Raw genomic sequence first — 144,179 nt, forward strand, 5'->3', positions numbered from 1 at the left:
TTTCTGGAACTTGCACGCTTGAGTTTAACATGGATATGGGTTTTTTTAAAAATCCCAGCGTAAGTTCTATTAGCTAAAAGCCAGGAATAGATGACGTTTCACATATGACTTGGGGTCAGCTTGCACCTATTCCTGGCCAAGCCGAGCTTGCCTCCCAGACAGTGCTGAACCCACTGAACTTCCACTGCCTGCTGCTGAGTTTATGGGCCTCTTCCTGCCTTCTAAGAACCCTGTCCTGCCTGCTGGTGAGCTCACTTTTCATAGCTGCCAAGTTTCCCAGGTCCACGAGGCCGAGTGGTGCTCGAGTTCAGGTTTTTTCCTTTGAATTCTGGGACTTGTTTTAGCCCCGCCTGATCCTGAAGTCATACTCATGGTCTTGCTTGCTTCTGAGCTCACGGTCTTGCTCCCGATTGCAGACAAGCTCAAAGTACTAGCAAATGTATCAAGTCTTGTTTATGCCAATATAACACCAGGGCTACCAGGCCCAGAGGTCAAAGGAAAAAGGCCTGGACCGGAGGAGCACGTTATGCATTGACTCGGAAAACTTAGCAGCTATCTAGTCTGGGGCGGATCCTCCATTTGAGCGGAGGAGCGTCGTCCCACTGAAATGCCCCCAGAGAGAAAAATAAAATGGTAATGAAGTTAATTCATTACCATTTTATTTTTCTTCCCCCATTCCGAATGGAGCATGAGGATGGTGGCGGGGCTCCTGCTGAATGACAGTAGCAGAGACAGAAGGGCACTTTCTGTTTAAAGTGCACATGTCTTTTTGACCGGCTGTCTTGCGACGGCCAGCTACGCAAGCATACTTTAAACCTCTGTTCGCCACCTGTCTTGAAACAGCTAGGTTAGAGAAAGCCAAAGCCTTCAGAGCGCTGTGGAGCACCGAGTGAGGCCGTTTCCCCCAATCCTTGCACTGCTTCATGCTGGTGAGAGGAGCGCTAGGATTGGTGAAGGGAGTTAGGAGCCTTCCTGCCTCGAGGAGAGATAGGCCATTGAGGAGGAGGAGGAGGAAGTCGTATCGCGCTTGCAGGTAATTTTTTTTTTTTTTTAAATGTATGTACCACCCACTCAACCACTCTCGGGACATTCCAGCCGCCACTGTATCTAGTAGCCAGAGGCGCAACTAGAGCCAAATTTCGGGGGGGGGGGGGGGGGGGGGGAGGGGGCTAAGAACAAATTTCGGGGGGGTGGGGCTGAATCTTTAAGCATTAGGCAGAGTGGAGCAAATTTCGGGGGGGGGGGGCTGAATCTTTAAGCAATAAGCAGAGTGGAGCTGCAGGGGCTCTTAGAAGGGGTGAAACAACAGCAAGGTTTCATTAGCATGCAAATGGTCTTTTAAAGACCTGTGAAGTGCTCGGGTGCGGCTGTGTGTGTGCCCAGGAAGCTGTCTCATCCCGGGCTGCCACACACGAGGGGGGGGGCTTTGAGTCCAATGGGTGTTGCGCGCCTGCTAGTAGCCCTTCATGAACCACAAATTGCTGTGCCTGTTGTAAGCTAGGTCTTGAACCTAACTGATGAGCAAACAGAGCTCTAAAGTTCGGTGATCCTTCCTGCTGAGCTCTTAGATTATCCAAATCCACCTGTGAGCAGCTCACCGAGTCCAGTTTATTTTCCATTGCATACTGGTATTTGTAGTCCCGTTTAACCCATTACGAAAACCAGGACTACAAGTCCCGGAATTCAAAGGAAATTTCAGAACTCATTGAGCTAGTCTTCCATGAACCGGGGAACCTCGAGAGCTCTGAGCTACCAGCTCGGCCTCTTCGCTAACTCGCAGCCTTAGTCGTGCCTGCTGCTGAGGTCACTGCCTAGCTCCGTGCTGAGCTCATTGCCTGGCGTTGCCTGTTCCTGGGCTCACTCCTGGACCTGCCTGCAGTTCCCGCTCCCTCCAGCAGTGGGCTGCGAGCAGAGGCTTCAAATCCCATTTCCCTATTAGGAGAGGAGTTTTGGGGCTGGGCTGCTTATACATCCCAGCTCCCTTCTTACTGGCGACTTCAAGGGTCTCTCGGGAGGACTCCCTTCGGTCCAGCCCCTGGGACCCCACCCTGGAGGATTCTTTATGGGACTTACCTGACGGACCCTTTCTGGTAAGTGTCCGAGCCGCTCCTGCGCCGCGACCTGCCTCAGAACTAGAGGCTGAAGAGCGGGCGCTGCGAAAGAGCGTGTGCCTGGAATACAGCGAGTGCTGGAAAGAGAGGGCTGGTGAAGAGCGGACGTGTTTGAAACGCAAGGGTGCTGAGAACAGAGTCAATGTCAAGGTTTGAAAGAGTGACGGAAAGAAAGCAGAGCGCCTGGAGGGAAGCGAGGGCACTGGGGAGGGAGAAGGCGAGATAGGGGCGTGTGTTCGGGATGGACGGCGTGTACTGAGGTTGGGAGCCTTGTATTAGAGTGCTGGGGAGAAGGACGAAGAGACACTCGTAGTTACTTATTTCATCAGAGACAGTGAGTGGCGAGCCGGTCACGGCGTTAGTGAGCGTTTGACAGAGAGAGACAGTCCGCTGGAGATGCAGTGAGTGCTGATGCACGGAGGTGTAGGTGCTCGGAACGGAAAGTCAGTGTTCGACAGCGAGTGTCCTAGGCTGAGAGTACATTTCTTACAGATGTGTTGAAGTGAGAGGGACCTGAGGTGACAGACCTCTGTCAACGGAGTGGGTGCTGTGGTTAGAGACATCAACATTTAGGAGTAAGCGAAGGATTCTAGCGAGAGATGGATCTGTAACGAAATTGCCGGGGTTAGAGAAGGTTTGGTGAGAGAGTTAGGAATTGAGTGAGAGGGCTCTGGGAATATAGAGAGAAAGCAGTGGATAGGTGGAGATAAACAGCCAAAGAGGGGGGGGGGGGGGGGAGGCAGATACAGTGGTTCTTAACCTGTGGTCCAGGGACCCCTGGGGGTCCGCGACAGTTTAGAACATTCTTTGTTAATCTGTTAATATTTTTTCAAGTGTATTTAAAGAAGCAACATGTAAAATTGAGCTTTTAATACGTTCTGTAAATGTGAAGGAACTTGAAATTGGAGGCTAAAGAATTGTTAGTTGTGCCAGAATGATTCTCGGGAGCAGTGCAAGTGCATGAAACCGAATATAGTATGGACCATGAGTGGCCTCAATTTTAATTTAGAAAACCTTTAAACTTACAATTAAATGTTGTTATTTTTTTAATTACACAAATAATTGAATATTTTATTTATTTGTTTGATTTGTTTCTGTATTTTTGTGTGGATTGTTTTGCAGTTCAAATCATAGAAAATAGTTAGGCTGGGAATAATGATCCAGAGGGGGTCCAGTAATAGTTAAGTGGGGGTCTGCAGAAGTCGGATGTAGAGTGACAGCCATGTTCTAGAATGTGTGATCGGTAAGAGTTTGGTTTTGAGAGAATAGAAAGCTGCTAGAGACAGTGGGTGGTGGGGGTAAACTGCTACACATGACGAGTGTGCTTGGACTAAACAGAGTGTATGTGCGCTCGGTCGTGTGTGTGTGTGTGCGCCGGGGGGGTGTGTGTGTGTGTGCCGGGGGTGTGTGTGTGTGTGTGTGTGTGCCGGGTCTTGTGTGTGTGTGTGCCGGGTCTTGTGTGTGTGTGCCGGGTCTTGTGTGTGTGTGTGTGCCGGGTCTTGTGTGTGTGTGTGTGCCGGGTCTTGTGTGTGTGTGTGTGCCGGGTCTTGTGTGTGTGTGTGTGCCGGGTCTTGTGTGTGTGTGTGTGCCGGGTCTTGTGTGTGTGTGTGTGCCGGGTCTTGTGTGTGTGTGCCGGGTCTTGTGTGTGTGTGCCGGGTCTTGTGTGTGTGTGTGTGTGCCGGGTCTTGTGTGTGTGTGCCGGGTCTTGTGTGTGTGTGTGTGTGTGCCGGGTCTTGTGTGTGTGTGTGTGTGCCGGGTCTTGTGTGTGTGCCGGGTCTTGTGTGTGTGTGTGCCGGGTCGTGTGTGTGTGTGTGCCGGGTCTTGTGTGTGTGTGTGCCGGGTCTTGTGTGTGTGTGTGCCGGGTCTTGTGTGTGTGTGTGCCGGGTCTTGTGTGTGTGTGTGTGTGTGTGTGTGCTGGGTCTCTTGTGTGTGTGTGCCGGGTCGTGTGTGTGTGTGCCGGGTCTTGTGTGTGTGTGTGTGTGTGCCGGGTCGTGTGTGTGTGTGTGTGCCGGGTCGTGTGTGTGTGTGTGTGCCGGGTCGTGTGTGTGTGTGTGTGCCGGGTCTTGTGTGTGTGTGTGCCGTGTGTTGAGAGCATGTGTGTGTGCCGTATCTTTAGAGTGTGTCGGAGTGAAAGAATGCTGCAGGAGGGAGCAGTGCTGGTGCTCGGGTGCTGGAAAACTGGCTGAATTAAGAGAGAAACTGGGTTACAGAGAAAGTACTGAGAGAGTGATGGTCGAGTGTGTGTGTGCTTGGGATGAGAGTGAGTTAAGGACTGTTGTGTTTACAAAGAGACAGTGCTCTTAGGTTTTACCACATCTGAATGGAGGCACTCTTCCAGATCTGGTTTTATCCTTTACATCTCCATGTTTGTAGTTATGTGTTTTCTGTTTAAATGGTGGACTATAACTCTCAGAATGGAAAACGGGGGATAGTGAACGTCTAGCACTGGACAGGGACAACTTGAGATCTCTTTGGTTTGTGGTGGGCTTAGAGTGAGTGGGTAGCGCAATTACTTAGTGCGTAGCAGGTTATCGTAGAGAGTTCATAGGTTCACTATCAAACTGTTTGGGCTCAAGGGATTTTTGTGAAAAACGAATAAACTAATTAACATACCTGATAGCAATGAATTGTGGGTGGAATGTCCAGGATTGAAAAGGGTGTCCATGATGACATGGAGTTAGGCAGTCACCCTGGCAGAGTGCATTGCTCTGTGGTCAAAGTGCGAAATATTTACCCTGAGAGTGCGTGTTGTGGTCACTGAGGGTGATGGATTGGCCATGAGAATGAGTGCTGTCGTGGGAGTCTGAAGGAACTGTAATGAGTGAGTTTTGTGGTCTGAGTGTGAAGCATTTGCCATCAGAATGAGTGCTGTGGGAGTGTGAGGATTTGCCATGAGTGAGTGTTGTGGTCACAGAATGTGAAAGGATTTTTATGAGTGAGTGCTGTGGTTGGAGTGCTAACGTTTTGCCATGGGAGTGAGTGAAGAGATCACAGAGGCTCATGGGTTAGCCATGAAAGTGAGTGTTGTGGTAATGTGAAGACATTGCCATGCCGGCGAGTGCTGTGGTCAGTGTGAAGGACTTGCCCTGAGAGTGAATGTTGTGGTAATAAACTATGAAGGATTTGCCTTGAAATGGAGTGTTGTAGTCATAGTGTGTGAAAGGTTTGCCATGAGAGTGAGTGCTGTGGTTAGTGTGTGAGGGTTTTGACATAAGTGAGTGCGAAGGAATTGCCGTGAGAGTCAGTGTTATGATCACAGATTATGAAGGAATTGCAATTAGTGACTGCTGTAATCGCAGTGAATGAAGGGTTTGCCATGAGAGATGTGGGAATGTGAAAGAATTGCCGAGAGTGAGTGCTGTGGTCACTGAGAGGGATTTACCATTCGAGTGAGTGTGTGGGAGTGTGAGGAATTTGCCATGAGGGTGAGTACTGTTGGAGTTTGCGGATTTTGAGTGTGCGCTGGGGTCACAGAGTGAAGGATTTGCCCTGGAAGTGGGTGTTTGGGTCATAGTGTGGAGTATTTGCCACAAGGGTGAGTAGTGGGTAAAGTGCAGTGGTTTGACAAAAAGTGCTAGAGTGTTGAGGTTGCAGAGAGTGTGCTAGAGTGTCTTAGGGGACGAGTGTGGGAGTTGGGTCTGCGATTGTACCTGTGGAGTTGTGGTATAAAAACTGTTTTGCTCTGAAGTTGTGTAGGGAAGTGTGCAAAAGTTAGAGACGTGCATTGACTGTGTGCTGAGTTTGAGAGCGCGAGTGCCAGATTACATGACAATTAACCCTCGTTAGCTTTTGCCGATAATTGAATGCTGTCAATGATTTCATAATTTTGTGATGACGTTACGACTCTACAACAGCAATCTTAATGAGCGAGCAAGCAATATTTAATCAAACTAGTTATGCCTTATAAGGCAATGTTGGTTTTATAAATATTTTTAAGATACAATTTTATTACAATTTTGTAAACGAGTATTGAAAAGACTAAAACAATAAAATATTTTACTTGCATATAGCGAACTTGGATGCTGGGGTAAGCGAGTGCGTGGTGGGGTGTAATGGGCGTGTGCGCAGGGCCGGCTTTAGGGCAGTGCGACTGGTGTGGCCTTACTGGGCGCTGACCTGTGGAGGGGGGCGCTGACCTCAAGAGGGGTGGTGTATTTAGCAATAATTTATGATTGTAGAGATGAGGGGCACTTTTGTCCAGTGGTAGTGAGAGAAACCGAGCAGGCGGTCATTGGGTGTGGGGGCGCCAAGAATGATTCTCGCACCGGGTGCCACCAGGTCTAAAGCTGACCCTGCGTGTGTGTTGGTTGGAGCAGGCGGGCTACTAGAGCCACATTTTATTTGGGGGGGCTAAAAAAGATTTCGGGGGGGGGAGGGGGGGCTAATTCTACGAGCCATAGGCAGAGTGGCTCTAAGAAGGGGTGAAAACATAACAAAAGCCTCATTAACAAGTAAATGGTCTTTTAAAGACCTGTGAAGAACTCTGGTGCGGCTGCAATTAGAGGGTCGCCAGCCCGCAAAGCTGTCTCAGCCGGGCTGACACACGACGGGGGGTGGGGGGGCTGAAGCCCCGTGAGCCCAATGGGTGTTGCACGCCTGGGTTGGAGCGTGGTGTACAGTGTGTATGTGGGCCTGTTTTGGAGTGTATCTGTATGGCGGGGATTAGAGGTGGGCGAGCCAAAAATTAACAGAGAGCACCGAGCCAAGGGTCTGGCTCAGCTCTTAAAGTCCATGCACGAGCCGAGCCCTGAAAACGTTTGCTATATAAATCATACAACAAACATCACGTCATTTATAATAATGTTTCTTTTGAAATTCAAAAAAGTGTTTTTCTTTAGCATGTAAGCTTTGGCAATAATACACCACGTTATTGCACTGCACTGTGAAGTACTTATTAAAGGTGCTAGTTTTTAAACATGAACCATTGGTGAACTAAGGCAAGACTATTGCCATGTAAACACTGAATGTGTTCCAGATTAATATAGAGCAACTTGTAGTCTATTATCTCAAACACAATAGTTTTTTTTTACAACTGGTATTCTGAACTCACATATTTGAAAGAGCTTTCATACGCAATAATGAAGAAAAATAAGGTTTTGAGAAAAAAGATATGCGCCTAAAATCACACTAATTAAGCTGAGAAGGCACGATTTATCCAGGTTTTTGGTTTCACTTTGTACAAATCAGCCACTGAATAGGTCTCTATTTGTCTTCCCTTTTTTATGTTAACGCTTTCTTTTTACCTGTTTGTGCATTTTTCTGCTGTTCCTATGTAGCGCCTACTCGACCGAAGGTATTGAGACACTTTAATGAACTTCTCTTACATTACACTAGGTCACAATCACTTTTCAAAGGCACAAGGAGGTTAGGTGAGTTGCCCAGAATCACAGGATGTTGAGCCGATGGTGAAACTCTGAGCCTGGTTCCCCAGTTGCAAAGCTGGCTGCTCTGATTGTAACGCCACACCCTGAGTAGATGGTGGGTGTAAGCAGTTTCCACTTGAGAGCCCAGCTTGTCATGGGCTCAAGGTTCCAACAGAACCTTGAGCAGAGCCAGAGCCATGCTTCACGCTCGAGCTTTCAGTGGCTCGCCCACCTCTAGCGGGGATATCTAATGGGACTGTGTGCACCGCGTGTTAGACTGGTGTCAGGGTTCTGCTACTAGGGCAGGTCTGTGCTTCTATTACAGAGAATCTGTATGTGTGAGCTTGGGTTAATGTGTGTGTGACTGGATTAGACTTGACTGAATTAGAGTGTGTGTGATTGTTTGAGTGTGTGTGGGATTGTTTGATTGAGTGTGTGTGGGATTGTTTGATTGAGTGTGTGTGGGATTGTTTGATTGAGTGTGTGTGGGATTGTTTGAGTGTGTGTGGGATTGTTTGAGTGTGTGTGGGATTGTTTGAGTGTGTGGGATTGTTTGAGTGTGTGGGATTGTTTGAGTGTGTGGGATTGTTTGATTGAGTGTGTGGGATTGTTTGATTGAGTGTGTGGGATTGTTTGATTGAGTGTGTGGGATTGTTTGATTGAGTGTGTGGGATTGTTTGATTGAGTGTGTGGGATTGTTTGATTGAGTGTGTGGGATTGTTTGATTGAGTGTGTGGGATTGTTTGTTTGAGTGTGTGGGATTGTTTGTTTGAGTGTGTGGGATTGTTTGAGTGTGTGGGATTGTTTGAGTGTGTGGGATTGTTTGAGTGTGTGGGATTGTTTGAGTGTGTGGGATTGTTTGATTGAGTGTGTGTGGGATTTGATTGATTGTGTGTGTGTGTGTGTGTGATTGTTTGTGTGCCATTGATTGTTTGATTGTGCGTGCCATTGATTGTTTGATTGTGCGTGCCATTGATTGTTTGATTGTGCGTGCCATTGATTGTTTGATTGTGCGTGCCATTGATTGTTTGATTGTGTGTGCCATTGATTGTTTGATTGTGTGTGCCATTGGATTGGGGTGTGTGTGTGCGCCAATGGATTTGTGTGCGTGTGTGTGCGCCAATGGATTTGTGTGGGTGTGCGTGCACCAATGGATTGGTGTGTGTGCGCACCAATGGATTGGTGTGTGTGCGCGCACCAATGGATTGGTGTGTGTGCGCGCACCAATGGATTGGTGTGTGTGCGCGCACCAATGGATTGGTGTGTGTGCGCGCACCAATGGATTGGTGTGTGTGCGCGCACCAATGGATTGGTGTGTGTGCGCGCACCAATGGATTGGTGTGTGTGCGCGCACCAATGGATTGGTGTGTGTGCGCGCGCCAATGGATTGGTGTGTGTGCGCGCGCCAATGGATTGGTGTGTGTGCGCGCGCCAATGGATTGGTGTGTGTGTGTGTGCGCGCCAATGAATTGGTGTGTGTGTGTGTGCGCGCCAATGAATTGGTGTGTGTGTGCGCGCACCAATGGATTGGTGTGTGTGTGCGCGCACCAATGGATTGGTGTGTGTGTGCGCGCACCAATGGATTGGTGTGTGTGTGCGCGCACCAATGGATTGGTGTGTGTGCGCGCACCAATGGATTGGTGTGTGTGCGCGCACCAATGGATTGGTGTGTGTGCGCGCACCAATGGATTGGTGTGTGTGCGCGCGCCAATGGATTGGTGTGTGTGCGCGCGCCAATGGATTGGTGTGTGTGCGCGCGCCAATGGATTGGTGTGTGTGCGCGCGCCAATGGATTGGTGTGTGTGTGTGTGTGTGCGCGCCAATGGATTGGTGTGTGTGTGTGTGTGTGCGCGCCAATGAATTGGTGTGTGTGTGTGTGCGCCAATGAATTGCTGTGGGTGTGCCAATGGGTTGGTGTGTGTGTGTGTGTGTACCAATGGGTTGGTGTGTGTGTGTGTGTGTGTGCGCCAATGGATTGGTGTGTGTGTGCGCGCGCCAATGGATTGGTGTGTGTGTGCGCGCACCAATGGATTGGTGTGTGTGTGCGCGCACCAATGGATTGGTGTGTGTGTGCGCGCACCAATGGATTGGTGTGTGTGTGTGCGCGCACCAATGGATTGGTGTGTGTGTGCGCGCACCAATGGATTGGTGTGTGTGTGCGCGCACCAATGGATTGGTGTGTGTGTGCGCGCACCAATGGATTGGTGTGTGTGTGCGCGCACCAATGGATTGGTGTGTGTGTGCGCGCACCAATGGATTGGTGTGTGTGTGCGAGCACCAATGGATTGGTGTGTGTGTGTGCGCGCACCAATGGATTGGTGTGTGTGTGCGCGCACCAATGGATTGGTGTGTGTGTGCGCGCACCAATGGATTGGTGTGTGTGTGCGCGCACCAATGGATTGGTGTGTGTGTGCGCGCACCAATGGATTGGTGTGTGTGCGCGCACCAATGGATTGGTGTGTGTGCGCGCGCCAATGGATTGGTGTGTGTGTGTGTGTGCGCGCCAATGAATTGGTGTGTGTGTGTGCGCCAATGAATTGCTGTGGGTGTGCCAATGGGTTGGTGTGTGTGTGTGTGTGTGTGTGTGTGTGCGCGCACCAATGGATTGGTGTGTGTGTGCGCGCACCAATGGATTGGTGTGTGTGTGCGCGCACCAATGGATTGGTGTGTGTGTGCGCGCACCAATGGATTGGTGTGTGTGTGCGCGCACCAATGGATTGGTGTGTGTGTGCGCGCACCAATGGATTGGTGTGTGTGCGCGCACCAATGGATTGGTGTGTGTGCGCGCGCCAATGGATTGGTGTGTGTGCGCGCGCCAATGGATTGGTGTGTGTGTGTGTGTGCGCGCCAATGAATTGGTGTGTGTGTGTGCGCCAATGAATTGCTGTGGGTGTGCCAATGGGTTGGTGTGTGTGTGTGTGTGTGTGTGTGTGTGCGCGCACCAATGGATTGGTGTGTGTGTGCGCGCACCAATGGATTGGTGTGTGTGTGCGCGCACCAATGGATTGGTGTGTGTGTGCGCGCACCAATGGATTGGTGTGTGTGTGCGCGCACCAATGGATTGGTGTGTGTGTGCGCGCACCAATGGATTGGTGTGTGTGTGCGCGCACCAATGGATTGGTGTGTGTGTGCGCGCACCAATGGATTGGTGTGTGTGCGCGCGCCAATGGATTGGTGTGTGTGTGTGTGCGCGCCAATGAATTGGTGTGTGTGTGTGCGCCAATGAATTGCTGTGGGTGTGCCAATGGGTGGGTGTGTGTGTGTGTGTGTGCGCGCCAATGGATTGGTGTGTGTGTGTGTGCGCCAATAGATTGGTGTGTGTGTGTATGTGCGCAAATGAATTGGTGTGTGTGTGCCAATGAATTGGTGTGTGTGCCAATGAATTGGTGTGTGTGTGTGCCAATGAATTGGTGTGTGTGTGTGTGCCAATGAATTGGTGTGTGTGTGTGTGCCAATGGGTTGGTGTGTGTGTGTGTGCACACCTATTGAGCGCACTTGGTTATAGGCTCGAGCCTGGGACTTACAGGTCACACTGATGGAGGGATGCCGAGAACAGGTCCTACAGGCCCCTCCACCCAGACAGACCATGGGGCATATTAGTGCTACCATATAAATACTATGTGTCCATCAATAACCGTATGTATATAACCAAGTGCACTCAATAGGCGCACGTTTTTAGTCTAATTTTTCACCTTAATTTAGGTTTCTGCATGGAGTGGTACACGTGGGCCTGAATCCCATGCTGTCCTGAAGAAGAGGTTAGTGGATACCTCCAAACATGTTGACAAAATAATAGGCAATACAACCACATAACAGTTATATTTTTCCTGTTATTAACCCCTTTTTATCTTACCAGCTAGGAGTAGGAATAAATTAACTCACTAGTTAGGTATTTTTAACTAACACAAACACCACTCCCCCAACACTGCACAACACATAGTTTCACACAAAAAAGTGCTCCTACGTAAATCTCGAAAGTCGTAGCACGCCCCAAGCAGTAGATGCTTGGGATGGCCCCAATCATGAAGCATGTCACCTAGGGCCAACCCTGGGTGAGTGAGGGGACTCTAGAAAAGCATTTTTCTTTTCTAAATTGTTGAGGCTCACCAATTTGGTGAACCCACTGTCTGTTGACTTAGGCTAGTTTCTCATGATCCATTATCTATGGATCAATTGAGTGTGCTGAGAGAATCTTCATGTGACATCTGTGATCGATGGTGTCGGTGTTTTAGGGAGCGCAAAATAGTTTACAAAAAGTGCTAAGCGCAGACTTTGTTGGAGTTAGGGAGCGTGTGGTAGTAAAAGTCCTGGGTAGAAAAGGGAGAATGAATAGCAAGAGGTCAAACTGGGCTGGTTTTAGAGAGAAATGAGAATGCTGTGGAAAGATAGGAGAGCAGTAGTGTTGTACTGGGAGACGGCTAGGGTGCGGGAGAGGGCAGCGATTAGAGCCAGAGACTGCTAGAATTTTGGGTGGTGCTAGTTCGAGCGAATGGCAAATTAACGAGCGTGTGCTGGTGAGTGAGACAGTGTACGTGGTCTAGGCAGGAGTGAGGCAATATCAGGATTAGAGTGAGAATTTGGGCTGAGAGTGCACTTGGCAGAGAGAGTTGTGGGATGAGGTGGTTCTAGCACTGGAGTAGTGCTGTGAACGTGATTTGATGGTTAGAGGGTGCTTGTAATAGATGGAGCTCTGCTGGGGTTGGAGGTTGCTAAGATGAGAGATTGGGTGGTGCTGGGTCAGCGAGTGCTTTGAATGGATTTTGTCGGCTTGGTCCTGAGAGTGCTAGGATGGGGTACTGCATGTGTAGAGTGCTGGAGTGGGGCGATGCTTGGTTAGAGTGTACTGGGTTGGGCAGTGCTAGATAGGTAGGGTGGGGCTTGGTTAGCTTGTGCTGGGATGAGGTGGGGATTGATTAGTGTGCTGGGATGTGCAGAATTAGTGTTTTGAAATGGGGCAGGGCTTGGTTAGATTGTGCATGAATGGAGCAGTGCTTGGTTATAATGTAATGTGGTGGTGCTTGATTACTGTGTTGGGGTGGTGCTTGGTTAGATTGTGTAGGGGATGGGGAGGTGCTTGGTTAGAATGTGCGGGGGATGGGTGGTGCTTGGTTAGATTGTGCTGGGATGGGGAAATGCTTGGGTATAGTATAAATTGGTGGTGCTTGATTACTGTGCTGGGCGGTGCTTGGCTAGTGTGTGCTGAGATGGGGTGGTGCTTGGTGAGAGTGTTGAGATGAGGTTGTGCTTGATTAGTATGCTAGGGTGGTGCTTGGTTAGAGTGTGCTGGAATGGGGTGCTTGAGTGTTCAGGAATGGTGCAGTGTTTGGTTAGATTGTGCTACGATGAGGTGTTGCTTGATTAGTGTGCTGGGGCGGTGCTTGGTTAGAGTGTGCGGGAATGGGGCGGTGCTTGGTGAGAGTGTGCTGTGATGAGGCGGTGCTTGATGTGCTGGGATGGGGCGGTGTGTGGTTAGATTGGGATGGGGGTGCTTGGTTAGAGTGTTCAGGAATGGTGCAGTGTTTAGTTAGATTGTGCTACGATGAGGTGTTGCTTGATTAGTGTGCTGGGGCGGTGCTTGGTTAGAGTGTGCGGGAATGGGGCGGTGCTTGATTAGTGTGCTGGGGCAGTGCAGGATTAGTGTGTTGGGTTCGGGTGGTGCTTGGTTAAGGTGTGCTAGGGTGGGGTGGTGCATGTTAGTGCCGAGGGGTGGGGTGGTGCATTGTTAGTGCTCTGGTGGTCGTACTGTGCATGTTTAGAATGTGCTAGAATGGGGCAGTACTAAGCTAGTCTGCTTGGTTAGTGTGTGCTGGGGCGGGGAGGTGCAGGGTTAGTGCAGTGAGTTGTAGTGGTGCGTGGTTAGAGTGTGCTAGCATGGGGCGGTGCAGGGCTAGAATGTGCTAGCATGGGACGGTGCAGGGCTAGAATGTGCTAGCATGGGGCGGTGCAGGGCTAGAATGTGCTAGCATGGGGCGGTGCAGGACTAGAATGTGCTAGCATGGGATGGTGCAGGGCTAGAATGTGCTAGCATGGGGCGGTGCAGGGCTAGAATGTGCTAGCATGGGGCGGTGCAGGGCTAGAATGTGCTAGCATGGGGCGGTGCAGGGTTAGAATGCGCTAGAATGGGGCGGTGCAGGGTTAGAATGTGCTAGCATGGGGCGATGCAGGGCTAGAATGGGGTGGTGCAGGGTTAGTGTGCTAGAATGGGGTGGTGCAGGGCTAGATTGGGGTGCTGCAGGGCTAGAATGTGCTAGCCTGGGGCGGTGCAGAGCTAGAATGTGCTAGCATGGGGCGGTGCAGGGTCAGAGTGTGCTAGAGTCGGGTGGTGCAGGGTCGGAGTGTGCTAGAATGGGGTGGTGCAGGGTTAGTGTGCTAGAATGGGGCGGTGCAAGGCTAGAATGTACTAGCATGGGGCGGTGCAGGGCTAGAATGTGCTAGCATGGGGCGGTGCAGGGTCCGAGTGTGTTAGCATGGGGCGGTGCAGGGTCAGAGTGTGTTAGCATGGGGCGGTGCAGGGTCAGAGTGTGTTAGCATGGGGCGGTGCAGGGTCAGAGTGTGTTAGCATGGGGCGGTGCAGGGTCAGAGTGTGTTAGCATGGGGCGGTGCAGGGTAAGAGTGTGTTAGCATGGGGCGGTGCAGGGTCAGTGTGCTAGAATGGGGTGCTGCAGGGTTAGAGTGTGCTAGAATGGGGTGGTACTTGGTTAGTGTGCTGGAATGGGGCTCTTTCTCCAAATATTCAGGGAGATAGAATAGTAAATTTGACCTTCCAGTGTCCGCCACGCCCACTGCTGCCTTGAGGCTGCAGTTCAGGGCAAGAAACCCAAACTAGCTGCTGGTTAAAATGTGCTGGGGTGGGGTGGCACTTCAAGGTGAGTGCCCTGGGATGTGGGGTGCCGGGTTAGTGCGCTGGGGCGGTGCAGGTTTATAATGTGCTAAAATGGGGTAGTGCTGGGATAGTGTGTGCTGGGATAGGTCGTTGCTTGGTTAGTTTGTGCTGGGCTGGGGTTGTGCAGGGTTAGTGTACTGGGGCGCAGCAGTGCAGGCTTGTGCGCTGGGGTGGAGCAATGCAGGTTTAGAATGGGACGGTACTAGGATAGAATTTGCTCTGGTTTGTTGGTGCTTGGATATTGTGTGCTAGGGTGGGGCGGTGCAGGGTTAGTGAGGTGGAGCGGTGCAGGGTTAGAATATGCTAGAACGGGGCAGTGCTGGGTCAGAGTGGGGTGGTGCTTTCTTAGGATGTTCTGGGATGGGGCGATGCTTGGTTACTGTGCTGAAATTGGACTCTTTCAGCAAATCTTCAAGAACTTGTTAGAGTTGTAAATTTGCCCTTCCAATGTCCGCCACGCCCACTGCTGCCCTGAGGCTGCAGTTCAGGGCAAGAAACCCAAACGAGCTTCTTGATTAGTGTGTGCTTGAATGGGCAGGTGCTTGGTTAGAATGTGCTGTGGTGGGGCGGTGCTTGGTTAATGTGCTGGGTGTGGGCCGTGCTTGGTTAGATTGTGATGGAGGAGGGGTGGTGCAGGGTAAGTGTGCTCCGGTGGGTGGAGCTTGGCTAGTGTGCTGGGATGGAGTGGTGCCTGGGTAGATTGTGCTAGGATGGGGCGATGCTTGGTTAGTGTGCTGGGATGGGGCGATGCTTGGATAGAGTGTGCTGCGGTGGGGCGATGCTTGGATAGAGTGTGCTGCGGTGGGGCGATGCTTGGATAGAGTGTGCTGCGGTGGGGCGATGCTTGGATAGAGTGTGCTGCGGTGGGGCGATGCTTGGATAGAGTGTGCTGCGGTGGGGCGATGCTTGGATAGAGTGTGCTGCGGTGGGGCGATGCTTGGATAGAGTGTGCTGCGGTGGGGCGATGCTTGGATAGAGTGTGCTGCGGTGGGGCGATGCTTGGATAGAGTGTGCTGCGGTGGGGCGATGCTTGGATAGAGTGTGCTGCGGTGGGGCGATGCTTGGATAGAGTGTGCTGGGTGGGGCGATGCTTGGATAGAGTGTGGTGGGTGGGGCGATGCTTGGATAGAGTGTGGTGGGTGGGGCGATGCTTGGATAGAGTGTGGTGGGTGGGGCGATGCTTGGATAGAGTGTGGTGGGTGGGGCGATGCTTGGATAGAGTGTGGTGGGTGGGGCGATGCTTGGATAGAGTGTGGTGGGTGGGGCGATGCTTGGATAGAGTGTGGTGGGTGGGGCGATGCTTGGATAGAGTGTGGTGGGTGGGGCGATGCTTGGATAGACTGTGGTGGGTGGGGCGATGCTTGGATAGAGTGTGGTGGGTGGGGCGATGCTTGGATAGAGTGTGGTGGGTGGGGCGATGCTTGGATAGAGTGTGGTGGGTGGGGCGATGCTTGGATAGAGTGTGGTGGGTGGGGCGATGCTTGGATAGAGTGTGGTGGGTGGGGCGATGCTTGGATAGAGTGTGGTGGGTGGGGCGATGCTTGGATAGAGTGTGGTGGGTGGGGCGAAGCTTGGATAGAGTGTGCTGGGGTGGCGTGATGCTTGTTTAGTGCGCTGCGTTGGGGCGATGCTTGGATAGAGTGTGCTGCGGTGGGGCGATGCTTGGATAGAGTGTGCTGCGGTGGGGCGATGCTTGGATAGAGTGTGCTGCGGTGGGGCGATGCTTGGATAGAGTGTGCTGCGGTGGGGCGATGCTTGGATAGAGTGTGCTGCGGTGGGGCGATGCTTGGATAGAGTGTGCTGCGGTGGGGCGATGCTTGGATAGAGTGCGCTGCGGTGGGGCGAAGCTTGGATAGTGTGCGCTGCGGTGGGGCAGTGCTTGGATAGTGTGCGCTGCGGTGGGGCGGTGCTTGGTTAGGGGGCGGTGCTTGGTTAGAGTGCGGTGGGGCAGTGCTTGGTTAGTGTGTGTGCTGCGTTTGGGCGGTGCGTGGTTGGATTGTGCTGTGAGGGCAGTGGTGGCTGCCTCGGAACGGGGCTGGTAGGGTGGGGGGGTGGATTAAAAATTTTTTTTTAAAATAAACGTACCTTCTCTGCTGCACCGCTGCACGCCTCTCCTTCGTCTGCTGGAAGCATCGGGAGCACCCATGCGTCTGGACTCTCCCAGCCAATCGCGATGCTGCAGGAGCAGCGCCGTATTTGGTCTGTGCGTCCTGTTTGGACGCTCAGGCAGTGGCTGGAGAGGCTGGGCATGTTCCACACGGGGCTGTGCAACACAGCCCAATGGAGAACATGCCAAGTGCACATGACGGTTTGGCCAGCCAAACTGTCATGCACTTAAAGGAGTGCACAAGACTCCTCCCCTGCTCTGGTTTCACAGAGCCCAGCCCTGACTCCCGCATAGAAAAATAAAATGATAATAATGTCCTGTTATTATAATTTTCTTTCTATTTTTTGCACTGCTGAAATAGTGAGACAACGCTCCTCCCCCTAAACAGAGGAGCCGCCACTGTGGCGCTTGGTTAGATTGTGCTGGGATGGGGCGGTGCTGAGTTTGAGGGATACAGGTTTCAGGTCTGAGTTTTGGAGGGGCGGCACTAGGTTAAAGGGTGCTGCAAGGGGTGGTTCTGGGATTGGATTGTGATGGACTGGAATGCGTCGGGGTTGAGCAGTCACTGATTTTAAGGGACCGGTGGTGGCTTTGAGGATGTGGGGAGGGGCGTTGCTGGGAATTAACTCTGCTTAGAAGGGACGGTGCTTGGCGGGAAAGTTGGAGTGTCCCTGGGTGGGACAGTTCCGGGTTAGAACCTCGCCTGAGAGCGAATTCGAGATTATGAGGAGATTTTATACGATCTTGAAACAGTAAAGAGCAGTGGCGTCACTAGGGGGATGCGGGGGGTGCGGACCGCACCGGGTGACACCATCTCATGGGGTGACACCGTGACCAAAATGCAAAATATTACTGTCTACTCTGGAGTCCAGTGGCAGCGACCACCCTCGGGTAATATCCCTATTCGACTGCTCAGCCATGGTGCTCCATAGACACCACAGGATGCTGCGACTTCTTCAATTGCTGCAAGATCATCCGCACTATGCCCCAAAGGTCACCTATCCCATCGATGCTCCCCTCCCTAAGACCTCTTCCCCGGTGTCGCTCTCACGAATCCGGCCCCCACCTGTCACTGGCCTTTCCACCAACAGGCATAGCCCCTTACTGCAGACTCGCCTGTAGATTATTGCCTGTTAATTACTTGGGTGCTGGGGGGGAGGTCAGGCCCCACTGAGTCTGCCCGCAATCCATGACAGGGAGTCCTTGCATTTCTCTTCCTGAGACCTATATGTAGGCCATCTGGCAACGTCCTTCACGTTCCAACAAAGCCGGTCAGGCAGTGGTCTGCGTCTCTCGGCGCTCCGGTGGGCTCTGTATTCTCTTGGCCAGATTCTCCCTTCTCTGCATTTCTGGCTTGTGTGGGTGGAACTGCCCCAGGCGCTCCACCTCAGATCACTCAGCCCTATTCTCCATCAGGCCCGGGCCTCTCTGGCTGGCGTGCACACCTTCGCCGAGACGCACCCGGGGACACTCCGCCCAGCACAAGTTGCCTGCGGGCCCAGCTCCACACAGCTCCGTACTCTACTGAGACATTGCATTTCCTCTCTCTCTGGGCCGGCCACAATCACTTCGGCCACTATGCTTCGCTTGTTTGCCTCTGCTCTTCCCCATTGTGGTGTTACGTTCTAGTGTTCTGCACCCACGTGACCTGCGCCCTGCCTCAAGGTATCGCGAGAGGCGGTGCAGTACGTGGGGGGCAGAGAAAAGTATATGGTGTTGCCTCCCCTCTGTCAATAAAGAAACCTGCTACACCCATCACCACCCACTTCATCAGGGGTATTCTACCAGGCAAGGATGCTCAGAGTATGCCACTCAGTTATTTCTCTGCTCCATCATGGAGATGACCCGCCTGTCGTCCTCCTCTGGTACGGGGCTCACCAGCTCCTTCGTTCCACCTTTATGGTGCCTAGTTGACCCCCCCACAGGCGATCAGGCTCGCAGTCACCTCCGCAGGGGCTCCGCACTTCCCAGCACTAACACACCAGCATGCCAGCAACTTTTTTCTGCAGGACTAGGTGCGGGCCTACACTCCACATCGGCCCACGGACTCGCCACACCAGCCTTCACCTCCCACATCTTGGTTCTTCTGTCAAGGGGGGTCACACTCAGGCCATGTAGGTAGCGCCTCCCCTTGGACTCTTCTACTGCCCGAGGACTCCCGAACATTCACCGATGTCGCCGGCCTCAATGCTCTGCCATGTTGGGTCCAGGGCGCCCGGCCGCACAGATCCACGCCCAATGCCGTTGTTTAGCGGCTAGGAGGCAATCAAATTCATGCCTCAGGCGTCCACCAAGCCTCCATCATGTACTTTGCACAGCTGCAATGTCTGCCAGAAAGGACGGATAACATATGAATTGGCTGTCCAGCCCTCAGAGCCTCAGATGAATACATCTCCTCGAGGAGGTCGAACCGTCCATCATGGATTCATGGGGTAAGTCGTGAGGGGGTGACACCATGAGTTACCCGCACTGGGTGACACCAACCCTAGTGACGCCACTGGTAAAGAGTAAATAGTTCTGCTGTTTTCAGGTGGAAAGTGGAGTCTGTCTCTGTGTTCCCCGACACGCGTTCGAGACTTCGGGTACGTTTGTCATAACATAAGGTTATCTCTCCTGCCTGGGTTTAGTCGGTGTTATGGGTGCCTTGTTCATCTGACGGATATGCTTTTCAAGCCCGCCTCTCTTTCTTGAGGAAATTACACCTTGTTTCAGCTTTTTTTGCCGGTTTTACACCCTCTTGCACGATTTATGCGGATTGCACTGTCCTGGGCCACGGTGGAAGTCCACATTGATTCATCCAGGAGTGAAAGTTAGTGAGTTAAGCGCTCTCTGGTGAAAAATGCGTAATTTGAAGGTCACGAGTTAGAACTGTCAGTATCGATTTGAGAACCGATTACGGCAGCCTGGAAAAAGGGTGTGTTAGAAATGGCGATTTCTGGTTGGCTAGGGCTTGCGCCAAAGCCAGACAGAAACCACCACTCTAGTCAGGGCAAGGAAGTTACACGCCAAAGATAACCCCTGCTCACCCCCTTGGTAGCTTGGCACGAGCAGACAGGCTTATCCCTGAGGCGATGTGTAAAGCGTTTGCGCGCGCACCCAGCAACAACACCCAAGGCCCACCACAAAGGAAACTCCACACAAGGTATTCTATAAAAATAGCCTTTGTATTATACACAACACATTAGATAAAAACACACACTCTACAATGTGCCAACAGGCACGGGCAGAATTTACAAGGGATTATATGTACAGGGGACAGGGCCACATGGACCGCTGTCCGGAATTAGCACTCTTAGAACATAGCACTTGGAACATAGGAAATAAAACTACTGTTGCACAAAATTACACCTAGTACACAACCAGTCACTACTGGTATCAGGTAAGTACCACCTACGCAACCCTAACCACCTTAGGACAGTATTGCGCAGGGAATCAGGACCTCACTAGCACCACCTGTACTAGGGAGAAAACAACCACCTAAGTATCACAATACCTGTAGGGGTCTAAGCACATAAACACATGATGCATAACATTCAGAGGTGTAAAGCAGAGCACATGACGCAAAAACACATTCAGAGGTGCAGGGAAACACAATTGCGCAAGAACTCACATAAGCCACTATCTGTGGCAGTCCCTAGGCCAACTGGCCTTGTCGGGGCTAGGACGCCCTATGTTCAGCAAAGTCAGGGGCCAGACTGCGCAGGAGGCACAGTCCAAAACTCAGAGGGCCACAACCTAAACGTGGCAGCTGCCCACTAAGTGCTGGGCAGCTGTGGAACAAACTCCGGCACCAGCGTGCCTCTGGAGCCCTCTCTGGGCTCTGTCCACCCAAAATGTCCCCTCGAGCCTCGCAGGCTCTAAATAATAATGCTCCCCTTCGTTGGAGCGCTCAGGGCGCTCTGAGCAACCAATATGTCCCCTTGGAGCCTTCTAGGCTCAAGAAACAATGTGCCCCTTGTTGGAGTCTCACAGACTCTATCAAAATGCCCCCGACGTTGGAGCGACCTCGCGCTCTACACAGACACTGCTCCTTCGCTGGAGCGACCTCGTGGGCTCTTTAAACAAAGTGCCCCCCCCGTTCGTTCAGAGCGTCCCCTACTCACCGGGCCGTTCGCAGGGGGGACTCCGTTCTTCCCTCGGACCGTCGGTGCTTCGCGTAGGGAGCCTCTGGAGCTCCCGTCACTCTGGACTCTTCCTCCGCAGGGCGAGGCGGCGCCAGAAAGCTCCCGCTCCTCGGGGCTCTTCTTTACCGACGGAGCGCGGGGTAGGCTCCCGCCCTTCGTCCGGACTCCGGCTTCCTCCTTCCGGTATAGGAGCGCGGGGTAGGCTCCCGTCGCTTCCTGCTCGTTGTCCCGCCCACGTCCCGCAAGGGCTGCCTGACTTCCTGCTGAAGCCCGGCTGCGGCGGTGATTTTCTCGTACTGTGATGCGGGGTGGGCACCCGCTAATTATAAATTGGGCCAAAACGACACAGATGCAGGGTGGGCACCTGCTAGTTCCCAATAAAACAACAATCGAGGTGGGCACTCGATATCGGCAATGTCCCTGGCAGGGTGGGCACCTGCCAGGGGACTTCAGGCTCGGCAGAGACGGGGCAGACGCCGGGTGGGCACCGGCTTTTTAGAAATAAAGCGCTCCTCGCGCTATGAAGCCAGTGAAAGCGCTCCAGAAGCGCTGGGGGCACCAAATAAAGCGCTCCTAGCGCTGAGGCAAGTAGAAGCGCTTCCAGGCGCTTTGGGGACACAAATAAAGCGCTTCCAGCGCTGTAGGATGAAAAGCACCACAAAGTCCAGCAAAGTTCTTCCCTGCATGCAGCAGGGCAGGGGTGGGGGGCAAGGCTGGACCCAGAGCCAGCTCACTGGGCCTCCAGGCAGGGAGGTAGTCCAAGTGGCGGTCCTCTGGTCCAGCGGCAGCAGCAGCCCCCCTCAGGTAAGATCCTGGCAGAGAACAGTTTCTGTGGGGACACAGCCCCATTTTTATACAGGCAAACCCTTTGTTCTGGGTTCAGGGTGAGGGGGAAAACCAGTCGCAGCTGGTTGGGGAGCACCCTTGATGTGCTCAGCCCCTCACTCTATTCACTGGCAGGGCTAGGGTCGTCAGTCGCACCACAGGGGGCGGGGCCAGCATTGTGTTTGGAAAACCCTGTCCTATTCAGGACCCAGGTGGACTCCTCCCACCCATCTAGCTGCTGATCTCCCCATTCACCACTGGGTGACTCATCCTGACACTGGGGAATCCCTAGCCCGTCACATGACACGACCAGCCAATCACGCGACAGACACACCGCACACAGAAGTGCCCACTTCTAGAAGTGGTACTTCCACACTAGGTACATGCACGCCGCACACATCATCGCGCAGCATTCACTCCCACGAGTCCGCACATACCAAACTCGGGCCTGCACACCCCACGCATCAGGAACTACTAGGGACACATACATTCCCCATGCATTCCTATGGGAGGGCAGGCCTATCTCACCACATGCACTCAGAGCACGCACCTTACCCTGGGACACAGGGAAAGTGCGCAGAGACCAAACAATCACCAATAAAAAGCCAAAAAGTCCAGGGGTGAACCTGCCAGAAGGGCCAAGTCCAACACAACCCCCTTCCAGCCAAAACGCAGGGCAGACCAATCACCACCGTGATGGACTTCCCTGCTTGGGGCGATAGAACACGGACGCGGGCCCGCAACTGCATGGACACCCTCCGGTTCTACGCCACGGTGAACCCATGGAATTCTTTTTAACACCACTGTCTGGACCAACTGGGCTACCCCACTGGTACTCCCAAGCTGTCCGCGGCCAAGACCAGGCCCTAGGCCACCCAGGTGCCACTGGTCTTTGCCTAATCACAGAGTGGGGGGTAGTAACCCCTGGCACATAGCGGCCATTCTCCACTCTTCCTCTCTGAAAGACAGGACTAGACTGCCACTGGTTCTCCAGCCTAGGGTCTACACCCTCAGGCGGACCAGGAGTCTCAGGGAAGGCTCTCCTCCCCCTACCTCTTCTCCTAGGGTTCCTCCTCCTCTGGCGAGGGGTACACCTAGAACGCCATCCCAACCCAGGGTTTAACCCCTCAGGTTGTACCGGGGGCAGAGGTGGGCTCTCCCACCCTCTGCACCCCCTTCCAGAACCCTGCTCCCTACCAACTGGGGCGGTACCTCTGGAAGAAGAACTGGTCGGGACGCTGATTACAGACGTCCCACCCGTCAGGTCAGGCTGATCCTGAACCTGGCCTCCCAACCTCCGGCCTAGAACCTTTGGTGGAATAATTGCCTGGCACTCCAGGACTTCTGGGGATTTCCACTCCATCCCCCTGAGGCTATCAAAGGACACATACGTCAAGCGACTGTCTGTCTGGCGCTGATCTCCCGTCCCCTGTCCACCTGACAGTGCGCGGAGATCCCCCAGAACAGAAGTGGTGCCACCCTGGTCACTACACGGGATCCTAGCCCAACTGGGTAGTCCCTGACCCACAGGCTCTTCCACTGGGAAACTCATCCCCCAATCACTCCTCACACTGGACTCCTGTACCCTCCCTACCGGAGCGGTACTGCCAGACTCTAGAACCACAGGAGCCCTGGTTACAGGTGCTCCAGGTCCTCTACTCACCAGGAGATCTCCCTCAAATGGGCTAACAGGACAGCCTAGGTCCCCAACTTGGTGTTCCCTCATGGAACCATCCAAGTCCTGAGGCAGGGTTTCGTACGTTAGGGGACCCTCGGTCACCCTCTCACTCCTGCTCCACTGAGCCAGGCAGTGAGCCTCTACACCCTCCTCGCTATCCTGGGACCTAGCTGGGCTACACTGAGCCTCTTCCACCACGCTGGGCTGGAAGATACCTGACCCACTACTTTTGGAGTCACTCCCTAATGACTCTAGAGAACCTCTAGCCCTTTCCCAGCGCTCTGCTTCTTCCGCAAGCTCAAGGGGCTCAGACAATCCACACCCCAACAGGTGTTGGCGCAACCCTGGCACACAACAACTGAGCAGGTGTTCTTTGAGAACCAGATTACACAGTATGTCAAAATCACTTGCTGTGGAAATCCAATCAAACATTGCATCCTCACATCCATCCACAAACTCCTCCCAAGTCTGGTGAGACAGTTTCCTACTGCCCCTGAATTTCAACCTTAACTCCTCCTCCTGGGGAACAGGTACCAGACTGGGGGAACTGGGACTGGGATTTCCTACACTGGAATCTACATCGCTACTACCACTGGACTCAACCCTCCCTGGGGAGCCCAGAAAATTAAAACTGCGCGCAGGGGATAGTCTACCCTCCAGAGCTACTTTGCCTCTGGTGGAGGCCCTCTCAGCCTCCTCTAACCTCTCCTGCGCCAAGACCCACTCAGTCTCTCGCTGTTGCTTCCTGGCCTCCAGCTGCGCCATAGCCTGAGCATGCTCTAACCTGAGCTTCTCTAACGCCAGCTGGTGCTCCCTTTCTTTCCTCCTATCTTCCCACTCCTCTGGGGACAGGGAAAGGGATGAGGCACTGCCTCCTACGCTGGACCCAGCAAGGGACGCCCTACCTATGGGGTCCTCACTCTCTACTGGCGTCCAGGTATTGTCATCCTCTACCTCCTCTTTTGACTCTTCCTCTGTACAGTACCTTTCTAACTCCTGCCTCTGGCGCCAAGCTAGCTCATAGGGATCACAAGCAGGCTCCATTCTGGCGGACGTTATGGTAACAATTATACAGGGAACCTAGGGGTCTGAGTTTCACACAGGAGCACAATTCACAAAAAGATTCAGCAAGCTCTCTAACCCAGAGAACTCACACTCACTTGCCTAGTGCCACACACCATTCATCCACACACACAACCCTCCCCTCGGACTGGTAAGGCAGTTTCTACCACCCCTGATTCCTCAACCTGACCACCACGTGACACAGGTACCAACTCTGGGCGCAGGGCGGGGGACAAATGTACTGGACACTATTACGCTGCCACCACTGGATCCCACCCTCTGGTGAATCCAGAAACACAATGCACTTAGGGGGATGATCTACCCTCCCGAGCTAGGGACACCTAACTCACAGTGCACAAAACCACATTTCCAAAGAAATGACAATTAAAAACAATCTTAAAACAATAATCCCTATACCATGTGATTTATCTAAATGCAGAGTTTTGTAGTGCGGCCAGTTGCCGCTGCGGTACAGCGCAAACGCAAGTCCAAATCCCACCGCTGATCACCAATGTTAGAAATGGCGATTTCTGGTTGGCTAGGGCTTGCGCCAAAGCCAGACAGAAACCACCACTCTAGTCAGGGCAAGGAAGTTACACGCCAAAGATAACCCCTGCTCACCCCCTTGGTAGCTTGGCACGAGCAGACAGGCTTATCCCTGAGGCGATGTGTAAAGCGTTTGCGCGCGCACCCAGCAACAACACCCAAGGCCCACCACAAAGGAAACTCCACACAAGGTATTCTATAAAAATAGCCTTTGTATTATACACAACACATTAGATAAAAACACACACTCTACAATGTGCCAACAGGCACGGGCAGAATTTACAAGGGATTATATGTACAGGGGACAGGGCCACATGGACCGCTGTCCGGAATTAGCACTCTTAGAACATAGCACTTGGAACATAGGAAATAAAACTACTGTTGCACATAATTACACCTAGTACACAACCAGTCACTACTGGTATCAGGTAAGTACCACCTACGCAACCCTAACCACCTTAGGACAGTATTGCGCAGGGAATCAGGACCTCACTAGCACCACCTGTACTAGGGAGAAAACAACCACCTAAGTATCACAATACCTGTAGGGGTCTAAGCACATAAACACATGATGCATAACATTCAGAGGTGTAAAGCAGAGCACATGACGCAAAAACACATTCAGAGGTGCAGGGAAACACAATTGCGCAAGAACTCACATAAGCCACTATCTGTGGCAGTCCCTAGGCCAACTGGCCTTGTCGGGGCTAGGACGCCCTATGTTCAGCAAAGTCAGGGGCCAGACTGCGCAGGAGGCACAGTCCAAAACTCAGAGGGCCACAACCTAAACGTGGCAGCTGCCCACTAAGTGCTGGGCAGCTGTGGAACAAACTCCGGCACCAGCGTGCCTCTGGAGCCCTCTCTGGGCTCTGTCCACCCAAAATGTCCCCTCGAGCCTCGCAGGCTCTAAATAATAATGCTCCCCTTCGTTGGAGCGCTCAGGGCGCTCTGAGCAACCAATATGTCCCCTTGGAGCCTTCTAGGCTCAAGAAACAATGTGCCCCTTGTTGGAGTCTCACAGACTCTATCAAAATGCCCCCGACGTTGGAGCGACCTCGCGCTCTACACAGACACTGCTCCTTCGCTGGAGCGACCTCGTGGGCTCTTTAAACAAAGTGCCCCCCCCGTTCGTTCAGAGCGTCCCCTACTCACCGGGCCGTTCGCAGGGGGGACTCCGTTCTTCCCTCGGACCGTCGGTGCTTCGCGTAGGGAGCCTCTGGAGCTCCCGTCACTCTGGACTCTTCCTCCGCAGGGCGAGGCGGCGCCAGAAAGCTCCCGCTCCTCGGGGCTCTTCTTTACCGACGGAGCGCGGGGTAGGCTCCCGCCCTTCGTCCGGACTCCGGCTTCCTCCTTCCGGTATAGGAGCGCGGGGTAGGCTCCCGTCGCTTCCTGCTCGTTGTCCCGCCCACGTCCCGCAAGGGCTGCCTGACTTCCTGCTGAAGCCCGGCTGCGGCGGTGATTTTCTCGTACTGTGATGCGGGGTGGGCACCCGCTAATTATAAATCGGGCCAAAACGACACAGATGCAGGGTGGGCACCTGCTAGTTCCCAATAAAACAACAATCGAGGTGGGCACTCGATATCGGCAATGTCCCTGGCAGGGTGGGCACCTGCCAGGGGACTTCAGGCTCGGCAGAGACGGGGCAGACGCCGGGTGGGCACCGGCTTTTTAGAAATAAAGCGCTCCTCGCGCTATGAAGCCAGTGAAAGCGCTCCAGAAGCGCTGGGGGCACCAAATAAAGCGCTCCTAGCGCTGAGGCAAGTAGAAGCGCTTCCAGGCGCTTTGGGGACACAAATAAAGCGCTTCCAGCGCTGTAGGATGAAAAGCACCACAAAGTCCAGCAAAGTTCTTCCCTGCATGCAGCAGGGCAGGGGTGGGGGGCAAGGCTGGACCCAGAGCCAGCTCACTGGGCCTCCAGGCAGGGAGGTAGTCCAAGTGGCGGTCCTCTGGTCCAGCGGCAGCAGCAGCCCCCCTCAGGTAAGATCCTGGCAGAGAACAGTTTCTGTGGGGACACAGCCCCATTTTTATACAGGCAAACCCTTTGTTCTGGGTTCAGGGTGAGGGGGAAAACCAGTCGCAGCTGGTTGGGGAGCACCCTTGATGTGCTCAGCCCCTCACTCTATTCACTGGCAGGGCTAGGGTCGTCAGTCGCACCACAGGGGGCGGGGCCAGCATTGTGTTTGGAAAACCCTGTCCTATTCAGGACCCAGGTGGACTCCTCCCACCCATCTAGCTGCTGATCTCCCCATTCACCACTGGGTGACTCATCCTGACACTGGGGAATCCCTAGCCCGTCACATGACACGACCAGCCAATCACGCGACAGACACACCGCACACAGAAGTGCCCACTTCTAGAAGTGGTACTTCCACACTAGGTACATGCACGCCGCACACATCATCGCGCAGCATTCACTCCCACGAGTCCGCACATACCAAACTCGGGCCTGCACACCCCACGCATCAGGAACTACTAGGGACACATACATTCCCCATGCATTCCTATGGGAGGGCAGGCCTATCTCACCACATGCACTCAGAGCACGCACCTTACCCTGGGACACAGGGAAAGTGCGCAGAGACCAAACAATCACCAATAAAAAGCCAAAAAGTCCAGGGGTGAACCTGCCAGAAGGGCCAAGTCCAACAGGGTGCAATGTTTATCGTTCCCGATCTATCCAGACACCCCACGGGATCAGAATATATATCCGGTGCGATAAATAACACCCCATTACTTACCAAGAAATGGGGCGGAACTACCGGATTTGAGTGCCTATCTCCACAAAATCCGTATATCCCTTTTTTGTTGGGCACGTTTTCCCTGCCGAAAATTATTGGGGGTGGGGTACGGACCGTGCGGCGCTTATTGACAACTTTTATTTGCGACAAAATGTGTAACAAGGGTCATCAACAGGGTCGGACAAAAATAGGCCCCCATTAGCAAGGTATATAGTTAAAACAAGCATTGGCATAGGCAATAGGTCTCGCCTTTGGGACCTTATAAGTGTTTAGCCATGCAACAGTTGCATAACTAAATACTTATAAGGTCCCAAAAGCGAGACCTATTGGCTATGCCAAGCGGCCCTGCAGCCGCGAAAGTGAAAGTAATCGCGGTCAAGCGCGGCGCGCGCTCCCGCTCACATGCACTGTAGCTCTCGGCTGGCCTGGTAGCACCTTTTGGAGCCCTCTCAATAAGTCTCGCCAGACTAGCGCATGCGCTGGGTCAGGCGAGACCTAAAAGGACCCACCTGGTTATGAAACCGGCCCAAAACTGCTAATAAACGGACACATACATTGATTTTCCAGACCAGCTAATGGGGCACAGTATGGTTGCCCTATAGGCCAGTCTCCTCGTGACCACTGGCGTCGCAATTACTGGAGCACACCGGTAACCTGGGCCTAACCTTTCATTGTACTGAAGTCGGCGAATTGGTAATAGCACCTGCAATTTGAAGCGCTTAGAAACGGCAGGAGCGCTATATTAGCCAATCTTCACCTGCTGCTGGATGACTGGAATGCTGTACATATTTGTCTGGCCACTGTTGAGGTTTCATTTCTGTTACGTATTACATGCTGGTGGTTAGTGTAGTTTTTCGCATTTTCACCATCTGCCTCCCTATCGATGTAATGTTATCATCAAACGTATTTTTCTCGGAGTGTGGACAGGTCCATTGTTAGACCCCTGAAGGGACGTCAAGCTACGTCCAGGCTTTTTTTAAAATGTTGTCAGAATAATGCTAGTGCTGTCATTAAGAATCCAGTTTAAAAACCGGGCGCAAAAACATCCCCACAAAAAGGTTTGCGCCTGGCCAGGTGTTCTGGTAACGATTTTTCGAATGTTGCTGCCGAGCTGCGCCTTAATACGTCATTTACAGCCTTACGTTAACTCCTGGCACGCACCGCTGCAGTGTAAATGGGGGGCCTCGGGGGGGAGCAGAGCGGAGCGGTCTCCCCCCGGGGTCATTCGCCCAAATGGTACGGCCACAGAGAGTGGTAGGCGGCGTAGGCGTAGCGTGCAGCGCGAGGCGTAGGTTATATAAGGAGGTCAGGGGCGCGAGCGTGGAGTGGCGCAGCGCTTTTAGAAGCAGTTAGGTGGGGGAAGTTTGTTTTCTCCCACCCTCCCACCCAAAAAAAAAAAAATTATATATATACACACATATACATGAGGGGACCATGCAGGTTGGATTTGGGGAGGTGTGTCTCGCCACAGTTGGACAGGTACTCGCTCAGGCACGTATAGTTGTGTAGGCAAGATGGGGGAGGGTAAATTTGGAGCGGATTTTACCCAACCCTCGTTATTGGTAAGTCGTTTAAGAAAAGGGAAGAAAAAGGATTGAAAACAAAATATGGAAATGCAAAAGTAAACATTGGTTTTGCTTGGAAAATGTACAGTTTGTTAGGCATAGTGATAATAAAATGGTTTGGGCCCAAATTGTGAAATTGTTCTAGGAAATTAAGTTGCCTGAAGTAATATGAGTTACCTCGTCCAATAAAGTGGCCTTTTCTGCTATTGAGTTACATGTGTGGTGTCCGTTATTTTGGGCGATGACGTTTGCTTCTGAATTCTGGTTAGTTTTTGCAACCGACTACTACCTAAGGTGTAAAATAAATGAACGGGGAGGTATGTGCGCAAATGTTAGTGTCGTTTTACATTTTATGCGGGCAGTTTCCAGTTGTGGAAGTTGTGTGATGGAAAACTTGTTAGAGCACAAATTGTGCTCAGCTCTTAACAGTCACTACTGCAATAAGAGGTGCAAAAACCACCTGCCCCCAGTTTTGTTCATACCCTGGGCTGCAAATTACTCGCTGTTGTTTTTTTTTTTTTTAAAAATGACCTAATGTGCCGTGCGCCCGTTTTTCGTGCGTTATTGCATTTTTTAACTGGTGTGCACGTGGTTACAATTTACAAGCTGACGGTAGCAGTGCAAAAGAAAGCGCCTTTTCAAGGGCAGCCGACGTTAGGCTGTTCAGCTAAAACTGGCGCAAAACTCGTTAGCTCTATGTGGCCGTTAACCCTTTTAAGACCAGGCACAGTTTTAGTGGCGATGTATCAGAGGAGTGTTAAAGGTCCATATTTTGGAGAGAGAACATTCGGAAAATACACGAAAAAGGGCCAAATGAGGCTGTAGCGAAATTCCTCGACCAGCCGCCTACACTGCCAGTGCGGAGCACACACTACTTCATTATACTTTAACCGTGTGGCCTAATGCAACATTTCTGAACTTGGAGTTATTGCTTGTGCTTGGTGGATCGTATAGCGTCACTGTAAAACGAGCGGCCTCGAGGTGCTTTCTTTGTGTGGAATCTTACAAGTGATTGAGTGTAGGGAGGGGGCGTACTGTGCTACAGACTGACCTCTGCTGGTGTCTTGCACAAGGAGCATGTTACGATCTTTTTTTGTATCTGGGTGGACACATGGGGATATGTTTATGTACAGGAAGAGATACAAGGGGTGTGGATGAATGAATGACGGGCCTTTTAATGCAGACAACTGCGCCTACTCGCTGACACTCAAAGGCGGCAGGCTCTGGGATTCAGAAAGCTGCGAGGGAGAGGTCAGGTAATTGCTGCCAAGTGACCCGGTGTCGCGTGTGACCGTCGGCCTGTCCTGTCCTTTTCAGCCAAGAATTCTTTACATACCGATTTAATAACACCAAAGATTAAAAGCGAACCCAGGAACTCTGGATTGCCGATTGGTTTCGTTAAAAAGGCAGGAGTGGCTGAAGCTGACGGGGTGTCTCCAGGAGAAGGGGTATCTTGCCAGCTGGGCCCGTGTTGAAGCAGCATCCGTTGAATTAGAATCAAATTGTAGGAGGTAGCTAAATTTAGAGTTTTGATGGAATTAAGTCTATTGCGTTTGCAATTATTGGACTGTTTTGTTATGCTACAGTACCTCCTTGTGGCTACAATTGGGATCACAGCTTGTTGCCTTGTTACGATCTTTATACCGGAGGTAGCGCAGATTCCCTCTGGTTGAATTTAAAGACAGGCTACGAGTGTGGACAAGGGTGACGCGTCTTGTCCTTCCACTCGGACTGTGGTTTGCTATTTATTGCACCTGATAATATCCGATGCCACGGGATCCGTAAATAGATTCTATAGTAGTTTTCTCGTATGAATGGGGATTAAGAGGGAGAACTTGGTCCTTTCGGCATAAACATCTCAATGTCCTGGTATTTGCTATGCACTTTCCCCACCTTAGAATTCAGCAGGTTCGCCCTGCCGGAGTTTAACAGGGAGAACGGCAGGGGTGCATATTTCTTGTGATTGCGTTTGCTCAGGTGTTTCAAACTAATGACACAAGAAGGCTCACGGTGTCAAGAACTTGTTCCAGACCCTTCATCTGACGTGGATGTTACGAGTTCGAATCCTTTTTTAATTACTTTGACTTTATTGCGTATGGAATTAACACCATTTGCAGTCTTTAAAACATCAAAACTCAGAAGATTAATTTTATTGCTTGGCAAAGTAAGTCTAAAAAGGAGCTGGTCACGTATCTTCATCGTAAACCAAAATAAAAAAATAAAATAAAATTGCTCTACAATGGACAGCAAAATCCAACTATGGAGTAACATAACAAAGGCGATCTCCCCGGTAAACAGAGACACATGATCAAATACTTCCAAGTAATTTTTGATAGATTGGCAGACATAAGCACACTCGTAGAGCATAAAATCATATATCATGAGGAAATGAGGCACCCATACCCACCAAGAATTATCTGGAAAAGGACGACTCGACATTTGCAAAATTTCATATGTGGAAAAAGCCACCGATTAGTATACTTCCAGTGGCCCTGCTAAAACTCCACTGATTTAACACAACCACTTTACCTTTCAACAACGGTCTAGGGTTGATATTGCTATGTTGGCGATCTATTGTATGTCAATTTTCGTTGCCTGAAATGGGGGCGAGGGAACGGGGTGAGGAAGGCTCTGTCACATATCTCCACTACTGATGTCAGATATTTCCCATCGTTTCACTCAGCAAAGCCAAGAATTCTTTCCATACCTATTTAATAACACCAAAGATTAAAAGTGAACCCAGGAACTCTGGATTGCAGATTGGTTTCGTTAACAAGGCAGGAGTGGCTGAAGCTGGTGTCTCCACGAGAAGTTGCAATTTCCTCTGGGGCTTAGCTCGAAATATAGATTGAAGGTTTTTTTTCAGACTCTTGCTGTTCTTCCTCAAATTCCTAACTATCTCATTGCTCTTCACTTTTTCTACTGAAGTCTTACTTAATTTTCCATAGTCATCCACAGGCAGATTCTGGAACTCTAACTTTTAACTGTACAGACTCGATAAAAGTAATACATTGGCCCTCATTAGGTGTTTGTCAGAATAGGGTGGGGTATTTACCACAAGTGGTACCCACCATTAACCCCACAGTGTAGAATTTAGCAAGTAAGGTAAATACCTCCTTTTCTGAGCTTTTAGATGAAAAATAGGGCATAACATGCAGAACTGGTTTTTAACACACTGACTTCAAGATCTTTAAGCTTTTTTCTGGGCCGTTTCCTCATATCCATTATGGCAAGTCTGACGTGCCAGAACTTACCAGGAGAACACTGAGAGGGTGTGATAATTATCACATAATGTGTCATTCCTATCCCTGTGCAAACACCTGTTTGAGCAGGGATTGGAATTTAGCCATTTACTCGCAATGAGGGCATTGAGTGCTTCTCCCCGACTGACGAGCTGCTTACATATCTCTCATAAATATTGCACTGAAAAATGAGCAATGTGGGTGCACTTTAGTTCCAAGAAGATATTTAGCAGTCTAGACTCTCCCTTGAAAGGAGTTCATTTTACCTAGAGCTCCGTTTTGACTGGTATACACAGCCCCGGCCCCAGCTCAGCTATCGGCACCTTCTGTTCTGCTACCTCGGCCTTCACAAGCAAGGACTCGTCTTGTGCTCGCCCCGTTGAATGTGCAGTAGGCTAAGGTTCCAGGAGTCAATTCACTAAAGCATTTATGAGTATGGGAAGTAGTACTTTTACACACTCTTATGTGCCTTTGTGGGTTAACCCAAAAGCATATAAATGGGAACATTCAAAGACTAGTCATAAATTAATAGCAAAAGTAGATAGGACTGTGCCCTCTTTGTCCTTTCCGCGATATGGAGTTGGCCGTTTCAGGCCGATTCATCAAAAGGCACGGATGATGTAAAAGAGTATTCCTGTAGTGCTATTTTCTCTACTTGTAGATGTTTTTGTGAATCTGGACATAAACTTTTGCGAGAGGGACCACCTAGTTGCACCTTAAAATGTTGTTAACCATTTTAAAGCTTTTGAAGCTAATTCTCAAGACCCTTTCTGTCCCTTTTACTTTTTTTGCAATCAGCTGAGATACAGATATTGTGAAATCACCTGTAGGGATTAAGATCCTGCCCTCAAAGGAGTTATTTGACTTATCCAAAATTAATTTAGTTTCAAAGAGTTGAAGTCTACCCTGTTTTCTGTAATGTACATATCTAGGGTTCAAAGTTCAAAATAATCTTTATTCAGTCAAAAAAGACCATAAAAGCACATGGTTAAAAATAGTTACAAATGGATCACGCACATTAAAAACACTAAAGGCAATTATTGAACTGTACATCCTTATTGCCCCTCCATGATATGGTAGCTGAATCATACTGCATATTTACACCTTAACCACCTGTAGGGGTTAAGATCTTGCCCCCAAATGAAGTTATTTGACTTATCCAAGATTCATCTGGATTCAAATAGTTGAAGTCCAGCCTGTTTTCTGTAATGTACATATCTAGGGTGAAGTAGTATATAGTAAAATGGATCCTTCAAGTTCCAGGTTTAAACGTAAACAAAGATTTTGAAATAACCAGAGCGCACAGAGTTCCTACCTACGGCCCCAAAAACAGTGGTGCTTCAAGAGCTCTTATCTTCAGATCCCTCCATTATTCGCACACTGCGGCTATCCTTACACAGATAAAGATGGTGTAGAGGATCAAATGGCACAGGATGCCCCAAGACTATTCTAAAGACACTGTCAAAAAAAGAAAAGTGCTCTTATCCCAACATCAAGCTTTTAAAGACCTAGCAGTCCAATTTTCCTTCATTGGTCCCACGCAACTGAAGACAACCCTCAACGGGAACATCGCTACCTTTGAACATCCTAAAAACCTGGACTCCTACACTGTGGACAATAAAGATCTGAAAATGTGCTCCTAAAAACCAGCTGGAATGCTTTACTAATGACCACGAACTAACAATAACCAACGATCCTCTCAAATGGATCATTCTATCCTCCCTAACTCCTCTACCTCGTAGAGTTTCCACAAAGTCTGACCTATTACAGGTTGTCACTCCTCCTAGTTCAATTTCTTGACTTGTTCGCACAAGTTGCTTTTTACTAACAATCATATGCCCACATTTATCTGAGTCTCCAAAATCCCAAAACGGGTTGTACGCCCTCAATGTTGCATAATACATGCTATAAAAACCTATGGATAACACCTCCCACAGCTCACTAACCGCCATCCTACTTACCACTAATAACCCCATACAGTTAGTCTTAGTTTTTAGACCTTCGATCAGTTTCACATTGGATTTCACCACTATTTTTGATGCAATTTTTTTTAATGATTATAATGTTATATTCAGGGTATGTTACTAGTTTACACGCTGTACAAAACTTAAGACCATATTGGACACTAATGGGCAACTCTGTTAACTCGTATGTTACTAGTCTACACACTCTCTGACATGCAGGGCACTTATGGACAACCCCCAGCCAACTCTTATAGTAAGATGGTTTACACACCAGTTCACCCAAAGATGCATATTTGATGAGCAAACCTCCACCTTCAATACACTATGATACTTGGCTTGCTCATATCTTAAAGTTTCCACTATTGAACCCATCAACTGCCTAATACATACACACCTCAACGGGACACAGCCGTAGACATATAGTACTCTTGCTAAAACTACAGCAGGGGCGCAGTCTCACAACCTCTGGTAACTAGGCTCATCCACTTGTGGCCTCCACTGCCCACCCTTAAGTTCTCCTTTGTACCCCCTCTGGAAACCTAGGCAATTGCTCTCACACTCCAGACTAACTCTATACGATCTATTTCTTTTAATCCATGTGCTCTCAATCTCTTTTTGTGTCTTCTGCTCTTTATTTTATACTCTTTCATCTTCCTACCCATTACCCCTTCCCCCCTTCCACCCCTCCCCCTCCTAACCCTTCCCACTTCACTCTTCCCCTTCATCCTCAGTCCCACCACGTGACAACTGCCAGCAACTCTTCACTCCTCATTCCGATGCACAACATAAAGGTACTCTCCCTTAACGTCCAGGGATTAAACCACCCAACAAAACACCCCAAAATCCTCGACTACACCCACAAGCTTAAGTGACGCCTCATACTCCTACAAGGAACCAAGTTGGTTCCATTCACCAACAAAAAAGATGGTTTGTTTACCCTTACCTCCAAAACCTTCGGTCTCACTATCGCCTCCTCAGAAGCAGACCCCAAAGGCAGGTGGCTCTTCACAAAACTACAGAAAGACCGTACCGAAATTATAGCAGTGAACATTTACGTCCCCAATAACGACAAATCTGACATTTTGGGTGCACCTCAACACAAATTCACTCCTGCCCACTCATTCCAGAATTATCTTAGGGGGAATTTCAACCCCCTATGGGACACCACCCTGGATATAAACTCTGCCTGCTCTTGCAAATCGAACAAATCTCACCAACAGATGCTAAATCTTTACAACTCTCAAACTAAAAGCTATTTGGAGGCTGTTCAACCCAACAGGCAAGGATTACTAGTTCTTCTCCTACCCCCACCATTCTTTCTCCGGAATAGATTATATCCTAATTGACAAATCGCACATCCCAGCCACATCTGCCCCCACCATTGAACTAATCCTAGTCTCAGAACCTATATGACACATCTTGCACCACATCAAAAAAACCAAAACATGAATAACCTCTTCACTGAGGATCATACCCGTAAAGAAACAATCAGGAAAGAAATTTGACAATACATAGAATTGAACCAATCTTCCAGCCCCAACCCCAAATCGTATAGGATACTCTGAAAAGCACAACCGGGGGACACATGATTAAACTTATGGCAAGGAAAAATAAACAAGACAAAGCCATGTGACCAACTCGAACTCAGAATAAAAACGTTGGAAAAAGACCTCGGGCAATCCAGACGCAAAACACCATTTAACCAACTAACCCAACTAAAATATGAATACAGTAAGATTTTAAGTAACAAAGCCCACCTAATAGTCCAAAGATTTAAAAGGCATCCACTTCTGCGGATGAAACAAAGCTGGTGGAATTCTAGCATCCTATCTAAAACCATGCTCAGAAAGCAAGAATAACTTCCATCACAACAAACACGACATCCTCTCTACGAATGAGAAAGATATGTCTTCCTTTGAGAATTTCAATCGCAACCTCTACTCCAAAAGTAGCAACACTCCCTATGAAACTTGCCTAGAATACCTCAACAAAATTAACATCACCAAGTTGGATGAAACTACAAAACACTCAATATAAAATCCTATCTCTCATGATAAAATCATAAAAGCAATTAAAAAAATGAAAGCCAGGAAGGCACCGGGCCCGGGTGGCTTCCCAGCCTCATTCTACCAAACTTGGGGTGCATTGCTAATCACTCCCCTAGAAGACCTATTTGCCCATTTTTACTCCACAGGTGAGGGTAGCACAGCTGAAGCAACTATAATAGTTATTCCCAAAGAAGGGAAAGACCCATCCAACCCCCAAAACTGCTGCCCCTCCCTAATAAATGTTGATTGCAAAAGTCCTGGCACTCAGGATGGATCCTATCCTCAAAAAAAGAATACACCCTTCGCAATCCTGCTTCATCAAAGGAAGGCTCAGCACAGAAAACATCAGATTATTCAGTCACACTATCGGAAATGCCCATCATCTTGATCACTCCGCATGCACGATAGCACTGGACGCAGAGAAGGCCTTCTATAAGGTTTTGCGGGCCTTTTCCATGCCACTCGCACCTCCTTGAAGCTAGGCCCCTCCTTTTCTAGAATCATTCTCTTCTTGTATAAAGATCGTAGAGCTAGATTAAACATCAATAGTGCCGCAGAAACTGCCGCCTACGTGGACGACGTACTCCTCTTCATCACCCAAGCATAATCCGCTCTCCCTCTCGTCATTTCCACTCTCAATGAATACTCTAAAGTTTCAGGATACTGTCTCAACAAAGCTAAAACAAAAGACCTCCCACTTAATGTGCATTGCAACATCTCTCTTATCAGAACTTAGTCTCAAATGGGCCTCTAATGAGAGAAACATTTGGGAAACTGGTTCACCAAAAACTCCAGACTCTATTGATCTCAATGAAAACAAGCATTTGCAATGCAATAGGTCTCGCATTTGCCAGAGTTTGAGCTATTGGCATTGTAAATGGCAATGCATTTTCTTTGTGTTTTGAAAGGCTACAGTAGGTGCTTAAACACACACTTTGGACTTATAGTCATTGCTTGCAAGAAGCCAGGCTGGCAGTAACTGCGCCTCTTTTACTGCCAGTCTTGCTTGTCGTAAGCAAGTACTAATAAGTACAAAGCATTTATAAAGTGCTTGCTACTCCTGATGAGGTGTCTAAGCTCTTTTAGGTGAGCAGCACACTACTTTAGAACCAAAAAAGGATTATTTGTGAATTAGTCTGGGGAAATATGAAATTAATTTGATCAGTGGACATGTTAGTCTGTTTTTGGATTGAAAAGGATATATCTTATTCTTGCTTGAGTCTTGCCTTTTCTGTAACAATATTTTAGGCCGATTGACTATTATTAATTGTACAGTTTACTCCTAAACAAAGGTTATTTCTACGGATTAAGAACGGGTTCATTAGAATCCCAAAGGTTACTGTTTTTTAATGTAGTTTCATGTTTACACAGATACCCTATATGTGCCTTAGATAATTCTATACCCCATGAACTTGCTGGAAAGCAGAGGAGGAGGTTGTTTTACGTTTTTATATATTAAGAATACTATCGGCATTGAGTACTCGATTGATGCTGATGGGCTGCTTTCTTCACCAGTTTGTCAGCATCACCCAACTCAACAGTTCATATTTTACCAACCTCGGATTAATGGCGGAATGGGTCTTTTCCATACTTTTACTTGCAGGTTAGCTGAATAGCTCAGCACTTTAATCACTGAGTTTTACGTTGATAAATTCCTGGTAAGAGCATGCAAAGGCAAACACTGTATACCTCTCACCATAAACAACTGCTGATATCGATAGCGAACTGTTAAACACAGAAACAGCCTGGAAAGTCAGTTTTTTTTCAGTTATGAAAATATTTTTACAATACAGAGTTTATTGTGCTAAAGTTCAGAGGGAGAATATGATGTACTGAAATGTGGCTTAGCTAATTCAAGCATTTCTACCCATCTGTTTATTAGGTGATACGTCCTAAGTGCGACGGGTAAAGCCGGATATGGGTCATTTAGCTCAGAGTGCCTAGGGCTCGCGCTGGACCTCATTGGTAAGGTTCAACAACTAAGCAAAACGGGAGAGAAGGGACAAGCCTGGCATTTCGTACTAGGCTCTTCCTATTCGAGAGGGACCGGGGTTGATTTGGTTTGTTTTTCCCAGTTTGTAAAGGCACGGTAACCAAAAAACGGATGGACTGTATTGCGGCCCAGAGGAATTATCAGTGGCTGAGATTAATCATGGAACAAAACTGAGAATGGAGAGCTTCTGAGCTCCGTCTCAGCCATCAGAGCCAGAAGAGAGATGCGGCAAAATGATTGGTCATTACAGGGGAAGGACAGGAGAGGAAGAATGTAAAAGGGAGAGAGAGAGAGAGGGGAAGAGCGAGCGAGAGATTACAGCAGAGAAGGCGCTTGGCAGGCTTTTTCATCACGATATAAGAGGCGATAATAAATCCCTCTTCTCTTCATATAAAACAGTGCAGGTGTGAGCAGGTTCTGTGCACGCTTCTGTGCACCGCTCACCCGATGTGTCCACTGAAGTCACCAGTGTGATCGAAGACCTGCAATGCAGTGTAGACTTTTCTAACACACTATAGCAGTTGTGATGTGTCCCGCTAGTGGAACCAAAGCAGCCCTGACCATTACACCAGTTCCCACAAGCCATAGCTCCCACTATAACATTCAACACATTTCTCACACTCGCTCCTCAAACTTAAAAAAAACCCAGGCCTCCCGCTAGTGGAGTGGCGGCATCCGCTGCTATTGTTAAAGGAAAACAAAACTGAAAGCGTGCATGGTGCGCTGAAAATAAAACAAGAACAAAAAATAGTGTTAAAACAGAGCAAAAACAATAATTACTAAAACACGGGCTGAGCAAATGGCAGATAAAATTTACCTTGTTTAATGTATGGCATGGGAATGTTTTGAGGGGTGAAAGAGAGGGGATCTGGAAGAGAGACTCGATGTGAGGATCTTCAAATATAAATTGAAAACGCTCGCTCTACACTGCTGTGTAACGAAAATAACACACTCCCTGTGTGCTCACGAGGGGGAGGGGGGTGCTGAGAAGCAAAAAGGAAGAAGAGGTTAAGGGTGGGTGCATGGTGGGAGGGTGGTGAGCATGTCCAACACAGCGCAACGAAAACGAACGGAAGGAAGCTGAAGTTACGATTGCAGTCTAAGATTAGCCGCACGCGCACCAAGCGTAGCGTAACAGGACAATTCATTAAACAATTAAACATTGTGCGAAAGAAAGAAGTTACTCTACCGTGCAAGGGGATCGGACGGCTTCTTACGGCATTCCAGCTTCCTCGGAGACAGAGGTGCGCATGTCACACAGGGTGTCCCGATCACCGCATACCCTGGGCTGCGTTTTAAGATCCTTGGGGCTGCAGTGGACTGCGGAGAAGCGGTGCTCCAGGGACCCAGATCCAGAGTGCGTGTGCGGCCTGACTCGTGACCGCCGTGGTGTGCCAATGCTGGAGTGTGCCGTGGTCCCGGAGTTGTGAAGGGGCCCAGTCCCCCCAGCCGTGACCTGACGACACCCGCAACACTGTTGAGCGAGGGGGCGCCCCATGCCTGTGCGAGCTTGGTTTAAGAAATAGAGTTGGTTTAAGACAACGGTGTTCAAAGCGCAAAATGGGCCTGATGGAGACAGAGAGGACGGGAGCAAGCAAGAGTTGTGCTAACGCTGTGATCCGCACGCGTGCACATCTCTTGTAATGCTAATACGACAGCAGCCATACACGTGCACATCGCCTGTCTAGGCGCGTGCACTAGGAAAGTGAAAGAGCGCCATGCGCGCGTTCTACTCAAACGACAGGAGCCGTACACGTGCACATCACCTGTCCGGCCGTACGTGCACATCTCCTGTCCCCCTTCGGAACAGAAATCGACGACCATAGCTCTCGCCAAGGCGAGCAACGCATGCGCTGCGTCGCTAGGCGAGACCTAAAAATGACACTAGACAAAATTAAAGACAGCTTAGATAATTGGTCCTTCAGATTCATCACATTGTGGTAAATTTTAATTACCTAGACTTAATTTATGCGGTAAAATACAATACGAATAACTCAGTAAAAATAAGAGGCAGAATCCGTGGTATTCGAGGGTATAATAGGGAATTTATTCCTTACAAAGGAATGATGGTTCGAACCAGGCAATCGAGTTCCGTCACCACGAAGGTTCAGGAAGGGATCAGCAATACATTATTGACAGGTTATAGCATATATAGTAATGCATTACAGTAGAGACAGATGCAGGAGGCGTAACAGCTGATAAGAATACACATACGTAATAGAAAAGGCGTTACAATAGGCGTGCATAGAGGCGTATACTAAAAACGTCATTATGATGATGACACAAGTGGGTGGATCCATAAGAGAATCCTGCAAAGTCAGCAAAAAATATATGGCAGAGATGCGCGCGCAGCCGCATGACGTGTGATTGACGTGTAACTAGAGGGTGAAGGGAACTTGACATTTAGTCCTACATGAGGAGACAGAAGTCTGGGGTGTCAGGACAACCTAGTCCTAAATCATATCTAGTATCTTGTGTTTAAGGAACTATATTATCTGGAAGGAAAGGTCTTCTCGGACAAAGCCTATTCTATACTGACTGCTAGTGCGTGTACAAGCGTCTAAGTGTCTACATGAGATGCGAGGGGGCATGGGCCTACCATGGTAACGAGAGTCATGAATTATTTGCACGGAGACAGTAAGGCCGGGCCCTTTGCTCTGCAGCTGGAGGGATGTTTACCTAAGCTACTAGACAGGAATGCATTTCTTGAGGAGCGGAGCAGATAACTTGAAGGCTGAATACAGTTTTGGCAGGCAACAGGCCGGGCTAGACACCGTTAGCCGCGCAGGAAGTAAGACAAAGTTCATGGATACAGATGCAGGTCCAGGCTGGAGCATTCAGAGGCAGAAGCAGGAAAAAGCTCGATGGCAGAATTCAGGGCCTACCTTGCCAGAGCTGGAAAACGTGAAAAGTATACCATGTAAAGACGGTGGCAAGGCATACTTAGGAACGGAATATCTGGCCCATTCATGGCAGATATGAAAGAGTACATATTAACGTTGGACACAATTGTATTTGCGTCTTCATAGCTTGAAGTGGAGGGAACATACATGTACTTGTAGCATGTACATGGAGCCGTTGGGGTCTAGATAGGGGACACAATTGACCATAAAAATTCATATTTCCTCATTCCCTCCTTGTCCCCTACGGACCCTCATGAAATCTCGATCTTCAGGAATCCATCTATCTGTTCATGTAGCATCATTTGCTCTTCTTTCTTCTTCCGGGATCTTGAATGAAAACTTGAACGTGGAATACACGATGTGGCACACAGGCCGCAAATCGCTGGTCCACATTGTAGACATAGGCAGCAACTAAATACTACGAGAAGGCCAATACCTAGGAAGGATAGGACTTTCCATCCCCAGGCTGACAATATGCTCCAGAACCAACCTGACCATGTCCAGGTGCCTGGATTCTGATGTATCTGGTTAGCAATCTTGTGAAGACGAGTTATGGCTTTATATACGGATGGCGCATTTTCTGGGATGAAAACACAGCAACTTGATCCGATGACCCTACAAGCTCCGCCCCTATCTGCTAGGATGACGTCAAGGACAAGACGATTTTGGAGAACAACAATCCGCATCGCAGACTGCTCCTCTGTTAAGTTACCTAGGGCAGAGGTAGTTTCATTCACTACTGCTTCAAGGGTTCTAGTTAATCTACGTATCAGTTTACTGTTTGAGACCACACCTATGTAAGGAAAGAGACCTTTATTGAAGTCTGTATATTGTTCCCATGCTGTTTCGGTGTAGTCAACAATCGGGATATCTCTCTGGGGTCTATGGTGTACTAGATTGGTATTTCTATGGTAATCAGGAGGGGCTAGGAAAACAGGTGGCAGAAGAAATGCAATGTAACAGGTACCATCCCAATCTAGGGGTAGGCGTATATATGCGGTGTGACCACAGATGAAGTAGGAGTGACGGGAAGCTCTAAATGTAGACTTGCCTTTATCACTGAATTCGATCACAGTAGTACATTTACTATGACCCAGGTGTACTGAACCATTCTTTCTTACACATAATTCACCTTTGACTGGTAATACGGACATAGCAGGCAAGACTAGTGTAGCTTCAGATTCAATATTTAGAATCATGAGGTTAAGTGTAAAATTACCTAATCCATATACTTCATTTTCTAGGTCAGTTCCTGTTCCTTTGGGAAGTCCCTCCTTGTTAGGATAACAGGCTTTAAGCAAAACTAAGTTCAGGTTTCCCCATACCCAGTTGCTCTGGTAAACTACGGTGTTTGAATCTAAAGAGTTAATCAAACTAAACCATGCTCCACAGGAACCATTGTGCGTAAATGGGTACGGAAAGAGAGGCAGAACTCCTTTGTACTTCTGATAGGGAGGGAGTCGGCCACATATCCAACAATTTGTAGCATTGCTGGTCTGATGGAAATGGTGTAACATACTAATGAATGTGTTGTTGCGCAGAGCAAATCTATAGGACAATTCATGTGGAGGTAGTTCACTAAAAGAATGTTCGGCAGTAACATTGTAAGCACGCTTGAAAATAGGATAGTACATGTGCAACAGTATACTTGCAGCAATAATAAAAAGACTTAGAAAAAACATAATCAACAATGTCACTATACAGTGACTATGAAGTGATTTACAGTATGCATGTTTCTTGAGCTGTTTCTGTCTATTTCTCTCTCTCATTCGGTCTAGAGGGTACATGTCAAGACTTAATTCAACCGATTCACCTTGGAGAGGACTTAAACAATCGAATTGTCTGACTTGCTAGACCTTAGTTTCAGTTTATAGTTTTGAGATTCGGTCCTTTCAACCAGGGGGAGTTTTGAATCAGTCTCTGGAAGGGGGCAGGGCTGAGAGTTCAGATCTGATAGTAGTCCATGAAATTTCTTGATATGACTCGAGTGTAACCAACCCTTGCGACCCTCGACCTTCACTGCTGTCCTCGTCGTTAGAAGAACCAGCTTTGGTTGTTGCCAACGAGGCTCCAACGGGCTTCTCCTGTCGAAGTTTCTGACGAAAACTAGGTCCCCCGGAACCACTTCATGGGGCTTTACCTCTGTGTTGTCGGGAAAGGTTGCAGCTACCTGTGAACGGCAAGATTGTAGTGCAGACATCAAGGAAGCAAGGTAATCTGTCAGCATATTACAATCAACATCAGTTATTTTACGAGGTATAGGCATCCCCCACATATTTGGTGGCCTACCGAAGACCACCTCGTACGGGGATAGCCCTGTGCGAGAGTGTGCTACCATTCTCATGTAAAATAGTGCAACTGGTAAGGCTACTATCCAGTCGACGCCTTTCTCTCTACAGATTTTTGAAAGTCGTATTTTCAGGGTCTGATTATGACGTTCCACGAGACCTGCTGCCTCGGGATGTCGGACACAGTGGAATTTCCATTGATAGCCTAACAAGAGTGAAATGTGTTTCATTAGCTCGGATGAGAACGGCTGGCCATTATCTGAGTACACGATACGGGGCAAACCATACCGTGGTAAGAATTCACGAACTAATTGTTTGGCAGTAGTCGGGGCAGTGTAATCTGAGACGGGATACGCCTCTGTCCAACGGGAAAGAGCGCATACAACTACGAGGACATATTTGAATCCTCGACATCGTTCCATCTGGATATAATCCATCTGGAGGACTTCAAAAGGATGATCGGGAGGTTGAAATCCACCCTGTTCTACAGGTACGCCTTTACCTGGATTGAACTGACAACAAATCATGCAAGTTCGGGCTTTCTGTTTGGCTGCAGCTCGTAAGTGTTTGTTGAACCAAATGTGTTGAATACTGTCTAACATAGCTTTCTCTCCTAGATGTGCTGGACTATGTATTGTGTTAATGATAACTTGAACCATTGAGTCGGGGAGAAACCATATAGATTTTCCCTTCGTCATCCATCCCTGATCTGTTTGGATCCCTCCTAATTCAGTCCATTTCTTTATTTCTTCTGGCGTAGCATGTGTCTGTATGTCAATTACATCAAGGGCGGGATCCTTAACTGTCATGCAGTGTGTCGGCGTCGGAACTATTGTCTTTGTCAAGTCAGTTGCATGAGTCTGATTCTGTGCTGTTTGCTTAGCTGTTCGGTCTGCTAGGTCGTTACCCTGGGAAATAATATCGGTGACTTTTGTATGAGCTTTACACTTCATGATAGATATTGAAATAGGCAGATGTATTGCATCTAATAGAGCTTGAATGAGGGGGCCGTGTTGAATGTTGGCACCGTGGGAAGTCAAATAACCTCTCTCTCGCCAAAGGACTCCGAAGTCGTGTACAACCCCGAATGCATAACGTGAATCTGTGTATATGTTAACTTTTCTATTCTTGGCTTGAATACAGGCTTGTGTCAGGGCAATAAGTTCTGCTGCTTGAGCTGATAATGTGTCAATACAATTTGTCTCAATGACTTCGGTGTCTGTCGTGACTGCATAAGCGGCCACTAACTTTCCTGTACTTGTTCTCATACATGAACCATCTACATAAAGTGTCAGGTCTGGGTCTGGTAATGGGACATCTGTCAAGTCTTGTCTGGGTTTCGTCGTAATAGTAATGACTTCAATACAATCATGTGCCAGTGGGTCTGTTCCACTTAATGGCAAGAGTGTGGCAGGATTTAATGTACTACAACGTCTGATTTCTATGTGTGGCTGAAACAATGTGAGTTCGTAACCTGTCAGTCGTGCTATAGTCAAGTGTTGTGTCTGTGTCCGGTACTTGTACTGTCAATTGATGTCCTAATACTATGGAATCGCTTTGTCTGATCGCTAGAGCTGTTGCTGCAACTGATTTCAGGCACGCAGGAAGAGCTTGAGCTACGGGATCTAACGTGCTAGAAAAGTAAGCACATGGCTTGTGTGATCCTGCTTGTTCCTGCGTGAGTACTGACAAGGCAGTACCTTCACGTTCTGTAACAAAGAGTGTAAAAGGCTTACTGTAACATGGTGTCGCTAAAACAGGTGCTTGGCATAAAGCTTTCTTTAAGTCTTCAAAAGCTTTTGTATGTTCTGGAGTCCAAGGGAGGACAGTCGATGTCGCTGCTTCCTGGGTTGTCAACTGAATGAGTGGTTTTGCTAAAAATGCATATTGGGGAATCCACTGCCTGCAGTACGAGGTGAGGCCTATAAAGGCCCGTACCTCCTTTTGTGTCTTGGGCTGTGACATGTTGACAATTAACTGGATGCGGTCAGGTGTGAGCTGTCTCCCCCATTTGGACAGCAAGTGCCCTAGGTACACAACTTGCTGGGCACAAAATTGCAGCTTTGAAGGGGACACCTTGTGCCCCTTGTCGGCTAGGAAATGTAAAACCGTCAGTGATGCTTTTTCACATTCGGGTTCGCTTCGGGCGGTGCTCAGCAGATCATCGACATACTGAAGCAGTGCAGTGTTGACTGGCATGTGGATACTGTCAAGTTGTCTTTTCAGTGCTTGGCTGTAGATGCTAGGACTTTCTGTAAATCCTTGAGGCGCGCGTGCGAATTTAAAACTTCGTCCATTTAAACTAAATCCGAACAAATATTGGCTTTCCGGATCGATTGGGACGCTAAACAAGGCGTTCTTGAGGTCAATTACAGTAAAGAACGTTGCCTCTGAATCAATAGCTGTCAGTAATGAAGAGATATCTGGGACCACGGGATATTGTGGTACAATGCATTTATTCAATTTTCGCAGATCAATAACTAATCGATATACTGGGGGTGCTTTTGGATCAGTTCGTTTAAGAATCGGAATGATCGGAGAATTACATACATTGGAGTCGGTTTCTACAACCACTCCTTGTGCAACGAGCTCGTCAATGATTTGCAGTAAAGCCACTACAGCATCTGGCGGTAACTTGTATTGTCGCATTCGTGGTAATACCACTCCTGCTTTGAGTGTGACTCGATATGGTGTAATGTGCATACAACCTACATCAGTGGGGCCTTGTGCCCATAAATGTGCAGGTAGATTCCGTAACCGGTGATCCATGTCTCTTGACACGTAGTGACCTTTAAAGTCACGCAAAAATAGTCGTACTCCGTCCGGAGAACAACATATTATAGCTCCTAGAGCTTTCAATGTTTTTATACCTAACAAGTTTTCTGGGCAAGATTTTGTAAGCAATAGATCTGTAGTCCGTGTTAATGGACTGACTGTGAATGCAAGTGGTTGCGATACTTCGTTAATAGTAGGTTTTCCTGAAAAACCAAGGGAAATATTTTGTGAGCCTGAGAGGGGTGCCCCTGGGACTTCGTCGTGGCTTATAGTTGTTCTGCTTGCCCCTGTATCAAGTAGAAACTTTCTGTCCTTCCCTAATACTTGACTCTGTACATAAGGACCTTCTTGATCTACAGGAACCTCAATAAGGGGTAAGCCAACTTCCCTCTCTAGGCTGTTTCATGTGTAGCGCTGATACTCTGGATAGTCATTTTGTGCATACTGGTACATCTGTTGTGTCGTATTTTGTGTTGCAGCAATAGGCTGTGGCTGTGGTCGTGGTACGGTCTGTTGTGTAGCTTGCATAGGCTGTACATTCTGAGGTGCTTGTTGTTGGATCTGATCCTGTCTAGGCGGACGTGGTCTCTCCTTGGTTTTACCCGTAGAGATATTATGTTTCAGAACTGCACAATCGTTTATATAATGACCTGGCTGTTTACAATAGTTGCATGTCCCTTTAACGGGAACCGCTGAATTACTGGACTGTGTCGCACCCTTTTTATGACCGTCAGCTGGAACTGACTGAGCGACGAGCATTTTCATTTTCGTGTCTTTCATACGTCTTTGTTCGTGTTCTTGTTCTTCTCTAATTCTATTCTGGTGATACTGTAACATTTGTAACATTTGTGAAGGAGTGTTAGCTTGCCAAGTGCTCTCAACTTTCAATACTCTGTTTTTAACCTGTGGCAGGGAATTCTCGACTAGTTTTGTTACAAAAAGGTGTGGATATGACTCACTATTTGCTTTCAGGCCGCTATTAATACCAAAACATTTTTCAAATCGGGAATAAAAATCACTAGTGTCTTCATCAGGTTTCTGTTTACAAGCTGAGATTGCTCCCCAATCTTCCTTTTTCGTAGTTAACAAACGTGGCAATACTTGTACTAATAACCCTGGTAATGCTTTAGTTTTGTCCCCAAGCCCTACGCCTGCAGTTCTGTTATTTTCTTCGGTTTCTAATGCGGTCCAATCAATCTTTTGGTCTCCCACCTCCCATTCTTTTTCCTTGAGTTTCTCATAAATACCGGCAGGCAATAATACTTTCAATATTTTCATAATGTCAGGATAGGTATAATCACCCATGAGTAACATGTCCTTTAGTTCACGGTGAAAACCTGCTGGATCTTTTTCATGGCTGGGCACTAATTTTTTCATTTCCAATAGTTCTATTTTGGTTATGGGCGTGTACACAAACACGCGTCTAAACGTATTGTCATCATTTCTAACTGGGTGTACTTCGCGTAAGGGATTCTGTCTATCTATGTAATACGTTTGTCTCTCCATGGAAGGAGCTGGATCATGTTCTGGACACAAAAAGGCACTATATCTATGTCTGTATTCTAGAATTACTTTAATTAGATCGGTACCTAAACCTCTCCATTTGTTCATGAGTAGTTCTATCAATATATCAGGCAGGGGACCAGGATCGGAGTGTTGGCCTTTATATAATATAAGGAGATGTTGTATCATGTATATACTAGCTAAACGCTGTTCGTCTGGGGCGAGATTCAGAAACGTGTGTGCTAGCGCATCATCACTGTATTTTTCAGAGCTGTCAGCCCATTGTACTGCTGACCTGGCTAATTCTTGTTCATCCATAGAATCGAGCACATGGTACCCCCTTCGTTCTCGAAGTAATTTATCAATAGCCTGGAATAAGTGTTCAGGGGTCCTCGGATTTGTGATAACTGTTTGAAAAATTCTGTTACATTCTGGACGTATCGGACGCATTGTTTTATTAAAAGATCTTCCTTTTCCTACATAAGCTATCATTTGTTTAGCTGGTAATTCAAATTGTCCTGTGTTCATTTCTGACTGTTCCTCCTCCTCTTCCTCTGATTCAGTTTTATCTGCTTCTACTCTGCTTTCATGTATTCGTTCTACTTCTTTTCTGATCCTTCGGCACATGGCTTCTATACACTTCTGTTTATCATGTCTCCCGTCTGTTATATTCTGACCCCATTTGGTAAGTGCTTGCATTTCCTCCGAATCTACCTCAGGCCTATCTCTATTTCTGATCAAGCAGTTTATGAAAAAGCGTAACAATTTTTGTATGTCTACTTTCTGGTATTCCATGGCTTCGGCAATACTTTCAGGACCTTGCCCTGTTTGGATAAAACGATATATTTTGTCTAGATGTTCAACCATTCCTGGTAACGTCATTAAATAGTTTGCAGCTCGTCGCAAACGTACTGAAGATAGCAACATTCTGTCGTGTTTTCCTGGCACTGGATCATATCTACAATCTGTAAGAGGCTCATTTAATATATTGTCATTAGCTCTTTGGGGTGTACGTTGGTATGCTAAATCCCTATAAGTCAATCTAGTTGTTGGCGGTGGCGTGGAAAAACCTCCTGTCGCACCTCCTGAGGTGCCAAGTCCAAAAGGATTTGTTGGGTGTAGGGTAGAGAGTGTGGGTGCAGGAAGGACTGTAGAAGCAGATGGAATTGTTAGAACTTGAGTAGGAGTTTGTTGCTGCGGAGGTGGGTGCAGCTGATTTTGGTGTTGTGCGTCGTTAACAGGTGGTGTGCGTGGCTGCGCACCATTAGCATATTCGGGGGCTGCATCATCTAAATAGGAAGAAAGGAAAATGTCCTTTGCGGTCTTGGGATGTACTTTAATCGGGAGTAATGGAGGTGGCAGATCCTTTGGTACCTCCAAGGTGGCCTTAGGCAAACCCTCGGCCAGAAGAGGATACATACCATTCATAAGAGTGTTTCGTTGTCTATCTACTTGTTCTGTTTTTACTCGGATACCTTCGTTAATTAATATGTTTTCTCGGGCCTTTTCTGAATCTTCCCTACTTTTCTCTTCCTTTCTGAGCGCTTTCTCTGTGCGTCTATGCGATTCTTTACGCCATAGTTCAATGGCATCTTTCTGTGACTGTCTGGCTTTCTTTTTCCATAATGCTTCTTCTACTCTCATGATGCAATCTGCATCCCATGTTCCAGCAGCGGGCCATCTCTGACTCTCTGCTAAATCCTTGGTGTAGTCCACCCATAGATCAAGATATAATACGGCATCTAGGCCATGTTTATGGTACATAAAGTACCCTGGACTGTCCCTAGGTGGGATGGGAACAGCTTCCTCGAGTATCCCTTTTCTAGTTCTTATGTCTTAATTTTGAAAATAACGGCATTTTAATCCTTGCTACTTAATTCTTACTCGGTCTTGAACACAATAATTACAATAAACACAATAATGAAGATCGAACAATCACTCATACCACAACATTTAAAACATATCAAAACATTTTAGAACGAACAATAATGATTAGAATAAAACTAGTTAACTGCATAATACTAAATATACTGTATGTACTGCTAAACAGTACAGATACACTGCTAAAACAGTGCAGACCAGGTCTGTGTACCCAGACCCGTCTTGACCGGCACAAACTAATGTGCACGTCTAGATGCGTCCCCAGCAACGGTACTCACCGGGAAGCACGGAACGGAAGGCCTCGAAAGTCTGGACTGGACTAGACCAAACTGGACTGGACTCGACTCGTGACTTAGATACTTCGGAACTTCGGAATCTGGTGGGCCTCTGTATACCTCGGATCTTGCTCTCTCAGCTAGGCTCTGGTCGGGATTCTCCGCACTCCTCACCGCCTCGTCTGGGTGTTGATCGCAGCCTCAGTCGCCCCCGTTGGCCTGAGGGAGATACAGGAAATCCTGCGGGTACGCGTAATTGTCCGTCCGGCTGTGGCAGGAGACCGGGTCTGCAACGCACCTCCGGCGCGTGGGGTGTGAGAGGTGTCCCTATTCGGGCGCCAATTATGTGGTAAATTTTAATTACCTAGACTTAATTTATGCGGTAAAATACAATACGAATAACTCAGTAAAAATAAGAGGCAGAATCCGTGGTATTCAAGGGTATAATAGGGAATTTATTCCTTACAAAGGAATGATGGTTCGAACCAGGCAATCGAGTTCCGTCACCACGAAGGTTCAGGAAGGGATCAGCAATACATTATTGACAGGTTATAGCATATATAGTAATGCATTACAGTAGAGACAGATGCAGGAGGCGTAACAGCTGATAAGAATACACATACGTAATAGAAAAGGCGTTACAATAGGCGTGCATAGAGGCGTATACTAAAAACGTCATTATGATGATGACACAAGTGGGTGGATCCATAAGAGAATCCTGCAAAGTCAGCAAAAAATATATGGCAGAGATGCGCGCGCAGCCGCATGACGTGTGATTGACGTGTAACTAGAGGGTGAAGGGAACTTGACATTTAGCCCTACATGAGGAGACAGAAGTCTGGGGTGTCAGGACAACCTAGTCCTAAATCATATCTAGTATCTTGTGTTTAAGGAACTATATTATCTGGAAGGAAAGGTCTTCTCGGACAAAGCCTATTCTATACTGACTGCTAGTGCGTGTACAAGCGTCTAAGTGTCTACATGAGATGCGAGGGGGCATGAGCCTACCATGGTAACGAGAGTCATGAATTATTTGCACGGAGACAGTAAGGTCGGGCCCTTTGCTCTGCAGCTGGAGGGATGTTTACCTAAGCTACTAGACAGGAATGCATTTCTTGAGGAGCGGAGCAGATAACTTGAAGGCTGAATACAGTTTTGGCAGGCAACAGGCCGGGCTAGGCACCGTTAGCCGCGCAGGAAGTAAGACAAAGTTCATGGATACAGATGCAGGTCCAGGCTGGAGCATTCAGAGGCAGAAGCAGGAAAAAGCTTGATGGCAGAATTCAGGGCCTACCTTGCCAGAGCTGGAAAACGTGAAATGTATACCATGTAAAGACGGTGGCAAGGCATACTTAGGAACGGAATATCTGGCCCATTCATGGCAGATATGAAAGAGTACATATTAACGTTGGACACAATTGTATTTGCGTCTTCATAGCTTGAAGTGGAGGGAACATACATGTACTTGTAGCATGTACATGGAGCCGTTGGGGTCTAGATAGGGGACACAATTGACCATAAAAATTCATATTTCCTCAACATGGTGGGGACGAATAGAATCCATCAAAATGATGATCACTCCCCATAGCAATTGTTTATCAGTATGTCCCCTATTTACCTTTTAGACACCTTCTTTGCAGTGGCGCAGCAAGGGGGGAGAGGCCTGAGTTTTTGGCAAGGTCAGTGGGGGCTGTTGTGGAGTGTGAAGGACACAAATCAACAGCACCCCCTCCGTTCTTGCATGCAGCTGCGGGGGCCAAACTTGGCGGCAAAAGGTCTTGCTATGCCACTGCTTCTTTGTGAAAATAGAAGCAATGCTCACTGAGTTTTTATGGTGTTCCAAAAAACCTAAAATTGCACTGAAGAAATTAAGGCTACCTTAAAAAAACTTGGTGGCCTAAACCTACCAGACTTTAGGAGATACCAACACACTTTTGTAGCGAAACAGAGAAGCCACTGGTTCCTATCTGCTATCAACTCCTCCCCATTATGGCTCACTATCTAAAAAGAAGGCCTAAACCACTCTCCCTTCCATCCCTTATAACTATTAAAAAAATAAAAACGGAGCATTCTGCAAACATCCTTTGAAGCACAGTATAGGCCCTGCACAAAGTCGACAGCAAACTTTCTAATAAAATGTGATATTCACACTTAGCCTCCCAATGGCACAATGAAAACCTGAAACTAGAAGGCAAAACCATGTTTATAGAGAAATGGGTACAGAAAGGCATACTCTTGGTATTAGATCTCAGTACTTCCTCCAAGCCTATACCCTTCCCCTAACTCAGAGCTACCTTTGACTTAGATGACCTAGACCATTTCCACTTCCTAAAGATGAAGACTCTCATAGCCAGAAACAAACCACCACATACTCCCGACCTACCTAACGCACACTACAAACACTTACCAAAGGCAGAAACTTGGCGTCCAAACTATATTCACTCCTCTCCCCTACAAACTCCACTCTAACCAAATCTGTACAAAGGAAATGTGAATCCTTACTCTCCAATTCAAACTTCGCCCCGGAGGAGACACTAGACTGGCCGTCCATGTGGGAGAACCTTACTTCTAACAAAATGACGGCATCACTAGCGCAATGTTTATACTGGATTGCTTGTATGACCCACTGGACCCCTGCCTAGCTATGTAAACTCTGATTTAGACCCTCTGACACCTGCTGGAGCTGCGAGAAAGAAGCAGGTTACTCGAGGTACTTGTTAGTGGAATGTGCTTTTGCAAAGAAATTCTGGTTGGACATTAGCAATACCATCTCAACAAATTCTACACACTAATTGGACTCCTAAACTTCCATTACATTACAAATCCTCCCCTTAGATTAAAATATGCACTCAACAAAGAAGGTTTGCCTTTTTTGGGACATCAAGGTCTGAAGCGGCTTCAAAGTCATCCTCACCAAGTGGAAGGATTCATCCAAACTCTCCTCCCATACCTGGTGGCAATGGGTTCAGTTCAGGCGAGGGGCAATTAGCTCACTTATCACCTACTTAAGGACACCATCAATGAAAAGTGTTAAAAATCTGGCTGAAACAAGATAGTTTTATTTCAAACGTGCCCCTAAACTATTAGTAGTAGTTGCCACTCCTATCGTCTTCCCCTCCCTTAACCCAAATCCCCCTCACTATCCATCCTCCTACACCCTTACGCAGCTGCTCCTCTGCAACACCCCCCACTCTAACTCTAGCCTATCTCTCCTCTTATTCTTCTCTCTTCTCACTCTCCACCCATCATGCTACCAACGAGGCTACCACACACACCTCCTTCACTTAATGACTTCACTCTCTTACCATACAAGCAACAGATAGGTTGACTTCATTTTCTCACACATATACTATTACACCTGATCTCCGATGCTATATGAAGCTCATTCATTATGTTTAGGGCTCCCGGTTTTATGGGATTCATATTTTTGTCATTTCCGTTTGTATTTATCCATATTTATTTTTTGCTAATTTTACCTGCATTTAAACCAACTTATTTTAGGTTTTGTTAAAAAATGACGCTGAAATATGTACATTTCTGCATTTATTTACCAAGTTAATGTGCACTTGTGCCTGAACGCCTGACAGGTTTCAATGATGTATACACACTCCGATGGTAATATATGCTCTGTTAAGAAAATGTGTAAATTTTAGTATCAATGTTGTGCAAATCTACTGCTGTGGCTCTCTACTAAAATCCATTTATATTTTTTTAATTCCATTGCCTGTCAATCCGCACAGCGACTGGCCTGGCAGTCGTTTAAAATCACTCAAAAACAACCCAATGTCCATTTTTATCCACATTTAAAAATAAATACAGACCGGAAAATAAATGGTTTTCTGTCTGTATTTTATCTGTAAAAATCAGTGAAAACGGGGAGCCTTAATTATGTTCTACAGTGTTGTATCCATACGACCTATTGGTACCCCACCATGGCTAGCTCTTTCTATATGTTTTCAGCTGTACTTTCCTGCTCGTACATAATCCCAATAAAAACTTCTTTGAAATAAAAAAAAAAGGGGTTTGTCAGGCTCCTTCAGTTTTCACCAATTTAACTATCTCAGAAGCATAGAGTGTAACACCTTTGCTGGTCTGTCCCGACAAAGATTAACATACATTTTACTGCAAGCCTTTCCAGCAGGTCAGTGAAGAATTGAGTTAACAGGTCAGGTGACAATCTGCGGATCGGTTTGATGCCCTTGTACTCTCTAGGGAGACCGGACGTCCCAGATTTTCCGGGACAGTTCTGGTTTTTCATCATCTGTTCTGCCCGATTTCTGTAAATGTAGCACGTCCCGGTTTTCAGAGGGTGCACAGAACAATGAGGGAGACCAGTTTTTTAGTTGGCAGTCCCTAGAGGAAAATAATTAATTTAATATGGCTGATACTGTGTGTACACGTTGCATTTAATTCTCCTTGGTGTCTCATTGACCACGTTTTCTATGTGGTGAGGCATGCGCGTCGATTAACAAAAATTCCAGAGGTAGCGGATTTGGCATCACAAACCCTTTGATTTTAATGACATCACAGGACCACTTACCTTTTCAAGAAGGCGGGTCACATGACTCAAATTTTACAATTTAAGATTTGCGTTGGACAGTAGCTCAAAGTAACACAAAGTTGTGCTATGTGCTGCTTTGCATTATATTGTATCAAGGGGGCCGTTCCATGGGGGGTGCAAGGGCGTTCAATGCAACCACCCATGGGTTTTGACGCAAATCTCTCTCTAAACCCTGGTAGACAGGAATTTGCTTGAAAATATTATGCGTCCTTGTGGCAGACGTAGCGAGGACGCATTGTTTTATTTCTCCTCATTTTCCCAACTGTGCATGTGTGTTGCATTGTACAGCACACATGCAAAATGAGAATAACCTCAAAGCATACATTTTGTATGTTTAGGGACCCCTTCCAGTGCAAAACCCATGCTTCAGAGAACACATATACCCATGCACCATGGGCCAAGGGTGTGAGCTTTAGCACATGGATGCCAAAAGCATGCTACAGAAAACAGTGGTCCTGGACCTTTCTTTAGCATAAATTCCTTCTAGAGACAGTTGTTATTTAATAAAAACTCTGAGCATATAACAATTTTAAGCTCCCGGTTACATAGAACAGAAATAAATCAAGTACTCAGATGTGCAACAAACATAGGTTTCCAAAAGGCATGTATTTATTAATCACAAAATTGAACAAACTTAGTGATTGGCTCCAACGTGGTCTTTTCAAAAAGGGATAGAGACGGTTGCTCAAAGGGAACGTGCAAAAGAGAGTGCTCTGGTGTGAAGTGAGTGAGAATGAAGGAAAAGAAATCCCAAGTGGAATCGGAAGACAAGGATTCATCAAATTATAATTGTGATTGATACCAAATAGTCAATCTTCAAAGGCCTGGCCTGTAACAGTACATTATACAATTATTTTAGTATGATTCACAGACAATGAAAAGATGCATCTTCTTAGCCGGTTAGGGGGAGGGGCATATGGTCCAGGCCTGCTGGAAATGGGCGTCGACGTTGCGACCCGACTTTATGGCAAGGGAGGGTAATTGAAACCTCAGCCTGCGGGTCTTCTTTGGGACAGGGGGAGAAGGGAAAGGAGAGAGGACCTTGCTATACATGTTCAAGCTGCTGAATTTATTTCCTGCATTGTACACTGATTCAATCGGTCCCTACACCGCTGAATACAGGCGGATGAGCATCAGCTTCCTTCCACAACAACAATGGACTCATGAAGAGCCTATTGTTATCCAACCGCGACTTGGCAGTGTTTTCACTAGACTGGCATTTTCCTACTCTGATGAATTAAGTGTCAATTGAAGTTAGTGAGATAAATCAAAACAAATGGACACAGGGCTCCATATTGACTTTTCACCGGCTGATTCTGGAAACCACTTTCGGAAAACTGTGCTGTTATTATGTGCTCCTGGTTTTAGCAGAATTTACAAGGAGGATAGCCGCAGTACCCAACATCAATCAATTAAATGTGGCTTCACTTTCCACACTTATTAAACGTCGGCAGGCATCCTTTTGGACCCCTAGCACTTAATGTTTTTTCTCTAAATGTATAAACACTTGAATTAGTGTTAAAACAAATTCTCCAGAATGAGTATTTCACGCAGAAGATATAGAAGTCCGCTTTTTTCAGTTAGAATATTGGGATGCGGTTCATACCCATGCCATAAACATTCTGTGTGATATTCATCGCATGGCAATGAAGGCTGCTCTCTTTTTAAACTCTCCAAATGTTCCTGGACAGGGGATCTGAGATGCCAAGAAATCACGTGATTTGCCAAAAGTTTCGATTTTGGATGAGCAAGAAATCTATTATTGGACTTTATTTGTTATGATACTTTTTGGTGACCAACAAACGCTACTCAAATGGAGTTTTTGTAAAAAGGAAATCCATGTTAACTCACATTTGTTCTGCGCTTTGCTGGGAGACGCGGGGGCTTCCCTCTGGAGTAGGTGTGAGCCAGTAGGATACTTTACAAACATCTTTCTTAATTCACAAAGATAACTTATGTGTAGTAAAGTTACAAGTGCAGAGTCTCTAAAAATTCACTCTGATTGGATGACTTACTTATTAGCAATTTTGTACACATTATTCTAGCATCACGTTCGATATTATTTCTTTGAAGTGGACTACAATGATTTCATTTCTATGAAATGTTGGCAATATATTGTTTACAGAAATAATTTATTTAAAATGCATCTTTATCTTGTCAACATAACATTAGACAATTGATTTGTTTTCCCTTTGGCAGTATTATATGATGAGATGTTTCTTATTAATGTGTACTTCACAATGTAATGTACTTTTTAAAAGGCTATCTGAGCAGATTATTTTCTACATCTTCCTTTGACAAGGAGGAGGATCTGTTGCAAACACTTCTAAGGCCCACAAAGTGCCGGCAACACTAGGCCCCTTGAGGGAAGGGGCGAATACGTTAAACAAGGGTTGGCGGAGCTTGCCCCTCAGCTATAGGTGCCATGACTGTTTGACCTGTGAACTTGTCCCATTCAACCATGGTCGACCTGTGGCTAGATTGCAAGGACAGAGCAATACCGAGCAAGGGCAGAGTACTTTGGTACCAGCCGTACCCAGTAACAAACATGGCATAGGTGACCATGAGATGGATGCATTTGACATTCTTGGACGACAATGTAGATGCCAATCTCACTCACTGGCACTAACTTTTATGACCCATTCACGTTGGCCTCAAACTCCCTTATATCCATGGCCATTCAGCTAAGACCCTTGCCACAAAGTCGGGTGGCAACGTCGACACCCATTTCCAGCAGGCCTGGACCATATGCCCCTCACCCTATCCGGTTAAAGAAGATACATCTCTTCATTGTCTGTGAATCATACTAAAATAATTGCATAATGTACTGTTACTGGCCAGGCCTTTGAAGATTGGCTATTTGGTATCAATCACAATTATAATTTTATGAATCCTTGTCTTCTGATTCCGCTTGGGATTTATTTTCCTTCATTCTCACTCACTTCACACCAGAGCACTCTCTTTTGCACGTTCCCTTTGAGCTACCCTCTCTATCCCTTTTTGAAAAGACTATAGTGGAGCCAAACAATCACTGTATGTTGGTTCAATTTAGTGATTAATAAATACATGACTTTTGGAAACCTGTGTTTGTTGCACATCTGAGTACTTGAATTAATTTCGTTCTATGTAACCGGCAGCTAAAATTGTTATATCCTCGGAGTTTTTATTAAATAACAGCTGTCTCTAGAAGGAATTTATGTTAAAGAAAGGTCCAGGACCACAGTTTTCTATACCATTCGACACCCAGGTCCAGGGACTTCTGTTTGGGTTACCCCATTTATTATAATGGCTGCCAAAAGTATGCAGCGCACGGGTAGGAAAAAAATGGACCATATATTTTTAGATCTGGCATATTTTTCTCTTTCCTTTTGCCGCAGCGCTGCGACTGCGGCACAGCATTGCCTTGCATGGGACTCAATCTAGTAGGCCTACTTAGAACGGGTATATAATATGCTAGGTTTTTAATATTGCAAAAGACACAATTGATGGACGGAATGCAGAACAAATCATCAAAACATTCACCCCCAGTCATGAGATCTCGGTTAAATCCATCATTCTTTTGCTCACCATGCCACCCCAGTTTAGACCTGGCCATATGCAAATGAGTCTTGACCCTGTGCCTCATGGGAACAGTCCAGCCCGAACTGCCAAGCCAGGTCCTCCCTGGACCGGAAACAAGCATCCTAGGACGGTTTCGGGGTTTCACCCCTCTTAAGCCAGGATAGCTTGGCACAGTGAGCCCAGGACCCACGTCTGGGTATACCTGGCGCACTTAGGGTGAGAAAGCAAGACACAATTGATGGACGGAATGCAGAACAAATCAAAACATTCACCCCCAGTCAAGAGATCTGGCTTAAATCCATCATTCTTTTGCTCACCATGCCGCAGTTTGGAGTGGACTGTTGCCATTCGGTGCAGGGTCAAGACTGATTTGCATATGGCTGGGTCCAAACTGGAGTGGCATGGTGAACTATGGATTTAGGCCCAGATCTCTGTACTGGGGTGAATGTATGACCTTGTTCTGCATTCTGTCCATCAATTGTTGTGTTTGCATTTGTGACCCTGAGTGGGACGGGTATGACTAGATGTGGGTCCCGTGCTCTCCATGCCACTGGAGTCAAGCTATCCTGGCTGATAAGGGCTGAAAGCCCGAAACCGGTCCTAGGATGCTTGTTTCCAGGCCAGGTCAGTTTGGGCTGGACTGTTCCATGCGGCGCAGGGTCAAGACTAATTTGCATATGGCTGAGTCCAAACTGGAATGGCATGGTGAGCAAAAAAACGATGGATTTAGGCCCAGATCTCTGTACTGGGTTGAATGTATGACCTTGTTCTGCATTCTGTTGTTTTTGCACATGTTTTTAATATTGGGCAAGCTCACGATTTCAGATTAAAGGATCAAAATTGTATGTGAGTCTTGGCTCATTTTTAATCTTGTTTTGAGACTATTCATTCTCTTGCACTTCACGGGGTCTGTTTTTCCTTTCTTCTCTATTAGTGATTGTTTCACTAAGTACACCTCTACACATTTGTTTGTCTGGACACTACGTTTTTTCACTTTACATGAGAAAGTTGCTGATGATGATGAATACGTGGGCAAGCTGGTGAGAACCTGCCTGTAGCTCCTCTGGTGGTGCGCACGTGAGGCCCTTTCTCTTTTTCACACACATTTTCTGGTGGGACACATATTCTAATGTCCAGTGGATGTGTTGTTGTGAATGGTCTGAAATACACCTGTTTTGTGATTCCTTTTTAAGTTAAGCTATTACCCCGGGCATAGAGGACTGTATTAGACTCTATAATTTTTGAAACAGTTGTTGGGTTGAGGTGAACACCCCCTGACTTTGGTCTTACTAAAAAGAGTACCCCGATAGCCAGGTCCTTGTCTGAATTGGAAGGTGATTAGCGCCTGGTGATTTTCCACTTTTGGCACATCCATATCAAAACCTTTTTCCATATCCAGTCAATACAGTACTTCAGCACAGTACAGCATTCAGTGTCTACTTTTACCCCTTTAGACCCTTTTCCTCACTGATCTTCCTTAGCTACTACCTGCCAAAAGGACTCAATATTGCCAGTTTAAAAAGTACATGGGTCCTATTCTCTCCTGAAGTTCCTTTTATGCTGGAGATATTTCTTACGTTTGCACTTTTCTTTCCTGATCAGCATTCCTTTGTGTTGGATTCATCTCCTGCACATGTCTCCCTTTAACTGCGCTCTCTCATCAGAGCAGTACTTTAAATGGAAATAGAGAAATATTGGTGCTCGCCCATTAAATGTACTGCTGCAATGCAGATAAGTGCAGGTACTCTCCCATTAAATGTATTGCAGATAAGTGCAGGTACTATCCCTTTAAATGCATTGCAGCCGTGCAGATACGATACGTGCATGTACTCTCCCATTAAATGTATTGCAGCAGTGCAGATAAGTGCAGCTACTCTCCTTTAAATGTATTGCAGCAGTGCAGATACGATACGTGCATGTACTCTCCCATTAAATGTATTGCAGCAGTGCAGATAAGTGCAGCTACTCTCCTATTAAATGTATTGCAGCAGTGCAGATACGATACGTGCATGTACTCTCCCATTAAATGTATTGCAGCAGTGCAGATAAGTGCAGCTACTCTCCTATTAAATGTATTGCAGCAGTGCAGATAAGTGCAGCTACTCTCCCTTTAAATGTATTGCAGCAGTGCAGATACGATACTTGCATGTACACTCCCATTAAATGTATTGCAGCAGTGCAGAGCAGTGCAGCTACTCTCCCATTAAATGTAGTGTCGCGGTGCAGAGAAGTGCAGCGCAGATGCTTATAATTGCCTGTATGAAAGTTGTTTGCCTCGATGTCGCTGTTTTCTACGTGGGTGAGCGCGGTCTTCCTAGTCATTCTGGCCTCCTGAGTCAATGTAAAATTGTAGTCCTACTTCTATTTTTGTGAAATGACCTGTACTACAGCAGTGCAAGAACTTTCCCTTTCAAATTAAAGATGTGCAGGGACAAAGATATAGCAAAGGAAGATTAAAATAAATGTTTGCCTTGTTGGGCTACTTAGAACTTCTCCGGGTCATGAGACATGGTTCAGGGGGAATGTGTGTATGCTTATGAATCGGAGACCATTAGTTACAAGTAGGGGTTAAAGTGATATTGTTGTGTATTAAATTGATTTGGTTTGATCTAGTGCATCTGTCACTATAGTGTATTTTTTAATCGGACAAAGGTGCAATATGGATATAGATTATATCCAAAACAAAACCAGCGCGACACCTCCTCGCACCAGAATATGACACAGCGACACAAGGTTGGTTTCTCCAAATTACTTTATTGCAGATTTGTGGGCTATGATGCTTTTCGGAAGGATCCCCTGCCTTGTTCACATGTAGAGCCAAACTCCCAACATGCATACAAGTGCTTTCCTACCACCACGTGATACAAAAATACATAGTACAAATACTACACACCATTGTTAAAGTTCATTGTTGCAAAATCATTTTTTTAGTTTTTTCAATTTAATTCAGTAAATACATGCTAAAGTGTACTAATACTTTGGTTGATAGCACTGCAATTTAATGTCTATTATTGCAATTCCACTTTTGTTCATGTATTTTCTCTCCAAGCTCATTTACTTGTTTTTTTTATACATCCAATTCAATTAACTTTATTTTACCTGAAGGACAAGCCGTTCCTGAGTGTTTGACTTGCAGATATTCACGTAATGCACAGATACTGTATATTAAACCGGGTACTGTTATTTCGAAAAAGAGGAAGGGACCGCAACCTATTGTCTGGTTTGCTTGTCGGGACAACGTGCGCCATATGTTATCTCTGTGCTAGATAAAATTTGATTTAGCACTGCTTGTCATCACTGCGCAATGGAGTAGCAATGTTTACTCTCTTTGATCAGAATAGCTCCTGTTCTCACATATAGGGGTCAAATGCTGGTGCTTTGTTATCCATAGGTCTATTTGTTGCTTAAGTGCCAATGGCAAATCTTTATAAAGCAATGCGCGGATTACGCGCTAGCAGCTGTCAAGTAAAATAAAATGTGGGTCCATTGTTGAGTTTGCAACAGCAGGTAAAGATAAAGTGCAAGTGCTTTTCCCCTATAAGTATATTCGCTTATGTGCAAAATCGCATTTAACGGACCTTAAGGTCTATAAGTTACTACAGTGCAAATAGCAATTTATTTGGGAATTGTGCAAATTAAGCACATTTTGATAGTAGCTGCCACTGAGGATAAATTGCAAGTACACAATTGGATTACAGTACTAACTAAAGTTGTATAAAAAGTGCAAGTGCTTTCTCCATAACTCCATACTGCCTATGTGCAAACTCAAATATTTCCTATTTTCCATACCCAATATATATTTTTAAATAATACAATAAAGTTATGCCTTCATAAACCCGGTTAAACCAATGGGGAGGATTATTTCTCCTCCCTCTTAAATTGAACTTCCAAACACTTCAAGGCTTTCTATCTAATCTCAGGATCACACACATGTCTATATATAATTTACAAACTATACAAATTAATTACAAAAATCATATAAAAGCATTTAGCAGACTCACACTTCTGAGTACATGTATGACTAAATCTATTTGTTACCACTCCCTATGCCTTGACGGCATGAGGTCCGAGGAGCTCGACTCAGTACTCCCAATTATAATAAGTGGACATGTAGTCCTTCATCGGAATTCAGGCCATTTTGGACTTTTGCAGTCGAGCATTAAAATATAGCGCAACTGTAATTTTCTCAGCTCGACCTCCCGATTTCCTCTTCTTCTCTTTTTGGGTACTGAGTCTGAGTCTATCACAAAGTAAGTAAAATCCTCAACCCTGCCTCTGTGAACTTCATTTATGTGGCGGGCAACCGGATAGGATGGCTCCTTGTTTTTGACTGCTGTCAGGTGTTTTTAGAATTCTGATGTGGGCCACATCGATGGTACTGCCCATGTAGACCATGGAGCATGTGCATTGCAGCACGTACACCACATGGTCACTCCTGCAGTTGAGAAACCTAGGAATCCTCCAAGGTTTGGTCATCAGAGGTAGCTGTAATTCTTTTTTTATTGCCCCCATGCTTACAGGCCTTACACTTGAGGCATTTGTTAAAGCCCGGATTGGCCCTGAGCCAGCTTTCAGTTTCAACCAGTTCTAGACTACTGTTTACTAACTGTTCCCGCGTTGATCTAGCTCTTCTATATGAAAGGAGCGGTTCTCTGGGTACTGAACTTTTTGGGATGGGATCCCCTCTAACCAGGTGCCAATGCCTATTCATGCAGGCTCTCACCCTAGCATGAAAGGCATTGTACCCGGTTATCATCCTAATGTCTTGTCTTTGAACACTATCTCTTCTGATCCTCCTGCTTTCCCCAAAGAGTATATCTTGCCTTGACATGCTATCTACTTTGGCTAGAGCTTGATCAAGGATGGCCTGGCTATAACCTCTTTCCTTAAACCTCATTGTCCATTCTGTCTGGGCTTGTGCCAGGGAGCTTGCTTCACTACAGTTTCTTTTCATGCGCAGCTGCTCTGTATAGGGAATGCTCGGTTTTAGCTTTTGGGGATGAAACCTTCTACAGTGCAACACAGAATTGCCTGCCGTAGGCTTTCTAAAAGTGCGAGAGTACAGCCAGCCATTATTTATAAGCACCTCAAGGTCTAAAAAGTGTAAAACGGAAGGACTTATGTTGTCAGTAAACTTCAAATTTAGAGTATTTACATTCAGGAAAGCAATAAACATTTTGGCATCATCTGATGACCCCCTCCATATGATGAACAGGTCATCCATGAATCTGACCCACAACCTGATGTTACCCTCCCACTCATTTTTGTATGTGGTTCTGAGTACCTGCTCCTCCCACCAGCCCATGTGAAGGTTCGCATAGTTGGGGGCGAAGCAGGTACCCATAGCCTCTCCCCTCAGTTGTTTAAAGGTGTCCCTGCCATACTGAACCAGATTGTTCTCCAAGCACAGTTCTGCCATTCTCGGAAGCATTTCCGAATTTTTGATAGAGTTGCAGGGGCCTGCTCCCCAAGAAATGTCTCAACGCCCTAAGTCCATCTGTGTGAGCAATGTTCATATAGAGCGAGGTGACGTCAAGGGTGATTAGCAGATCCCATCTTCCCACATGATCTCATGTAATTTTCTCGGGAAGTTCCCTGTGTCTTGGATATGTGATGGCAGCACTTTAACAAAGTCCTGTAAGAAGTGATCGAAAAATCTTGATTTAGTTTTAAAAAAACTGCCAATCGCCGAAATGATCGGCCTCCCAGGGGGTGTTATCATATCTTTATGGACTTTGGGTATCGAGTAGAGTATGGGGGTCACTGGATTATCTACTTTCAAATAATGCAGTTCTGAATCAGAGACCAACCCCATACCTCTCCATCTTGTCAATTCCTTATGATACTTTACTTTGATTTCTAAGACACTACTTTGTGGGACTTTCTGATAGCACGCTCTATCTTTTAGTTGGGATCTTGCTTCAGCATCGTATTGGGAAAGGGGCCATAAGACTACATTGCCCCCTTTATTCGATTGTCTTATGACTTTCTTTCCTTGATTTAATTTTTTTCATGATCTTCTAATACTTGATCTCTTCCTCTTTCATGTTTTTATTGAAACTTTTGCTTGATTCAATTGCCAATTCCTTGAGGTCAATGACAACCTGTTCTGCAAATAAATCAATAGAATCTTTTGGCATAACTGGTGTGAAAGTTGTTTTTTTCCGAAATTCCGTGGCACTAGTCCCTTAAATATCAAGACCCAATCTGTCGACAATGTTGATATTAAGTAACTCCTCATCCGAGTTGTTGGCATCTCTCTCCAACTCATCCATGTCTCTGAGCAGACTTAAATCCATACATATATATATATATATATATATATATATATATACATATATATATATATATATATATATATATGTATCTCTTTTTTCCATCTCATAAGAAAGTGGCACTCTGGACTGCTGGAAATCATGAATTTAATAGCACACAATAGCTGAATCTATAGAGCAGCACATTTTCATTTTACATTTTTGGCTTTCAAGACTCGTTTCAGCAGCCTTCCTCTTTTTTTATTTTTTTTATTTTTTTATTGACTTTTATGACAGCAAATAAAATAGTTGACCGAGCGTTACAAATCAAGCAAATAGTTGAGATAAATAATTAAACAGAGCTAGACATCACTTTAACTACGATAACATGAGAAGACGGAATACATTTTTAGGATTGAATCCAATTATAAATAGGGGCCCAAATTTTTAAACCAAAAGCTTTCTTTTTCTTCCCCTTTAGACAATACACCGCTTTCTCTAATTGATAAATATTTAACAGTTTAGATTGCCACTGAAAAAAAGGAGGATCAACATCAAGCCAATGAGAAGTTATACAATATCTAAAAATAGACATGGACATGAATAGAAAACCTTCTTCAGCTCTTGTCTGGAGCCAATCAGGATTTGATTGGATGCCAAGTATTACGAGTTCAGCAGAAAGTGTTACTGGTGAATTCATTATATTGTTTAAGAACTTTTGAATTTCAGCAATAAATTGGGTTAAGTTGGGACAGAGAAAAAACATATGAATAGAATTTGCACCAAGAAATCCACATCGGCTACATTTATCACCTCTATTAGCTTTCCACTTCAATAGTTTAGCAGGGGTATAATAAAAATCAAATATACTCATAAAGAATTGGCTTTTTAAAGATCCATTACATAAAACTAGATCGGACAGTACCAGTGCATCAGAGACTATTTATCCCCAAGTCCCTTTGCCATTTAATATTAAATAGTTCAAGATTGTCTTCTAATCGGTTTATCATCGTCTGATAGATCACCCCGATTCTATTTTGTCTCCGGCAGCATTCCAATATATCAATTTTCTGAATTTCATTAGTATTCAATAAACTTTTTGTGTTTAGAAAACTACGTATTTGCAAATATTTTAAAAAATCGGTTTTGGGCAAATTATATTGTTGTTGTAAATACATAAACGTTACAAATGGATCTTCTTGATAGAGATCCCCTAAACAAGATATGTTTAGGCTTTGCCAGCGTTGTATAATATGATCTGTAAATATTGTTGGGAGCATTGGATTATCAAATAGTGGTGTATAGTAACTAAAATTAATATTCAAACAAAATCTTTTCTTAAATTGCTTCCATATCTGGAAAGCCGTTAATATGACTTTTAATCTTGTTTTTTTATAATAACTTGGTTCAGAAAAACGTACTAGACATTGACGTGCTTGAGTACCAAGAATCATTACATAAATTGATGGATATGTGAAATCATCTGTTATTATTTCTCGAAAAATTAGACCGCTCATAAGCCTAAGCGATACAGCCAAGTAATATAAACGAAAATTCGGCATTCCCCACCCTCCTCTAAGCGTAGGTAGGGTACACCAATTGAGAGACCTCCTAGCTCTTTTATATCCCCATAAAAATCTTGAAATTATTCTTTCTAATTTGCTAAAAAAACTAGAGGGGAACAATAAAGGTATAGTCCGAAAAAAATAAAGAAATTTAGGGAAAAAAAGCATCTTGACAACATTAGTACGACCATAAAGAGAAAGATGTAAATTGTTTAGCCTTTCAAGAGACCTATTTGTGGAAAAAAGTAAAGGATCGAGATTGAGCCCTATAATATCTTCCACCTTAGCAGACAAATTCACACCTAAGTAAAGGGCCGTAGTTGAAAGTGTCAAATTGGTTGGTGAACCAACAGCAGAATGAATTATCTGTTTTTGCTATATTTAGTTTGTAAACAGAATATAGGCCAAATTCACGAGCTAGTTCTATGATCTTAGGTAATGCTAAATTGACATTTGAAGTAACAATCGCGACATCGTCAGCGTAAGCAAAGATTTTATATTCAAGTTGATGAATTATAACCGGGGGGATGCTTTCCTGTTTCATGAGTTTTTGAAGATATGGTTCTATGTAAACCCCAAATAACAAGGGGGAACAGGGGCACCCTTGCCTAGTCCCCCTTGTTATTGATAGTGTAGTAGAAGTATCAGAGGCTATTCGAATTATGGCTTTGGGTTCATTATATAGAGCATTAATAGCCGTTATAAATTCCACAGGAAAACACTTCCAGGCCAAAACATGCCAAAGGGACCCCCAGTCGACCCTATCAAACGCCTTCTCGGCGTCCAGTAGGGCCACTCCGACTGGGGATCCCGAGGCCTGCGCCCAATCCAAAAGAGCAATAATTCTTCTCACATGATCAGTTGTATCTCTCTTTTTTATAAAGCCATGTTGAATTTTAGCTACTAAATTAGGCATCATATCGTTTAACTTGTTTGCTAAAATCTTAGAGAAGATCTTACTATCGGAAGTTATTAGGGAAATTGAACTATATGACCCAAGATCCATAGAATCTTTCCCTTTTTTTTTTAAATACAACTATGGTAGCTAGTGACCATGAGGAAGGGGGCCGGCCTAGGAAAGCTTCCTGAAAGATTTTCAATAACTCTAATTTCAGAATATTGCGAAACATTCGATAAAATTCCAGGGGAATATTATCCGGACCGACTGCTTTGCCTGGAGCTAAACCAAGAATAGCCCCTTCTATCTCCTCCCAAGTAATTGGGGCAAATAATATAACTAGTTTATCTTCAGTAAGGGAAAGAGAGCGATCTAAATTCAAAAGATAGCTAGACGTATCGCTCCTTACACTAGTACCATCGTTTGATTGATTATACAATGATTGATAGAAATCCCGGAATGCCTTTAATACACCAGACCTAGATTCTTGACTTAGACCATCTTGATCAGTGATTTTAATTATTTCAGTAATGGCTGCTTTCTGCCTCAATCTCTGCACTAGTATTCTAACCGTTTGCTCACTTAGTTCATAGCATTCTTTTTTAAATAATTCGTACTTCGCTGCTACCTGCTCAGCTAAAAAAGAATAGACGGCTGACCGCTCAGAAGCCAGAACTTTTTGAGCTTCCTGTACACCAAACCCCAGTCTGATACAGGAGGCTAGTTTTAATTCTGCCTGAATTATTTGATCAAGGGCGGCCTTAAATTCAGTTTTTTTTTTTTGTTTTTTTTTAAACGGTATTTCGAAAAGCTCAAGGTCTCTCCTCTGATAGTCGCTTTGAAAGTGTCCCATACTATCTGAATCGAAGCCGTATTATTATTATTCGAAAAGAATTCCTTTATAATCATAGCCATGTGAGCTAAATAGTCCTGGTCTAACAGTAAATTTCTTTGAAATGACCATGGCCTTTTTTGAGGATGCTCCTGAGGGGAAAATAATAATTCTAACACGATAGGGTTATGATCGGAAATGATTTGTGGTAGAACATCTATGCTTATATTTTCAGTAAACTTTGCAGAAATAAAAAAATAATCTAAACGAGCAAATTTTTGATGTGGAGCTGAAAAGTAAGTGAAGCCTGGTTCCATAGGTCTAATCTTATTCCACACATCTATCAATCCGTTCCCTAAGATTAATTCCCTAAGAGCTCTAAAAGTTTGGATTTTACGACCTTTATAATTCCAGGCATCCCTAATATTGCAATTAGCATCGATATTCATGTTAAAATCTCCACAGAGAATTAAAGGATAGTTCCAATAGGCTAACTCGGAATTGATTAGATTAAATACTTTCTTATCATCTAAGTTTGGACCATACATAGAACAAACAGTAAATTTAATCCCTTCAATAATAATCTCTGCGATTCCCCACCTCCTCCATTTATCACCTGACATTTTAACACATTTACCAATCCCTTGTTTTATAAGAATAGCGACTCCTCTTGTGGTTCCCATTTGTTTAGAACAGGTTTAAAGCTCAAAACCCAGATTTTTCAGCAAACTCCACTTAGACCATGGAACATGTGTCTCCTGTAGACACAAAATATCAAATTGCAAAGATTGAATCAATTGCCGCAAAATCCCTAATTTTTTAAAGTCATTCAAACCACTAATATTTAATGAACACATTTTGATTTTTCTCCCCATTTTAGAATTGTAAAAAAACACAATAATCAATGCATTTTTAATTGATTCTTGATATTCTTATGACTCTTATAACTTATATAAATCCATCTAATCTGTCTAATAAAGCCCGGATCAGCTATTGTTGCTGTATTACACCCCACCCCCACCCCCCTCCACCACAACCTCCCACCCCTGGTCCAAGACTAGCAACCCACCTCCCTCCCCCGCATATGAGGCTCAAGAACTCTCAGTTCCTGTAAAGTATGGAGTACCAAGTCCCTTCGGCTCCGCGCACCACAAGAAAAACAAGAAAAACAAAAATGAAAGTAGACAAAACAATTGGAATCCAATATAACCCAAATGACTCGGAGACTAAATTTAATGTAATGTAGTGTAGTGAAATTATTGATTAAGTAAGGACATAATATTCTGCCTAATGAAAATTTAAAGTTTATAATGTATGTAAAAACTCCTTAGCCTTAATCTCTGATAGAAAAAATTTTGTTTGCCCTTTCCACAATTTTTTTTAGTTTGGCTGGGTTCTGGAGGTCAACGGTGGCCCCCTTTTCCTGAAAATCGGATATTAATTGTCGAAGGTGCCACCGCTGGGCCACTGTTGCCTGACAGAAATCCGGCCGCACAAAAAATGTGCATCCTTTAGCAGTTACTCTTTTCTCAGGTCTGGCTAAAGTTGAGATTTCCTCTCTAGCAACGAAGTTGTTAAAGCTGACAAGGATTGCCCGGGGATAATCTATCTCACCCTGACGAGGTTTCTTGATTGAAAAGGGGAAACGATGCGCTCTTTGGACTTCTTTTGCCCAGTCCCATGATTTTAAATCAGGAAATGCCTCATTTAACAGTCCAATAATGAATTGTCTAGCATCAGTCCCTTCCTGCTTTTCAGGTATTCCAAGAAATCGTAGGTTGTTTCTACGAGCCTGATTTTCTAGACTCGTTAGCTTGTAGGAAAGGTCATCCCTATGGGCTTTAACATTCTCAAGTTCTAGTTTCTGGGACCTAGACTCTTCCTCCAAAGCCAAAATGCGTGCCTCCGCTTCAGTTACTCTGTCAGCAGTTTCAGCAGAAATTTTCATTGCTCGACGAATAGTATTTTTCATTTTAGTACAGGTGGCTTGAGTGCGAAGATTTTCAGATTTACTCTCTGCCCGATGTGCCATCATGGTATTATAGATGGTAGTTAACGTAATTTCGGTAGGATCTTCAACCGGATTATTTCCATCTTCAAAAGTCTTTACTACTTCAGACCTAATTTCTGCCTCCAAATTATTTTCTAGGAAAGTATCAGGCGAAATTACGTGATCCATATTCTCAGTGCCTGCTACAATAGGTCTAGTAAGAGTACGGTTAGAAGACCCTCTCTTTTTACGTCTCTTGACTGTGGCAAAACTTGCGGCACTTGCATTAGGTGAAGTTAAAATGGTTCTTATGTCCCCATCATCAGCAGCCTTCCTCAATTGAATAATTTGCCATTTTTTTTCCGTCTTCTAGGTCTTTAAGTATACTCTTGATTAGTGAAAATAGACGAAATACTTCTGGTTCAGCAGTTCATTAGAAAACTAAGTTTGAAAAGTAATCTTTCATGTAATTCAAGCACAAAAATTGCTGTGCATAGACAATACATTTTCTTTCTTTGTTTTCCGTCTCTGCTGAATTACAAAGAGGCACGGACAGAGTATTACTTGAAATGAGGAATAAAAGTGAACAAAGGTAATTGGCAGCAGAGATGGAAAACAAAGAAAATGTATTTTCCCTCTTGATACAGCATCTAGTGCAGGGGTCAGTTGCTGGATTCGAGACCAACAAGCCTTGACAGTGGAAAGCTCAGCAGGAAGCTTTTAGAGGTCCAGGGGAGCACGGTAGCTGCCTGAAACTTCAAATAGGGCAGTACTACAGTTCCCACAATGCACTGGACCAACTGCTTTTGGGCGATCCCCTGGAGGGCCTGATAGCCAGCAATTCTTTGTATCGGGAGCATTGATTTACCTGCAGTGTGCAGGGTACAAGTGCCACTAGTCCAAGGTTGCTTCTGGCTCTTACAAGGGTCCGTCTTTCTGGGGGAGCCAAGCTTTAGCATAGGACAATCAGGCAGTTCAATGAGCTTTGCCAGAGGTACAGAGTATCCCTCTTTTGGTGTGTGTAAGTCCTGCTTTTGCACTCACTGGGTCTCTTCTTTGTCTCTTCAATGCAAGTTGGTGCAGCACTGATGTTTTGTTGCTGGGTGGCTCTTAAATCCAAGATGTAGGTTCATTAGGGGTGATGGTGCAAGTGGCCAATGGGCTACTTGCCTCAGCGGCTAATCCGTCCTTGAGGTGACCACATCTGGGGGTGTAGGTCATCTTTTCTACCCAGAACCTACTAATTCCACCACTTTTTTTTTTAAATTGCAGAAGTCTTATTTAGGTGTACAGACCAAGCAGCCCACCCTAGTGATGTGGCCAGCCTTTTGGGGGTGTACACCTCCTGCATACCTAATTCCCCCACCTGTCTGGGATCAAATGTGCCTGGGTCAGTGAGAGGACTGTTAACTCCTTGGGGAGGCAGCCCTGATGCATAATAGAGACGGTGTAGCATTTGAAGCTCACCGCCTTGATGTGCCACTTCACTAGCCATCCTGAGAGGGAGGAGGTGTGACCTTCTTCCTGCTCAGGTCTTTGTTCCCAACTCCTGGGAGTGTTCACACTGCCTGGCAGGAGGTCAGAATCCTGTTGTGGCAGCAGCAAGCAAGGGCTGCCAGCCAGAAAACAGAGAAGCAGGGACAACTAGGTGGGCAACCTCTAAGGTAGCCACTTGGGTGCATGCCATATCACACTCAACACCAGATTTGTGTCAGGGGTGAACAGGTACATTGTTTGGCACCAAATTCTACATATTTAGGTGGTACCACAATGGAGCTAGCAACCCCTGGTTTGCCTGGGTGCTGCCCATGTTATCATATGGACTGTCAATTACTTCTAGTGTACTGTCATAGTAAAGGCCACTATTGGGACATATAAGCGTGTACATTCATGCCCACACCTTTAGTATAAGAAACCGTGCCTACTGGGCTCATGAGACCTTCCTTATTGATGACTGACCTATATAAAAAGCAGACCATTGATTTTGCCACACATGAGGGTAAAGTCGAAATGGAGCAGCATACACTGTCCCTGCAGTCTGCAATGACAAGCCTGCTGTCAGTAATTTACTTGCATCCCTCAGGGTGGTAAGAACAGTGCTGTAAGCCCTGGAGACCCCTTTAGCACCCATGCCCTGGGTACCACTGGTACCATATTCTGGAAACTTTATAAGGGGAGTAAACTCCTTGTCATTTGGGGTTGCCAATTTACACAACAGTTTTAGGGCTGGGGCACTGGAGCCTGGCTAGCAGTCTTCAGTGCACTGTTGGAGTTGAAAAAACAGCGTCTAGTTGTACAATGGGGGTAAAAAAGTTGGGAGACATCTGCAAAAAGCCCTATTTTCTTACTGTTGGAAAGTGGTTTATTGGTAGGGGCAAATGTAGGTCTGCCACTTGCAATAAGGCCACTAACACATGATAGAACTCAGCATTGGTCTTAGAAAATTATTCCTCTACTCAACCCTTGGTAACGTGGCTGCGAGCAGACAGGCTTGACTTCAAAGACTGGTATGTATAGCATTTAAAAACACAATTTCAGTACATAATTAAGACCCACCACCAATTTATAACAATGGGAAATATTTTTATCTTTAGAATGATACCAAAACGACAACAATCCAATATAGGGAACAGGAGATATGAATTTTCAAAGATTTAATAAAATATAGCACTTAGAAGATTATAGCACCATATTTTGATACCTGCTCGCGATAGACCGGGGCAAAGTCAAAGTTTCAGGCCGGGCGCGATGGAGCCCTAAGCAGCTACAGCTCCCTGCAGGTCCCGGTCTCAGTTTCTACTTTCACACTTAGAAACGTTTCTGGAGCTTTTCTTCCCGAGGGTCCTCAAAGCGCTCAGCCAGTCCAGATCCGGTGAGGGTTCGCCGGCTTGACTTGTGACGAGGTCCCGATCAACTTCCCTGGAGCAGGCTTAGAAAATTTCTCAAGATCGGTTCAGCGGGGCAACCGAGGAATCCATGCCGGTACGCGATGGAAGGCAGGCGGCTTGGCTCCCGCGGTTGCTCCCGGTCACCTTTTCTACGAGCGGACTTAGAAACATTTCTGGAGCTTTTTCTCGCGGGGTCTCTCGATGCTCCTCATGGAGCCGGATCCGGTGAGGGTCTGCCGGCTTCAGATTTTCTCTAGTCCCGGTCAATCTTTGGAAGTTAGACCCATGGAGCTTTTAGCGGGATGAACCTGGATGGCTTGGCCGGCTCGCGGTTGAAGGCGGGCGGCTTGGCTGACCAGGTTAAGTTGCTCCCTCTATGGAGCTTTTTTTCAAAGTTGCTCCAAAGTTCTCCAAAGTTCTTGAACTTCTTCCTGAAGTTACTCAAGGGGTCCAAAGAGTCTCAAACTTATTCCAAGGGTCTGGAAGCTCCAAGATGAAAGTTGAGGACGTCAGTTCCCACAATCCACTGGTGGAAAACCCTTACAAATCCACTGGTAGTTCTCCAAGGTGTAGATTTAGTTGGTGATGTTCCAGATGAGCTCTTTTAACCTGTAGCTTTCTGGGAGTCCACTCTTTTATTCTTTTTCTGCAAAATAATCCACAATGCTGTAGATTCAGATGGTGCAGTTTTCAGAGGTCAGGCCTTAGAAATCTTTGCACAGCAAAACTTCTTAGCAGGGCACTTCTTGCTTCAGTAAGTTTCAAGCAGCAGATCTGGAGGGCTCTGCCCCTCTCAGATACTTATTCCAAGTTCTCTGGGTCATGCAGGAGGTCACTACTGACCAATGGGAGCAGGATAACTCCTCACAGTGATGACCACATCCTGTAGAGTGTGGCATTATTTTGTCCCAGAGTGCATCACATCTTCCAAATCCATAATGGATGATTTTCCAGCAAGGAGGTAAGAGCTGACTAAACACACCACTAGGATGGCTAATTTACTTAGACTCTCCCCCTGCATCTGCTCATACCTTCCTTAATCCTACCATCTGCCTGAGGTGGTAAGTTCAGAGCCATAAATGATACTGGTCTCTGCTCTCCTCTTTGAAGACCATGGTTTACGACTCCTCCCCCTGGCCTGGCATTCCTATGGAACAGCACACTGCCCTCCCAGCAGAGCTGGTCAACCCCAGGGGCTCTATCACCTCTACAAGGCAGCCTGGCTAATCCACTTAACTCTGACCAATCAGGGCAGAGCACTGGAAGGCTGAATTTGGGCTGACAAACAAAGTCTTATAACTTTTTATATGTACACTTTAGGAGAAATTCAACAATAGGATATTGTTGGATTTAATAATACCATTCTGGGAAGTCTTTGAATGGCATTATTGCTAGTCCTCTCCTATCAATAGTTATTAATCAATAACTTCCAATCATGTTAACCTATGTAACAAGGGATTTGCAATGTGAAAAATGACTTGGGCCATTTTTCCAGGACTTACAAAGACATATTTTATAAGTACTTGTCTTATTTCTACAGGAACCCCATCCCATGTGCAACTAGGGGAGATTTTAGGGGTTCTGAATATGTAGAAATATTGTAGATTCTCCCTCTACAGTGCTCCTAGCATCAAAGTCGAATTTGAGCAGCACTTTACCACAATGTGGGGAGTGAAATGTGAAACTTTCACTTTACCCAGGCATATAAAAACTCATTTTATAAGGGTGTACCTTATAAATACCTGACCCCCCACTCCTGGGATACCTAGAGGAGACCCTGGGGGTCCCTAATATGCCAAAGCATTGTAGGTTATCCATTTTAAGTGCCCCAAACACCAAAGTCGAGTTTGGGCACAATTTACTTTTTAAAAGCAGTCATGGCACCCAGAGCTGATTTTAAACTGACCTCAGGCCTCAGCAGTGCACACATGCAAGTGCAGAAAAAAGGCTGCTGGCTACTGGGGACTTCTAGGTAGTTTCAATCTCCCTGCCCTATTATATACTAGGGGCTTATAGGGTAGGTCATGCCAATCACAGGGGTACCCCACCATACCATTGTGTACCCTAGTGTATGTAGGTGTTTTAACTGTATTCTAATGTGTCTCTTTCAGCATAGCACTGGCCCTGGGCCTGGTTAGGCAGAGCCCAGGGTCAGTCAAACTTACCACCTGTATCAGTCATCAAAAAGTTTGGGGGGAGCCCAGGGCACAGGATGACTTTGCAACACTTACAGTTTCCATAAAAGTTATGCAGTGATATCCATTTAAATCGGGAGTTCAAGGGTTCATATCTTGAAACTACAGCAGTCAGTCTTCAATCAGAGCTGCCATCTTGCAAACATTCTCATTTCTGCTTTCTCCAACCATTAACAGTACAAAAGTTTTTTGAGCGTTGGGGCCTGATTCTGATTCGGTTAGGAAGGCCTCCTAACTGCATTTGCTCCTTCCAAATCGTATCGGGAACGTGTCTTTCTGACCGACTCGGAAAGGTTTCCAACCGACCTGGTATGATGCGAGTTAGGCATTAGGAATGTCCCAATCCCAACCCGATGGCATTTGGAATGACCAAGCCGTACGGAGCAGAATCGTACGTCTCTATGGGCTGCGTTTCCGAACAACCGAGTACGATGCTGGATTTGGACAGTCCTTCTGAATCGTGCTATCCGACTCAAATCAGCAGTTGGAATCAGACTTTAGGGGCCCCCTGCACCCAGAGCCTTCTCAATTGTGCCTGTGGTGTGAAAACCAACAGAAACTGATTAAACTATGTAAAATATTAATGCTGCTAAGTTGCAAAGAGCACAATCCCCTCTAATGTTTATAGTGAGTTAAAACTGACACCATAATAAAATGATATACATATAACAAGCATTTGCAATGCAATAGGTCTCGCGGTTGCAAGAGTTTAAGCTATTGGCATTGTAAATGAAAATGCCTTTTATTTATCCGTTTTGAAAATTAACATATAAATAAAAGGCATTGTCATTTTAAATGCCAATAGCTCAAACTCTCATTAATGCAAGACCGATTGCATTGCAAAGAAGAGGCCGCCATTGTCCCGGGCTGCTTGGAAAGAGAGCGCGCATGGCTTGCTGAATGTTGCAGGAAAGCGCATCGTGCCTGCAGTAGGAGAAACTCGTTAAAGAAAATAGTGCTTACAGACTAAAGAAAGTATTCCGTGTAACAACAGGAGTAAAAGGGCCAGTCTCCATGGGAGGTTACAGATGAAGACAAGGCGGTACTAAAGAGGGACTTACAAACCTATTAATGAATCAGACGTCCGCATTTACAAAGGACAGTGGCACAAGCCAATGAAAAATATGGGCAGAGCGTTAAGTGCATACTCCAATCCAGCATGCCTCGCTGAGCAGCCTGTTGTAAAGGCACCCAACACTGACTGGAATGTATGTGCTGTCTAACTAGTGCGTGCATTTAGCTGACTTTAACGTCCATGCATTTGAGATCACACCAGAAGCCAGGTAGAATGACAGAAGACCGACTGAACATCTGTCTGTCTCTCCAGGCTGCTCTGTCTTCCTATAAGGCCACCATTCCACCTGAAGTCCCTCCCGGGAGCAGGCCAACAAATGAATATCCCTGCAGGCAGCAAGAGACTGGACCTGGTGCACATAGCTACCATGTGGGCGGTAATGTGGTTGGGTCTTGAATAAAATTCATGCAGGTCTGTGCCTCTGAAAGGCAAATGGGCCTGGGACAGGGTAAATCACGTTATACTGCGCCTAAATTGTGACTGCTCTTAGCTCTGTCCTCGTGGGATTTCCGAGGCACTCACCTTCTGGCACTTTACCGATTTCCTGGGAAATTACACATCAATGGGGTACACAATTATACAACAGATATAATTAAATTCCGCAGTAAGAAAATGCAAAGAATGTAGCACATCCTGTCCGTTTAACACTCATTAATGCTATCTAGACAATATATTCACATCTTTACCAGTTGAACACCAGGGTACAGCAATATGTAATCAAAAGGTCACCGGATAACCAATGTAAAAGGTCTGCCACTTGATGGCCCAATGTGTTGAGCTTTTTTGTTGTTGTAACTTTTGATCTGATTGTGCACCAAACAACATTTTTGTTGAAAACTGCAAATTATATAGGTGATGGTGGATTATGTGGCAAGTGTGGAAAATCCAGAATTAGACCGAAAACAACTTTGCCACAGAATCGCATTTTTCAGAGGCCTTTTCTGTAAACAAATTCACCTTCGAGTACCTCGGATGTTTTTGCCAGCAGATTTCGGGACCTTAAGACCTAATTAAGCTTAAGTAGGGCTCGACCCTTTAGAAACCAAACGATTTGGGATTTTTGTGAATTATAGCTTGCTATACTCTCTGCCAAAAAACAAAGAAAGGAATACATTTTAAGGTTTCTTAATTGCGTTGAGAGGAGAAAGGGGAACTCCAGGTGATGTAAAAAGCTGCAGTATCAAACATGTGACTTGGGTTTCAGTAATTACTTATAAAAAGTGGCAAGAAAATCTTATAAAGATTTTCAGTTAAGTGTCTGTCCTAAAGTGAAGCACTGGATGTACTTAACGATACTTGGAATGCGTCACAAGACATGTTAATTACAGACACCAGCATCTGGACTCCATGTGTTTATAAACAAATGCAGTGAAGACGCATTCTTTTTAAGACGGGGAGGACTCCCCCCCCCCCCCCCCCCCCCCCCCCTTATGTTGACAGTGCGATGGCTCCAGCAATCTGCCCTTCTCCAGTTGTTGCTGCTCGCCCTGTCGGGTTATTGAAGGGGCTGGTAAAGGCCTCGAGTTTAAGAAGACCTGGTTATCCTTGCACAATACACAATAGTATTGTTGACTCTGCTTTCAAGGAAGCAAAAGTTCACTGCATAATTATATGAAATCAGCAACAACTATGTATTTAGGCAGACTGCTCGAAGTTTAGCTGAGAAGTCAGTTTTATCATCGGATTGCTAAAAACAAAAAGCATTGGCAAAGCCAATAGAACTCGCTTGCATTTTGAGTCCTGACTAAAACATTTTTAAAAGCAGTGAAAATAAAACAAAAATGATTAGCTTTCTGTGTACAATGTATTTATGAGAGAAAGAATTTAATATGGGATTGGTCCGCACAGTTTGGATGCTGCCTCTTACTCAGCGCTGGGATACGGTTGGGTCGCCATGTGCTCTATAAATGATGTAAATATAAATCTGTCCTGATTGCGTGTACTTTTGAGATGTGAAATAGTCCCTCATGCATTGCAAGGTAAGCACTCCATAGGAGGCGGAATGTTGCATCAAACAACCACCATCATGAGGTGAGAGGGAAATACTCTTGGACGTGAGCAAAAGCCTACTCTATGTATATAGTAAAGAATTTGTAGCAATAGGTAATGGGCTTGTCTCGTGTTATATGAAATTACCCATTCTGGCCTAAAATCATGGCTCAAAGAAATCTTACTTTACAATGGGACCATGCTGTTGGATGGGGGCCGGAGAGCTGGCTACATTATGGGTACCACTGAAGTTTTCTTAAAACACAATTCAACGTTGGTATTGAGCAGGGCATCTGAAATTGGGAGGCAGGTTCTGTGCCAGTGTGTTGCTGTTCCGTTAATTAGACCATTAACTCTGCCTGGGCAAAAGTTTCGCCTCAGTCCCCAATTGACACCAGCGTACAGCCCTCTGCAACTGAAAGACAAGCGGCGCAGGTGCGAGTCACTATGCTGCACCATGTGTGATTTTTTTTTTGATTTTTTTTTTTTGATTTTTTTTTATGACTTTTGATCTGTTTGAGCTAGAAACCAATTTTTAGCTTGACAATACCAATTTACGTGGCAGATCATTTGACGGAAGTTCTGTAAATCTTATCTATAATTATGCTGCAAACGCTGTGACCAAAGAATCGCATAATCTCGTGGCCTTGCTACTGAACAATCTTAGACAATAGTCACACCTAGGAAACACCAAGCATAATCCACACTCGATTTAACTAGGCCGAGACAGGAATAATCACTCAGCAGCCAGCATGCAATTTTATGGGCTGCGGCAGACTCGCAGAGTACTAAAAAGAAAGGCACTGAATACACACACACACTGCCATCTTGACTCCTTGTATTTTTCCTCTTCTTTTTTCGTGTGTTCTCATTTTTGTTTTGAGTCTTATATAGTGCTAGCTGTCTGCAGCCCTGCTGCAAAGCACTACATGTGTTCATGATTGTGGACCTGTGACACCAGCCCCAGCAAGAAGCACCATAGGCAAACATCTATGCAGGTTAGGGTAGAAATGCGCTGAAAAGGCAAAACAAGAATACACTCCTATGGGAACTGACATGTTAAAATACACACAAGGTGGAAAATAACCATCATACTGACCGTAAAGGCATATCTGACCATACTGTGCAAGTCTTACAGTAAATAGTCAATGGATTGTTTATTAAGGACAGCATTAATATATGGCAAGGTTAACACCCAGCAATACCTACTGTACCACACTGTTAAAACCCAGCTGGGACAGAGCAGTGGAGACTTAATCTATAAAGGGGCCCAGTGAGGATGGTGAAAAAGGTGCTAGTGGACATGGCAGCTCCTCCAGATCTTTGGGGGGAACTCCAATGAGACCAAGCGGACACTCCCAGGTTGCATGCAATCCCTTATACAGAGAACGGTCTAGTACTGTGGCCATCTCTGCACCTTTTTTGGTGGTGGCATTGCCTACTGCTCGTTTGTTGTGCCCACTTGCATTCATCATTCTCTTATAGCTGAAATGTGGTGTCCTAGTGATTGGACTGTGCTGCTAAAGCTGGTTCATGTTGCCCATCCGGTGTTGGAAGTGCACTTTTAGTTGATTTGTCCTACAACTGGTTTGTCTTTCCTCACAAGGGGTGACCTATGCTCTTATGGTGGGTGGGTGGTATTTCCAGGGTGCCACACCATGCTCTTGTAGATGATTACTGGTGATGCCCAAACATCTTCCTGTGGCTTTTTTTGTGGGGTTGCACAGGCACCGAGACATTTCAAGCAAACTACATTTCTAGAAGAAATGTTGAACACATAAACGAAAACCCTGGTACAGGGCTCAGTCTCGATGTGGGAGGCACATGTAGAGAAGATGTAGCTGGTTTAGTTGCTGGTAAATTACGAAGACGATGGATGTAAACATATTTACAGTGATTACTGGAGAGATAGGAGGTGGGGGGATTGCTAGCTGCTGCAGTGTAAAAGGGGTGTGTGTGTTGTGCAGTGCTTAATTTGTGCTGGTGTTTTAATGTGGTTGACACTGGCACTCATTTTCTGAATCAAGACTTATTATTCTTCATCAGATTTCTACTTGGAGAGCGAGGGGAGAAAGAAGTAGGAAAAACGTTATAGGAAAACTGTGACAAAGGGAGAAAGCAAAAAATAACCTGGTAGAGTGAGATAAAGAGGAGTTGTAGGGTGGTCGTAGAAGATGGCATGAGGTGGAGTCGAGAATACATCTGACTGGTATCCTGGTGGAGGGCTCTAAAGATAAACTTTGGGCCTCTGCACTTATTTCTTTATTTTACAGATCTAGGACTAGTGCTGAGGGTGCCGTCACTGACCGAGCAATGAGATTACGATTGAACAGTAGAACGCAAGCGGAGGAGCCCCAGACAGGTGGGGGAGGAATACCCTGAGGTGGTATAGCCAAATTTGGGAGTAACTGACTGTAGGTTGTGAGTGGGTCTTTACAAATTGCGGCGTTGGGTGAGGTAATTGAGGGCAGTTCCATTGGTGGCCTTAATAAAAATATATTGACTGTGGACAGCATCCTGTTTTTTAGCAGCTATCCAACTGGGGTGGTGGGATTGGATGAGGGGGAAGGCTCTGGGAATTTGAGTCCAGTTCTTGTGTTGAAATTCAGAACTATGTTTAGTGGAGAAGAAAAAGCAGCGCGGGTGGACAACGAAAAAACGATTGCGGTAGTCGTTTGCTTAGGACTAGTGCAGTGATCTGTTTTTGGCTGTGTGAAGGGGGATGTATGGGTACATTGTGTCCAGCTGCATGGTGACGTTAAAGAACATACCACGGTGTTGGACTGACTGTGACCGGGTCAGACTGTCCAGTGAGGGATTGACATGGCATTGATGTAGATAATCATTGCTTCAGACAAGTTTAACATGAGAGAACAGTGAGCCATAAAGTGCTGGATTACTGTGAGGCACTCTGCTATGTGTACCTGGAAGCAAGGGGGTCCAATTGGGGATGACAACGGGTTGGGTGTCAACTGCTTATAGACCTGGCATTTGATGTTTCCGTTTGGTGGCCCCCAAGGCTACTGTCTAGCTTGTGATGTTCTCCAGTGAACATGAGATTGTTCCGCAGTCTCAAATCCTGGTAGGATGATTACTTGACGCTATAAACTTTCATAGCGGAGTGCTGAAACTTTTCAACCACTCACCTCCCCAGTCAAGAGATCTGGGTTGTATCCATCGTTGTTTTGCCTACTATGCCACTCCAGTTTGGACCCAGCCATATGCAAATCAGTCTTGACCCTGTGCCTCATGAGAACAGTCCAGCCTGAACTGCCAAGCCAGGTCCTCCCTGGACCGGAAACGAGCATCCTGGGACTGGTTTCGTGGTATCAGCCAGGCTAGCTTACATCCAGTGGCACAGCAAGGAAGGGACCCATGTCTGAGCATAACCTTTGCCCCTAGGGCGAACATACATAGCAAACACAACAAGATGATGGACGGAGTGCTGAAACGTATCACCCACTCCCCCAGTCAAGAGATCTGGGTTGAATCCATTGTTCTTTTGTTCAGTACGCCACACCAGTTTGGACCCAGCCATATGCAAATCAGTCATGACCCTGTGCCTCCTGGGAACAGTCCAGGCTGCATTCTGGGCATTGTAGTCCTATTTTTTTTACTTCCACTGAACTAATTAAACTGGCACTCCTGAAAATATGATGTAGGTGAAAACATAGATACTAGAGACCGTGCGTGCCCATAATGACTTGGAATGAGGTGGTCACCCTATATCCTCGGTGCTCGAACGGACGCACCTTGCCTGTATGGGGTCTTCCTAGGGTGCCTCACTGCACACCTACAAGTGGTTATTGATACCATGGAGATGAAGCAATATGTTGCTGTGGTGTCCTATGACTGGTGTGCACTGTTGTGCCAACCCCTGGTGCAGGACTATGGTTCCACGAGTGTCTCGTGGTGTTAGGATTGAGGCGCATTGAAGACTTGTTGCATGTATCCGTCACAATATTGGTTGGAGGGTTAGGGCTGAGTGTCATGTGTGTTAAAACTAGAGTAGCAGAGGACACGACATGTCGGGTTGAGGTTCATTGGCAGCGCTGTGCACGATGAGTCGAAACACCGATGTGTAAAAGTTGGACAGTGCAGTTGAGGCGCGTCGAGGCTTTGCGGGTCTCTATAAATGAGTTCTGGGCGCGTAGTTGTATTGATTTCTTTTCCTCTAAATATTTTCTGTTCCTCAAAGTCCAATTTTAGTGTGATCCTTTCTGTTCACCAATCATCTCGTCTCTTCCTTCCGACCATTAACGTTTACATTTATATTTCCCTGTGAGTTTTAAAAAACGAAATCCTCTGTATATCAGGGCGTAGTTTCATACCAATCTCCAAGAGCCCCAGTTGACAAGCCTTCACAGGAGATGTAACGGTAGTGTAGCGCCATCTACCGGACAATTGAAAATGTTCCACGTTGACGATCCTTGTGTGTGTTTGGTCGATTCCAAAGTGCGGTTTACACGGCGATGAGGGTGTCGAGGGAGAGCCGTGCACTCACTCCCCGCTGCTTCCCGTGAATGGTTCCACTGTGAAATACAGCAATAATCAGGATAAGGTGGAACCTTCATGCCCCTGTGTCCCGGTGCCGCTGCAACGGCTGCACCCACATATGCCAACAGACCCGATTCTACATTTTTTTATGCTAAAATGTCTTCATTTTAGCTGTCTCCCTCCCCACCTAAAACTGACTCTGCATCTGTCAATCAGGAAAATACATTCCTCCAAACTTATTTTTTCAAAATCTCTCCTTTTCCAGTGCACAAGTCCAAAATAAAAAATAGTGAGAGGCCTAACCAAGTCAGGCAGAATGCAAGTGACATCATGGCGTGTGACATCACGGCGTGACATCACAGGAAGAGGTCATCACAACCCATCACCTCACAGGAAACGACCTCATAAGTGACCCCAGATTTTAACACCTCAGACATGTTTGGCTCAGTTTATACATTTTTTTTTTTTTAAAACTCTGCCACAAAGAAATTGGCAACATGAAGAAATGTGGCCGTAAATCTGTTCTGCGTAATTGGTAGCAAAGTCTGCATTTTATAATGTTTTAGGGGGTTAAGGCAACTGCTGCAGAGAACTCTGTGTGCCTAGTAAATCTCTGGGAACTATAATGTGGGCCACTGGAATTATGTAATTGTGAGGCTGTGTTTTTCGCATAATTATAGATTTGCTGCATTTGCCACATAATCCGCCATCTGCTACATAATCTGCAGATTTTAACAAAAACATTTTTTGTTTCTAGCTCAAACAGTTCAAAAGTTACGAAAACACTGTTACGTGTGGCTGCGCAGTAGAAGGCCCTTTGGAAAGATGGACTGGGTACCTTTCTGTTGCTTATTGCAATATTTGAATATTAATCTGTAACCAATGAGGTGCAACCAATTCCCAGAAAATGTTAACAAGTATAAAAATGACAAAATAATGACCTGAAACTATCATAAAATGTGTCACATTACACTGCATAAGTTTCCTTTTCTTGCCGCATAATTTACTCAACCCTGACACATAATTTGGCCCTCCCGAGCTCCCTAATTCCAGTGGCCCTGACAATAATAGGTGAGATAAGTCTGGAGGTTAATATATTTGCTAGAGAGATCTGTGTTTTGTCTAGTCCAAGTTTTGAATCTAAATAGTATAGAGGGTTAATGTGTCTCCTGCAAAACACATAATCTAACATGCAGATGACAGATTTTCATTTAATATGGCTAGGTGAGTGGTTTACTGCTTCTAACGCATCCTTTTGTTACTTACAGTTCATAAATTGTACTCCTTCTCATATAGCACAGTGAGCTGTGAAGAACATGTGACTCCTACACCTTGTAACCCTCACTGTCTTGTGTAACACATCCTGTGCATTTATTTACACACAAATTATTGTCAATGTATAATGTGTACGTCTAATGGAAAGTGCTCTGACACCCTGTATCGGGATGAGTAGCGCTATAATCGGAATGACACAAAATAGTGGTATTTAAATTATTTGTGTACATACCGGTACAAGCAAACCTGCAGTGCATGTACCTCTTTTATATACAGGGACTGAACAAAGTCAAAAGCATGCCTCTTATGAGTACTTTTGAAGTATTAAGCTGTGTGCCTTTGTTTCCCCTCCATTGTATTTGCATGTAGGTGTGAGGGTCCATGTAGCTCCCAGCCAGGAGACTCGAACCAGAGGAGGTCTGATGGCCCCTTAACTTCCACTTTTGTTTTGGCCCCAGCTCGAATTTAGATGAACCAAGCCCCCTTGCTGCCTGCACATGGCTGCTGGAAAAGGAAAGCAGACAATGAGTTCAGCCCAACTTCTTGGCAGGGTGGGTGTCCACCCTGTGAAAATACTGGGTGGACGCCGATTTCCCACATGTACCCCCGACTTGTACCCTGTTGACATGTATACTGCACCAACGGATGCTACACCCCTTCGTTATTAAGTTTATACCTGCACAAGCAAAATATTTATTGCTGCATCTGGTTCCTTGTATTTTGTGGTAATGCGATTAACCAGTTGCTTAACTAAGATGGCGTCCTGTCGTTGGGTGTGACTGGCATTAAGCGTCTCTGAATTTGAGCAGGTGAGATTTTTCAGGTTCACCACCAGCTATATCTGACCGTGGATTCCTTTAGAATGGTGATTTGCTCATACTTTAAAGTACTTTTCTAGAGCATTAGAGGGCCCTGCTTTCCCAGGCACTTCCAAGATCTTAATTTTGCTTGCCAAATTTACGAGTTTCTCATTACACAATTTCGCATCCGTTTTGTTCACTGAAGAGTGATTCGAGCATAAAATGTCTGTTTCTGCTTGAACCCGTCTCTTCCCAATATCGAGTGATTTTTTTTTCTCCTTTTTTTTTAAACTGTTAGCCCTCGCGAATATTCCATGTGAAACACCAGCAAATCACATTTATAGCCTTTTGCATAATTTTCATAAAATGTCAGACTAATGCAGAAACAATGCAATTTCACACACCACTGATACCTTTGTTTTATTATTTATTTTTTATTGTTTCACTTATGTTTGCATTTTTTATACTGTTGCTAACAAAGTCCCACCGAGTGCCTCAGTATATTGTTACAATAGGCTAAGAACTAGCAAAGCAGAGTAACAGGAGTTTACATACTTTATGTACAAATAATCGTAAAAATAATACGAGCTTGCAATAATGTAGGTTGTTTATTGTAATACATTGAAGTCAAGAGAAACCATCACACCTACGATTATTTAATTGCATTCTCCAGTTTGCACTAAATGAGGAGCCTATATTTCTCCATATATTTTGAATAAGCAGGTTTACCACCATAAAAGTTTCATTTTCATAGATACATCCATTGTGAAACATCATTTATGATTGTTTGACGTGGTATTCATGATGACTTGTCAGATTAGCAATTGTAGAGCAAATAGTCCGATTAAAAACAGAAACTAATTGTAATTGATTTGTGATATACAGGAGATGTGTGCAGAACGGTGCCTTTCTAGAAGGTGATTTTCACAGAATGTTTAGATTGGTTAACGGTGTGAGCTACTCTAATGACCAGGTCGAATAGTGGTTTACGCCAGTGTCCTAGAGGGAAGGGACGGTCCAGGATGACGTATAAGCAAGGGCTGAAATACGGACCAATGCCAACACCTCATGTGCTGCAAAGTAAAACATTAGAAATAGTTTTCAAATAGTCGATCATTGACGGCATGACAGGTCTATCTACGATAACTCTTCAGATCTCGATATGGTCTATGTTGGTCAAGGGTTAGCGAGGAGCTGGGATGTATGTGGATTGGATTACAGTGAAACAATGCGGCGAGGTTGCTTGCTTTCGAGGCTCATTCTGGCTGCGGTCATAATGGTTGGTTCTCAAGAATGTTGCGAAACAGGAGTCTTTCCTTGTGCCCATATTTGTGTTATTTTTGGGGTCTGGTTCTGTGTGTTGGGTTGTCCATTGTTTGTTGCTGCACTTGTGGTGCAAGAGCCGGGCACGTTATTACTGGTTTCCGTAGTGGATTCTGGATTTTGTTGACTGCTTGACCATACTGAAATTAGCCTGAACACTGCAACACATCTGTAGTTCAACAGGCTTTTGCTATTGCTAATAATTCCGACCTGTTCTTTGAGTTCTTGTGTGATTGATCGCTGTTGGTGAGTAGTGATTCTTCAGTACTTTCTAGGTTACCTCTCAGATGGCCATGCCATCTACTTTTCTTTCCATAATTGATTTAAGGATCTTAATTTCCACTTTGAAGTTGTGTTTTTATTTCAGCTACCTGTATGAGGGAAGTGAGGACATCTAGGTTGGGGACGGCATCTGTATGTTACCTGTGAGTTTGTTAGTGATGCAGATTTTGCCTTCATGGCGTATATAGTACCGACCTTTGCCTTTTAATGAAGATGGCGATACTGCCCTCTCTTCATTTAGGCGGTTATTATTTCTAAGCATGTGTTTTGTGGTTGTTGCTGCTGCTGCGATGCTAAGCATATGTTTTTTTTTTTTTGCATGTCTTGGTTGTAGTCTCTGAGCCCTTCACCGGTGGTAAGGATGATCTTCCTCCTGATCGCTGCCCTGGGCCCGGCTGTGGTGCTGGCAGCGCCACCTCCCATCAACAAACTGGCTCTTTTCCCGGACAAGAGCGCCTGGTGCGAAGCGAAGGTCATCACCCAGATTGTGGGGCACAGCGGCTGCCAGTCCCAGTCCATCGAGAACAAGTAAGGCAATGGAGAGGGTGGTAGAGGGTTGGCGGGATGTGGAGATTTTTGGGGTTATTGGGGTGGCTGTCCAGAACAGATGTTATTTTATGGGGGTGGCAGAGGCAAAGTTCTAGCAGTACCAAATCAAGAGGAAATGAGACATCTGAAGGGGCGTGAACGCCAATGGCCAAGCCCAGCCCATCTGAAAAGTTGAAACTAAGGTGCATAGAGTAGTAAAGAAAAAGTTGACTAATACATCGAAGTGCCTCATGCGAAGCAATGAATTACAGCGGCAGTATTAGGGTATATGGTAAAAAGAAAATAACTAAATCTAGTCCTTGCACTGTGGAGGCTTAAAAACCTGCCTCACCTGCAATAAGTATAAACTTAATCTGTCAACTGCAATCCAAGAACCACCCGGCGTACCAATCTCCAGACTTGAACTTCCAAAATTTACAGGCGTAGTCATACTCTCATCCCTTATCCAACTATGAGTGGTCTTTATCCAAATACAAAGCAGGAGGCATATCTGGAAAACTACCCTCTCCATATGTAAGCTCGGACACCCCTCCAGACTTGCATACTTTTTTCACCCATATACTTGACTACTCTATGTAAGCCCTACCAAGACCCTGAGTCTGATTTTATCACTACCCTGTTAATTTCAGACTCCGCTTTTTTAGCCCAGCCAGACTTTCCATTTTGACAAAATCTTCCACTCAAGAACTTGCTTCTTACGCAGCATGACTTGTCAAACCACTTTTTGTCTATGCCTCGGTTCGTCAGACTTTTTTTTTTTTTTTTACAGATTTGGGCATATCCGTTTTAACATTTCCCACACCAGATTTCCTCAACCAGGCTATATTTATTTCAGCAGGAGGTACTGTTTTAACATGTAAAAGGGTGATGTACCTGTACTGGTCTGAGAGGTACAATCTGGTTATCAGGTTTGATATTTGAGGCACAGGCAAAAGCAGCTTTGAAGCCCTTCACACCCCTCTCTCTTGGTCCTCTCAACCAGGTTATTGCTTTCAGGACAGTACAGTGGTGTCCATTTGGAAGCAACTTCATGGTTACACAATCTCTCATCCTGCTTGTTGTAAATTGAACACCATTGTCACCGACTAAGACAATGTGGTCTCTGGGAACACAAAATGCTCTTGAGAACTGCATCACAACCTCATTTGTAGGATTGCTTACAAATATCTACTCCACCCACTTTAAAACATAATTTGTGACAACAGTTGCATACCTCCTATTGCCATTCAATACAGCAAATGGACCTAGGAAACCCAGAGCCAAATTTTACCACAGTCTGGAAGTTGCATGAGATGTAATGGCATAGCACAACACTTCCATTCTTTTTCTGTTTGATCTGTGGCATCCCTTGCAAGACATGGCTATTGGGATAATATTTACTATTACAACAATCTTGTCAAATAGGTTCTGCTGATTTAGTTCACTAGGATCTTTTGCTTTTGATCACCTGGTTTTTGGACCTTTACTGTGGTCGTCTCACTTGCTGAATCGAACTCGCAGTAATTTCATGACATTGTCCCTTTAATTAAACACACACGTAAAGGAGGCTGGTCTTTTGAGTTTCAGGGCCCTAAGCTGTAGAACGCTCTATCAGAATCTCTGAGAAATTGTCTCTCACTTACGATCTTTCAAAGACCGCTGAAGACCTGGCTGTTCTAAATTTAGTGAGACTGAGAAAGACCTGACCTTATGTTTTTAGCGCTGGGAAACTCCAATGGGGTAGCTGAGTGCTTTATAAAACTTCTAAATAAATAAATTGGACTAAGCGTGTTTACCAACCGTATCTACCTTTTGAGATCAGACTGCTGCGGTGCATATTGGGTAATGGGCGCTGGGCTAGTTAGACATAAACATGTTTGCAGGCTGCGCATGGGAGGCTGCTGTGGTGCGTAACCTAGTAGCTGCACATGGGTAACATACCTGTGGCTGTATTAAACTGCAAAGTCGATCTGTCAAAATAACCCCTTTTGGCAGGCCTGCACCTCCTTTATTAATGTTAAGAAGTCACCCCTTTGTTGGCCGTATTACCCAATAAGGCAGGTTGCATGGTATTTAAAGGTAGGATTTGTAAGTTAATGCTGAATATGTCCGTACAGTGAAATATACCCAAAAGCTATTTTCACTATAGCAAGGCTGGCTACTTCCATAGGGAAGCATAGGGTTACATTTAATAAATGCTATATTCGGATTGGTAGCAGCTAGAGAAATAATTCAAGGACTCATTTTTATTGGTATTCAAAATCAAATTTAATGGTGAAATCAGTACGGGACAATACCAGCATGTTAAGAATGATGCCGAAATAAATAGTAGCTCTTAACCTCTTCAGTGCCCCGCCCTTTCCCCGCCCTGTGCCGGGCGTTGAATTAGCGGGCGGGGTTCATGACGAGATAGTCTCGTCATGGGCACAGCGCAACCGCGCTCCATGATGAGACTATCTCGTCATGGGCACTGAAGGGGTTAAAGAAAAGCTGGACAATGCTGATCTAGGCACAACAACATGTATGTCTGGTGGGGGTCCCTGAAAAGGCTGGAGGCCTGAGCGTGGAACTGTTTCTTGAAGAGTGGTTGCTGATGACGATCCCGAGAGGAAAGGCCTCCGATTCATTCACAGTTAAAAGGGCTCACACGGTGCCAGGCTGACTGCTGAGCCCACCCAATCAACATTTCAAGTTCAGGGACAGAGATAATGTCCTACAGGTAGCCTGTGCCTATGGACGGACCTTGACAACTGGATGGACGGGACTGCAAACATCTACCCAGATTATATGATGGCAGTGCAGCAACAGTGGGAAACTTTTATTGCTACGTCTGTTGAGGCGGCTGAACCTGAAGTATTCTTTATTATTTCCTGCAAAATTGCGGATCATAGGTCAAGATGGCACACGTTTGTTTTCTTCGGGATGACTGTCTTCCTATTCCAACAGTGCACAATACGGGGCAGGATGTACGAGACGGGTGACAAGGCTGGGAAAATAGTGGCCTGGCTAGCCTCAAGAGAAGAGTAACAGAGGTGGGTACACTTGGTGCAGAGTGAGGGTGGTGAAGAAGTAGAGATATCTGCAGCCATTGCCCAGGTCTTTGCTGCATTCTTTCATGAACTCTGTCAGTTACAAAGTGTCGGAGCCATGGGGATCTAGACCGCTTTGTCAGGGACATTCTAGCTCCTCTATTAGGGGATGGTGCCTGCATGGCCGTGGACGCAGATATCATCAAAGCTGAGATCTGAGACCATGGCCCAGCTAAAACATGGTAAGGCTCTGTGTTCTAAGTGATACGCGTTGCACATCCAGGAACAGATCACCAAAATGCCGGCAGAAAGCCTGCTTCATTAGAACAATATTTTCCAGTTTATCCTACCTTCCTTTGTTCATCCCAGATGGCTCGCAGTCTCTTTTGGCCCAATCTTGGACTGACCGGATTATAACCCTGCCGGGCATATTGAAGTTAAAAACGTGAATGCATATCTATTTCCAATACCAGAAATAGATGATCCCCTTCTCTTTCCATATGAAGGAAAAAGGTTTTCTATTGTGCAGACATCTCAATCAACAATTGAAATATCTGAACTCCATTGGACCCAGTTCCAGATAGTGCTTACTGAGATGGAATCCTGAAGAAGGCATCGCCGAAACACACGGTAGTGCTAACCTACCGCCAGTTTCCCTAATTCCATTATGTAAATCATTCATATAAGATACATGAAAAGACTGTCTAAAATGATCGATATAGCTGTATGAACTCAAACAAATTAGAATTTACAATTCAGGGTGTATATATAAGATCTGTGCATTGACCAAATTATTTTGATTAACTACAACGGCTGATATCTTTGTGGACACCTGTATTGGATATAATTCGTTTTATATAAACAAATGCTATTTATGGAAAATTAATGTATTTTAAACAAATGAGAAAAAGTAAAAAAAAAAGAAATTGCATTAAATAAATCCAATACCAAAAATAATCTTCTTGTATGTGTTGAATTTGGTGTTTTCTATGTACTAGGTTTTTCTGCCCAAAGTAGCACACTTTTATCACCTCACCTAGGCTTGTTTCCTCCAATTAAGGCTCTGAGCCCCAACTGTCTCCCGACAGAATTTTTCAGGTGTGTATGATCTCATACCATGGGACTGCTCCAAAATATGTACTATGAGGCTAGGAGACAGGGCACCCTTCCACCCAATGTTAGGCAAGCCACCATTGCCCTGATCCACAAGAAGGGAGCGGTGAGTGTGCCATCTATAGGCGAATATCACTATTCAAAGTAGAAACCAAGGTGCTGGCAAAGGTCCTGACAAATCATTTAATACAAGTGGTCGATGCACTCATCGCTCTATATCAATCGAGCTTCATGCCCTATTAAGCAACGAGGCACAAAATCAGGTGACGGTTTGGGTGTGTGGTGTGGAGGACCTGCCTGGGAAGCCAGCCATGCTGGTATCCCTAGATCCTGAAAAACCCTTTGGTTCTCTGCAATGGCCCTACATGATGCTGATCATGTGCAAGATGGGTTTTGGCCCGTCATTTCAAACATGAGTGAATATGCTCCACAGGGATCCTGCAGTGCATGTCAGAGTCCACTTTGCACTCTCGGCTGACTTCAGATTGGGTAGGGGCACGCTGCGGGCTGTCTGCTGTCCCCTCTGTTATTTGCCATGGCCATCTGGAATCTGGCGGCATGGAAGCCGCGGGACACACAGGTACGCAGACTTCGCTAGAGCCATGATTGGGAAGAGGTCAAATCACTATAGGCAGACAACATTCTGCTATATTTGGCTGACTCAGACTGCTAAGTCTAGAGGGACATGCGAATCTAGGGGCTCTCATATTGGATTTTGCATCAACTGGCACAAATCAGCAGCATTCCCGTTGACTGACTGGAGACTCAAGGATGACTAGAAGTACCTCCCTTAAATAGGGAGAGGTTGGCTTTACATACTTTGGGATTTACGTAATCACGGATCAGACGCTATGACTCAGGAAAAATCTGAACAGGATACTTGAACTACAAGGCAGATGTGGGACACTGGCAGCGGTTGCCCCTGTATAAGATGATATACCTCCTTAAGTTTTACTGCGCCCTGCAGAATACCCATTCGAGACCAAGAACAGGTTTTTGCGCTCTGTGGATGAGGCAACAAGACTGCTGCTGTGGAATGGAGGGGCAGGAAGGACGGCCAAAATTGCACTGGTCACTTTAACTAGGAAGGATCTGGAGGGAGGTATTGCCACTCCCAAGTCTGCAGCTCTACTACTGGGTGACGAACCGGTTATAGGTTAATGACTGGACTTTCTCTGCACTATTGGCAGACAAGTGGGCAATGGACTCTGATGGCTACATCAGCAGGCTATATGGAGGGGGAGAGGTGAAAAAACGTTGGCCCACAATGGTCAAGATATGGAAAATGGCCACACATCTCTTGAGGTGGAAGGACGGGCTCATGCTGGAGACTCCCTTATGGAAGGCAGAGGCGCCAAAGGGGTTTAGATGTATAGAGTTGGAGGAAGTGGGGCCTACTGGGGATCTCCAAGGTGGGTGACCTCTGGCAAAATGGCGCAATGGTACCTTTCACAAAGTTGTAAGAGCAATATGATGATGCTGTCAATACTTCAGATACTAACATTTGAAATATTTCATATGGAGATATGCAACCCAGTTGACACCATTGAAATACAGGACACTATCTGCCCCATTGACTAACCATGTGGTCTCCCAAATTTACATTATGCTCCTCGTAACAGTCTCCCAGCAGTGGACAATTTGAGAAATAGGTGGGAACAGGACCTGCGCCGAATGAATGACTGCGACTGGGGGCGACCTGTAGATACATAACGTGAATAAAGCGCACGTTCACCCGGAAGACTGTCTAGGCACTGAATAACAGATGTTTATTGTTATTGAGATACCCTCAGGAGGTGGCCATAATGGTGGGATTCAGGCTGGTTCAACTGACTGTTCTTCACAATGTTTACTACACGAGGACCAGACTGTTCCGCCTGGTGTAGATGTGACCATGATCTATGCCAAAGGGGCTCTAAGCAGGGAGGTACACTACTTCACACAATATGCAGCTGCCCATGGACACAGAGATACCAGGGCAGATAAGGCTGCAAAATATCTGTGGCGATCAACATGCCTGTGGTTCTTACTCCACATTTGGTAGTGCGTGGCATCTGCGGGGAACAGACCCTTGATAAATATATGCTAATTAACTATAACATAGCGCAAACGGTAGAAAGACGTGACCTCATCAGACACTGGGGTGGAGAGGAAGGCAGAATGGTCCCAACCCTCCAAGAATAGGTATTCAACATGGACTGGTGCATTAGGGCCGAACGATTGGTATATAAGGCCTGTGGTTACCCGAGCAAGTTTGATTACAATATGGAGAATGTGGCTAAGGGCAGCAGAACAGGAGGGGGCTCAATGTTTGGAGGCCCTGGCCATGAGATGAGGGAAAAGATGGGGACTGGGGTCGGGGGAGTTCACTGGCTGGTGGTGATTTGAGATTGCGATCTGCACAACAAATGCTTATCTGCCTCTGTATATTTGAATGTGGAATACTCCCAAGTGTGACATGCACTCGACTTGTAAGCCTCACCTTTTATGTTCACAAAGTACTATTACAATTATGGTCTGCACTGAAAACATAAAACCATATGATAAAAACAGTGGGAGAGGAAGCTACTCCTGAACTGGTTTGGAGTGACCACAAGGGAGGGGTTGTCCATTATCCTAGCCACACCTTTGGGTGGACACAGTAGCTCTGCATGAGAGAAGAAGGTATCTGACATATTTTATTGTCCCAGAATGCTGAGCAGTAAGGTTCAGATTGGGATGATGTGGCATCCTAGGATTTGTCAAGGGGCGGGTGGGGGGGGGTCTGGCATTTTCCACCCACACTTATAAACCAATGCAAAAGGGTAAGGCTGTATGCAAGATCCTGGACGGCAGCAACACCAAATTTATGGAGGGCTGGAAGGAGAAGCCCCCTGATGCCTCTGGACTTTGCCTGCAGCAGTCCCACAGGTGTAGATGGATGTCTCCAGGGCCAGTGGTGCTGGTCTCCTTATTCACCCTGAGAACGAGGTGGGGGAAGATGTGAACTCCAAGGCATCCCAAGTGCCTGGCAAGATGGCCAGGAGGCTTTGGGGCCTGTGGAGGGCAAATCAGCGTAGCAGTATGGCGCAGGGAGGCCAGTGAAGCCAGCTCCCTACATAGTCTACCCCTTTAGAGGCCATGCTGAAAATGCTCATGATGGCTGGAGTTCGCCAACAGAAGCAAAATGAGCCAAAGATCAAGAAAATCAGCCCAAGTTATGCAACTTGGAAGATTGGAGAAAATCAGCGTGAGGCCAAAGCCCTTGTTTTTAATGGAAACCCATATTGGCAATTTATATGTAGAGGGGTGTGCATGGTGCCTCTCTCCAGAGGTTCATTCAGACCTGGGAACCCTATACTATGGGGTCTGATGCAGGAGAAATGCAGATGCTGGGGTCACATCCCTGGGTCAGGGATCTTCCTCATGAGCGGGCACGCCAGCCATGAAGGGCCGCTCCTGCCAGAGACCAGCTGTATTCACTGCGGGAGCAACTAAGTAAACACTGCATGCTACACTTGTGGTGCGTGATGAAGGAGTCTGCTGGGCAGCCAGGAGTAGGCTCCTCATACAGACTCTTGGAGGACCGAAGATCTGGGTGCAATCGGTAGGACCGGGGCTCCTCATAACAAAACAAAAAAAGAACACCAGGGTAAAATATGCGTGGCACCAAGCTGCATTGATGAGCGGATGAAAGGCTCTTGTCACTTTTTTTAAATCTGCATTTTCTTGGATTGGGAGTGCTCCATAATTCCTTGCTCAGGCTATTGCACTATTTGATGCTTGTGGTTGCCCCTTTCTGGGCAGGAGCACCACAAACATTCATTTAATACATTGTGGGGGCCTGCAGGGAGTGCAGCAGCCCCCACCCCCGAGAATACTTTTTAGAAAGTAACAGTATGTCTCCCAGGGGATTGAAACAATGACCTGAGGATCAATTTATCTTCAGTAGTGTGTGTGTGTGTGCAATAAATGTCATTTTCTTTTTCAAAGAAGAAGCACTGACTGGACAATAGAGTGTTGTTGAGTGCAGCAGATGGAGATTACTAGCCTGACCCACCTTAGCTGAGTAGGCCTTGGACTGCTCTGCTTCACTACCCTGATAGTCAATACTACAGTAGGATACCTGGCTCCCAGTAAGGAGACAATTGTAAACCTAATAACTGCACACCTAATAATCCAATTTCATACAAACCGGCAGAACAAATTTGTCTCCTCTCTTAAGAACTTCTCCCTCTAGGGAACATTTCTCCTTCGTCTTCCAGAAAACATGGAGGTCCATCACTAAATTGGCTTCTCTGAATAAACCTTCCACAGCACCATTTTTCACTTCAAAGGTCGGTCATCATTCACATTTCTTCTCCATTTATCATGAAGTTTTGCATAAAGAATTTACACAGTTTGCCACAGACCATAGAAACGGAGGCTGCATTCAAGGTTAAAGAATTCTAATGGTCGAATATATATTAAAAAGGCAGAAGGAGAGCAAGGTTCTCTAAGGACTCTTCATTCCAATCTTCTGAGGTTGGTGATGAATGCTACTAGAAGGTCTGAACTATGTTCCACTAGAACTGACTTGATCTAGGCCATGGCCTTCAACAAAAAACAGCTAAACAATCTTATCAAATGTGGTCTACAAGCCTTAAAAGGGCAACATGGCACATTCATGTCTTTCTAGGGCCCTCTATGGTACTAGCTTTCCAAAACCTGAAAGTGGCTACAGAGTGACAAGCAAATGTTATGCTAAATTACTAAATAAACTGGGGGATTTTGCCTCAAAAAGACATTCACAACTGATGCTGCGTTTTATTCATCTGAACATCGTTCAGTACTCGTAGCCAATAGTCCAAACGCTTGAGCATCATGGATCAATTTCAGATCATATTAACTTGAACATGGTTTGTCATGGGCACATCCAAAGAGTATGTAAACTCATTGTAGGAAGTACTATTCATGGAATAGGTTTAGTAAACAACTCTGTAGAGAGATGAGTTCTTATGTTTGCACAAGAGTGAGCGCTTTTATCAGTTTACCATTTCACATGGTGTCTGATTCTGGATTTACAACACTTCATTATGAATAGCTTCTGCACCACTGGACAAGGATTTTTAAGTCCCTATCACTCTAGTTCAAATGGAATCGTAATCTTTGAGAGTCTGAGCTGCAGCTTTTTAACTGGTCCCTTTAGATAGGGAAGCATCTTGCATGTTTACCTATACCCTCTTGGGCAAGTCTTGACTTCAATTCTCCCTTCAGTGCAGAATTCGCAGTGTCCTCTCCTGGAGATGGCGTTTGAGCAGTTAGACTCCCTGCTCGTATCTCTCTTGTGGGCGGCGGCCGCTGCAGGGTGGCCTTGAAAACTCTGAAGAGAACCTATGAGGAGGGGGGACTGAAAGCCCAGAGTTTAGACCTGTATTATTTACAGCGTGTGGCCCGTTGGCTGGATCCCGAAGACCACTGGGAAAAGCACTTCTTGTGAGGAGTGGTGGTGGTCGAATGTCTTCTGGAGCTCTTGATGGAGGAGGCAGAACTCCCAGTGAACATCGGGGTGTAGTGCGATGCGCAGCCTCCATCTGGCAGTGGTTTGCCCAGAAAGAGTTAGAGAGCCCCGTTCCACTGGATGCTCCTGATTTGAATACTGAAACCCATCCGACAATTGATGGAGGAGATATCCTTTTGGGAGCGGCGTACGGGTGGCTGTGGTACTCTTGGAGACCGATACCTTGGGCGGCGTTTATAACATTTGAGGAAGCATTTACCACATTTATGCTGAAGTGTTGGCCAGCTGGTAAAGATCCGATTCATTGAGAGGGTTGTGGGCCAACTTGGCGGCAGTGCAGCGTGCCAGCTTAGCGGCAGGGCAGCGTGCCAGCTTGGCGTCAGGGCAGCGGGCCAGCTTGGCGGCAGGGCAGCGGGCCAGCTTGGCGGCAGGGCAGCGGGCCAGCTTGGCGGCAGGGCAGCGGGCCAGCTTGGCGGCAAGGTAGCGGGCCAGCTTGGCGGTAACAATACTGATTACCTTATAAACTTGTAGGTAAACTGCCTGTAGAGCAGTGGATTAGCACTGCATGCGTAATCCTACAGTTTCGATTTAACTCCTTGGTGGATATTTAGCTACCTTTGTTGCTTGACAAGAAATGCTGTGACGTGTAGTATAGCTTGCAAAAATTAGAAGCACATGGATAAGACACGTTTTAAAGCACGCCGGCTTCATTTTTCATCCAGTGTACATGTGCGGTCTATGGTACGTATCGCCACACTTCATATTACCCAAACTAGGACCTGAAGCCTCCTACTCTCAGCCCAGTGCAAAGTCGGAACCAAAATCAAATTTAAAAAACACCCTTAAATTGAATGTACCACATTCCAAGTATATACTGTTCACTTGTAGACGCTCCCAAATACTTTCTTGCTCTTAATCCAAGATAATGTACTACTTTTTTTAAATACCAATCGCTCTTTCAATATGTTTCTCGGTTGTGAAGCATTTATTCTCAAGACCGACCATGCTCTCGTATAAATGGAGGTTTCGTAAGTGAAAAAACATCAATCATGCTTTGGTTTGTTCTTCCTCCCTGCTGCTGCTAGAAAAAAACACAAATGTAGATTTTATTAAAGATTTCCTGGTGCTCATTGGAAAAATAGACTGGCATAGGCTGTCCGTCTGTCCTGCTCATATTGCAGTGCTCTCTGTCCTACACACACACCGATCTCCTACAAGCAAAGGTGTTTTCTTGTTTAGTCATAAATTTAAGATGTTTGGTCTGAATGCTTTATTGAGAGGAATGTGACTGTTTCCACAGTCTCTCTGACTTTGGCTGAACAAGTTATTTCTTGTTGAGCAGAGGAAGTGTCTGAGCAGCATGTCTGCTGGAAATACTTTCCTGTAATAGCACACCCAATGGCTACGTTACATCGATGCACTGCTAACAAACAGCTTGTATATCCCTCATTGTGGTGAAGTAGATTATGGAAGCATAGTAAGGCTCTTCCTAGGCCTTTGCACTCACCAGAGTTGAACATTTGCAACAAAAACAAACCCATCCTCTCCTTTTTTTGAAAGTCACACCTGCAACTTAACAAAACCTAATCCCCTCTAGTATTCCCTGCCAACCACCTACGTGAACGCCCACACCAGTCCCCACTAATGATCACACCTAGCTCCTATTCATTTAATCCATCACAAGGAAATTGGAGTAAATTAAGGGGACAGTTTTCTTAAGAACACAGATTCATCCCAAAAGGAAAATTCCACTGAATTAGCTACTACCCTTGGGTTCTGGAGCGGCATGCTGCGTGGCGTAAAGTGCTTCAACGCCTCATCAGGGGTAGTAAGCGGCATACAAGTGCAATTACAATGCATTCATTTCTAAAGATGCATTTAATTATGTACAGATAACATTACTTGATTAAATTGCAATAAAATATCATTTGAAATGTAACACATATGCACAATGAAAAAGCAAATGACATTAGCAACCATAAACGTCTGAAGCTATGCTAACTGCACGACCATTGGTTGTTGGAGGCTCACGCGGACAGTGCAGGTCTCCCAGCATCACGTCTATTGCATTAGACCCCACATTCGGCCCTGGTGGCTGACTTGTATATGGGGCAGTGTTCTGGTGTCACAGGTTTGCATGCTGCCATCGCCAGGTGTGACATGACTGTGCTGTCACCCTCTTAGCTGCAGATGGGTGCCCCACCCACCTGCAGCTAAGAGGGTGATTGCATATCCCTCGCATCCACGATTCATCCACAGGTGCCTTTGGTCTCTGCTGTTGCATGTTGGACAGCTCACTGGTCTTTGATGGTCCAGAGCCATGCCAGACTGTAGCGACTTTCCTCTTTAAGAGGGCGGTAGTGATGGGTAACATGGGTGGGGCGGTGGCACAGAGGAAGTTAACCATGAGTGGTCTAGGAGGCAGAGAAAAGTGCACATGCAAAGGCATGATCCATCTGAGACAGACCAATAAATATTTCATCCAATTGGAGGTGCCTTATGTGGGTGTGGGCGGGCCAACACTGCAGCTCTGTCTTACCCCCCTCAGGAGTGGAAAATGTAATGACCACATGTGATATGAAAGTGACGTGACAACCAGGCCGCAGAAAAAAGGGTATTAAAACTATGACTGCTTCCGTGTCATGTTGGGCTAAAGAGTGTTAGTGCCCCAGAATGAATGCCGTGCTACTTACTCAAGCTGGGCCACAAATTATGTATTGCTTCTACTGTAATCTTTCCTGTGTCAGTGTTTGGTAAATTACTTGGTCAAACCACGGTCATCCCTGGGCGACTATGGAAAAACAATTCGATAGCATTCCATGGTTTGTTCATGAAGAAAAATACAGGGCTAATCATTTCATTAGGTTTTAAATCCAAATCCTTGGCCAGATTGGAGGGGTGCACGCTAGTGGTTAAGCTGCACGACTGTGACACCTGCAGACTTGAGCTTTGCTACCACCTTCCCCAACTGACTAATTGTTCGGTTCTAGCCAATTCTTTATCTCCCTAAGCCTCGTCCCCATATATACCAAAGGTGGTGGCACTTAGAACCAGAGCAACCCCCAGTAGTAAGCGCATAGAAAATGGACATCTGGAACCTTCATTGGCGACCGAGCTAGCACATTTTTTTTAACTGTATCTTGGACTTCGCCACAAGGCAGCAGAGCACTGCACAGTTGTTGGTACTACATATATAAAGATATACCTATAGACCTATAGGTTTTTTTTATTTCAGACCTATTCTTCCCGGAAGGTATACTTTCAGTCTAAACTGCAGTAATAAAGTCATCCTGTTGAGCAATTGTGATTTCTGAGAAGAACCTAAAAGCTCCTATCAGTTCATGCGCTCTAAGATCAGCTTGTAATGCATCTGTTCACAAGACCAGGACAAACCCTAAAGCAATTAGCCTTTTTCATTACACAGTCCTATTACCTTACTATGATTGTGGTGCCTCACACTTTTCGAATTTACCCTGGTCCCATTCTCCCCTTTGTTTGTGCAGATGCAAGTTTGAGTTCAGTCAAATCATACCAAATCAAATGTGCTGTGTGAGGAGAAGATGTGGCATAACGACAAAGGTTGCCGACTTTGAAACTGAGGGGCAGGTTCGAATCTCGGCGCCTTAACAACACCCCTGTGATTCAGATCAAATCATTTCATCTCCCCGTGCCTCAAAAAACGAAAATGAATGTGTCCTTCTGTGATGTAACTGGTGCTCGTGTAAAGCGCTGCAATACCTTCGGGTCAAGTTCGTGCTATATAATAATGCAATTAAAAAGTAACCACTTTACTACTAGAAAACCAGGCATGGAAAGAAAAAACCCTTCCGAAGTCTGCCCATCGGCGCTCCATGCACAAATGCAGATGCTACTGCAGGCTAGTTATGGCGGGGTCGAGACATTATGCACTTAAACCATCAGCGTTTCATAAGTCTTTGAACTATTACGGTTGCCAATTCTCCAAATGTTCCAAACGTTCAATATAAACCGAAACGCCGTTTTATACAAAAAATGTATTGGCAGCAGTTCTAGTCCTAGCAACAAACGCTGTAATGCATGGACCAAAGAAATATGAAGCCACGGGGCCATTAAAACCAATGTCACCCTTCCATATTGCCCGGATACCTCTCCGCCTGATGAACAAATGTCACTGGTCTGCGCGTTGCTTGTGACTCGTCCCCACTCACCATTAAGTACTAAACACACCTTTCACAGCCTCATCAGCGCACGTCTTCACCATCCATTTCACTTGTGACGCGTCCCCGGCTCAAACCTAATCGAAAGGTTTCCTTACAGGAATGCACCCACGCAGGTCGAAAAGCAGATGCTAAGGCCTCGTTCGGATACACAGCCTTTGAGGGTGCTTCTGCGAGTCCTGCTGCTGCTAGTACCGGTGCATTCTTTTTTTTCTGAAATCTGTCCCTTCCGAGCTTCCCCCTCACAAAGGGATAATCCGCAAACCTGCCACTGAGCGTCTCTATTGCAACGTCTGATCCTGCTTCACTAATGGCTCATGACTACCAAGCAGCCGTGCTGCGCTAGGACTTGGGGCCCAAAAGCTGGCCAAGCCATCGATCACACACTGTGCAAATTGCTTCTGCGCGGTGTGATGCGGACACGCTTCGTTGGGGTCGTCATCGGCACGTGCTGTAAGTGCACCGGATTGTGAGGTGTAAGTGTAATCTCTTCCGCTCTCTTTCCTCATCGTTATATTCCCTTCTCCTTCTTGTCTGTCTTCTTCACCCCCCTCCACCCCCACCCATCTGCAAATCCACTCTACCTCTCTTCCTCTCCAGTTTTTCTGGTCCCCTTGCATGGGATGTGGCCTAACGGCCAGTGGAGCTGCCGATTATGGAGCTGGGGAACCAGGTTCGAGCTTGGACATCCGCTCAACATCCTGTGATTCTGGACGAATAACTAGCCCCCCCCCCCCTCCCCGCCTACAAAAATAAATGGTCCCTGCTGTAATGCAACTGGTGCCCATGTAAAAGCACTCCAGTACCTTCTGGTCGAGTTCCCGCTACATAAAACTGCAAAAAATGAGTTTTCTTGTGCTGAGGCGCTGTGTTCCGTTTTCTGCCTCCCTCCTCGCGCATCTCCTGGGCCATGTGTTGTACAACGTTTTCCTCAAAGGGCCGGACTACAACAGATCCTCCGATTACAGCTTAGTGCTTGACTACTCTCGGGTCCTCCTTTGCACAGTCCGCCGTGTACAGCTCTCTCCCTCTTTCCACAGTGGGCCTTTTCTGGACAGTGCAGAGTACAGAGCTGCCTCTTTACTCCCCTGTAGCTCTCCATTGCACAGTACCTAGGGTACAGTTCTCGTCTTCTCTCCCTGGTGGGCCTCCTTGGGAGAGTACCTTAGTAAAGAGCCGGCTTTATGCCTCCATTTGACATACTTTGGTCAAGAGTTCCCTCCTGTCCCTTTTGGGCCCTGGTGGACAATACTTTGGTAAATAGATCACTCTCCTCTTCCAAGTTGGCTTCCATTGTCCAGAACTTCATGCCCCAACACTTTCATTCTCCTTTCTCATATTTGAAGGGCTTGCATGGGAAAGTGCCTTAAGTGTTGGACTGTAACATTTATATAGTGCTTACTACATCTATGTGGGGCGTTGAAGCGCTTGTCTACATGGGTTACACCATGTAGGAAGTGTGGTTGGAAGAATGTTGTCTTTGTTTTGTTCCTATTTGGGAAGTATTTCCATGTTGTGCATGATGACCACCGAGGTGCTGTTATTGTGTTATGGGACGCAGCACTGACAATTCGAGAAATGTGAGGGATAGGCACAGTTTATGGTTTTCAGTAAACGGACAGTTTTGAGTAGCTCTAAAGGTCCCTTTATGGCATTTTTCATGTTCCCAGCCCACGTAGCTGGCTACTGTACTGGGTTGTCCATTCAGAGATGTTGTGTCAAAAGTTTATGGTCCTGAGCAGGCATAGCTTAAAGGGAGAAGTGGTGGAGGTATCTGCTGGGATGATCATTGTTAATATCATCCCAAAATCTGATTGTCATTGTGAGATGCCAAGAAGTGCCCTTAGTATGTTGCTAGTCGGGACCTACAGTGTTGGACTAAATTAGATTCCTTGTTGGCCACCTGCATCTCAGCTCTTTTTGGTCCTCAGTTCTGTGCCTGTTCAATTGGTGTTGGGTGGTTTATTGCTGTTGACTGGAATAGTACTGGGTGATGGATATGACCATTACCTTTCTGTTATGTGGGAGTAAGAGTGTTCAGCAGTAAATGGAATAATTAAGCAGCCTGTATGAACTACAATAGACAGTGTTATGGTTTTACAATGCATTGTTATTGCATTATATAGTACTTGCTACCCCCTGATGGGGCATTGTTGTGCTTTTAAACTGGGCAACGTTGTGCTTTTAAACTGGGCAACGCGCATCTCCAGGCCCCAGGGTTATTGTGTTTTGGGGGTGATGGGGGTATTTCTTGTTGGTGAATGCTCTACAGGAACCATTCTATGCCTTCACTCCAGTTTCCCTCTCTTGACAGGGCGTGCATGGGGCAGTGCTTCAGTTACAGTGTTCCAAACACCTTCCCCCAGTCCACAGAGTCCCTGGTGCATTGCGACTCCTGCATGCCGGCAGAGTCCGTGTGGAATGTGGTAAGTCTTTCCATGGAGTATCAAGGAACTGCAGGCGACTCCTCTGCCTTGTACCGGGCAATGAGGAAAGACTATCAAAGTACTGTTGATATCTTTTATCTCTTTAAAGGTGCGTATCTATCTGTCTGTCTGTCTTATATCCAATATGAATGTGTATAGAATCAGAGGAAAGCAATTTGTGTATTTTTAGTTAATAGTCTTTGCTGTGGCGAACAGCAAAAATTCACACTAGATGTAAAATAGAAAATACTTAATTTACTTCACCGTAAATTACTGTTCCCCCCCCCCCCCCCCACCCATTGCCTATTCTGCATTAAGCTTGGCATAACTGAGCAAATGCTGGATGCAGTAAGTGACTTCCAAATTTTATGCAGATTCTTCATAAGGTGCTAAAGTTATTAGCAAATCAGAAGAAGCCATTTCATCTTGTCCATGGACTCGCATGTCCTTTTCCCTACCTCTGACTTTTCCTCTTCTATGGGTTTACACTCTGCCCACCAAGCCACTGTCTGCCCACTACTCTTTTAAGGGTTCACACGATCTCCCCTCTGACCAATCCTTTTCTCTTCAAGGTATTCACACACTCCCCATTTTCTCCTATGATTGATTGCGCCTCTATTTTAAGCACTCACGTGAGATTTAAGACCCTTCAACATGTTTTTAACATTTTCAGCCCTTTAGGACTGTGTTCTTCTGCTGCTAACCTCGGTTTATCCCAATTCACTAAAACCTGGGTGGGAGGACATAGCTTTTCTGTTAAGACTGCCAGTCCTTAAAACTCTGTTTCTGTCTAAGATCAATCAACTGTAAAAGTAAATTTAGGTGCGAATCCAAGACTTGTCTTTTCTGCTCGATTTATGATATGATTGGGTGGTTTTATGTTGCTCCTTTTCACTTCTTTCCGAGTTCTTATTATCTTAGTCTAGTGGCAGGAAATTCCTAGTGTAAGAACTTTTTATTTATTTTGCTTCCCCTTATTAACATCATTTCTGATCTGGACTGGTTGCATGAGCCAGCAAAATCTAGACTAACACATTGCAAGGGGGCACCAATTGATGCCAGGCCAATTAAATAGTGTACCATTGTCCGGGAAATCAATGTGCCTAACTGGCCTCTGACGACTCCTTCAATTTAGGGGTTCACTTTCTGAGCCCAGTCCCTATATGAAAGCACCTCCTAAATCTTAGGGGTTCACTTTCTATCCCAAATTGCTTTCTCTGAAGCCTTCTCCTCTGGTCCAATGGCTCACATGATGTTACAGTCTGCTTCTCTGTCCTCCTTTTTTGTTCTGAAGATGACATGTTCTTTCTTTCCACCTGTTTTATAGGTTCACATGTGGCTCTAAATCCCCTTCTACCTCTGGTTCCCTCTTCTGACATATTTTCCTCTGTTTTAGGTGACCCTTGAGTGCCCAGGCAGTGAGGATGTGCCCAGGGTGGATAAACTGGTGGAGAAGATAAGTCGATGCAGCTGCCAGGCTTGTGGTAAAGACCCCAGCCATGAGGGTGCGCTCTTCAGTGTACTGTCTGCCGACGAGGCTCTGCCTCCAATCCAGGGGAGCCACAACCATCCATACATACAGCAACAGACCGACGAGTCACATGTGCACCAACCACATGAGGAAGAGAGCGAGGACTGAGCTCAGACTGTGGACATTTACCTTGCACCTATGTGGACAGAGCCCACTGTGTATCCCACGCATTGTATGAATCCGTCACACAGGTCACAGTGATGGGCCATGTCTAGAGGAGTAGACTCTCTAGAGATCTTGGACTCGGAAGAGAGAGTACTCCATTCCCTGCTTATTGTGGTTACCCCTAGCACAAAGACTGAATATTGAGAGGAGGAAGAGCGGAGTTGGTAGTGGGTGACAAAAGCCAGCAGTTGTAGGAGAATGGGCTTGTTGACCCCTTGGGCTCTGCTGTGGAGGTAATCTGTGCACATCCTGCCAAATTTTGTGGATACACTTCAATGTGTTTTGTGGAAGTGAAGAGTCATGGGTGAAGGAGTGTGGGTGTGCGACAATGAGAACAGAAATCTGCACAGTGTACTTCACGGCCAAGGCAACATTGTCTAAGCCTTCGAAGTATTTTCAGTGTATAATTAGTGGTTCACTTGTCTTAATTCTAAAAAGAACACATGTAGCAAAAGCTATGCATCATCCACTGAGGCATTAGCCTCTAACTACAGCTCACTGAACGCCGGTCCATTGGGTTACTAAGCATAGCCTAAACCACTTTGTCACTAACTTTCCTAACCAAAACTTAGTGTATTGTGTGACGAGCCACATCTCTTTTGTGGGTAACTAATTCCAGACCAGCGTAATTGGGCAAATAACTAAAGTCGAGTGCATTTGTGTAATACATCTATAGACCATACTGAATCACAAACCACATCTCAGCTTTTTTGGGCTGATAACTAGAAGGTGCCCTACTAGTTCAATAACCATGCTACAATGTGTTACCAAACACAGTTCAGCTCACTGGGTGAACAACCACAGGTCAATTCACTGGTTCACAACTACACCCCTATCTACTAGATTACATACCAAAATTCACCCATTGTTCACCATATATAGACCACCCAACAGTCTTCTAAGCACGCCTGTCTTTTTCCACTAACTTAATATGCGCTACCTAGCTTAAAAATTACTTCCGACTCACCAGGGAGGCAGCCACTCTCCTCAAAACAGGTACTAGTAGCACGTTAGTTATTGGAAATGTACCACTTCTTACTAACTAACTTTATCACATAAGTCAGCTGATACTTTTCACAGATCATCCACCAAGATTCTTAATTAGTGGAGGTGGTGGTGTGGTTGCTATGGATCATGACCACTCGGCAACTGCTACTTAGTCCACACATGTACTGATGATCTGACCACCTATTGGCTACCAAGGTTTCTTATCACAATGAGAGCTTACACACTCTGTGACCTGGATACAGTCTATTGGGAAGAGGCAATGTAGGCACTGGTGTCGCACACCGTGAAATGAGCAAGAATCACTGAGAACAACTTAATCCCAGCTGGTGTGACCACTGCTTTCTGACCATTGTCTGAAACCATTCTTGTTTGCAGTAGTCTCGGGTTCAAGTGACTCTTGATATCCCCACATTAAAATATTGTGGACCTCTTTCTGGACATCCGTGTACCTAGGTTATTAGAGATCCCTCCGCATACTTGTCTGCAAGACCAGTTGTGAGCAAGGGCCTTTGTTTTAATTCTTATTTGGCATGGTGCTGACCTTTGATTAGTATTTCATGGCTGTTCTATTTGCATCTTTCCTTGGCATGCTTAATGCGCTCTCACCAGCAGTCTATAATCCAGCCAGTGGGGTGCCATAAAAAGGCTCAAAGGAGCCATATATTAGATCAACCAAATCACTTTCAATAGCCAGCTTGCAACACATCAATTGAATGCTAAGCGAGAAGTTTGGTGAAAGGCGAGAAGGACCAATGAGAATTCACTCAGTTGGCAAAGATGGACCTTCTAGAGTTCAAGGATATCATCAGAAGACCAACAATCGGGAGGGCCATTAATGAAACATTCCAAAAATCAACCTTACCAAGAACCACGAAGCCAACTCGACCTCAAAGAAAGGCCTCCTAGCCTGGAGTCTAACTAATGCAAACAACTTCTCCCATAAGATATTCAAAGTATATCCAAGTTGATAAACATAAGTTTCTTGGACCTTAAAGTAAAAGAATTCCAACTAGTCTGTGATAGACTGGGGCACATCTTCTTAACCCCCCCCCCCCCAACCTCCTTCTCCAAATCAGAAGCAAAATGTAACCTACCCTTATCAAAATAGACTAGACACCCGTCCCAAAACCGCCAAGGTTACTTGTTGCAGTTTGGGACTACTCTTCAGCAAATGACATGCTTACCTAAATCGCTAACTGGTACACCTACATCTTCGTCTCACACACAACTCGCTTAGTAAAATAATTGGGTCACCTTCAAATAGGTAATTGTTTCACCTAACTGGAAAATCTCCCTCGAGAAAAAATATTAACCCATTGCGATTCCCTATCAAAGTTCACTGAGAAATATTTTACTTTGCATCTTTAAATCACCTTGCCACTTGCAACTCCTTCAGCCAATTATAGTTTGGCTTCTGCTGTGGGAACGTGATAGAAATAGTCTTGCTTAAGGTATGAGATGACTCTTTTGCAGCAGCTGATAATCATAGGACATGGCTCCTTGAAAATCTATATCTTCGCAAAGCTTTCATAGTTTGTAACCTGCCCACCTTCTTTCTGAAGTATTCAGTCATTCTACACTCTTTCCTGGATAATTCTTCATTTGGCCCATCCGGTCTCAGTTGCTTTGGCTGAACTTACAGGTTCCCTTTAGCTTCTTGTGGAGTTCAAGTATCTTCCCAATAACTCACACACTTCAATATATCACTTTGCCCCCTCGTTAAGATAACTGACATTCATAATATCTTTAATATCTACTAAAATAATGATCTCCAACTCTTATTGATCACCATAAAGCAAAACCAATGAGATGTCTCAGAGGTTGTTTGGTCTTCCATCAATCCATGGATGTCTAGAAGTTTTTCAACGATGAAAGACTAAACTTGAACCATTTTTCCAACATTAAATGAACTATCAATCTACCCCTCCCTCCAGACCGGTCAGTGGATCAGTAGCCCACTCGCTCCTCCATCTTCTAGAGGGCCTGACACCGGTGGTAATGGCTCATACCATGAATTTCATTCTTGATCTTCACTCCTTCTATCCTGTGCTGCTCGAACATTAAATCTTCTGCATTCAAGAGGTTGATAGCGCTGCTACGGGACTCGTATTATGGAAAGAAATGGGTCTCCGTTTCCTTGAAGACAAAACACTGACAAACAACCAGCATCCTTGTCACCATTAAGGGTTTCTACACCATCCACAACAAAGTTAAATAATTTATCTGCAACAAAATATACTTCTCCAGAAAACATTCCCTGCACACATTCAAACAAAGAACAATCCGCACCCCCAAAACCGTGTGGCTGAGGCTGGACTGGGAGTTAAAAGATTTTTAGGAAATGTTTTAATATCCGCTTCATGCCCCACTGAGCAAGCAGGGAAAGTAAGGGTTACAGTCTGACCAGGAGGGTGTGAGCCAGTTTTTGTCTCAAAACCTTTTTTTGAAATGGCAACAGTCAAACTGAGACTCCAGCACACATTTGAGATGTACATAGCTTAAAGTCACAGGTGTGTATGTGGTTCTGGAGAGAAAGCTTGGAAGTATTCCAACATTTCAGAACCTAGCACAGTACCTGGAAGAATGATTTACCACAGACACAAATCATGAATGCTCATGAGAACTGCATATGCTGTTACCTCAGGGCTGCTGTCGGCTGAGGATCCTTCAATGCATGCAGCCATGGAAACTCCACTCGGACCCTACCTACCAGGGCTTCCCCGCATCCCAGACAGCCAGTGGAACCAGACTGTCTGCACCTCTAAAGGAGGTAGAGGCCTTCTAGTGCAGGATCTCCATGGATGTGCTCCCCATGAATATGTGCACTGAGTTTAACCATCTAACATTCAAAGACCTCTTGAAACCTGTCTTTTCTAATATTCCAGGTGCACTCACTTCTACAAGCCGCAAAGAGGTCATTCAAGTTGCAGAGTTGCGCCTCATTCATTTAGTCATTTAATAAATAAGGGTGTCGCACTAATAAATCACTATTAGGCTAGGAAGAGGTCGGAGGCAGGCTGAGCACATGCCAGTAACAGTGGAACCGGATGTCACTTGATGGCAGTGTGATTAAGTATTGCATTTACTTGCAGGTTGAGTGGTCCGTTTTGTGTTCCTTTGTTTCACATCTTTTTGATCATGTGTTTAAAGCATTACAGACATTTTGTTGTCTTACTGAGTTCTCGCTGGCCTTTCTTTGGCATCTCAATCGGCCACATGCAGGCATATCATGTGACCTCCGGACCCGTATGCATAAGCTTGTATGATTTTTATGCACATCATGTTGGCGGCCTAGGGCCTGTCTTGGTGTAGCTTAACCTTCTGATGGTCTTTCATGAGCATGTCTTCTGCGTCAGTGTTCTGTAGCACCATCTCTTCTGGCAGCAGTGAGGACACCACCTCTAGCCTGCCAACAGTTGGGCCAACACATCAACTCCCATAGCAGCAGTGGAGACATCACATCTGTCTGGCAGTAGTGAAGACAGTGCATCTCTGCCAGTGGTGAGTCAGTAACACTTCCTCTGCAAGACCATCACCTCTCCTGGCACAGTGAGGACAACATATCCCCTCTGCCTACAGTGAGGACATCACATTTCCTCCTCTACAAGCATTGAGTTCATCACATCTAAGCTGCTGTCAATAGTGAGACCAGCATCCTTCCTCTATGAACAGATAGACAATCACATCTCCCCTGCCTGCAGTAATGACATCACGTCTCTTCTTCTACAAGATATAAGGCTATTACCGCTCCTCTGGTAGTAGCAGGGTGGGCATCATACCACCTACTCTAGTGGCAGTGATGATATCTCATCTCCCATGGAAGCTTTGAGGATCTTTCTTCTTCTCTGCCAACAGTAATAGTATAACATCACCTCTTCTGTTGACACGGAGGGCATCGCATCCCCTGTGTGAGACATGAGGACTTCATATCTCCTCTACCGGGAGTGAAGACCTCTTCTCTCCTCTGCCAGCTGTGAGAATATGCGATGTTCTCCTGTAGCAATCTTAAGTACATTACATCTCCTCTGACAGCTGTGAGGACAGGACATTCCCTCCTCTAGTAGCCAGGAGTATATCACACAACATTCCCTGCCACCAGTGAGAACATCCCATCTCTTCCTCTGGTGGCAGTGAGAATATCACATCTCATTTGCCAGCAATGATGATTTCACAGCTCTAGCAGCCATGAATACACAACACCGTCTCCTCTGGCAGCAGTAAGAACATCACTCGACCGGGAATCGATCACACCACCTCCCCCGCAAACTGTAAGGCCATCATATCTCCTTCTCCTAAAAACAATGAGCGCATTACATCTCTTCTACCAGTAGTGAGAACATCCCATTCCAGCAGAGAGGACATCCCATCTAATCCTCTTGGCACCAGTGAGAGCATCCCATTTCCCCTAGCACCAGTGAAGACATCACCTTTCCTAGGGCAGGAGTGAGGCAGTCTGAGCTCCTCCTTTGCATGCTGTGGGGCCATCAACTTCTCATGGTAACAGTAAGGACACCACCTCTCTGGGAAGGGTGAGGCTATCGCTCCTGGCAGATCTGATATCTTGTGTTTTCTTATCCGTGTTTTTGTGGATCTCGCCCTCTGGCTGAAATGAATTGGGATCCATTTTTTTCTTTTCAATATGTATGACTCTTAATGTACATATGTGCTCAGAATTTTTTGTGTACGTTTTTCAGAAATAAATTAGATTTTACTTTTGTTGTGTGTCATTGGTGTGCCAGAAGTTAAGGAATGCTTGGGAGAGGGCAAAGCACGTGGACAGAGTTCCTGGGGCGGCTACAGAAGTAAAGTGCACAAACACCCCTCCCCCCACCCCAGTGCCATACAGCATGTATGTTGCATTCCTGCAGACACAGGACAGGTAACACAGGCATCAATAATGCAGCCTGCCCTCTCTGCACAAAGGGCAAGTATTGCACAGGAAGGAGCAATAAAAGGATTGAGAGTACACAGAAAAGGTAAGTCAGGGTTTCCAACATTGCTTCATTGTGGACTGATCCATGCCAGATTTTTTAGGATACCCAATGACTATTTTTTCTTTTTAAGAAAATATTTTGGTTTTATAATACAGTTAACAATTGCAATCGACAGTTTCCATCAATTATGGTAAAGGCATTGGTCATAAAATATAAACTGTTCACATGTAAAAGAACACAAATCAGTAAACGAATAGTGCATATAAAGCAGCAAAAATGTTAATTCCCAGATGTTATGCACTTTGAATGGTCAGCAGCACGCTGCAGCAATGTCGAAAAACTGCGGACAGAGGTAAGAACTGGGACGGAGTAGAGATTGGCGAGGGAGATGGCGGCAGGCCATTGTGGTTGAAAAAGAAATGTGTGTGCAAGGGCGGACAGGTGTATGGTATCGTGTACACTAGGTGATTGAGGGTCAGAAACAGCAAGCGAATGCAAGTGTGAGGACCTCCAGCACGTGCTCGTGTAGGATACGTGCTCAGATCATGAGGGTAGATCATATATTTCTCGCCTCCTGTAGGAAATGATGGACTATATAAATGATCAGTAGTGGCTGCTACCAGACTGGGGCAGGGGGGAATGAAAAAAAGGACTTACCTGGAACAGCTGGCAGCCGCCTCTGTCCTCTGTCCTCTTCATCTTCCTTCTTCCTGTCTCCAGTCCCGGCCGGCAGCAGGAAGCACCCTGGCACACAGGCCCCCCTGAGCCAATCCCAACACTGCAATGCAGCATTGCGATTGGTCTGAGCACCATCTATTGGCGCTCAGATGGGGACAGGGAAGCCTGTGCATGCTCCTCTCCAGGCTGTGTAAAGCAGCCTAGTGGGGAACATGCACACGTGGGGAGTGCAAAACACTCCTCCTCCTGCTCTGGCCAGCCCCGCCCTGCCAATGACTGCAATAGGAAAAATAAAATGATAATATGTTATTTTATTTTTCCTTTTGAGCAGTGGGGCGACGCTCCTCAGCCTTAGCGGAGGAGCCGCCACTGTAAATTTTTCTCTCTAGGTTTGCTGTACATAAGTGCAATTCATGAAGATATCTTGAATGACCCACATGGACAGCCGCGGTCCATGCTGGTAACAGTGGTGAGGCCGCGTGAGGGGGGATTTCGAGGGACGATGTAGAGGGAAATGAATTATTTATTTAATTTTCCCTCTGCATCGTCCCTTGAAATCTCCCCTCATGCGGCCCCACCGCTATTACCTGCACGGACTGCGGCTGCCCATGGATTAAACCCCACGTATCATCAGCAGCCCTATCAAGTGTCACGCATCGTGGGGTAGGCTGACGCATTTTAATGCCCATTTCCGCATCATCGTAATGGCATGAAATGTCGCGCATTAGTTATGCCCTTAATTGCTCAAAGGCTGCAACTCTTGTGTTGCGGCTGCATTAGAACACAACTCAATAGCTTTGGTGTGTGTGTCACAGGCAGCGGTGAGCCGGGCCTGGGATCAAAAGAAGACTGTGGTTGTCATGGAAACACAGTAATTTAATCCTGGGCCCTGCTGGTTCACCTTGTCTGGCTGACTGACGTCTTCCCCTCACGTCACGTTTCACTCGACCCTCTTTGCTTTCGTTAGGTTGCACGGCGTGGTGTTTTTAACGCCTCTACAAATACCTTCCTGTGGTGCCTAGAAAAGGAGCTGGCGCTGTCGGTCCCCACGCTGCTTCCTGGCAGCTGTCAGGCACACCGGCAGGCATTGTCCCGAGACTCGGGGAGAAGAGAGCTCTGCCTCGTTAATTGAGCTCCGTTACTTGTACATGTTGGCGAGCCGCTGTCAAACCGGTTATGTAGTCGGTATTTGTCACGAAGCGCGGTTTTTTCCCCTAGGCAAGGTTCCGCTATTTAAACTGCAGAAAGGTAAACGTGTAACAGTCTGTGGCAGCTAGGAAGCTCCCCGTAATCACCTCTGACACGTTATGCGCTATATGACTTCCAAAACATGTGAATTCTGTTTGTCACGTATGCGCTAATTTCAAACGCCAATGAGATTTAAACCGAAGTTATGAAACTTCGTCAGAAAGTGACTGATTTGCACAGTGCGAAACCAGAAAACCGGGGACCATTCCCGACTTTCTTGCTTGACCACATTGTTTAATTTAACTGAACATCCTTTTTTGTTCATTATCACCACATATGAGAACACCTTCAAATACGCGATTTCAGATGCGCGCTGTACAAAATCCTCTGGTGTTTGATTTGCTACCCTACAATGTTGTTCCATTTATGTAATCTGATTTTAGGCCACATGTAGGGTACAATTGACTTGGTGTACTAAGGTGAAATGTTTCAGCATGCATCTACAAGAAGGACACCTTTTAGACTTTTAAAGACCCTTTATCAAATGTTCACATGATGTGTGTAGGTTGATTTACATGTCAAATATTTTCAAGGCTCCGCTCATACACAGGCCCTTGGCCCAGAGCTGCACCCTGGCTCACCTCTGGTTTGGCTGTCTCTCTTGATTTGTTGTCTCTGCTGGTTTGAGAGCACAGCACCACTGACTGTAGGGGCAGTCCAGTCCCTCTACCCCGCAGGGAGCCACACACACCTGCCCGAGGTATGTCTGGCAATCAGCCATGACTACCTGCCATCTTTCTTAGAGAAACACAATAGCCATTTGTACCTGTTCTGCGATTATAGTTTAGGGGGAAAGATATTGAACTTCCTTGTTTTACTTGTAATGACTTGAGAATACCAACCAGGTGGTAACTTTAGTGACTGAGTGGTATATCTGTGCCTTTCCCTCTTTCTGTGTACCTGCGAGTGGTTGGTCTAGTACACTGTAGTAAATGCAGAACAAATGTTCTCCTGAAAGGGATTAGGTAGTATTCATGGCACTTATCACACAGAGTTCATACTCTTTCATTCTAGGCGTTTTGCAGCAGTTTCAAGATCTTTTTAGAGCTTTTAATTGTTGAAAAGAGTGTAATTATATCTCTTTTTATGTGCGACATTGCTTTGTTTTACTTGCGGGAAAGTGTCACTCTAGGTGTCACACATTTGGCTGTTGAATGTCACTCATAAGTACACTGAATCCATGGAAATGTTACGCATAAGCATTCTAAAAGCTAGCAGCTATGCATCAGTGAACAAACCCTGAAGTAAACAGTGGTCTACCTCAGACGCAGCAACTAGCATGGGGCAGCAGTACTGCAAGCTTCTCTCACACAGAACAACACTTTAAGATGTAAAAGAGCCTTAATAAGTGGTGTGTGCTTTGTAACTAGGTATATTCTCTAGTACATGTTGATCTGAGCCCTGTAGTTGATACATTCCCAAATAAAACCTTTCTTTCTGGAGACTGTACAAGACTAGCAGCACATCTCTCAGGTTATATCACAAATAGCAAACATTGACTTTTATTCTTGCACTACCCACCTACCTTGACTTTAAAATTAGAACATATGAACACTGTGGAAGGAAAAAAATAAACGTTTTTGGCTTTCAGTGCAATGCACTTAAGTTGATTTATTTACAGGGTCAGGTAGGTATTTGGGGGCAGAACAACTAATTTTGCATAGAAAGGGGTGCGTTGGACAAACCCTCCAAAAAGAGGAATCATTAGGATGTATTTAATTTTTTTTTGCATGACTTATTTACCTTCTCATTTCTTCCTTTTGTGACCTGGATATGAAGTTGCACTGGCTGCAAAATATTTTTATTATCAAGGGGTCTGTGGCATTTTGGACAGCAAGATAAGTTTACATAACCACGCGGGGAGGCCCTATCGATGATACCCTGAAAGACTGCTGAGTCAGAGAGTGAGTGTGTGTCTCATCACTATATTGCTCACTCAAGCGCCTTCTCTCCTTCCCTTTCCCTCCCTCCCTAACTCTTTCACTCACTCTCCTCTTCAGCAAGGAACTTACCAGTTTAATTAAAAAATTCTTGAATACAACATACATCTATACGTTCTGAGAGGTGCTTTGGTTTCATTGATCTACCTGGCTATCATTCACAGTTTTCTTTCATCCACCACAGTATACAGCATGAGCAATGGGTCAGCCCACTTCTGCCAACAGCCAGAATCGGACTGGCCTGTAGGGCAATCAGGCAGTGCCCGAAGGGCTAGCCTCACAGATCAATGTGTGGGCTGTTTTTATTTTAGCAGTTTTGGCTGGTTTTATGATCAGGTGGGCCCGTTTTTACTGTTGATTTCCCTGATATTACCACTTTTATTTTTTAACTTTATGCATCGCTAAAGTAGGCCACTTTAATTTTGGTGCACAGGCCTACTTTTTGTCCCAGTCTGACCCTGCAAATAGCTCTATTGCACTGAGTGCCAGCATTTTTCCCCAATCACATCTGCTTAAAGAGAAGTGCAGTTCATTACAAGAATTGGTGAGCCAATACTTTACTTTTTTAATGTTTTTTTCCTTTTAGTGTTGATCCTTTTTTGTTTTTAAGTTTTAGGTTATAGCAATTCAAAGCTGGCAGCAGCTTTTCTTTGTGCCAATTAGAATCATATTTCCCTTTGAAGTGCATTTAAACTAAAACAGGTTCCTATGCTTATTCAAAAAGCATCCACCCATGGAAAAGCCCCAATACTGTTGTGTTCAAATTAAGAGTGATGGTTATCATTTTCATTAAAAATGTAATTTACTTTTTTTATTGCAAACATGTGCCTGCCACATTTAAGTGGCAGCATGTTTTCATTTTTTTTTCTTATTTTAGTGGCATATGCTTACAATTAAAACAACTACTAGCGTTTGCCAGAGCCATACCTACTAGCTTTGCCAATGCTGGTTATGTGCGTTGCATGGACCCCAGCAGGACATGGCCAACTCAAACCCTGCTGCAGTAAAATTGTTCTTCATGACCAGAACAGCTGACATTTGGAGAAGCAGTTCACAAATGGGCGGTCCCCGGTCAAGCTAGCAACCAGACATTTCAATTACTACAATAGTTATACAGTCATTTTACTTCATAATTGAAAGAGGAAGATGGTGGGTAGAAGAGCAGGCCCAATCTGAACAAGAATTGGCAAGCCCAACAGGGTCGGCTGGTAACCTTTAAAAGTGGCTGGGCGAGCGAAGTGCCCAAACGCTTCCCAAAAAACAAAATAAAACAACCCCTCCCTCCAAAAGCCCAAAAAAACAACCACTCTCTCTCTCTCTCTCTCCCCAAAGGCCCACAATAATACAAACAGAAGCTAAATCACTACACTCGGGGCCGGACTGGGAACCAAAACCGGCCCTGGCAAAGTGCTCGGCCGGCCCCCCTGGGGCTTGGGGGTGCCGCCGAGCTCCTTGCCAGGGCCGGTTTTCGGCCAATTTTGTTACAGGGCCGATTTTGCAGCTATGCTGCAAAAACGGCCCTGTAACAAAAACGGCCCCCACCCGTGCGGCGCACCGGGGGATTGCCCGGTGCCCACTAAGGCCAGTCCGGCCCTGACTACACTGACATGCATTACACATTTGTAATAAATCAAATAAAATTAAATGGTACTAACCCATGTGCAGCACGTCCTCCTCTGTGTTCTTCTGCAGTCTATGGCATGAAGAGCTCCTCATACCAACCCAGACACTGCTCGCATGCTGTTAACCAGCATGTGAGAAGCATCTGAGTTGGATGGAGTGGTTTCGCTGGACGCTCCTTAAGGCCCAGGAGGCCTGTGCTTGCTCTCCACCCAGCTGGGTATGACGACTTGGGTTGGAGAGCTTCAAAGTGTGCGTGTCAGGCTGTCTGTTGTAAGATAGCCTGCCAAACTGACCGGTGCTCTTTGGAGTGCCTGGCCATCCACTGCGATGCTCTCCCGCCCTCATGAAGAAATCGCAACTGAAACTCAATAGTTCTTGCCTATGCAAGAGATTTGGGCTTTGCCAATGTATTTTAGCTTTGTTGTACACAAGCATGGCTAAAAACTTTTGGCATAGAAGAGCGTAGCATAGTGGCATAAGGTGGCACAGAGTGTCATGGAGTGTTGTATCGTTGTAGAATGCAATGGCGTATATTAAAGTGGTTCAGAGTAGACTAGAGTGCAGTGGTGCAGAGTAAGGTGGCATAAAGTGCAGTAGTGTACAGTGACGTAGAGTGCAGTCATGCAGAGTATAATGGTGAAGAGTGCAGTGGCATAGTGTAGTGTGGTGCAGTGGTGTATAGTGCAGTGACATAGTGTATTGGTGAAAAGTGCAGTAGAGTGGTGCAGAGTAGAGTGCCGTGGCATAGAGTACAGTGATGCAGAGAAGAGTGGCATAGAGTTCCGTGGTGGAGAGTGAAGTATTGCAGAGTAGAGTGGTGTAGAGTACAGGGCAGCAGCGGCTGCTCCCGTCAAGCAGCAGTGGGGGTGGGAAGGGGAGAAGAGGAGAAAGCAGGGTTTAAAAAATTTAAAAAAAAAAAAAAGAACAACACTTACCTGCCGATTGCCTCCTCTCCTCTGTCCTCGCTGTCCTCTTCCTGGCTCCTGTGGAAGCACCCAGTGTCCCCAAAGCCAATCACAATGCTGCAATGCAGTGTTGTGATTAGTCTGAGTTCCATGGTTCGGTGCTCAGACAGGGAATGGGAGTATGGGCATCTTCTCCACCCAACATGCAAAGTGTGCATGACTGTTTTGCTGGCTGAAGACAGGCGACCAAACAGTCATGGACACTTATGAGTGCCACCAATCCCCCCCTCTGCGCTGCCCTGCAAAACTGCCGCCGCATTGAAAAATCAAATAATAACCTTGCGTTTTTATTTTTCCTTTTTTACAGTGCTGAAAGACAGTGGGGTGATGCTCCTCCGCCTTAGTGGAGAAGCCGCCCCAGTAGAGCGTAGTATAGAGAGGTGTATAGGGCAGTGGCATAGAGTATAGTGGTGCAGAGTAGAATAGAGTGGTATAGAGTGCAGTGATGATTAGTGCAATGATGTAGAGTAGAGTGGCATAAAAAGGTGTAGAGTGCTGAAGAGTAGAGTATAGTGGCACAGATTGCAGTGTAGATTGGTGTAGAGTGCGGTGGCGTAGAGTACATTGGATTAGAGTGGCATAGGACGCAGTGGCATAGATTAGAGTGGTGCAGAGTAGAATGGCATAGAGTGGAGTGGTGCAGGGTAGGGTGTAACGGAGCAGAGTAGATTAGAGTGCCATAGAGTGGACTGGCATGGGTTGATACAGAGTAGAGTGCATTGATGCAGAGTGCAGTATCATAGAGTGCAGTGTGGAGTAAAGTAGAGTGGTGTGGTGAGTGGAGTGGCCTAGACTAGAGTGGTGTAGAGTGCATTGGCATAAAGTAGAGTGGTGCACAGTAGAGTGAATAGTGTAGAGTTGTAGAAGTAGTGTAGAGGCATAGAGTGCAGTGGCTTGGAGTGGTACAGATTTGGGATGAGTGGAGCCTAAATGGTGTGGTAGTGCACTGCCATTACAGACAACACAGTTTCAATTGAAATGACCACTATATTTGCACCGTTCTACAGTTTTTCTGATAAAAGTATACAGTACACAAACAATAATGTGTTGAAATGTCATCACCTAGTGTATTGATTTGATCGTTATTAAAATATTTGTTTCCACCATACTCCAGAATTAAAAGAAAATGCACAGTTAATTACAAATATTTAAACTTCGTTGTGTGCTAGGAAAAAAAAACCTTTGACCGCAAGATTTTCATATAAACCCTCTCACTTTGAAGTCACAAAAAGAAAAGTAAACACTAAGCTCCCTTGGAAGACCGAGCCCGACATTTGACCTGTCTTCGAATGCAGAGCAAGTGTGACAAGATGGATAAGAATAAGATTTAAAGCCCCGTTTACAGAAAAGAACACTTGTGGAAGAATACAAGAAGAAGTAGTGTCAAAAGGCTTTACTCCTTCGGAGGGACGAACTGAACCTTGACAGCCTAAAACGAATAAAGGCAGAAATCAAACACTGGAAGGGTACAGTAAACAAGGAATGCTCTCGGGAGGGATGAACTCAAGCTGCACAGCCTAAAACAAAGTAAGCCAGCAAATAGAAAGCAAGCAAATGTGAGTTACAAAGCAAATGGTAAGCAATGGGTGGAATACATTCCCAGGGAAGCTGCCTGAATGTCCCCCAGAGGCTTCGATATAAAAATTGCAGGGAGCCCTCTGACAGCGAGACTCTGAAAAGGACGACAGCAAGATTTTGGGGCCAGATTATGAATGTGCCAAGGTGGTATGGGTGGGGCTCAAGAAGGAAAATTTGAAAGTAAGTGGGAGGGACAATAAAGGTTCATAAAGGAGAAGGGTGGACTATTGGCAGGAAAGTATTGAGAGTGGACGGTGATGGGGTTGGAGTGGCACAGTAGAAAAAGTAAAAATTGTGGACACAAACTGTTCAATAACTCTTACTCTTTTTTCTTACAATTACATAGTTTAGGCTAAGTGAGTGGCGTCAGCAGGGGAGTGCAGAATTTCGAAGCAATGCACATAAACCTACACATGCTCTTTAAGTCTTTCTGCCTAGGCTGGATTAAATATCGAAACTCTGAGTTTCATGGTCATTGGCACACAATTCATTTTATTATTTTTTTAGTTTTATGTAGCACTAGCTGGATCTGACGGTATCAGAGCACTTTACAGGTTATGTGAATATGTAAATACGTTTACAAGAGATACATGAGGTACTGGGATCCACTCACCTGGCTGGACATCTACAAGACCCGGTCTTTTCCAATATTTCTTCCCTCCAGGTCAAACCCCCCAGCCCGGTCTGCTGGTCAGACCACTACCTTTTAACCATTCTCCTCCCTCAGGTAGGGGCCACGCCCAGAGTCACGTCTAGGGCCACTTTCAAACGCAGTTGGCACAAACTTAAGCTGGAGGATTTGTTGGCCCTTCTGACTGCCTGTCCTCTTACCTTTGACAACTCTGACCCAGAACAAGCCTATAATGCTATCTGTAAGTGGATATCTACGGCACTAGACTCCCTCATTCCAGCTAAATGGTCTCAGGGCCGTGATTCCGGCTCTAATCCTTGGTACACAGATTCCCTTGCCACTATGCGGACTGTTTGTAAACAACGCGAACGTGCCTGGAGGAAGAATTACTGTGTCTACAAAAGGCTATTGAAAAAAAGTTTTTTCTTTTTTACTTTTTGCCTAGAGGGTGGAGAGGATATGGGTCAGAGTAACTCCTCCCAATATAAACAGTTACACAATCTATTTTACTCCAACTGACCATCCAATGGTCGGTACCTATACACGTAGATGGAATGATGTGAAGGGACAGGTGAGGGAAACTTTTAACTTCACCACTAGGTGAGCAAGGAAGCAATTCCTTTTGGTTTAGGTACCCTCACACACCCTAGTGGTGTCATGCTTCATCATCGGGTCACCCCGACGCCTAAAAGTCGGGGTGGGCTCAACCACAATGTTGGGAGCTCTTTGAAGATATTACAGACCAGGGAGGCTAAAAGATAAAAAACCTCAGGCAGATCCCCAGTTTCCCTTTATTATTGGGTCTGTCTGGGTTAAATAAAATTACTAAAAATGGGGGTCGTTATAGGAGTGTTATGGTCCTAGGACCCTAGTGCCAACATGTTTCAGTCCATATATGGCCGTGAAGGTCCAGGACTTTCTTCAGGGCAAAGGAGGCCACCCTGGATTGCAGAAAAGGGAAGTCCCTATCCTGTTTTTTTGAGGCAAGGGCAGAGTAGCTGCTCGTTGTATGAGCGACTGATTTAATTAATCTGTCAAGCGTCGTAATTCCATCTGTAAAAGAGAACACAGAAAACAAAACACACAACTTATACTTATTGGTTTTCTTAATGGTAGTGCCAACGTGATGTATCTCAAAATCGTGCTTAGGATGAAGACTCACACCTACACGTGCCCAGTGATCATGAGGCATAGTGGTGTGCATCTATATCCACATATGTGCCACTCAAAATTGTATCTGTACACAATTAATCGGCGTGGCAGATGTATTGTGCGGTGGCGAATTTGCTCGCATTCTAACTGAATCCACATGCCAGTTAGTGTATACTATCAATGTAAAAAACTCTCCTAGAGTACGCTCACATACATCATTCTCACCGTATCTGTGACTGAACACTGTAATCTAAACCATGCGTGATAATTAAAACAACATATGAGCGACTGTGAAATCCACTCGCACTCATGCATACTTTCTTACCCGGACTTCGGATGATTTCTGTTTCTCAGGGGATCGTAGGGCTAATGGGGTAGCTCTATAGTCACTCCCTATCAAGGAAGCCCCAGAGTGTAAATAAGTGGGGAAGGAAATATTAAAAGACCGTTTCAGGGCATAGGAAAAAAAGATGAAGATGAAGAGGGCCCGTGTCTTGGGCCCTTCAACCTAGTCCCCCGCACTTACTTCGTCAAGAGTCCTGCCCCGCCTGTCCACCTACTTGGTCCCGATCCCCGGCGTTTTGCGCCATGTTTAGTCGATCGGTAAGTTTATACTTCCGCATTTGTGTAGTGAATTACTGTCCCTTAATGAAAAAACAGTATCAGGCTGCTATCAAAAGCTACCATAAAGCCATACAGCTAGCGCGTACTGCCTTCTTTACCATTCAGATAGCATCTAGCAATAACCCTACAAAATGCATATTTAAGATCCTCAGTGACCTGAAAAAGAGGAAAGATCCAGACACCTCTTACATCACCTCCGGAAAACAATGCGAGGAACTCACTACTTACTTTATCCAAAAAGTTGAAACTATATACAAAACTTTCTCCAACTGCTCCTGGATTTCAGAGTACCCTTTAATCCCTACTACTTATGCCACTCTGGAGATCATTCCCCCCATCTCTCAGGAGGGGTTCCTTGATCTCAGCACCAAAGTCATATCGGGATCTCCTCTTGACCCCTTGAGACCAACTCAATTCAGAGAGTGCCTTTCGGTTCTTCTCACCCCTTTACTTTTGACCATTAACTCTTCATTTAGAATGGCATCGGTCCCCACAGTGTGGAAACAAGCTAAGGTGCTTCCATTGCTAAAAAAAACCTCTTTTGGATCCCACCAAACCCGAAAACTTCCGTCCGATCTCCCTCTTGCCCTGGGCGGCTAAAGTGGCGGAGGCACATGTCAATAAAGTTCTTTCTGACTTTCTAAACAATAACTTGATTCTAGACCGGTCTCAGAATGGATTCCGCGCTGGTCACAGCACTGAAACTGCACTCCTAGCGGTGAGTGAACACCTGCGCTCCACCCTAGACGAAGGTCAAACAGCGGCACTCGTACTACTCGATCTGAGTGCCGCGTTTGACACAGTCTCCCATCGGATCCTTCTGCGTCGACTTGAAGAAGTCGGAGTTAAAGACCTTGCCCTCGAATGGTTCCGCTCCTTCCTGTCAGACAGATCTTTTCAGGTTTTCTCTCCCCCTTTTGCGTCCTCCATTAAATCCATCAAGCAGGGGGTTCCTCAGGGCTCGGCTTTAAGCCCGGCCCTGTTTAATCTGTATGTTCAGCCCCTGGCAGCTGTCGCCCGCCACCATGGTCTTTCCATGGTTTCCTACACGGACGACACCCAGCTGGTGGTGGCGCTCTCCGATGACCATGCGAACAACGCCTCCCAATTTCGGACAGGCCTTAGGCGGTCGCGGGCTGGTTGACGGAGAATTGTCTCCAGCTAAACGCCAGCAAAACCGAGGTCCTGCTGGTGGGCAAGGACAGGGGGCTCTGGAACACTCAATGGTGGCCTTCGTCTCTGGGCCCTGCCCCTTCCCCTAAGTTGGTGGTAAAGAACCTCGGGTTTTTATTCGATTCTACCCTGAGTTTTCAAGAACACACCAAGAAAACCGCAGGCTTTGGTCTGTTACGCGGCTTAAGGCCTATTCTTCGGTTCTTCGACTCGACCACACGCCAACTCATAGTCCAGGCTACTATCCTCTCCAGACTTGACTATGCCAACTCCCTGTTGTTGGGCGCCAATAAGGCGGAATTGAACCATCTTCAGTGCATCCAGAATACAGCAGCACGTGCTATACTTGGCCTTTCAAGATCATGCTCTGGAGCTGGGGATGTCCGCCGTCTCCACTGGCTCCCTATTTCTAAAAGGGTCGACTTCAAGTCCCTATGTCTCAAGTTTAAAATTCTCAAACTCTCCACACCTGAGATCCTGTCGGGCTTGATCACCCCTTACATCCCGAGCCGCATGCTGCGTTCTTCTGAACTGATCCTGGCTGCTGTCCCCAGAGTCAAGCGTTCCAGAGCTGGCGGCAAGTCCTTCCGTCTTCTTGCGGCCAAGCTATGGAACTCCCTCCCTTTGAAGATCTGCAGTTTAGAGTGTCTGATATCCTTTCGCAAAGCTCTCAAAACTTTTCTTTTTCCCATCGCCTAACCATTTCTCGCCTGGTTTCTGGGACCTTCGTTGGGGCAGCTGCGTGCTTTATAAATGGTTCAACATAACATAACATAACATTAATGGCAGAAGACACGGACTCGAGGCAGTTAAGATACGGCATCTGTTTTATTTGATCAGATCAGCCTCAATCCCAAAAATTGAAAAGAGAGACACATTTCGGCTTGCTGGAAGCCTTCGTCAATCTGGTTGGCGCCATTATTGCAGCTATCTTTATAGCCCATCCCACTTAAGGCATCAATAGAAATAGAGAGCATACTGTAAATCCCGAAATGACAATACAAGCCTCGTAATGAGTATACAAGATTACTATGTGTGAATGTCAGCAATGTAACAAGTAAAAAATCATTCAGTGATATATAAATTGCATAGTGCAAATCTTCAACCATCTTGATTACATGCATATGAAGATATATAATATATGTCACCCCTAAGGTAGGTCCTCCGGAATCACAATTTTGAATCCAAACTTATGGTGAAGTCGGATTTTAAATTGTAGTTCTGAAAATGCCACTTTTAGAAATGTAAGAAAGAGCAACAATTCTCAACAGGTATTATTACGCTAGACAATTAAATTTGTATGTCCAAGACATCAGACCGGAGGGAAAAAGGAAGACTCTTGAAGAATGTTTAAAGAATGTATTTAGGTCAAAACATCATTTAAGCGTCATTCGTAGAAACAAGAGAAAGCAAATTTACAGTTGTATCAGCACTGTAGAAATACATATTTGAAGCAAAAAACAATAACAACCCAAATTGCACTTGGTGCTGGATGTGAAGGTGAAGGTGGCGACACAAGTGACAATTGTGAAAACAGCGACGGCGGCGCAAGAGAAGTGACAAGTAATGTACAGTGAGAGCAAATTGTATAAAATACTGTGGTAGAGGAAATAAATTCAATTCAAGACAATCATTTTGAAAGGAGAAAACCACAGGAGAAATGTTGCGCGATTAATGGCTTTGACCGTTCAGCGCCATTAATCGCGCAACATTTCTCCTGTGGTTTTCTCCTTTCAAAATGATTGTCTTGAATTACAAAGAATAATCAATTTATTTCCTCTACCACAGTATTTTATACAATTTGCTCTCACTGTACATTACTTGTCACTTCTCTTGCGCCGCCGTCGCTGTTTTCACAATTGTCACTTGTGTCGCCACCTTCACCTTCACATCCAGCACCAAGTGCAATTTGGGTTGTTATTGTTTTTTGCTTCAAATATGTATTTCTACAGTGCTGATACAACTGTAAATTTGCTTTCTCTTGTTTCTACGAATGACGCTTAAATGATGTTTTGACCTAAATACATTCTTTAAACATTCTTCAAGAGTCTTCCTTTTTCCCTCCGGTCTGATGTCTTGGACATACAAATTTAATTGTCTAGCGTAATAATACCTGTTGAGAATTGTTGCTCTTTCTTTCATACCTACCCATCTCTCAACGTGGTATATGGGTTATACTCCTGTTGTTATATACAAAACTTTTAGAAATGTGGCATTTTTTACTTTAGCCATTTGGGGGGAAATTTATATAGGTGTTACATCGCCCTTGCACCTAGCAATGCAATAGTGATGCAACTCCTAAGATTGATTTATCAACCCACGCACCTTGAGTGGCTTGAAAAATCCAGAGTAACGCAATGCAGCGCAAATTGCTGCACTGCGTTACTCTGCACCAGGGAGGCGTTCCATGGTTGGAGCATGGGTGTTCCCCTGCATCTGCCCATGGATTTTGGTGCATTGCCAGATTTACCAACTGTGGTGAACCTGGGAACGCGTACAAATATGCTACGCCTCCCCAGGTGAGGCGTAGCAACAATACATTTCTTTATTTCCTCTCGTTACTTCCTCTTTCTATGTGTGCTTTATTCAGCAGCACACATAGAAAAAGGAAAATGCCTCGGGGAATTGTTTTTGTGCAGGAAGGTGCCACTTCCTGCACAAAAATGAATCCTGCTTACAACGCAGGCACCTTTGCACCATGTAACAAGGGTGCCTGCATTGGCACTAGGCAGCACATTGTGCGCCAGCAGCCAAAAGGGTGCCAGCATAAGGAAAGGACAGGAATATGTTGCATAATGTTAAATAGAGCACATTCGTGCCCTTTCACGCAGCACAGCAAGGTGTCTTTCTATGCTATGCTATGCTGCATAAAACCTTGATAAATTAGCTTCTCGTGCCTGCTGCCTGTCCCTGATCACATGTCTGGGGTGGGTGACAGCTGGGCTTTGTGTAATCCTCCTAGACAACCACACATAATGGGAGCTTACGTGTGACTTGATGGCCAATCCTGGCAGGATGGGATGGAGGAGCTGGACCCAGCCTCACTTAAACTTGAATAAGCTGTGTCCTGTCCCCACACATAGGGCTGCATAACCCCTGTATTGAGTCTGAAGCCAGGCAGGACAGGAAGGGAAGACATATCTTTGAAGTCTCTCTCACCTCAAAGGCAACACTGGGTATAAGAACTAGACCTCAGACACCACCACTTCAGTACACTTCTGGACCTGTGGATACTCTCAAGCAACAAGAGAGGGGTCCACCTTACACAAAGGGACAGGACGCCAAATTGACAATCAAAAATAATAATTCCCTTTGTGTGCATAAGGACAAACCGATAATAAATCATACACCATTCATTCAAGCATACCAATGCTGATCGTTTGCAAAAATCCAATATATGAATGTTTATTCTGTAAAATCAATTTTAAAAAGTCATAAAAAGAGTACATATAATAAAAACATAGATTATTTCAAGATAAAATAACTCTAAATAGAGAGCCTCATCAAAATTTCACAAAGAGCATACGCATTGTTAAAAAAATAACTATAAATGAACATGGGAGAATATGATAGACATTCATTTTTTGTCATTGTTACACACTAATCACAAAGAAATTCATTGGTCAAGCAACTAATTTGTACAGTCTCTTGTTTGGCCAAGATAGGGTTGATTTAGTGCTTATATAGAACCAGGGCTACACGTTTTGGTGGGTTGAAATGATCCGACCACCTACTTCAGGAAAAAGACTTGGGTGCCGATCACGATCCTGTAAAAACCGGGTACGAACCGTCGGACGGAGCATATTCTCCGTCCGACGCGTACCCCGTCATAACAATATACAAACATGGAAGTACGATTCGCACGGAAATACCATTTCCGTACGAATCGTACAAAACCCTGACCGACGAAAATAAACATACAAATGTGATCCGGGAAAGCGCCGACGTGACGTCGGGACGCACGCAGCCTGCCATTCACGAACCAGGAAGTACGATTCGCACAGACGTCATCCCGCACGGACAATATTTTCCGGCAGCCAAAAACTGCTGGGAAATCAGGACGACGCGAACAAGGAGTACCTGTACGCGACGGACAGACATGGACCCGAACCTACGTGTCATCCCGGCCCTCATAGCAGTCGATCTCCTCTACAGGTTACGACGCAGACGCCGCAGAAGGTCAGAACAACAAAGGGAGGGGGGAAAGGGGGTGGGGGGGGCAGGGGCAGGAGCAGGGGCAGGCCTCAAAACCCCCACCAAAGTCACACAGCACACATGCCCTGGACATTCTTGACCCCCAGGCCCTGGTCACTACGAGGGGGTGGGGGCGTGTCCAGCAAAGTCAGCGTCCGCCACAACGGAAGTGCTTGACGACGCGAACTGGCAAGACAACAATACAGGTACGTCCCGTACCCACGCCTTAGGAGCGTGGGTACGAGTCGTACCACGCCCACACCTAAGTCACCCCAACAATGGCGGGACGGCTGTACCCACGTGGCAAAGGCCTGGGTACAGCCCACACAAGCATTCCATAGCGTGGGTACGGATATGTACGGACCGTACCCCCACCCCCGTATGCATGGAGTGTACCCCCCACCCCAACAGTGTAAGTATGACCCGTACCCTCACCCGTGTACGTATGGAGCGTACCCCCCACCCCAACAGTGTATGTACGACCCGTAGCCTCGCCCGCGTATGTAGGGAGCGTACCCCCACCCCAACAGTGTAAGTACGACCCGAACCCTCACCCGCGTACGTATGGAGCGTACCCCCCACCCCAACAGTGTAAGTACGACCCGTACCCTCACCCGCGTATGCATGGAGCATACCCCCCACCCCAACAGTGTACGGACGACCCGTACCCTCACCCGCGTACGTATGGAGCGTACCCCCCACCCCAACAGTGTAAGTACGACCCGTACCCTCACCCGCGTATGCATGGAGCATACCCACACCCCAACCGTGTATGTACAACCCGTACCCTCACCCGCGTAGTATGGAGCGTACCCCCACCCCAACAGTGTAAGTACGACCCGTACCCTCACCCGCGTATGCATGGAGCGTACCCCCACCCCAACCGTGTATGTACGACCCGTACCCTCACCCGCGTACGTATGGAGCATACCCCCCACCCCAACAGTGTAAGTACGACCCGTACCCTCACCCGCGTATGCATGGAGCGTACCCCCACCCCAACCGTGTATGTACGACCCGTACCCTCACCCGCGTACGTATGGAGCGTACCCCCCACCCCAACAGTGTAAGTACGACCCGTACCCTCACCCGCGTACGTATGGAGCGTACCCCCCACCCCAACAGTGTAAGTACGACCCGTACCCTCACCCGCGTACGTATGGAGCGTACCCCCCACCCCAACAGTGTAAGTACGACCCGTACCCTCACCCGCGTACGTATGGAGCGTACCCCCCACCCCAACAGTGTAAGTACGACCCGTACCCTCACCTGCGTACGTATGGAGCGTACCCCCCACCCCAACAGTGTAAGTACGACCCGTACCCTCACCCGCGTACGTATGGAGCGTACCCCCCACCCCAACAGTGTACGTACGACCCGTACCCTCACCCGCGTATGCATGGAGCGTACCCCCATGCCAACAGTGTACGTACGACCCGTACCCCCACCTCGTATGCATGGAGCGAACCCACACCCATGTATGTTCTAAGCGTACATATCCTGAAATAGGAGGGTTGAGTGCAGAGTCCTCCCAGCAGTGCCCAGTCACAGGAGGGGTGTGTGCAGAGGCCTCCCAGCAGTGCCCAGACACAGGAGGGGTGGGTGCCTAACACTCCCAGCAGTGCCCCGACACAGGAGGGGTGGGTGCAGAGTCCTCCCAGCAGTGCCCAGTCACAAGAGGGGTGTGTGCAGAGGCCTCCCAGCAGTGCCCAGACACAGGAGGGGTGGGTGCAGAGTCCTCCCAGCAGTGCCCAGTCACAAGAGGGGTGGGTGCAGAGTCCTCCCAGCAGTGCCCAGTCACAAGAGAGGTGTGTGCAGAGGCCTCCCAGCAGTGCCCAGACACAGGAGGGGTGGGTGCAGAGTCCTCCCAGCAGTGCCCAGTCACAAGAGGGGTGGGTGCAGAGTCCTCCCAGCAGTGCCCGACACAGGAGGGGTGGGTGCAGAGTCCTCCCAGCAGTGCCCAGTCACAGAAGGGGTGTGTGCAGAGGCCTCCCAGCAGTGCCCAGACACAGGAGGGGTGGGTGCCTAACACTCCCAGCAGTGCCCCGACACAGGAGGGGTGGGTGCAGAGTCCTCCCAGCAGTGCCCAGTCACAAGAGGGGTGTGTGCAGAGGCCTCCCAGCAGTGCCCAGACACAGGAGGGGTGGGTGCAGAGTCCTCCCAGCAGTGCCCAGTCACAAGAGGGGTGGGTGCAGAGTCCTCCCAGCAGTGCCCAGTCACAAGAGGGGTGTGTGCAGAGGCCTCCCAGCAGTGCCCAGACACAGGAGGGGTGGGTGCAGAGTCCTCCCAGCAGTGCCCAGTCACAAGAGGGGTGGGTGCAGAGTCCTCCCAGCAGTGCCCAGTCACAAGAGGGGTGTGTGCAGAGTCCTCCCAGCAGTGCCCAGTCACAAGAGGGGTGTGTGCAGAGTCCTCCCAGCAGTGCCCAGACACAGGAGGGGTGGGTGCCTAACACTCCCAGCAGTGCCCAGACACAGGAGAGGTGGGTGCAGAGTCCTCCCAGCAGTGCCCAGTCACAAGAGGGGTGGGTGCAGAGTCCTCCCAGCAGTGCCCAGTCACAAGAGGGGTGTGTGCAGAGGCCTCCCAGCAGTGCCCAGACACTGGAGGGGTGGGTGCAGAGTCCTCCCAGCAGTTCCCAGTCACAAGAGGGGTGGGTGCAGAGTCCTCCCAGCAGTGCCCAGTCACAAGAGGGGTGTGTGCAGAGTCCTCCCAGCAGTGCCCAGACACAGGAGGGGTGTGTGCAGAGTCCTCCCAGCAGTGCCCAGTCACAAGAGGGGTGTGTGCAGAGTCCTCCCAGTAGTGCCCAGACACAGGAGGGTGGGTGCCTAACACTCCCAGCAGTGCCCAGACACAGGAGGGGTGGGTGCAGAGTCCTCCCAGCAGTGCCCAGTCACAAGAGGGGTGTGTGCAGAGTCCTCCCAGCAGTGCCCAGTCACAAGAGGGGTGTGTGCCTAACACTCCCAGCAGTGCCCAGACACAGGAGGGGTGGGTGCAGAGTCCTCCCAGCAGTGCCCAGTCACAAGAGGGGTGTGTGCCTAACACTCCCAGCAGTGCCCAGACACAGGAGGGGTGGGTGCAGAGTCCTCCCAGCAGTGCCCAGTCAAAAGAGGGGTGTGTGCAGAGTCCTCCCAGCAGTGCCCAGACACAGGAGGGGTGGGTGCCTAACACTCCCAGCAGTGCCCAGACACAGGAGGGGTGGGTGCAGAGTCCTCCCAGCAGTGCCCAGTCACAAGAGGGGTGTGTGCAGAGTCCTCCCAGCAGTGCCCAGTCACAAGAGGGGTGTGTGCCTAACACTCCCAGCAGTGCCCAGACACAGGAGGGGTGGGTGCAGAGTCCTCCCAGCAGTGCCCAGTCACAAGAGGGGTGTGTGCCTAACACTCCCAGCAGTGCCCAGACACAGGAGAGGTGGGTGCAGAGTCCTCCCAGCAGTGCCCAGTCACAAGAGGGGTGTGTGCAGAGTCCTCCCAGCAGTGCCCAGACACAGGAGGGGTGGGTGCCTAACACTCCCAGCAGTGCCCAGACACAGGAGGGGTGGGTGCAGAGTCCTCCCAGCAGTGCCCAGTCACAAGAGGGGTGGGTCAGAGTCCTCCCAGCAGTGCCCAGTCACAAGAGGGGTGTGTGCAGAGTCCTCCCAGCAGTGCCCAGACACAGGAGGGGTGGGTGCCTAACACTCCCAGCAGTGCCCAGACACAGGAGGGGTGGGTGCCTAACACTCACAGCAGTGCCCCTGCAAAGAAAAGGGTGGAGTAACCACAGATCCAATGCCCACAAATGTCAGTCAGGTGCACAAAGATCCTGCAGTACATGTACCACATGTGTGCGAGGCTGGGAGTATACACATGCATAGCGCCAAAAAGAAAACATGTACACATGAAGTCATGGCAACAGTCTACATACACAAGTACAGTGACCACCAAGGACGCCATAAATGATGCAGGTGGAGACATCGCTCAGCATGCATGGCCCAAGTCTAACGAGTCCGTCACACACCCAGCCAATGTAGACACAGCTCAGCACCACATATTGGAAAGACCCTGCAGGGAAGATGTCAGGTTACACAGAGGAAGGAACACACCTTGGGACGATGACACCATGCAGTAACTGCTTACATGAACAAAGTTATGTAGCCAACAGCTTGTGATGGCACACAGATACCAGGATCCACCCTATGACCAGCACAAGACTACAATTCCCACACACCCAACACATAATCACCACCCAAAATAATGGGGCAGGTCGACCAACAGCAATACCAGACAGACAGTAGTGTACTAAGGAAAAATAAATTGCTTTATTCAGCATCCAAAAATCTGTTTGTCCCTTGAAAGTTCAAAATGTACAATGCCCATAGGGCAATCCAAAGTTCAAATCCAGGTGGGGGACACAGTGGGACGCGTGTCCCCTAGCTTGCCTGCACAGTCAGACTCCTTCGTCTTCCAGAGCGGGGAGGGCATCATGTGGGGGGGAAGGACCAGGCACCGCAGGGACATGAGGGCGAAGGGTAGGCGTCGTGGGTGCAGGGATGGAGGACTCCACCACAGGGGGTGGGGCAGGGCCAAAGGCGGAGGCCAGGATGGCGCTGCACACCTTAGCAAGGTCCTCCAGCGACTCCCCTGCACCCGAAGGAACCACAGGCCCCAAGGAGGGGGGGGGCAGAGGGATGGGTCGCAGCGCCACTGGGGGAGGGTGTGGACAGGGGGGGGACTCAACCACCCTGACCGGGGACTCCCTTGACCGCTTGCGGGGTGGTGTCACTGTGGGGCTCAGGGACAGAGCGGCCATGAAGGAGTCTTTGCCGGATATGTGGCCAGAAGAGCTGAGGGGAGGGGATTTGGAGGGAGTGGATTTGGTGGAATGCGGACTCCCACTCTGGCTGCATGGCTTACGTTTGCCCCCCGACCCAGTGGGTGTGCCTACTTCACCCTGTGTGTGCGTGCCAGGAGGTGTGCGTTTGACCTTTCCTGCTGGTGTGGTGCCTGTGTCTGTTGTGGTGGGTGCATGCTGACGTCTGGGTGTACGTGGGACAGGCATGGGAGTGGGAAGTGTGGATGGGTCAGGGGTAGGGGGTTGGACGTAGCGCTGCAGGAGACCCACTGCTGCAGTCAGTGTCGAGTCAATGGACCTCAGCAAGTTGCGTTGGTCAGCCTGCGATGAGAAAATGCCCTCCAAGTATGCCTCCATGTTGTTCAGCACTTGGCTGTGGCCATGGAGGACATTAAGCATCGCAGCCTGACCAACCTGCAACTGCCGCTGGATGTCCACAGACTCGGCATTGGCGGCAGCAGTGGAGACAGAGGGAGGGGGTGCGGTGCCTGGCAGGAAGGAGACATGTGGTGACTGGGCACGCTGGGAAGGGACACGAGCAAGTGGGAGGCGGCTGATGGCAATGGAGGGGGCGGGGAGAGATGTTTTGCCGCTGTCAGCTGCTGGTGCAGCCTCCGCCCCCTCGGAGAGATCATCCTCGGACCCGTCAGCTTCATATTCTGTCGTGCCAGTGGACAGGTCCTCGGCCTCACTCTCCTCCGCCTCAGTTCCACTCGATGTGCCAGGCACGATGTCACCGCTGGCACTGGTGCTCGGTCCCTCCGCTCCGTCTGTGCTCATGTCTCCCTCCGTGTCCCCCGACGATGCTGTGGGCAAGGTGAAGAGACAGCAATTAATCATACACCTGTATACATATGTCACATGAGTCCAATCTACATAGGTTACAGTGCATAGCCTGAAAAGAAAGATCAGTAACATCTACAAAACAAGGTACAGATGTAGGGCATGCAACACACAGTTGGTTGACCCACCATGCCACTGAAAAACTATGGAGAGCATGACACAATAGCAAATGACATGAAATGGAGTTTGACAGAGGAGCCAGGCCCTGGGGACAATCCAGCACTGCATCTGCACCACACAGCGTTGCCGAAAATAGGGATGAGCAGGGACCATATCCATGAACTTGAGGCACATGCTGCATAGGTAATACTGAAAACATGCCCACCATGACTGGCTCACTGCACCTTGAGTGTATGTGCAGACAAACATCACACACTGGCTAGACCTAGCAAGGAGATATTAGGTTTTGACATGTAGGCTTTGCCCGCACCAACCACCCCCTACATGAGACAATTTGTTGAGACACAGGAAGCACTTACATCTCTTAGTCTGGGTGAAATACACATGGGCTGGATGAATGCAAGATTGGACACAAAATACCCAAGGTGCGCCTGTCCAAATAATCATGTACAAATGGTCATCATCAGATGATTGTAACAAGACACACAGGCACTGGCCACCGTGAGTATGAACAAGGAAAATCAGGTCAGGCTGTACAGTGGACACTTGTACTACATTTTACGTCAATATACATGGTGCCAGGGGACAATGGCACAGAGCACAACCTATGCTGTAGACACTGAGAGTGTCCACATTTTGTGATGACACACATGACACCTAGGAAAATATGCCCCAGGGGACAGTAGTGGCCACACAACTCCATGGTCCTGAATGGGAATGACTGCAACACACGCCACCATCCTTGCACTATGCGTATCGCACACTCATGCACATCAGGTCACAGGCCAAAACATAGGACATGCGTGCTGTAAGGCATTACACTTAGCGACTAACTCCCATGTCTGGACTCAGCATCAGTGCCAACTGACATGGAACCCACAAGTACTGAACTGGACAGGGCACAGGCAAGGTCCCAAAACCTGTTACACACCACCCCCACACATGATGCTACAGGCATAGTTCACGTGGAGAAAGTGCCAGCCTACATAACCTTGTGAAGGAGTGACTACACACAGACCAGGGAACACATTGCAAGGAGGGGAAGGGAGGCAGGAGAGCACCGCTATACTGTGGGTAACCGGATCTGCACAGCACCTTTAAACCCTGGCTGTGTATCCATGCAACTGTGCACTTACAAATGCTGGTGACACACAACAAACACACATGTACCTACCCCCTTCCTGCTGCTGCTTCTCCTGTAAGCGTCTGTCCAAGTCTGGAAATACCACCGCCAGCACACGCTTGTGGATGTGGGTCAGACGGCGGCGCCCGTGGTTCTTATGGGTCTCAGGTGAGTCCCCCAGCAGGACCCGTGCGATCCTCCGCGTCCAGCACCGGATATCCTGCCAGCGTTTCCTCACCTGGGCCAGGCGCCGCTTGCGACCGTCCGTCCTCCTCACGGCACTGACGGCGTTCATCCAGATCTGCTTCTTGGCAGAGGCGCCTACCTGTGAGGATGAACAAGTGACACTACATCAATACACCTGGCACATGTCACAGAGACACATATTAGAACAAATTTGCTGTTTACAACAAGGCATAGTATGCATCCAACGCATTGCACCTTTGTCATAGGGACATGATCCTCTGGGGAAGGGCAAAAGCAGTACCTGCCATTGAAAGTACACAGGTGGAATGAGGGCAACGACACAATCAATGATCCAGGCTCACACTGTGCATCACAAGCTACACCAGGATAATGTGCAGCACCTCTAAGCAGTCACATGCCACAGGCCACTGACGCTACCTCAGCAGAGTACACAGACATACACAGACACAGGACATTCACCTGCCATTGCCAAATGCAGCGACAAACCTCACTCTGCACATGTGCCACTAGACGGGGGGGGGGCTCACAGGTGTGGGGCTGGCTCTGCACGTCAGACACACAGCACTGCTCCCTGCTCACATCACATGGGCAGGGTATATCCATCCCTCATGCAGCCCGGGTGCCACACTCCACATATGCACCCATCCACATGACAGGGGACGTACACACACACCGATGTCCAGGGTACGAACACATCATGTGGACACTCTCAGAACAGGTACACAGAACTAACACACATCTGTGGGTACAGTCACCTGTCACACTTGGCTGACCACATAATCAAATGAGGTCTGTAGAGGCTACATTCCCAGGAGGACAAGACAGGCAGAATGTGGCATGCACCATGCAGTGATTGTCACAGTAAACACAATGCAAGTGAGGACGGCAGACATGCACCACAGCATGCTCTGGCTGGGAGACATCAGGCATTCCCCCCCCCTGGGACCCCCCCTACAGTACATAGCATGTGTGTCACACCTGGACACAATGCCAGAAGTCACAGTCACAAACAAGGGACACAGTCTGTGCTAGTAGACTCTGCACTCACCTGATACCCTGGTCGCCCATACAGCAGGGGGTACTGTGGGAGGATCACATCCAGCAATGCCAGGTTCTCCTCCAAGGTGAAAGGCTGTGCCCTCTCCACAGACCTTGACATGGTTCCAGGGAATCAGTAGCAGCAGCTGGGTCGTAGAATCCAAAGATGTGCAGGCAAGTGCTCCCTCATGGGACCTGGCTGCCTTATATCTGCCTTGCTGGCCTGTTTCATGCACAGGAGTACAGAGTGATTGGTCACTCACATTTGCATCCTATGTTTCCTCCAATCCCTTCAAACCTAGCACAGTCAGTGGGTTCTTATTGTGTTTTTTTCTTGAGCATGATGTCAACTCCAGAACCACATTGCAACAAAGTAGATTCATTCAAACTGACTACTGCTGTGCACCTGCTGAAAAAAATTCAAACTTTAAACTTGGTCTCCATGACAACCAGCATGCATGTAGGCCTTTATACTTGTCCCTCATGTGTCCCCTATGTAATTTGGAGTTTCACACACAGGTACGGTGCGTACCGGGGCCCTAGGGCACCCCAAATGCATAGCAACGGCCCGTACAGGCGTGTGTACAGTCCGTATCACTATGGGTGTTCTCGCGTATGCGTACCCATAGTGATAGGGACCGTACTCACGCCTGTACGCTCACTATCACTATGGGTGTTCTCGCGTATGCGTACCCATAGTGATACGGACCGTACAAACGCCTGTACGCTCACTATCACTATGGGTGTTGTCGCGTATGCGTACCCATAGTGATACGGACCGTACACACGCCTGTACGCTCACTATCACTATGGGTGTTGTCGCGTATGCGTACCCATAGTGGTACGGACCGTACTCACGCCTGTACGCTCACTATCACTATAGGTACGCATACGCGAGCACACCCATAGTGATAGTGAGCGTACAGGCGTGAGTACGGTCCGTACCACTATGGGTACGCATACGCGACAATACCCATAGTGATAGTGAGCGTACAGGCGTGTGTACGGTCCGTATCACTATGGGTACGCATACGCGAGCACACCCATAGTGATAGTTAGCGTACAGGCGTGTGTACAGTCCGTATCACTATGGGTACGCATACGCGAGAACACCCATAGTGATACGGACCGTACACACGCCTGTACGCTAACTATCACTATGGGTGTGCTCGCGTATGCGTACCCATAGTGATACGGCCGTACTCACGCCTGTACGCTCACTATCACTATGGGTGTGCTCGCGTATGCGTACCCATAGTGATAGTGAGCGTACAGGCGTGTGTACGGTCCGTATCACTATGGGTGTGCTCGCGTATGCGTACCCATAGTGAGCGTACAGGCGTGTGTACGGTCCGTATCACTATGGGTGTTCTCGCGTATACGTACCCATAGTGATACGGACCGTACACACGCCTGTACGCTCACTATCACTATGGGTGTTCTCGCGTATGCGTACCCATAGTGGTACGGACCGTACACACGCCTGTACGCTCACTATCACCATGGGTACGCATACGGCAGCACTCCCATGGTGATAGGGAACGTACACAGGCCGTCTGAGCGAATGTACGGTGCCTTTCACACATCACAGTGGTGACAGGCAGCACACAGGAAGGAATAGAGCTGACATACTTGTCCATGGATGGACATCAAGGCATTGTCTGGGCAGTACTACATGTGTGGGGCACAGGTGTGAAAGGCTGTGATGTGGCACATTACTCCTCAGTCGAGAAGGCACCAGATGTATGATGAGATGTGTACAGATGTTATGTGTGACGGTGCAATGTGTGCCAGGCATGCCCTTAACTCCTTTGACATGTGTGCATGTCGTACTGCACACTTGGGATGAGCGTCACTGGCATGGCACAGTCAACAACACACGCAAGTGTCCCCTGATGCCCGCTACAGGGGTTACCACAACAGACATGTGACTACCCACGGTGCACGATGTGTCTATGTCATGTATGTGTGGTGTGTTCCCATTAGCTTGATGTTGGTGTTACCTCAAGAGCATCAGCTGTTGCAGCAACCAACATGTGTCTGTGTGTAGATGGACATGGCACACTGTTACGCACACCAGGCCACATGTGGTATCGGATGTGAGGTGCGTATGTATGCATGGGACACGGAGTAGCGTAACAAGGACATGTCTGCATCCTCTCAATGAATGTGTGGTGAGTCATTACATGTACACCTTATTGGAAAGGTGTGTGGGCTGTCCTAGTGTAATGTCATGTGACCTGTGGCTCTAGTGTTCCGCTACCTGTCTCTGAAATCGACATCCTACTTCTGCTGATGTGTTGATGTATGTCACTCCTGTGTTGCGTCTGGCTGTTCACTTACACTGGGACACAGCTAATCCCATGCCATGTGGAGGTTCACAATCTCCATGTGTAGCTGGGTCTTGGTAGGAGTGTCACCTGGCAGCCATACGTGTCCAGGGCATGTGGCACATACCTGACTCCGTATGTAGCATATGTGTATTGACAGATTAACATGTGCTCAGTACAAATAAATTGTTGTTGTAGTGCACTCACTCTTCCTTGTCACTTCCAAATTACTGCAGAGCGCCGCCTCTTCCCCGACCAATTCTGGACTTGGCTGACATGCGGGAGAATGACTGTATCCGCTGCTACCGCTTCCCCCAACCGTTGATTGAGGAGTTGACGGCAAGGCTGGCACCACACCTGCAACCGCTGCAGAGGTATCCTATGACACTGACACCCAAGCTGAAGGTAATGGCAGCCCTACATTTTCTTGCCACGGGTACCTTTCAATATACCATAGCTCATGTTGGTGGCATGTCCCAGAGCATGTTCAGCCGTGTGCTGCATGATTTCTTAGAGGCCATGTTGCTTCACTTGGATGAGTTCATCCATTTCCCTACTCCTGAACTGTTGACTGGGGTCAAGCGTGGATTCTATGCCCTGGGAGGGATGCCCCATGTCATTGGGTCCATAGATGGGACACATGTGGCTTTGGTACCACCACAGGCACAGGAGGTAGCGTACAGGAATCGCAAACACTACCACTCCATCAATGCCCTTGTGGTGTGTCTGTCCAACATGGTGATTTCACATGTCTGTGCTCGTTTTCCAGGATCAGCACACGATGCCTACATCATGAGGCGTAGCAGGGTGCCTGAAATGATGACGCAGCTGCGCAACGAATGAGCATGTGTTGTTGGTGGGTACACTCTGTCTGTCCTGTATTTTGCGTAGACTTCCAGCCCGACCGCTTCTCCTGTCCTACTTATGTCCATGTGGTTTCCATGTAGGGGACGCTGGCTATCCCAACATGCCATGGCTGATCACACCTCTCCGCAACCCCAGCACGCTGGCCCGGCTCCGCTACAACACCGCCCATGGCAGGACAAGGCGAGTGATAGAGAGGACATTTGGCCTCCTGAAGAACCGATTCAGGTGCCTACACAAGACCGGCGGCGCCCTCCCATATGCCCCGGCGAAGGTCTGCAAAATCTTCATGGTCTGCTGCATGCTGCACAACATGGCAGTTGAGAAAGCTGTGCCACTCATCCTGGATCAAGATGATCAGGACCATCCACCCGTGGAGGACGAAGGGCTTGGCAATGGGGCTAGTGATGTGGTGGAGGTGGTTCCGCAAGAGGACATCCGGAGTCGGCTCATACGCGACTTCTTTGCTTAGTGGTGAGTACCAGTGTCTGAGTGTGCACGCATTGGTCCCCGTGTGGCATGTGTTGCGATGTGTGTGTCCATCTGCATGTATGCCACGTGAGTCAGAGGTGTGTGTGGATGTGTCACTCGAGTGATGGTGCCAGTGATGAGTGTATTTCCACAGTCATAATTGTGACCTAGCATGTTGTCATCCTTACATGTGTCGAGTACATGCACATGCAAGTGGCTGTGCTTTTTGTAGCTGACATCTTGTGTGTCTCTCATCCCCAGGTACTTGCGCATGCCGTCTGCTGGTTGCATTGTTGTGGCACTGCTATTCCTCATGGACACGTCATCGTGTGCTGACTCAGCGTTACACGCACGGACAAGTTTGGAAGTCTCCTTAGGGTAAGGGATGCATCAGGGGTGTATTGGGTGTGGCAGTTGTTTACGATGTGTGCACACTGCCCCTGTCGATGTTTGGTTCCTCTGCAGACATGTCGCATCACCATGGGACACATGACATGCAGCTGGGTACACCTGAATAGATGGTCAGACTTGTTGACAGTCATCTGTGATGGGATTGTGGATTGTGATGATGGCATCAATGTGTGTTACACTGCCCTCGGACACATACGGTTTGCATTGGCTTGACATGGTGTGGGACTTCCACATCAGAGGATCAATGGTGTTTGGCAGCCTCTCCGTGAGCAGCAGGGGGTGTTTAGCTGTTAGCCGACACTTGTGTGCCAGTTCCATGGCTATCACGCATTTGTGCTGCAGAAGGGGGGTTCCAGTGTTGGACCCACATGTTACTCCACATGACCTGTTCATGTGTACTCCGAGTTGCCTCTGCATTCCCGAATACATGAATAATAAAGGTGTCCCTATGCCTCCAAGGTGCCTCTTCTCAGTCAATGCTGGTGTGTTGCCACGGTGCATCCGGCATGTCTGGCATGGTTTGCCGTGATAGTGGCTATGTGTCTATGTGTAGAGTAGCAAGATGCAAGCTGTTTGTGTGGGATTAGACTGTGTATTGTGCATGATGTCCATGACTGTGTGGGTATTGTGACATGTGCCATCCCCATGCATCCAACGTTGGCCAGGCCACCATTCTCTGCATCCACCTGACTCAAGCTTGCAGGACATGGTTCTGCAACCTGTCCACACATACCTGGGTGCGCCACAGGACACTCCACATGATCCCTGACCTCTGCGCATGGCTGTCGCTGTACTCAATATGTCTGTCGGCACGGTTGTGCGGCCACCCCCTCAGCTGGTTGGGCCCATCACGGGTGTGTATGGTGCTCCATGTCTGTCTTGCCTAATACAATGTGACCCATGTGTGTCCTGTGCCAGACTCAGGCCCCAGGGCGTGGATGGTTGAAGTCAAAGGAGAACTCAGGCATGGTTAGACTTTACAAGACACATGTAAGGTAATAATGCAAAATGTAGGCATCTTCTCTTTATGGTGTAACTTTTTATTTTGTTTGGGGTACGTGGGGGGGGGGGGGTATGACATGAGGGGCTTTCCGGGTGTGTGGAATCCAAAGTTCACTAGGGGAGTTGGTGTCCTTGCCATTGGAAATCCTCAGAGTCCATGCCACAGTCTTTGTCAACATTGGTCAGACAGTGACCAGCAAGTCCATGTGGCAGAGAATGTCTTTTGCTGCTGTGCTGCTGTTGGTCCAGTGGGCCAGGTGCCAGGCCAGGTGTCCTGGGAGATGGTGCTGTTGCGCTGACCCTCACGGTCTTTTCCGTGGACCCTCAGAAGCAGGCCGTGACGATGTTTGGGATGCTCCGTCGGATGTCTCCTCCTCCTCCTCATCCCTCCCTGTGGGTGGTGATGTTCTACGCCTGGTGGCACAGGGAGGGTTGCCCATGTTGTCGGCTATCCGACGGAGTGTACTGTGAATTCCCGTGAACACCGTCACAAGCTCAGCCTGTCTGTCCTCCATCCGCCCTTGGTGTCGCAGTAGACAGGCATGTTGCTCCGCATGTTGCTGGGCCTGCCGGGTCTTGATCTCCTCGAGGATGGACACAACCTGGGCCATGCCCGGGGTGTCCTGCCGGTATGTGTCCAGGATGTTTCTGACATGGGAATATACCGGTTCCGCAGCCAACCGGTCAGGCTCGCGCCTCCGCCATCCTCCACTCCCACCACCCCTGCCCACTTGCACCTGGCCTGCCTTTGTGGGCACATCGGGTCTCCGGGACCCCTGAGGGGTGGCATTGTCGTTGTCGCCTGCCTCCTCCTGGGTGCCTGGTACACCGTGTCCCTCCTGGCCAGCCTGGCTGCATTGTGGTGGTGGGGCAGGGATCCTGGTTGTCTCCTGGGATGTGGCAGGAGTGGGGGTGGTGGTTGGCCCAGTTGTACCTGACGCAGGTGCTGCAGGTGGATGGACACCAGAGGGGCCAGGTTGGTCGGGGTCGGGTTCGTCCACAGAGTGGTGAGAGTCGTCGCTGCCGGTGGGTCCGTCATCCCGCCGAGCCGGGTCCTGTGAGTCTTCCCCCCCAGTGTTGGGGGGTGATCCACGACGTTGACCTGAGTGTGAGAGAGACAATGATAATTTTGTTCCATGCAACATCCATGTTTCATTTGTTTCTAAGTTGGCACATTTCCTCTGGGAATTTGGATATGTCTTGCATTCCACTCACAGTGCACTTGTGCATGGGTATGTCCCTTGGCCACAGCTTTTGCGACTTTACCTATGTGTGGCACAGTCTTACTTGCTGCGTCAATTGTGACTGCAGTCAGCAGTGGAGTGAGCAGGTGTGGCGAGCCATGCATTGGCGCCTTCCGTGTTGCACTGTACGGGGGCACATGGAGTTGTTCCACACACTTAGATAATGCAGGTAGCTGGCGTTGTGCTCGTGCACAGGTTGAGACATGGCCCTGTGTTTTGCCATGGAGAAGAGGGGGGGTTCAGGCGCTGGCCACCCTGGTCTACATGCACACAGTCCACCTGCTGACGAGCAGACATTCCCACACCCCCCAAGGCTGAATTGGGCTCCCTGTGTGTCCCTTTCTCACTCCCTCTCTGTCCCCCTCTCCCTCCCTCTGTGTGTCAGCCTCCTTCCTCTGTCCGTCTCCCTGTGTCTCCCTCCCTCTCTCTCCCCCTCTCCCTCCCTCTGTGTGTCACCCTCTGTCACCTCAGCCCAGCTTCCTAGGCACACACTTTTTGCAGATCTTTGAATGGCCCTTGGCTTGTTGATGTGAGTTTGTTTCTGATCTCCAGGCACCCATTGGGTGTAGTGTCTGTGTCTGCGCTGCTGCTGTGGTGGTGTGTGCTGCCACTCTTTCACAGTGTTGGCTGTTCATTAGCTGCTGTCATGTGCACAAACGTGCCGTCACCCCCATGTCTTAATGCAAGGCGTCCGCCATTTGCTGGCAAGTCTTTCCTGTGTGGGGACACACTGTTTGTCTGGCTGTGACCTAGGCCATATCGGCAGAGGGCATTGTTGTCTGCTTCTGAGTTGCACTATGTGATTTTTGGGGCCCACACTCCCGCCATCCGGCTTACCGTGTCTTGTGTTGGTGTTTTCTGTGGCCTGTGACTTTGCATTGTCCAGCTGGGTGCATGGGGCATGGTGGCGCCAGTGGCATGTGCGTGTTCATGGAGTGTGGTTGAGTCATGCAATAGCTTGGGGTGGTTGCGTGCCTGATTGTGAGTTTGGTTGTGGATGACGTTCCCCCCATGTGAGGTGAGTTGTTTGTGTACTCACCCGGGTCTCGGAGTCCTTCTAATCCGTCCACTGCCACCACCGGCGGTATGGCCATCACCCTCTCCTCCCAGGGATGGTATTGTACGCGTCTGCGGGGCGGCCCTCCTCCAGTGACGTTGGCCTGGTTGTGGTCGTAGGTCATTTTGGCTCGGACCCTCCTCCGCAGATCGTACCACCTGGCTTGGCATTCATGCCTGGTCCTTCTGGTGGACGCAACAGCATTCACAGCATCGACAATCCTCTGCCACATGGCTGTTTTTTCTGAAATGCTGGTCTGTCTGACCAATGTTCCAAAGAGGTGTGGCTCGACTCTGAGGATTTCATCGACAAGGACCTCCAACTCTCGGCTAGTGAACTTTGGATTCTTGTTAGTGGGCATGGTGAGGGGTGTGGGTGTGGATGGTTGTGGGTGTGTGGGTGTGGTTGTGCAGATGTGTGTGTGAATGTGATGAGGGGGTGTTTGTGAAGGTGGGTGTGTGAAGGTGTGCAAGTGTAAGGTGTAGTAAAGGTTTAAGTATGGTGCTGTAGGTTGTCTGTGGGGTCTGGCAGCAGTGAGTCTGTTGCAAAGGCTCATGGTTTGTGTCTGTGGGCCCTTTTTATTGGTCCATTGGTAAGTGTGGCTGTGTTTGAACTTTGGGTGGGTGTGTTATAAGGAGTGGTTGGGTTTTGGGCCTCTGTTTGGGATTTTGGCAGTTGCAGGTCAGTGAATGTGTTGTTTTTGTGCTTGTTGGACATGTTTTGTGGCTTTGTGCCATTCGAATGGTGTATTCTTGTGTTGTTTTGCTTTGTCCTGGTTGTGTACGTGCGTTTTTAGCGTGTGTACGGTGTGTACTTCGAGAATTTAGTTGTACAGTGCTGTCCTTGTGTCTGGCTTGGTACGACTCGTACATGCGAGATGTTGGGTGAAGGTGCTGGTGTTGGGGCCTGGGGTGCGCTCCGTCCTTAGAATGTTGTGGTGGGGGTACGCTCCATACGTACGCGGGTGAGGGTACGGGTCGTACATACACGGTTGGGGTGGGGGTACGCTCCATACGTACGTGGGTGAGGGTACGGGTCGTACATACACGGTTGGGTGGGGGTACGCTCCATACATACGTGGGTGAGGGTACGTGTCATACATACACGGTTGGGGTGGGGGTACGGTCCGTACATACACTGTTGGGGTGGGGGTACGCTCCATGCATACGCGGGTGAGGGTACGGGTCGTACATACACGGTTGGGGTGGGGGTACGCTCCATACATACGCGGGTGAGGGTACGTGTCGTACATACACGGTTGGGGTGGGGGTACGGTCCGTACATACACTGTTGGGGTGGGGGTATGCTCCATGCATACGCGGGTGAGGGTACGGGTCGTACATACACGGTTGGGGTGGGGGTACGCTCCATACATACGCGGGTGAGGGTACGGGTCGTACATACACGGTTGGGGTGGGGGTACGCTCCATACATACGCGGGTGAGGGTACGGGTCGTACATACACGGTTGGGGTGTGGGTACGCTCCATACGTACACGGGTGAGGGTACAGGTCGTACATACACGGTTGGGGTGGGGGTACGCTCCATACATACGCGGGTGAGGGTACGTGTCGTACATACACGGTTGGGGTGGGGGTACAGACCGTACATACACTGTTGGGGTGGGGGTACGCTCCATGCATACGCGGGTGAGGGTACGGGTCGTACATACACGGTTGGGGTGGGGGTACGCTCCATACATACGCGGGTGAGGGTACGGGTCGTACATACACGGTTGGGGTGGGGGTACGCTCCATACATACGCGGGTGAAGGTACGGGTCGTACATACACGGTTGGGGTGGGGGTACGCTCCATATGTACGTGGGTGAGGGTACGGGTCGTACATACACGGTTGGGGTGGGGGTACGCTCCATACATACGCGGGTGAGGGTACGTGTCATATATACACGGTTGGGGTGGGGGTACGGTCCGTACATACACTGTTGGGGTGGGGGTACGCTCCATGCATACGCGGGTGAGGGTACGGGTCGTACATACACGGTTGGGGTGGGGGTACGCTCCATACGTACACGGGTGAGGGTACGGGTCGTACATACACGGTTGGGGTGGGGGTACGCTCCATACGTACGCGGGTGAGGGTACGGGTCGTACATACACGGTTGGGGTGGTGGTACGCTCCATACATTCACGGGTGGGGATACGTCTCGTACATACACGGGTGTACATACACGGGTGGGGATTCGACTCGTACATTGGAGGGCTGGGGGGAGTGTTGGGCGCGTATGCGGGCACATGTCTCCATGGTTGCTATGGGAGTTCGGTGCGGACGGTGTTTTTTCCATACGGTTGTAACATCGGACGCACGGGATGGATCGTACTTGCGCGGTCGGACTTGACTTTTCACATTTGTACGGTAAATCGTCCGGGGACGTGTCGGCCACATTTTCCGACCCGAGGACGTGTGGGGATTTATTCCCAATGCGATTCGTATGGACTTTTTCCCATGCGAATCGTAGTTGGCAGTTTGTACGGCACTTGTACGATTCGTACGGTAAAAAGACCGGATACGAGTTGTACGGGAATTTTTTTACAGGATCGTAATTGGCACCTTG

General features: G+C 47.0%; 1 protein-coding gene across 3 annotated transcripts; it reads left to right on the forward strand.

Annotated features, from left to right (window-relative positions):
* The first annotated feature begins 1,879 nt into the window (after positions 1 to 1,879).
* On the forward strand, positions 1,880 to 110,050 carry NBL1 (NBL1, DAN family BMP antagonist). 3 transcript variants are annotated; one of them, XM_085609097.1, is made up of 4 exons: positions 1,880 to 2,090; positions 86,194 to 86,387; positions 102,519 to 102,630; positions 104,027 to 110,050. In XM_085609097.1, the coding sequence occupies exons 2-4, from the start codon at positions 86,221 to 86,223 to the stop codon at positions 104,267 to 104,269; spliced, it is 522 nt and encodes a 173-aa protein (XP_085465223.1). In that variant the 5' UTR covers positions 1,880 to 2,090; positions 86,194 to 86,220; the 3' UTR covers positions 104,270 to 110,050. The 3 variants fall into 3 exon arrangements, with proteins under 3 accessions (XP_085465223.1, XP_085465221.1, XP_085465217.1); XM_085609095.1 differs by lacking the exon at positions 1,880 to 2,090 and adding an exon at positions 2,100 to 2,261 and having other exon boundaries at positions 104,027 to 106,394; XM_085609091.1 differs by lacking the exon at positions 1,880 to 2,090 and adding an exon at positions 2,356 to 2,445 and having other exon boundaries at positions 104,027 to 106,181.
* Positions 110,051 to 144,179: the final 34,129 nt, after the last annotated feature.

The sequence above is a fragment of the Triturus cristatus genome, chromosome 1_2 (assembly GCF_964204655.1).
Source record: "Triturus cristatus chromosome 1_2, aTriCri1.1, whole genome shotgun sequence".
NCBI lineage: Eukaryota > Metazoa > Chordata > Amphibia > Caudata > Salamandridae > Triturus > Triturus cristatus.

Excerpts from the sequence above, each read along its gene's own strand:
- NBL1 (XM_085609097.1), top strand. The coding sequence starts at position 86,221 with ATGATCTTCCTCCTGATCGCTGCCCTGGGCCCGGCTGTGGTGCTGGCA. Across the intron at positions 86,388-102,518 it reads TCCCAGTCCATCGAGAACAA|GGCGTGCATGGGGCAGTGCT; the intron begins GTAAGGCAATGG and ends CTCTCTTGACAG. Across the intron at positions 102,631-104,026 it reads CAGAGTCCGTGTGGAATGTG|GTGACCCTTGAGTGCCCAGG; the intron begins GTAAGTCTTTCC and ends CCTCTGTTTTAG.